The 133,817-nt window shown below is 36.8% G+C and overlaps 2 protein-coding genes across 3 annotated transcripts; one reads left to right on the top strand and one right to left on the bottom strand.

Annotated features, from left to right (window-relative positions):
* Positions 1 to 6,173: 6,173 nt before the first annotated feature.
* LOC109047398 (GTPase IMAP family member 8-like) lies at positions 6,174 to 11,487 on the top strand. Of its 2 annotated transcripts, XM_042741111.1 has the most exons (5): positions 6,174 to 6,214; positions 6,476 to 6,531; positions 6,693 to 7,394; positions 8,496 to 9,203; positions 10,582 to 11,487. In XM_042741111.1, exons 2-5 carry the CDS (start codon positions 6,504 to 6,506, stop codon positions 11,349 to 11,351), a joined length of 2,208 nt encoding a protein of 735 aa, XP_042597045.1. In that variant the 5' UTR covers positions 6,174 to 6,214; positions 6,476 to 6,503; the 3' UTR covers positions 11,352 to 11,487. The 2 variants fall into 2 exon arrangements, with proteins under 2 accessions (XP_042597045.1, XP_042597044.1); XM_042741110.1 differs by lacking the exon at positions 6,174 to 6,214 and having other exon boundaries at positions 6,240 to 6,531.
* Positions 11,488 to 39,350: 27,863 nt separating this feature from the next.
* LOC109106544 (zinc finger protein 804B-like) lies at positions 39,351 to 130,268 on the bottom strand. Its single transcript, XM_042741109.1, has 4 exons — positions 128,699 to 130,268; positions 60,597 to 60,740; positions 43,857 to 43,987; positions 39,351 to 43,728 (listed from the first exon to the last, which is right to left on the bottom strand). Exons 1-4 carry the CDS (start codon positions 128,810 to 128,812, stop codon positions 40,299 to 40,301), a joined length of 3,819 nt encoding a protein of 1,272 aa, XP_042597043.1. The 5' UTR covers positions 128,813 to 130,268; the 3' UTR covers positions 39,351 to 40,298.
* Positions 130,269 to 133,817: the final 3,549 nt, after the last annotated feature.

Here is a 133,817-nt window from a genome sequence, read left to right as displayed (position 1 = left end):
GTTCCCAGCCCTAATGAAGATTCTCAAGTTTTAATTAAGCTTATGGAGTTTTAGCTTCTTGGAGATGGAGAGTCTGGATGAAATATAGTCATATTTTGACTAAACCAATTTTTTTTCTTTTTCTTTATTTGGAACAACGTTTCATGTGCTCATAAAACCAGTTTAATCATGACTACTCTCAGAAGATTTTAGCCTATGACAATGTTAATGTATTTGGTTTGGCAGAATAGATCTGCTTCGCTGCTGCTGCTGAATTGCTGCGGCTGTTGGTTATTGCTGTAGTTGTAGATTATAGCTGCTGCTGCAAGCAAGTACAGGAACTTGCTACTGCCAATGCATACGGCGATACAGTGCCGTGAGTATTTAAGACAAAATGCTGTTGCACAAATAGTATATAAAATAACCTGTAGCAGATCTATACAGGTGGAGCTGGGGAAGGTGGAGGGTTTCAGAGAAACTCTGAAAGCGCGCTGCAGGAATCTCATGTGAATGCTAGCCAGTCATATAAATGCAAGGCAGTAAGATCATTGGCTGCATATGCAGCATGAACCAATCAGATTGTGCCAAGTCGTTTAACTCTCTGAATATTATCAGTTACAATAACAACCCATCAGCCTGAGCAATCTAGAGTTTCATGGCTAAACTATATATTATAACCCCTTTTACATTACACTTCCTACGGTTTGGGTCAGTAGGATTTTTGTTTTTGTTTTTTAAAGACACCTCTTATGCCTTCCAAGACCACAATATATTTGATCAAGAACACAGTAAAAACAGTAATATTGTAAAATAATATTACAATTAAAAAAAAAAAATCTATTTGAATACATTTTAAAATTGACTTGTGATGGCAAAGCTGAATTTTCAGCAACCATTACTCCAGTCTTCAGTGTTACATGATCCTTCAGAAATCATTATAATATGCTAATTTGCTGCTCAAGAAACATTTACTATTATTACTACTTTCAATGTTGAAAACAGTTTTAGATTTTATTGAAATACATTTTTTGTTACAATGATTTTAAGACATCCTTATTGAATAAAAGTATTAATTTAAAAAATCTTATTGACTCCAAACAGTATACAGAACAGTGTATAGTAGTTTATTACACAAATGAAAATTGTGTATGTCTAGAGAATTTATACAGTATTTGTACTTTATATTGCACTTTGTACAGTTGCTTTATGGTCTTGCAAGGCCATTGGGATTGAGCATGTTTTATTAATTCACTGGAAACAGCTACAAGAAGGGAAATGACACAACTGTATGAATGAGAAACATTTATGCTAAAGCATGTCAAGGTTGAGATATCATACGTGTACTGATAATTCAGTGATATGTTTAATAATTCCTGAAAGACGAATGAGTGTGCTGGCTGCAAAATGGATGAAACCTCCTTTATGTTTTGTTCTTACACAGTGAAAGCAGTCATGGGAAGCTCCCTTACAGAAAATCACCAGAAAACAACAGCCAAGTGGAAAGATCGATGATAAATTGGTCACCTGAATAGCAGGTCTAACTTGCAGTAGATGTCACAGTGTCTGCACGTGTCAGGTCAGTCTCAATGATACATTTAGACTTTCAACTTTCCTTCTGAGGGTCAAGATTACGCCTTGTATTTTTCTGATTTCAATTATAAAGCCTAGTCATCCAGTTACCCTCAGGATTTGGCAATACAAAGCTTCAATATCAAAGGACTCGTCACTTTTTGATCATGACATTGTATGTAATGAAAATCTAACATTCAGACAAAACCAGCTGGCGTTTACACCTTTATATTCGGTTGTCATCACTAAATAAATTAATTCTCACTTTCCAGCAGATTTCCAGTCAATTTTATGTTTTTTGAGAGAAATGTCGGGTCGGGTAATATGTTCATCCATCCATCCATCCATTCCCTCATCCATCGAGGGGTCAATTTTACACTTGGGCTTTTAGAATAATGGAAAGGTACTTAAGATGGCAACACACTTTCGACCGGAGAGAGCAGCATGAGGAAGAACATTGAGAACATGTTAAACTGCGTTATGAAATAGGGTTGTAGAGTAAATATGTCAAGGGCAAGACTACTATTAAAATCTTTCATCTTACCCAAGGTTTAGTATCTGTTAGGCTCATTCTGAGGTAGAAGTTTTTACTCGTCTGGACAAAAATGTACTGCAATGTGGCTTCTTCCACAAATGCAGTACACTTTGGTGGCCTATGACTTTTATAAAAACAGTAGAAAGAAAAACACCATGCTTTTATTCTCTGATCTGTTAGATATGTATTATCTAATGTACAATTTACATAGCATGAAAAGTAGCTAGTTTTAGATATCATAAAAAATAAGATTTGGCCTCTTCTATATCATATGATTTGACTTGACTATATTAAAACATTTAAACCAATATAAACGTATCACTAGCTATAAACCAAAATTTATCTACAACTGAATGATTTAGGCTTTATTTAGGGTTAATTTGCAACTGTGATAATACCCATTCTAGCCTAGTTTTCACGTATTATAAATATGTGATTTTGGTAACAAGATTGCATATATCTGCTAACATGAAGGAATACAAAATATAACAATTTGTATATAAGTTAGGTTGACAGTCATGATTTTCTGAAGGTTTACAGAGGGATGGTTCAATCAAAAATGACATTCTTTTTTTCATCCTTTTGTTTTAAACCTATATGACAATAAATGAATAAACAAATAAACTAAATAAAATAAAATATTTTAAAGAATGTTAGTAACTTTTTTTCCACAAAAGAAAGAAGGTCTCATAGAGTTTTGGAACAACATCAGGATGAATAAATGATGACACAATTTTCATTTTTGGGTTAACTGTCCCATTTAGCACCATTTGTTAAAAAAAAAAATCAGGCCCTATTTTGTATCATATTCGTGGAAAGTGCCATTTGTGGCTTTCCCTGTTACTCTTTACCATTGCTGTACAGCCGTGGGTTATATGGAGGATTGAACAGAAAGGCTAAAGCACATTAATAACAACTCCAATGACTAATGAGAGCTCGGCTGGAATAGGAGATATTTTTGGTTTTGAGTCAGAAACTCCTCTATGGCATACTGTATGGGGTTTACTGGCTGCACAGCCTAATACGCTAATTATAGTTTTTTTCCCTGGAACTAAATGAACATGCAGCTCATTTGTTAAAAGCAGAACTGCATTAAAGTACAAAAGTACTTTATAAAGCTCCTCTAAAGCTCAATTATATACTGTACAGGTAATTAATGTTTTTGCTAAGAGGAACAGCTTTTGTAGATAAGGCGATACTGTATGGACCTTAAATATTTTATTCTTAGTGATGTCTTCTATGTAAAGTCAAAGCAGCTGATGTTGCCATCAGTTTTAATTGCAGACGTGCTCTATCAAAAACAGCAATAGCTTCATCTTAGCTCCTGGAAGGCATGAGAATGGGATTGAAAAGAGAAAGCAAAAATCTAATTATTCAGTCAAATGAAAGTACTCTCATTAAGCAGAAATTGTTCAGAGGGATTCTTTGTTTTGTTACAAACAGATAATCACTCTTCAGTCTCCACAATCAAATTATGCTGCTGTTGTTTATTCATTGCCTCGAGTTTTTCATTTAAAACTGCTTTTGTTTATAGCTAGAAGTCGAAATATTGATGGTAAGTTTAGATCAGTTCTTCTTAAGTTTAATTTAGCAAGCCGAAGGCACCTCTAAGAAGTCAAATAAGTGATTTTGGGGCTCACAGCGTGCCAGAAGCTCTTCAAACTAAAGCGACTAAGTAAGTGGATACAGATTAAACACAGCTGAATTTCAAGTGCCTGTCAACCAGTTTGCCTCCCAAATAATCTGCCTCATCACTTTGAAGAATTCACATTCAACCGTGTGGGAAAATAATCTCAGAGTAAGGAGATCCTTGCACAGATTAGCCTCTGGCATATTGCAATCCTAAACACAAATGGAAGAGAAGCCACACTTTAGGAAGGTTTTTGAGGCAGTTTGTCCTCAGATAAGTGTAGATAGAGGGATTGTGGAAGTATAATCCGAGCATTATCATGAGCCCTCCTAACATTCTCCTTATCGGGGCTTGGGCTGCGCACCCACAGAGGCTTTATTTCCTTACAGAATGAGAGAGAAACAAGTGTGACCAACATCACTGGAGGCGGTGCAGGTTCCAGCCGAGCAGAACTTTCCAATTACCTCATACACGGGCATATAAACAGAGAGTTCGCTCTTTTTAAGCCGGCAAGTTCCTTAGAGATAAAGACAGATTCTAATCTCTGTTATTGTGTTCTTAACCTTCACTTTTCATGTTTTACTAGCAGTAATCCTCCACTGAGAGATGCCGATAACAGTGATAATGATGTACGAGCTAAATGCAACTTTAATGGCTTGTACCGACTGAAAAACAAAGGCTCAGATCTTCTGTTTCAGACTAAATGTCGGTCCTGTGTGGCTGAGGGTGCAGAAGCGCTAATTAGATTTATAGACTGAAGGGGACCTCTGAGACCATATGAATCATCTGTAATTTGATAGAAAATGTGATGACTCACACAAACATCACATTTACATAAAATATTTACAAAAACACTAGCTAAGTCTGCAAAACGATACTGTTTTGAAAGCTTTTTAAAGCCATTTTTATCCAAGGTGCTGTCAAAGGATTCACTGTATGGTTCCTTTCCACATAATTCTCTCTCTCTTTCTTTCTTTCTTTCTTTCACTCAAGGTCTGTCTTTTCAAGGTTATAAGCAATTTCTGCATTCCCCCTCTAGTTCTGTGAAATCTGATATGGCCATATCTGTCCCTGACCGATCTCAAGCGTCTGTGTGTTGTACATCAAAACAAGCACTTGCTGACACTGTCCATGAGTCACCGCTCGCACAACCTCTCTGCCCTTTTCTTCTATTCTCTTTTCTGTCTAACATATATATTCATCTTTTGTGATCTATGTCAAGGGAGAAGTGTGAAACTCCTTTTTCATTTGAAGACATTTGTTTGAGTGCTGGCAAGTGTAACTGTGCAGACATTCCTTGCAATATGAGCATCACATATTTAAAGATAGAATACATAGAGATAATTTTTGCAGAAATTTAACATTACAGTATCCAAATACATGAATGTAGGTATGTAGATAGGTAGGTGGATGGATGGATTTTCTTTACACTTTACTTCTAAAACTATGTCTAAGATGGGTAATATTTTGTGTATTTGAGGTCTGAGATGTGGGAACGATGAAGAGGGCAAACATTTTGCATTTTAGGTCAGCATTGCTGTCTAATCAACCAGTATTGTCTTAAATTGTCTTCATCTTTTATAACATGGGATTATGACCAAATATATTCAATCTTGATTTTACTCTGAGGCGCAGTCCGATAGGTCTAACTCAATCTGACATAATGACATCATCACATGGCACAGTTGATTGGTTCTCTCCTGTATTGGTAGCCAATGAGCTCGCTGCTCAACATTTAAATATATGACTAGAGTTTGCCACAGCAGTGCAGCACCACTAGTATAGATCTGCTACGAGGTGATTCATGTACTGTATGCTATGGGGTTATTTCATGTATGTTATATTTGAAGCAGCAATATTTCTTACATGCTCACAGCAGCATATTGTGGATGTACTGGCAGTAGCAAGTTTCGGTACATGCACTGTGGGCAGCAGCAGCGTAGCAGATCTATTCCGCCAAGACCAAATACATTAACATTGTCATGTACATTACCATGCCAGTCCCTCCGAGAGTTGTCATGATAGAAATATGGTAATAAAATGTGAAAAAAAAAAAAATCCTTAAAGTACAGGTAACTACAAACGAGCATGTAAAGCAAATACCTTTAAAATAACTTCTGTGTGGAGCATGCCCCGATCCACGTAATGTTCTCACCCTTTTTCCCCCTTACCTGTTTGTATCTCTGTTTAATGCATTTTCATTTTCTTCTAAGTCACACTCAAAGTAGTGACTATTTCCAGATCACTAATCAAATAATCCAAATAGTTCACTCAGCTATTATAGTCATTGTTATCACTCATTCATTACAATATCCCGGATGGATATGTACAAGGGGATCTTAATGGATGTATCCATTTAAATTGGTCAATGTAATGGAAACAGAGCCCCTTCTTCAGTCGCTTGTTCAGCCTGACAAACCAGTTTTTCTCATATTTGTTGTGCACACAAGAATGATATTCTTCATTTCACTGTCAGCGCTTCTGCTGTGATGAGACCAAAGGTAAAACCTTTTTTCCTTTTTCACCTCACTTATTCATTCTTTCACAGATAGCTAATGGCTTCTAAAAGCTTGTTGAAAAGCACTGTAAATGTATGGGGTGGTAATCTTGTCATTTTAAAAGCATCATCCATTAGCTTGATCTTGGTGCCACAAAAACACATTAATACAAAGTTGAAGATGGAAGTCATTTTATTAACCTATCATTTAAATGGTGCGGTAACTAATTCACACCAAAAGTGACATTATTTCTAAATATTTTAGGCAGGGTTATGAATAAGAGAGTGCAGCAATGGCTACATGTGAAGCAAGTGAATCTGGTAAGTTCCCTGATTAACACATTTAAGTTTTGGTGTCTAACATTTCTGATTTTGTGTTTAAGAAAAGCTTAAATCTAAGTACAATACATCTAGATGTATAGACAGTGGGGAACAAGAAATCATGTTTTTGATATTAGAAATGCATCGTCTCTTATTGGCAGGAGTCCAGTTTCTCTTTGATTTGAGGATTGTGTTATTGGGAAACAGAGCAGCAGGGAAAACCTCTTTGGCAAACCTAATAACAGGTCATGCAGAGCCTCATCTAAAGAGAACAGCCCAGTGTGTGAAGATGCATGGAGATTTCGCCGGAAGGCAGGTCACTGTAGTTGATACGCCGGGCTGGTGGAAGAACTACCTTGTCAAAGAAACCCCTGAATTTCAAAAACAAGAGATTCTGCTTAGTGTAGCTCATTGTCCTCCTGGGCCCCATGCGGTTCTACTGATCATACGTGTCGATGCTTTATTCAAAGAAAAGCACAGGAGGTCAGTGCAGGAACACCTGGAACTTCTGAGCGAGAGAGTCTGGAATCACACTATAGTTGTGTTCACATATAGAGACCAGCTACAGGAGCAAACTTTAGGAAAGTACATTGGAAGTGAAGGAGAGTCTCTTCTGCTCTGGCTAGTGGAGAAATGTGGACACAGATATCATGTTCTTAATACTGAGAGAGCCACCGGTACGCAGTTGACGGGGTTAATGGAGAAAATAGACGCAGTGGTCGTGGGAAACGGTGGCTGTCATTTTGAAATGGACAGAAAATGGATGTATACGGTGGAAGGAAAGATGACGAAGAGATACATGAGAGCAAACCAGAGGAGGAAGATGGTACAAGAACAATGGGAGACTCCACTTATACGACAAGGTAAGAACCAGGGGCCAGATTCATAAAGACTTTATTCTTTCAGACAATTTCAATCAGATTCAATCAATTCAGTCAATATTAAAAATATTATGTATATGTTTTCTGCTGGAATGCTACTGTGAACGTGCGTAGGACAGTTAGCGGAATCTAGAAATTACGGTTTATAAAGTTATAAATATGGATATCTTTCTCACACAAAAACATTGATTCACTTAAGAAGCTTGGAAGAGCCAGGACATTTTTTAATATAACTCCAGTTGTATTTGTATGAAAGAAGAAAAAATTATATACATCTAGGATGGCTTGAGGGTGAGTAAATCATGGGGTAATTATAATTTTTGGGTGAACTATCCCTTTATGAATGTTTCTAATTTCTGAAAATACTTTTTTTTTCCTAACGAGAGAAAATTAAAGTTGGAGGTTATCCAAACTTTAAGAGATTATTCAGAAAGATTAAGAACATTCTTTTCAGGAATTTAAACGTGTTTTGGGGAATGCAAAATATTATGAACTCCATTGTCAAGAATAAAGTAAATGTTAAGAATAATTTTTTTCTTAATGTTTTATGAATCTGGCCCCAGATTTTTGAAGGGATAGTTTACTCAAATTCTACAATTCTCTCATCATTTTCTCTCATTATTATTTCCCTCATGTTGTCCCCATTCGACACAGAAGGAGACATTCTGAAGAGTATCAGGGCCACTTTTTCTAATTTAATGAAAGTGAATGAGATCAGGTGTGCTACTGAACTCCAAAATGACAAAAACACATTTAAAATAATCCTGATGTGTACACCTTATGAAGTCAAATGATTCAAATTAGCCAAACTTATAATAAACCAATCAGTTTTTCTCTCTGCTGTAACTTTCAATTGAAATATAATGGACTACAAAAAAGAAATGTAGATGCCCATTACCTTTAGTTTTCACTTCTCTTAGTCACAAAATATCATTGACATCTTCAGTTCTTCATTTTTTTTGCTCCACAAAAGAATGAAAAATTTGATGAATGATGACATAATTGTTATTTTAGGGTGAACTGTCCTTTTAATCTCAGTTTAGACCAAAAATATTTGATTTAAATTCATCTTGTTTTTACCAGGTCTCAAACATGTCCACATTCCCAAGATGAGGATGATAATGCTGGGTTTCCGAAGATCTGGTAAGAGTTCAGCTGGAAACACCGTTTTGAGTATGGTGACATTTATCTCAAAGAGAACATCCACGTGTGTGAGAAGACAAGGCGAGGTGGATGGGAGACATCTGACTATAGTGGACACTCCAGGCTGGTGGAAGTCTCTCCCAGTGGCTGACACTCCTGAACTGGATAAAGAGGAGATTTTACTCAGCGTATCTCTCTGTCCACCAGGACCACACGTGCTTCTGCTGACTCTGCGTGTAGACATGTCATTCACAGCAGCAGAGAAGAAATCAGTGGAGGAGCACATGGAGCTTCTTGATGAGAGAGTGTGGGCTCATACCATAGTGCTGTTCACCCACGGAGACTGTCTGGGGGACGTGACTGTTGAAGAGTTCATTGAGAGTGAAGGGAAGGCTCTACAGTGGCTAGTTGAGAAATGTGGGAACAGATATCATGTCCTCAACAATGAGAACTGGAATGATGACAGTCAGGTCAAAGACCTGCTGGAGAAAATAGAGAAGATGGTGGCACAAAATAGGGGCCATTATTATGAAATTGACCTTAAGACGCTGAAGGAGGTGAAGCAGAAAAGGAAAGCAGTGGAAAGGAAAGCAAAGGCAAGAGCAAAGAAACAAAGACAGATGAGAAAGATGGATAGTACAATGACGGGTAAGATACTGGTTTTACACAATTTAATTCCATAATGTGACACTTCTGAGTAAAACATGATATCCAATGAGAAAAAATGCACAGATGAATCACAATAAAATCAAGAATGTGCATTAATAATTTACTTCATAATTCTATTTTATACTGTATTTATTACTCAGCATTCCACATTATCTACTTGTTAACAAAGAGGGGCTTCTTATTTGATTTTGATTTTACTGAATGCATCTAGTCACAGTAGCACATTTATTTAAAAATAAAAGAGAAAAGTAAAATGTAGGTTAAAATAACACATTATTTACAGCTATACATGTTTACTGCATAAACAAGTTGAAAGGATTTTTCCACCACATTTGCGAAAAATCTACATACACCTTTTGGTGCATCCCGCACATGCCTGATTGTGCAAAACTGTACTGATAGTACAAAGTCAGCATCTTACAACTAAAAAGGAACAAGAGTGCATCAGTAAAAAAGACAAAGGGATGATGCCAAGGAAGATAAGAGCTCCTCTTGTTGAAAGTCAATACATACAATATTGTTGGTGATGGAGGGATACAGAGTTCAAATTGCAAATTGAGTTTATTTTTTTGTGGCTTTTTATGGTCTTGGTTTGTCTTAGAAAAACAATTTTGATGAGAAAGTTTTGGCGTCACTGTGTCTGCTAAGAGTTCAGTGTGCATCACAGAAACGCTGTGTCATTCAAGCTGCATTATTTATTATGAGTTCAGTCTGAGTGCTTGTCTGTGTGCCTTTAGGTTTTGGGAATGTAATATTTGATAATGATTAATAGTAATGTATATTACTATGTAATTTGTTAATGGTAATGTATATAGTTTTGTTTATATTAGTCAAAACTCATTTTACAAAATATTGGACATTCCAAACATATTCCTCAAGTCAACATTGGTTATCAAAATAAAATTCTTGAAAGTTCTTGAATTATGTTAGCCTTTCCACTGAGTAATAGATTGCAGAAATAAATTACAGATCCATAATATAAATTCGCAAAAATATCGCAATTACTCTTTTTGTTTATTTATGTTTGTTTGTGGCAGAAACAGGCTTCCATAGAAACCATAAACTGAGGACTTTCAAGAATTTTATTTTGATAACAGATTTTCAATTCAAAATTATGAGATTGTAACTCACAACTGAAAAGAACAAAGTAAAATAAGTAAGTTCACTGAGTGTGTATCTCGCAATTTTAAAATTATTGGGGAGGACCAGGAGGAATGCGACTGGTAAACATTGCAGGTCAAGTTCAAATCCAAGCTTGTCAGCCCTTTTCACTCACTGTATAATGTTGTTCATATGAAGGTGGTGGCTTACTGTATATTAAAGATCATTTAGGAATCTTTTTCCCCCATGTCTTTAGATGTTGGAAAGCATTTCTCAGAATTTTCTCTTGTGCTGCTGGGTTATGGAGAATCTGGGAAGAGTTCAACAGGGAACACCATCCTCGGCAAACAGGGGTTTGGGTCAAGAAGAACAGCCCGGTGTGTTCAGAGCCATGGAGAGGTGGGAGGACAGCAGGTCAGCATCATAGACACCCCTGGCTGGTGGAAGCATCTGCCCACAGAACAAACCCCTGAACTAAATAAAGACGAAATCACACAGAGTGCATCTCTATCCGCTTCTGGACCGGTCGCTTACATTTTGGTCCTTCGTGCCGACTGTTCCTTTAAAGAGCAAGAGCGGAAGGTGATGGAGGATCATTTGAGGCTTCTGGGCTCCACGGTTTGGGATCACAGTATAGTTCTGTTCTCATTTGGGGACCTCCTCGGAGATATAGCCATTGAGCAGCACATTGAATGTGAGGGAAAAGCTCTGCAGTGGCCTGTTGACAGATGTGGAAACAGGTATCATGTTTTTAATAATAAGGCCAAGGGTGAGAGCCATCAGGTCACAGAGCTGCTGGAAAAGATACAAGAGATGATTGCAGCAAACAGCGGGTGCAATGACAAAGACATGCAGGTGCTGCGGGAGGTGACAGAGGGGAGGAAGGTGGAGGAAGACCGAGCAAACACCAGACTGAAGATGCGGGGGCAAAGAGAGGAAGATGAATCCGATGATGTATTTGATGATGGTGAAGGTGATGAAGTCATTTGGGAGTCGAGAGCATGGAAATGGACAACAGCCGTATGAGGCGAAAAGTTAGAGTTCTGGAAATCATTTTAATAATCATGCTTTTGTTTTGTTTTCGAGTAGAAATATCTAAACATCCTTAAAAAAGACAATTATTTATTTATATATATATATGTGTGTGGGTGTGTCTGTGTGTGTCTGTGTGTGTGTTAGTGCTGTCAAATGATTAATCGTGATTAATCGCATCCAAATTAAACGTTTTTGCTTACATTTTATATTTATGTGTACTGTGTAATATATATATGCATGTGTTTGCATTTATATGTACATAATAAATATACACAGTATACACACATATATTATGTAAACAAATTTTTTTTTTTTTTGATACGATTAATATATATATATATATATATATATGTGTGTGTGTGTGTGTGTGTGTGTTTGTGTATCATTTAACATTTACATTTATTATTATTTTTAGAAATTATTAGTGGGCTTATTTATTATATATATATTCAGAAAATATTTGAATTAATATTTTTCAGTTTTATTTTATATTATGCATAATTGCATATCATGTCTTATTATGCATAAATCTCAAGTAATTTTGTTATTTCAAAGCTTAAAACTAGAAAGAAAGAAAAAACATTTCGCCAATGGGGTAAGAAAAAATAAAAATAAAATATATATATATATATATATATATATATATATATATATTTGCGGTATATATATATATAGATATATTTTACCATTATTTTCGGTGCATTATTTTTACCTTACAAACATTATATGGTCACATTTATATTTTAAAAAGACATTTTCTGAGCATGCAATATATATCTGAAATATGTAGAGGGCACTAGGCTCTGTTTTTAAAATGTAGAAATGTGGAAATGTCTGTGGAAATGTATTCCTCTGGAAATCCACTGCCATATCTTTACTCTCATAATGCACAGAGCCCTTAGCGATGAGAATATTAAAATTGGATACATTTGCACAACACATAGCTGTGGGCAAAGTGGCAAACATTCAGGAGGAATATGCAAATGAGATGCCACAACACAATATTTCCAGGGAAAAATAAACAAAAACAAACAACCAAACAAATAAATAAATGACAAACAACATCCAAGGGGAAGAACAGCAAGAGAAAGTAATGCTAATGCAAGTTACTGTTACTAACAATGACACTATAATGTCTGTAAGACTCTTATTTCTGGTAGATGAAGTGAATGTCATTAGGTTTCAGACAACAGCTCTTCATACAGCCAACAGCTTTGATACTCCTGTTCATCATTCACTGTTGGGAGGATGTTTGCCTTTCACTCATATTCACATGTACATAGTCATTGTGAGTTGTTTCCTTCTTTTGTCATCTGAACTTTTCAATGTACTCTGGGGTATTTTTTTGCTCAAGGATCATGAACTCTGTGGGCGATTCATCCATGAACAACTCAATCAATTATCATTGGACTATCTGTTAAAGGGCCAATCCTTTCTTCTTTTTTGGACCTTCAGATACTTCATTTTGTTGTATAGCTATTGAATTGAATAATACACTATTATTTGATTGCTGTTCAGCAGATGTTGGTTTCTGTGTTTTTTTTTTTTTAATCAATAAGAGCTACATTTCTTTGCTTTTGTATTTAAAAAGTTTCCACAATTTGAACCTTTAAAGAGACATTTGGTTTATTGAATTTTTCAAATTTGTTTCCAACTTAATATTTGGATCTTTTAATCTCACAAAGGTGTAGTATGGCTTTAGAATATTACAAAGGTATTATGGACTAAGTTTTTGGTCAATATAAGCTGCTATAATATGGAGCCCAATCTTAAAACAGTGTACTGTGGCCAATGAGGGTATATTAAATAATACCAGAAATTTCATTTTCTGAGTAGATGATCCCTTTAATTCACACCAAGAGCAATAAGTTTGAGCACTTTTTGGAATCACAGTGGCCTAATTCTCTTTTAATCACAATGTATCTAATAAAACAAAAAGGACAGGTTACAGATATTGTCTCATGGTAAAGGATGAAAAGAGGTAACAAACGATGGCAAGGAAAAGTTTGAAAAATGAAGAAAATGAAAAGGGCAAAGCTGAGAAATGTCAAAGAAGAGGATGAAAGCTGTGAAAGAGGAACAAAGCGAGGTTACAGATTCAGACTGAATGAAGCCTCGACAGATGACAGAGTTGGTCTTGCAACAGTGAGTTGGCCCTTCAAACTGTATCCATTCTCTCTCTCTCTCTCTCTCACACACACACACACACACACACACACTGTTTCAAGAAATTACACATGAATAATTCATGTTTTCAACTTTACTCAGGCCAACTAAGACTGTATAATTAATTGAGGCTTCTTTTACAGGGGACTGGAATTAGGGAGGGATTGTTTAAGACGGGAAAGACGTGAGAGGGCAGAGCATGTTTAATACCATAATCATGTAAAGTAGCACTAAGTGGTCATGAAATCTTTTAAAATTATTATTATTATTATTTCTGTGTCAAAGGCTTGGCATGGTCTTCCAGTCTAGCACTTTAGTGTACTATATATTCATTTGTCACTGGATAATATTTGGCCCATTGCTGGATTGATGTGTGGCTGGTAGATCACACTTCTCTGGCTGTTTATGCATTTTTAAAAGTTGTCAGTTTTCATACTCAGCCTATGTCATGCTAATCATTTTTCCCCTTATGTCATGTCAATGAATTGTAAATATATGCTTAAAATATTCCGGCAAGACAAGGGCATCTGCTCTGAATGAAAATGAAACTCGTTGCATCTATGTCTGCTGAAATGTGCTCGCTTTAAATTACAAAACAAGCAGATCTTGTTGATTTTTAGTCAGTTTAAAGGAATAGTTCCCCCAAAAAGGACAATTTACTGAAAATGTACTCACCCTCAGGGCATTCAAGATGTAGATGAGTTTGTTTCAGATTTGGAGAAATTTTGCATTACATCACTTGTTCACTAATGGATCCTCTGCAGTGAATGGGTGCCGTCAGAATGAGAGTCCAAAGAGCTAAAAACTTCATGTACTCGAGTCAATCGATTAACATTAAGTGAAGTGAAAAGCTGCGTGTTTGTAATAAACAAATCTATCATGAAAACATTTTTAACTTCAAACACAGCCACTATCCAAAAAAAATTAAATAAATAATAATAATAATAATAAATACTTTCTCCAGTGAAAGCATCACCTTGTCTAAATCACAATTTACAAACTAAAACAGTTCTAAACAAAGATGTCGGTGGATTTTGATATGAGAGGACAACAGGGGATAAACTTTTTCTTTGGAGGAAGAATTTTGTATAGATTATGGACTAATATTTTGACCGGAAGCAATGTTTTAAAGTCAAAACGTCTTAATGATGTATTTGTTTCTTACAAACACACAGCTTTTCACTTCACAAGACATTGATTGATGCACTGGAGTCATGTTCAACAGAGAAAAACATGTCTGGGTGGCCTCTTATGCATTGTATTACTCATGTACTTATTGAGAACGTTGTGTTTCTGTATTGGAGAAATAATTGTGCAAAGGAGACTTGTCAGCATAATAAATGTGGCTAAATTATTGCTTGTGAGAATGAAAAGAATGGCTAGCGCTCCAATCACCAAGGCCTCTTTAAAAATATCCTCTTAAAATGAGGTACTGTGACCTTCTTTTAAAAAATCAGATATGCTCTTCATCCATTTTGAATATACATATGCTTGGATTGATGGTTAGGGGGATATGTTATGACAGTCTTAGAAGGCAAGCGACTTCATGAAAAAAGGAGGTTGTTCTGCCATTCATCTTTTGAAAATAGAGCCATACGTTTCTGAGAAATGAGGGGAGAAATGAGTGATGTAATTTGTGTTATGTAATGACAGTTTTAAATATTCACAATGGTTTGACCTTGCCATTAAAATGAAAATAATTGCTACATGGGTCGTTTCACTCAGTAGAGGGAGTACTATTCCCTTACTATAGGTTCATTTGCATTAAAGCAATTCAAAAGGGTTATTCTTGTGTTAAATATGTGCATCAGGCAGTTACTTCAGTTCTAGGAAGTGTTGCTGAAATCAAAGTTTGCTATTGTCTTTTTATGTTGAGAACAGCTTAAGAATGAAATCATTCCTACATATACAAAGCACAGCTGTAATGCTTGACAAACCTTTTGTTTTGCATCTTTTGAATGTGTTTTAAAATATTCATGGAGCTAAAAATATTGCACCTGTTTCCGGTGACATTTCCACTGTCGGTGCAGTGCTGATTTTGAATGGCTTTCCTGTTGTCTGGCTCCTGGCTGGAACAAGTCTCTGTGTAATCCTGTAGTCAGCACTGTGAACTTTCTAGAACATTCTCAACACAGAGATTCAGGAAATTACTCAGCAAGTGTCAGGCTGCTCGAACAGAGAACACTAATCCTGTAAAGACTTCCCCTCAAAGCTGCTCTTAAAAGGAGGCACCTGGCAGAAGCGAATGGGAAGAGAGCTGAGAAATACAAAGAAATAAGAGATTTTTAGCATTAGTCAATATGCTGGCATTAAGGACGTTTAGTGGGGTTTGAACCAAGAATTTTCTTGTCTCTCCTTGAAAATTGCAGCACAGAAGGCTGAATGAATAAAAGAAACTAGTGACACAAAGGGAATTTAAAAAAAAAAAAAAAAAAAAAATTTTTTTTGGTACACTGGCATATGAGGACAAGTGCATATCAGTTCTACATGGAAACTAGGGGAAAGGGAGGGAATAACTAATGTAACTCATCATATATTCTAATTTAAATGTAACTCATTATTTATCAATTTTACACATTTTCAATTACAATCAATACTATTTAAAAACTGCAAGCATGGTAACATTTTAGACAACATATTGTAAGTTACTTTTTGATTTTTAATATGAATATATTTACAACCAAAAACAAATGAAAATGTGTTAATTCTAAATAAATCAGAGTTTAAACAAAATGGTTGAGTAAATGATTTAAAGGGGTCATATGATGCAATTTCAAGTTTTTCTTTCTCTTTGGAGTGTTACAAGCTGTTAGTGAATAGATAATATCCCTAAAGTTGCAAAGACTAAAGTCTCAAACCCAAAGAGATACAGTATTCTTTATAAAAGTTAAGACTCGTCCATGCCCTCCTAAAATGTCTTGTTTAAACACACCCCCACATGTCTACGTCACGGTGTGGGAAGATTTGCATAACGGCGCCCAAATGTTCACGCAAAGAAAGAAGGCGTAACCTTTGATTCTTTTTGTTGCCGCACCATGTTGTGGAGATGCTGTTTCATTGTGAAAGCGAAAATACTTTGTTTGGCCTTCCAAAATAGGACACAACTAGGAAATCAGTGGTTAAGTTGTATTTACAACACTGTTCCAGAACAGTTCAACCCAAATATTCAGATGTGTGCAGCACATTTTATGAAGGACTGTTTCCTGATCCTGGGAGAGATGACTACAGTGCTGGCTGTTCTGACTCACAGTCTGTAAGTACATTAACATATGTAAAGGATTTGCCACTGATGATTCAAACGCGAGTTTTGAGCAGTGTAGAGCAGCGGTTCTCAGTTCCAGTCCTCGGGCCCCTCTGCTCTGCACATTTTGTATGTTTCTCTTATGGCTTCAGACATTCGAACGTAAGTGCCCTGCGAAGTGGACATCTCAAGATATTCCGCCATGATTCCAGTTCGAAGTGAACGTATATGTTCCATTCTTAGTGAACTGAAGTGTGCGAGACGTGAATTTAAATTGTATTTATTTACAGAGGTATATGATGTCACACTTGTCCGTGTGTGAAGACGTTGCGCAGTGCAAGTCTGTGAATGAATGTTCCGAAGTGAGGTAACTTCAGAAGATTTCCCCTGCTCAGGGAGTAGGGAGCAATGAACACTGTGTAGGGACCATGTCAATGAGAACACAGTTCATGCACGGAGCTCACTTCTAATGAGCTGATTATCTGAATCACGTGTGTTAACAAAGAGAGACATGCAAAATATGCAGAGCTGGGGGGCACGAGGACTGGCCTCACTTTTCAGGCCGATGAACTTTGTAAAAAATGACGCGTTTCAGAAAGGCGGGCATAGAGGAGAAACAATAATGTACAGTATGTAGAAAATCTTGAACCGCATAAACACATTTTATTACACCAAATAATGTTCTTTTTAGCAACATCATATGACCCCTTTAATGACTCACTCAGAAAGACTTGTTTTGTTCCTGAATGAATCAGTGTTTAAACAAATTGGTTGAGTGAATGATTCATAATACAGCCACTATGTCCAAAATCGCATATTGCCTGAGCGAGTTCTTCTTTGAACAATTACTTCATGTCCATTAAATAGTGTGATTGTGTTTGGGTTTTAATGTAGTTCAAACATACATTTTTCATCTCATTGTCATGTGGCCTACTATCATCAGTTGTGTCGCTTCATTGCCATTCACAAATCCTCTCCCATGGCCTCATGGGATAGTAAAATTTCTATTGGATGCTAACTTCAGAATCTCATCTGAAGTATTAAGTCACTTATTTTTTTTGCTGAATACTGACATATTGAATTTGATACCAATTTTTTTGCCTGCTATTTAGTAGGGAAGTATGCATATTGTGATGCAGCCAGTGACTTATTGCCACCTGCTTTCCAATCAAAGTTAAAGTTAAAATAATTGTCTAAGCTATTTTCCATATTGGCTTGTTTTGCTTGGTATATAGTTTCATCTATTAATGTGCATCCTTGATAATCTTACCATAGAGTATGTTAAGTGAATTATGTTCTGTACTTCTAGTTTAATTGTATCTGACTTGAATTATAGGCTATGTTTAAAGGGCTTAAGTATCTTCTGCTGACATGTGAAAGAAGGTTAAGGCCGAATTTAAAAAAAAAACTCAAAAGTTTCACCTCCTCCCGATGTACAAGACTGATTGTGCTCTGTGTTGCACTCTGAAACGAAACTGTGTCAAACATCGAAGCTCTGACAGGAGGATTTGCTCCGTCTCTCCTCTCCGCAGGAAAGCTCTTCTAAGTAACCAGCAGCAGCAGGTGAGTAGTGCAGGAGAGCTGATGCTCCAAGAACTTTACTGACAAGTCTTTGGTTTGTATCCAGCCCCCCAGAGAATCTCTGTCACAGATACACCTCGACAAAAACACAAAAATACCCCCACTGACTCTTTCATGCATGTGAATGGTCAGTGGAGTTTTAAAACCAATTATATCAGCCAGCCTTCCATCACAAGCCAAGCTCGATATAGACCAAATGGACCCATCTCTTGCTTTGTGTTAGATGTCAAATTACAATGCAACTTATCACAGACAGTTTAAAATACAGACACATGCACAACCGAGCACCATTTTAATCCAAAGACATAGCATGGCAGGGTTACAACTGTAATGTTATCTGCTTGTTGGAGATTTGTTTTCACAGACTGTGAATGTTGTGGCCATCTGTCTCTCTCTTTACAAGACATAAACACCACAATCCTCAGTGTATTTTCCATTTGTTTGGATGTAACAGCCTTCAAATTACATCAGGAACAAGTGGTATATTCAGCCTAGACAAGGTGTTCAAACTCAACACACGCTTCAATGAAAATATGAGGAATGTTTTTGCTGTAAATTTTATATTCTGGTCTGTCAGACAATGACAGTGGCTCTTCTCATGAATGTAGAATGTGTTTTATGCTCTCATTCCAAACCAATGCATATTTGACGGAAATCAGAATCCAATGGCAAGTTGAAATTGACAGATATAATAAACATTTCTCACCTTTCACATTTTGTGACAGCATGAAATTGTATGTCTGTATCTCTCTATGACAGAATATGAAAATAAGACTTCACTATCATATTTTCTCTCCGGAAAACTCCATATTCTTTATGTAATGTGTTATTTACCATTCAACCAATAACCATGAGTGCATTACAGGACAATGACCGATCCTTCTGGGAATAGAGTCACCAGCGAGCATATCACATTTCGTAGAACCCGCAATTTAATCATTTTTGTAGCTGCTGAAAGATCTGTCCGCACTTATTTAGCTTCAGGCCCCACACAGCTCCAGACCCAGACAACCTCCAATTAATCCAAATATTAGTGTTTAATTAGAACTGGGGGAAGAATTAATATTTGAAGGATTAAAGGATTATGAAGCGTGTGTCATCACAACAACCGGATAACTAAATCGCAAAGTGCATTAGACGGACAGTAGCACTATCTCAAGGCAGAAACTGCATCAAAGAGTTAATTACCAAGCTAATCATGGCAGCTCCCAAAAGGATTAGAAAACCTAATCGTAAATCTTCCTTAAAATTAAAATCCAATACCTGCTAAATGAAAAGTGGATTGAAAACTCTTCCTTTTTTTGTTTAATTATTAACTTGAAATGTTAATATGCAGGATTATGCGACTTACAGTCTACTGTGTCTGAATGCTTACATAATTCCAGTGCTTTTCTGTCATAAACAAACAGTATTTTTTTCCCCGTCTGGCTGTCTCATTATCAGATCTTCACATGTCTATCCCCTCTCCACCTCTAATCAATGTAACACTAATGGTCACTCATCAGCTCACAGTAAATATCAATTACTGCCAGCAGGGCTGAAAAACAAGGAAATTAGTTGGTCCTTTCTTGAAGCAAAATTGTTCTCTGATGGGAAATGTAAATATGTTTTATAATTACTATTGACCCTTCTTAAAGGGATCCTCCACCCCAAAATGAAAATTTTGTCATTAATCACTAACCCCTATGTCGTTCCAAACCCACAAGCCTCCCGGTTTTCATCCAAAATATCTTAAACTGTGTTCTGAAGATGAACAAAGCTTTTACTGGTTTGGAACAACATGGGGGTAAGTGATTAATGACAAAATGTTCATTTTGGGGTGGAGGATCCCTTTAAATAACATTGCCAAAGATATTTTGGAAAATATTTTATGCAGCATTTTTCATTAACAAAAGGGCATGAAGTTTTTTTTTTTTTTTTTTTTACATAAGCGGAAGCATTTCGTTAATTATTTTGTTCAATTTCTTCTAAACAAAAGAGTCTGAACTGCAAAAATAATTATTTTCTGTAAAATATATATTATTTAGTGGTCTTCAATATCCCTGTGCAAACAATATTTTGACCAATAAGGACAATGAAAAGCCTTAGTTTTTTATGTCAGTGCCTTTGAGCCTGGCTGTATTAGATTATATTGTAGCATCAAACATCTGATTCTGTGGTTGTGTTGTTGCTCTTCCTCTTTCAATTACTGTGTTAAATTTTAATGTGCTTTGTTATCACTATTGTTTGAACTGTCTTCATGGACGCTGATTGGTTTCTTGAGGGGTTGATAGGTTTCAATGTCCTCAGTGTCCTCAGGCCAAATGAAAGCTCTTAGTATTCGTTCTCATTTCAGATGCCATTATTTCTACACATCAGATGAAATCAGCAGTTATAAAAGTCTCTAAGTAATACTGATAACTGTGATTATAATATGTGATGTGAAATAAGGTAATAAATCTGTTTCACTGCTGAACGTTTAAAATATCTGTTTTACTCAATACCCGTCACTATCTCATTCTCAGACAGAACAGTGCAGAGCTTTTCATAAAATTTACTTAGCGTTGCTCTTTTAAACACACACATTAAAAGTCAATTTAATGGTATCCCTCAAGGACTATTATTGGAATGAAGAGGTTGAATAAAGAGAAGCCTAATTAAAACCCTGTTTAAACTGGTGTTTGTGTAGCTCTCTGTAGTAACCGTCTGGCTCTTTGCTCTAAGGTATTGGAAATGGCTCTGAAAACATAAAAAGTAAAATGTTACATAATGCAATATGCACCCTATAACTTATTTGTCCCAGCTGTTAACTCGGCAAAAATAAAACATAAGAAAATGCTATGAGTAACCATCATTGATTCCCATGGTCACTGTGAAAATGCATGGAAAGATTAATTTTTTTTTTAAAGCATATTTTCACTTGTGTGTCCCTGCAGATATTATAAAGTAAGCATAAGGCTTGAATCATGCATATATATGTGACAAGCATTTATAATCAGCCTATTCATCTGTACAAGACAACCGCATACACTCTGGCTATACAGAAGCAGGCTAGCAGAGTTGTCAGTCTTATGGTTTGACATGTAATTAGTGTGGGGATTTGGCATTCTGGACCCTATGGGGGCATTACCAAGGACATATTTGTCATCCTCTTTTGTACCGGTGTACAGCAATATTTAGGGGCTGTGCCTCTCACCTTTAGTGCTGAGAGGATTGTCCCTGTGTCTGATTGCAGTTGAATTGACTCTTCAAAGAGGAGCCTCCGAGGTATTTTTAACACAAGAATTTGCAAAATTATGTACATTAAATGCTAAAACTAAGCCTGCCAGACACCTGCATATGTTAGGTGCATCCAAAAGCTTTGCCAGTTGACTTGTACCTCCCAAAAGTGATTTCAGACAGGCTTCTGGGGCAGTGAACCAATCTAACAATCTACAGCTAAATAGAGTGAGCTTTGGTGGCAACTAATGAGTATATGACTTCTTGCTAGACATGAAACTAAATTGGGAAAAGATGGTCTAAAACATACAATATGAAATACAAATAAATAATAGTTTAAAAATAAGAGATATCACAATTGTGCTATAAAGTTTACATTTAAAGTCAATATTGCAAAAAAAAAAGTTACAATAAATAAATAACTATAAATAAACAAAACAAGCAAACCGATAAACCACAGTAAAATTACTTCTAAACTGACATTTTCTTTTTTCAATACTACACAGGGAGTTATGCATACTGTATATGGATGCAGCCTTTGTGTTGATGCAAATATTAAATATTCAAAAGCTGTCATAGCCTTTTTGTATCTCTTTATCAGTTAATGGGCAAGCTGAATACTTTCAGTATGAGTGTTCTGAGTGTGTCTTAAAAACTGAAAGCTATTCCATCCTCAAGGCTGTCAACATCTTGCCTTTCTTCTTCCATCTGGAATCCTAGAAGAAGGACATATGTGTGTCAGGGGCAGAAAGAGGAGACAAAGTATTTAATTAGGGGAAAATACTATTTGCAAATTAATTAATTCTACCGGACTAAAATCACAAAGTAGAATGTTTCAGCTGCTTTTTTTTTGCAGTCTTGGAAGAAAGAACTTTAGCACACTGTAACTTTCAAAGAAAATAAGCGACAGGCTTTGAAGAAGTTTTCTAGCTAGTTAAGACCGAAAAGTCAAAAGGATAAAACAAGCCAGAATCATTACTTAATTAAAACAATAAACAATGGCAGATGCAAAAATTTACGATTCCTCTGTCTCGTAAATTACCGACAAAATTCATTACCACTGAAAACAAATATGGGTCTGTCGATGCGCATTTATGGGGCGTTTCATCAGGAGATTGAAAAAAATCACAGATCATATTTATCTTCTTCAAAGCGTGTTTGACGTTCTTCATCGGCACTGTCTGAATGCCAAGACGTCTAATCCCTTAAAAGTCTTTTAGACCATGAGCAAAGCGGCAGACTGGGGGGCATGGTTGTTGTTCACTTTGACATTCAGGGAACCAAAGGAAAGTTAAATGAGTTTTGTGGTTCTGAGTGAAGCTTAAATGAGCTTGATTGATCTCGATAAATAACGCTATTGAATGGGCCATTCGGCCTGGTCGTTTTGTAAATGTCGCTGGCTAGCAGAGTGGAAAAAGAGAAGTATTTTTTTTTTTATCCTGACAACTGCCATGATGTATTGTCGTATGGAGTTAGTGAGATGTGATGGTGGCAGAGTGAGTATTGACCAGAAAAGAAACTGACATTCAAAAGACTGTGTATGTGAGGAGATAGACTCCAAGTTTAATGTGATTTTCCATTCAATTCGATTCGACTGGCAGGGAAATGGTATTTAAATCACAAGTGTGCGTAGGAACGGCTGACAGAGAGATGATTGCATGGATAGGTTAGGACAAAAAAAACGCATTCAAACAGTGTGCCACAAATAAACTACAGTTATTAGACACAAATACCTGCGGCACAATGCAACTAATAGCTGCTCAAGCAATGTCATATCTGCCAGCTATTATCATGTCAAAATGACACATTAGCAGCTTCAAAGAGGCCAAAGTAATAAACCATGTCATTTGAAGTCACAGTCGTGTGTGTAAGTGGACTGAACTGTCCTACAATGTTTCACATTGCACTCAAAATCACCACATATTACAGGTTACAGTGTTCACACTATCTGCCCAAGAGTCTATTTCTGCCTTGGATAGTGTGCTAAACTCAGCAGAAAACATGCTGAAAATTGACAATAAATCTATTTATCTACAGTCTTTTGCAGTATAGGCTTTTATGAAACAACATAATAGCGTGAAATACTCACGTACTGTTTGAAAAATTGTCTGACTTGATGCCACTTAAATCTTTTGTGACAGGCACACAAACACACAGCAATCTGACTGAATCAAGATGATTTAAATATACGCTTTGGGGTTTTAGTTGTATGAACTGTAGATTAATTAAAATCTGAAATGTAAATGTGACGATGAATTAGATTTCACAACAGTCAAGTTTGTAATAATTCGAACTGCTAATGTGTGCAGTGTCTCAGGCTTGTGAGGATAAACAGAGGATGTCATAACTACAGATGGGAACTGAATTCCAATTTTAGTGCCATTAACATTGTTGTGCTTTTAAGGAATAAATGGGACTATATTGCCAAATGATGAGATGATTTCAATAATAGATTGATTTAAAACAATTTAGACATTGTTTTGAGTCTCTTAAGTGCAATACAAAACTGGCCTCAGTAATATTTTAAACAACATTAATCAAACGAAGCAAACAGCTCATAAGAATCATTTGCACTGTAACCAGATTTTACTTGTTATGTTTCATGTTTTAACAGTGGTGCTGTGACACTGTTTAATTAGTGTTTCAGGAAATGACACAAACTTCTGCTATATTATTTATCCACAGGAAACCTTGGTAGTAGCAAACTCTTTGCCACTTTGCAATATTGATCACAACTAATTATACTGGTAACACTAGAGAAAACATTCATGAAATAAGTTTTCCCTGAACCATCTCCTAATTTGCTGCTTATTAATAGTTAGTAACGTAGTTATTAAGTTTAGGTATGGGGTATGATTAACGGGTCTAAAATATGGTCATGCAGAGTAAGGCATTAATATATACTTTATGAGTACTAATAAACAACCAATATGCTAGTAATATACATGCTAATAAGCAAATAGTTAATGGTGAGAATTTGTCCTTTAAATTGTTACCATTATATTATTTAATAAGGTAATAAATTATTAATTACAGTGAACATTCAGTTTTAGTACAGTATATGAAACATTTCTGTAATGAGTTCCAGAAGCTTGAAATACCTTTTACGTAAAGATGGATCGTATCTATATTGCTATGTCCTGTTGTGTGACATTTCATCAAGTTTTAATTCTGTGCTTAATTTATTCACAATTAATATAACTCACACACAGTGTGCTTCAGCAGAAGCTACTAAGTATACAGCAGATGCAGATGTGTCCATTTATAGTGTATAGTCTGTCTGAATTATATTTTAGTGCAGTGAAGAACGACATTCGGTTCTGGTATTTTTAAAAATGTAAGTGTTTTTTCTGTTCTCACATTTTGCCTGTGAGATGATACTGATACCTGAATGTAAAAAAGCATATGGGTATCAAGGAAACCTTTCTGATGTGTTCACTGGCTCTATCAGCTCAGTGTTTGGATCCGGATCGCGGTGCCTAATGAGATGTGGGGAGCTATTTTCCCCCTCACAGTCTGTGGAGCTCCACACGTCTAAATTCAATATCCGCCATAGAACATTGGCTCTTGCCTCCCTAAAGGCTGCCAGGGTCAGCCAAATCTCTGTGAAATTACAATATCTTTGAGTCTTTTGAATAGAAGGAAAAAGAAATGGATGAGAATGAAAGAGAGAGATGGAGAATGATTGAATGGAAGAGATGAAAAGGATTTGGCTTTGAAAAGCAGCATATAGTGTGTCGAATGACAGACAATCAGGCCACACACAGCGGCTGAAGTTTCAAAGGCATTGTGTGTCTGTCTGTGTGTGTCAGTGTTCATGTTCCCAGATGACAGATTGCAGACACATAAGTCACCAAGTTTATGGTTCATTTGAAACAATGTTTGGATTATGCCAGTGGTTTTGATACTGGTTTTCAAACATCTAGTTCATAACTGTCTAAATATTGTTTATAAAATGACAATATCTTCATTTGTTACATACAAGCTGTTTAAATTAGGTGTAAATTTAGCCATTAAATCTAAGATAAATAGTTAATTTTTAACCAAAATGCTGGGTTCAGCCCATTGCGTCATTTTATTGGGTTGTTTTTAATATTTTTACCCAGGTGGTAGGTAGTTTTTTTTTTTTTTTCTTTTTTTTACCCAAATGCTGGGTTAAACTTGTTGGGTCATTTTATTGAGTTATTTTAAATATTTTTTACAATGGTGCTGGGTAGTTTTTCTGTAACTAAGTTGCTGGGTAATTTTTAATGCTGGGTTATTTATATATATATATATAATATATATATATATATATATATATATATATATATTATATATATATATATATATATATATATATATATATATCCAGACCATATTAAGCCAGTAATATAATATGTTTTAAACAATAGATGACTTAAATAAAACAACCCAGCATGTTTGGAACAAGCTTTTAACCCAACCCGCTGGGCCAAAATAACCCAGCATTTGTTCTGTCCAATATGTACCCAGCGGCTGGGTTGCCAAATAACCCAAGTTGTGTTGCTTTTAACCCAGCATTTTTTTTTTTAGAGTGTATTGCCTTTGGCTTCCTACCGGGGATTGTAATGCACTATTGTTTGTAAAGTTGCTTTGGAATAATTTGCAATGTGAAAAGATCTATTTAAAAATATATTTAAGGTCATTTGTCGTGGTTTGTTTCCTTGCGTTTATGCTACATTTAATTTGACTTTTACTATTTGTGCATTGTAACACATTTATCATAAGAGCCCTATAGCGACTTTTTTTAAAAGTTGTTTTTCTTTCTTGTGAGAAATGACTGTCTAACTGACAGAACCGACTCAAAGCTCATGAATACATTTATTAAAGTGAAAGTAATATTAGTAGCACAGTTTTCATTCACCTTGACACTACAGTAATCTAATTCTCCAGTGCTGTATTTGAAGCATAATCTCTCACCAGGAAAGGCTTTGTTTCTTTGTGACGATGCATTCAGCAGGGCTGTTATAAACATGTCTTTGCTGGCCACAGGACCAGTGCTGTCTGCTCTGACCAATGACTCCACTGAAAGGTGTTAAGGAGAGTGGGGCTTTTAGTGCTGGTTGAATTATATTGCCAATTCAGTTTAAAACCAGGCCAGTGCAGAAAGGGCAGTATGCCAAGGCACAGCCTCAAAGCTTCACCTTTGCATATGGAACTGATTTTTTTTTTAGGTGTTCTCCCAGTACTACAGCCTTCAAAAGTCTCCTCCAGCATAGAAGCTGATCAGCGACCAGGTAAACTGTGCAAATATGATTTCAGAAATAATCTTTTATTTCCCTCTGCTTGGCAAGGGATGAAGCAATCAATTGCGAAGCAATCAAATGCAGAAAACACACACACACACACACACACACACACACATATGCATAAGCAGTAAATTATGGAGAGGATAATAAGAATGCAGGGGAAAGATGGTGCTCATGCTGAGGGCCCCGATGCTGTGGTCCTGAGAATGACTTAATCAGTCATCTGCAGACAGCAGGAAACTCTGTGACAATGTGATTTATCTCTCCTTCCTTTCTTTCTTCACTCCTTCGCCTGTCCCCCTTTCTCCTTCATCACTTTGCCCCTTCTCTCCCTCGTTTGCACACCCCTTGTTCTGCATCTTCTATCCTCACCTCTACCTATCAGCTTGTTTCTTTAGTGGAAATATAAAAACACAAGAGAGAATGAAGTGAAAGAGATGTGAGAAGATGACTGTGAGCAAAGGGAAAGCTGAAAATTGCCTCAAAAAAGTACTAATAGCTTTTTAAATATTACAAACCTAACTCATTTAAAATGCTTTTTATCTAGAGGAAGCTGAAATAAAAAAAGTGTTTCAGAATTGGTTTTTGCCAATTAAAAAAGTTAAAAGTATTACAACTGAAATTAATTGTGCCCCCTTTTAGATGTCTAAGCATTATTCCAGTTGACAGTCTGTCATTTAGACAACAAGATATTGTATTGATAAGAAGAATAAATGGACTATTTATTCATTCATTAATTGAAATGACAATTTCACAACACAAAACCATCTCCTTAATTTTGCTGCTTCTACTAAGTTACAGATGAATTTGAACTGAAATATTATTGATTGGATTGATTGGATGTAAAACCTTTGATGTCAACAACATAAGATATTCATTAAAAAAAAAACATTATAAAGGAATTAACTTGGAAAAATATTGATTTAAAATAATAATAAAAGCTGAAAAAGATGAAAGATGAAAAACAGCATGAAAAAGTGTGTCAGTGTTTACAATGGAGAGACATCTCTCTTTGTTTACCTTCAAACAGGAAGGAAAATTATGCTGAGATGTTTTTCAAGATAAAATCTGGTTTATAGTGTTTCATCCACGTTTCGTTTAGCCACAGTCACAGGTAGATCATTGTTGTGTGACAAACTTGCTTCCATTGTGTTTAAAAAGCATAAACTGTTTGAGAGTTGCAGAAGATAAAAACTTAATATATTTGCCACAAACAGGCGACAAACAAAAACTCTGCCAACTGAGTGTTTAGAAAAAAAAATCCTAGTAATGAGAGAATACAGATAAATTTGAAGTAGAGCAGGAAGAAAGATTTTAAAATGATGAAAGAAGGCAGGAGAAGAAGGGGAGAGAATGAAGAATATTAGGCAGACAACACAAGGGTGAAAGAAAAAAGTGGGAGACAGGAGGGAGAGACACTGAAAAGTAAAGTAAATTTAATGTTAGGTTTTACAAATTCATTTTTATTACAGTTACAGTTTATGTTTATATATAAATCACTGTTTGTTGGACTTTTGCACCTGAATATTTAATTATATAGGTGTTAAATTAAATTTATCATAAAATAAAGGCTTATGGAGAATATACAGCTGTTGGTGATAGTTAATAAGGTTTATAGTTGTGTTAACCATTCTAGTTAGTCTTATCTGTTTAGTGTTAAATTGTGATGTTTTATGTATAGAATCACCTTCACTCTATTAACAGTCCTTCTAACCTTCAAACCTGGTTCACACAAACAATCTGAAAAAATTACAGTGGGTTTCTAATTAGCATTTGGACAGTACAAGGAGAACAAGCTATTTGTTAACTGCTAAAAAAGCTGAGATAATTTACGGTAGGCTAGTTATTATTTTAATGGTTTTACTAAGTTAAACAGTTAGGTAAAAGAGTTATTCAGTTAGGTTTTTACTAATTTTTTCCATCTTAAATTAAATGATTTATTTTGTTTTGTTTTTCAGTGCACACATTCATTTTTCTCAAACAGTGTTTATGTGTGATATGAAAGCAACATTATCAGTTCAACTTGTATCTAACTTTTATCTAATAAATATGCAAGTACGTTGTAGCTGAAACAAATCTGGTTCATGTTTAGGTTTACTGTTGCTTCGCTGACACATTTTGGTGAGGTAAATTTGAACAACTGACAATATGATTAGATGTGATTGGGTTTTTCTCTGTATAATTGAACTTATAGGACTAAAAATAACAAATATGCATTTGTGTGAAGAGGGAAGACATAAGAGCTGGGATGCTGGGAGTACGGGTCTGAGAAAATGAGCAAGAGAAGGAGAAAAAGAAAGTAGCACGGATAAAAAAAAAATGAAAAGCACCTCCTAACATGTGATTTATGTTGCAGTGAAAGGCCTATCCTTGTGATTAGGCACTTTCAGCAGTAAATTGGTTCTGAGGTTTAATGATGCAGAACTGAAAGTTGGGTACGTGGCATTTTGTCAGAAAGAGCTGAAAACGGAGAGAAAGGTTTAGACTGAAGACATTTCTTTCTTTTTTGTCTATTTCTTATCACCCGCGCTGAAAAATGGTTGAATTTGCATTATTTTGTCAGATCTAAATTGCATTAAGAAAACAATTTGCGATGCCGCAAATGGATCTGAACCCAACGACTTTACAGGGGAAATGACACATAAACAAAAGGAGCTAATTTGACAAGGGAGGGATAACAGCAGGAGGGACGGGTGCAAAGTGCATCCTAACATCAGTGTGTGTGTGTTAGCAAATTAAGAAGCGAATGAGAGCATTAGAGAGAGACAGACAACAAGAAACATGGGATCTACTGAGAAAGGAAGAGAGAGGGTGAAAAAGCCAATGTAGTGATTGTGGAATTGCTTTGGCTTCCTAATTGAATTCAGTGGATACAGCAGCACAATCCTTTCTAGCAATAACGTAAAGCTGAACCATTACCTCTGCAACAGCAGCACACAAAGGACCTCACAGATGGAGACCTGCAGATCTCAGAGGTACAAAGCCAGCACTATTAGTCCTTGGCACACAGCAGAGTGGTATGGATATTGATTAGGCTTTCATTTCTCAAAAACGCTTGAGGTGGAAACCTTTGATCACTTTTCTTACGCTTTTAACTAAGTACTGTCAAACATGTTATTTTTCAGAGCTGATTCCCTGTTTCGTTTGTCAGTACAAATGTAGATTTGCAAAGCTTTACAGAGCTTTTACCAACTGATCTGCCTGCCGGCTCTTATTGAGAAGAAATATTAGCTTATTGTGGGAAAAAATATGTGTACATTGGAGGATGTAACATGAAAGGGTTATGTTACATCCTCCAGTGTACACATATTTTTCCCACAATAAGCTGTTTGGAAAATACTGTTCACAATACAGTTCTAGAAACACTACCCGTCTATGATAAATGGGTCGTTCAATATGCTATAATAGCATGTTCTTTTCTGATAACAGGCCCACATAACTCTAATAAAAAAGCTAAAAAGACCAACTTTTATATTCTTGGGAAAGCAGAAAACAAGCCTTTTGGTGTGTGAGAATCTTTAAGAACCAGGACTTTGGGCTGTGTTTGTTCTGAAGCAGGTGCCCATGAATGCAGGAGCGCGCAAACCTCAACAGACCGCGGGTGTTGTTTGTTCAGGAACTGTGACTAATGTTCCATAACCGGCGCGACACAGGACCCCCCCTGCAAAAAAAACACTTAAGGCATTCATTCACAGCTCTGATCACTAGGACTTCCACTGATGCTCCTAGAGCCAGGCCAGGGCATGATTTACACACACCATCAACCCAAATAAAAACTCTGATTACAGCATTCTCTCTCTCCCTCGCACTCTCCCTCATTCAGTTTCTCTTTCATTTTGATTAGCTCCCCGGGGTCTCCATCAGACTCTAATCAGAGACGGATGCGCGCACACACACACACACAGAGAGAGAGAGAGAAAGAGAGAGAGAGAGAGAGAGGGAGAGAGAGAGACCAACACTCGCTTTCAGCCCTTTTCTCATAATAGCCTACCCTACCTTTGATTGGTGGTTCAAACAAATCAAAATTTTCATCTGACAGCAGCATTCAGAGGTCATTTATGATGATGTGCTGTGGGAAAGGAAGAGCATGTGTTAAGAAACAATGTTGGGTGAGCATTAAATATTTTTCTGTACAAGTTTTAAAGATGGAGTGTGTAATTTTTTAGTTGTGGTGTCAAATGTATGCTTGAAAAATTAGCCCTAGCAGAAGCACCTTACATTATTTTTATTTTTTATTTTTTTTACATGTATTTTGCTGGCTTTAGCTGGTCTCCAAATCTGGTCAGACAGGTTTGCTGTGTGGTTTTAGAGGGGTTTTTGGCACTGAAAATCAGCTTGACCCAGCTGGGATTCCATTTTAAACCAGCTATTCTCTTTAAAAAAAAAAATGTTCCAAACTTTCAGTGGACAGTTCTAAAAATAACAGTTATTATAATATTTTTTTTCTCCTAAAAGTGGAGGACATTTTAAACTGAAGAACATTTTTCCACTACAAAGAACTTTTTCTTTGCAATGGAAAGTTTCCATGGATGTTAAAGGTTTTTCATAGAACCACCAAAGCCAATAAAGAAACTTTACTTTTAAGAGTGTAAGACCAGCAAACTGTCAGACTCCATGTTTTGTGTGTGTTTTGCGATCCATGTGTTTCCATGCCCATATTTGGTCCTTACTGTTCCTGTACCCATTGTGTTAATTTGACTCCAGGTGTTCTCCGTTTGTTTCTATTTGATCCCAGGTGTGTCTCATCATCCCCTCGTCTTGTCATGTCCATAAATAGTGTTCCGTGTTCTCAGTCCAGTGTCTGGTACTGTAAATGTCATCCCTGGAGTTCCTGTGTTTTGAATTCCTTTGTTTTTGTGAAGTGTGACACAAACTAGTTTAAGCAGGATAATACCACAAATTTTATAGCATAAAAAAGGCCTGTTGTTTAAACACTATGGGATTTTCAACACTTCTGTTTGTTTAAAAGCTCTGACGTGAACTTTTCAGCTGATGGTATGAATGGAGGGGTAAATTATGTTTTCTAATGAGCAATGATGTATTTTCTGTAGGCAAACCCAGGAGTTAGCATCACCCTGGTTACCTCCACAAAACCCCAGGATTTTTCAGTTGGTTTTGGATTATTGCAGAATATAAGCTCTGTGGTCAACAAACGTATATGATTTATGTTTTGCTCATCATGATAATCTTGACAAATGAACACAACTTTTATACATTTTGAAGACTAAATACAATTACCAGAAGTAAAAAGCTAAACGTAGGCTGTAAACAACTACTCCATGGCTTCAGGTCTTCACTAAGCTTCTGATAACTCTTTTAGTTTTTATTTAAAATACATTTCTCTGAAAGTTTGAGTTAGAATAGTTTGCAAGAGTGGACTAGAGACAGTTAACCTGTCCTCAACAATCTATGCAGTCCCATTTACTTCTTGTTAGCAACATCCTTTTTCATGACAAGTAAAAGCTTTAAAGGGGTCATATGATGTGATTTCATGTTTTCCTTTCTCTTTGGAGTGTTACAAGCTGTTTGTGCATAGATAAGATCCCTAAATTTGCATAGACTAAATTGCCTTCCAAAAGAGGACACAGCTAGAAATCATTGGTTAAGTTGTATTTACAACACTGCTCCAGAAAAGTTTAAACCAAATATTAGTGTGTGTGCAAGGCATTTTACGGAGGACTGTTTCTTGAACCTGGGAGAGTATTTTTAATACTTAATACAATACAAAACCTGTAAGTATGTTTTCATAATTTGCCACTGATGATTCAAACGCCAGTTTTGAGCAGCTAGAGTAGTGCTTGTTTGTCATTTCTCAGATCACAAATGCAGACATGGTTTTATGTTTATGCAGCGCGATACGCAACACAACATGTAAAAAATAAACAGTTTAAGTCATTATAATCAGTAATTATGTCCCCATCAGATGCAACAAATGTCTTGTTAATAATGGGTTTTATTGGTTTTGTCTCATCGCACCAGGACACACATCACATTATGGTAAGGGGCGTAACATTTCCGTTACTCGCTTGAGGTATTCGGCCAATCACAACACACTGGATAGCTGGCCAATCAGAACACACTTCTCTTTTCAGAACGATGAGCTTTGTAATAATCGATGCATTTCAAAGGTGAGCATAGAGGAGCAACAATAATGTACAGAATGTGGAAAATAATGTTTCTCGAACCTTAAACTGCATAAACACATTTAATTACACCAAATTCACAAAATAATGTTCTTTTTTTTTGCAACGTCATATGACCCCTTTAAAAAAATAAAAAATCTAGGTATTACTTATGCATTTTATGTCATCGAATAAATTGTGAAAATATCTTGTTAACCACAGACCTTTTTCAGCCATTTAAACTAAAGACCCATTAAATATCTATTGACCAAGGAATCAGAAATGCTAAAATGCTGGCTCTTTTGTGTTTCAGCCAACAAATAATCCCTGCAGAACTTGACAGCACAAATTTACACACCTTTAAATTTTAATATTAACTTGGTATTGCTAATAATAAAGTCATGTCTGGGCAAGAGTGGCACCCAATTAACTATGGGTTATTTTCAAACTTTCAGGAATTAATTTTCAATGTTCCTCATTTCCCTCCCACTGCAGATGGCCCACAATCTTATTCTTCAGTCTTTCAATCGCAAGAAGAGACGAGTGGTGTTTTTGAGAGAGAGGCTGTCAGAGCTTCACCGTCAGAACTGCTCATTTAATTTGATTAGTGAGAACATCTCTCCACACTTTACGACCCACTATGATCATCTGCCAGCGAGATTACTGATCCTCTCCCTTCCTCGCATGCAAGCGTCTTCATTTCTATTGAGATATGAATATAGTCAGCCATTTTTCTAGACTTTATCTTTTTTCCCTGGAAGTTTTGTAGCGTGTCATAGTTTCAGGTTGTCTGAGACTTGAGAGCAGATCAGTGAGACGTGGGTTCAAAAACCGTTCTCTCATGAGGGGAGCTCACAGGTATGAATATGTATCAGCGAGACGGCAAACGTGCAGTCGCTTTAGTTGGCCTAAGAAAGCCTTGCTCGTAGCGGCACTAGCACAGCCCTGGCTCTGAGATTTCGGAGTGGAGAAAAGAAAAAACTTTAAAAGCATATCTACAGCAATACAGCTTGTATCAGACAATCCTAAGGAGGAAGTTTCTAGTGACTGCTTTATTTTCTCTTATATTCTTGATTTTTTCTTCTTTCCCTCAGCCTCCTTTCTTGCTCGCTCTCTTTAACACTCGCACACAGAGTAGGTCTTGCCCATTGCCTGGGTCTCTTTTATCATCAGCACTGAATAACTAAACCGAACATTGCTAATGCCGCCTGTTGTAGCCAGCTGGCTCGAACCCCAGGCTGTGGTCGTGTGCGAACTACCGAGCAGCTTTTTTCATGATGTAGTGCTCTTGTGTGGTGAGAGATGGTTCGTTTTTATGCATGGTGCCTTGAGATAAGGCTCTTACTGCTTGAGTTTCCCCCAAAACTCTCTCACTCTGTTGGAGAAAGGAGAGGGGAAACATGGCCCAGAGATAAATAACGTGTGTTGTAACAAAGCTAAAGCTGATGTAGGAACTTCAAATATTTAGTGATTTTTTTACATGTAGTACATAGGTCTAACTTGTGGCATAAATGTGTCTCTATTACATTGTTTATCATCTACATGTGCAACTAAAGTGTGAGCACTGCATTTCAAAGATAAATAACCATAGTATGTCCTAGTAAATATGTAAATCCTATTAGCGACCAGATTTTCAATTTGACTGAAAACCAAGTTCATACATTGCTGTTATACAAGAAAAAAAAAAAAAAAATGAACCCACAAATTAAACAAACTTTCACTTTATAGAGAGATTTTTTTAAAATATATTCCAGAAAGATTATTTTTGTTGCATGACTTATAGAGTTGCATCATTATACGGTTATGTTAATTAGTTTGTTTTAGTCTATCATTTACTGTAGTTTCAGTGCAAGCATGTTTTCAGAACATCTAGACTTGATTTCACAGATCTTTATGGCTTTAATGATATATAGAGCACAGCAGAGGGTCTCTTTCAGAGGCACAGAGTCACAGAAGGAGCTGCGGACTAAGTGGCCTCCTGAAAATGGCTTTATGAGTTATGATCGCTCAGGGCAAAGCTTACACCGACCTTCAAGAATACTAATCTGGTTATTTTATTAAAATGAGTTTTGGCATTCTCACTTTTTGGCTCTTTCTGGAACAGGGGTTTGGAAATGTGAGTGGAACATAAAAAATGCATAATCAAAAATGCATATAAAATGCATAATCAACACATGCAACTCTGGTGTAACTACTAAGAAGGCATTTTACTGGTGAATTATTGGAGTATAGCTACAACATACATGCATGTTAAATTTTGTTAGAGGCTAACAGAGACAAAACTCTTATTTAATTATTTGAACTGGGTTAAATCTTTTTCACTAAATTATACTGATATGTAGCTGATATTTTAATATCTAAATAGCTTAATGTTCTCTATGTATTTTTTTATTTTTATTTCATAACTAGTTGTACAACTGACCTCACAGGCATGATAAATCTTTCATGATTATTGTCTTTCATTCATTCTAACATTTAACCAACAACCTAGAAATAAAATAGATATAGGCCTACAATTATATTGAAAGGAATCATAATTTTAGATGGTAGAACAAAAATGTATCAGTTTGGGAATGAGACTGGAACATAAAAAGGTTGTGCATTCAAGTGCTGGAGAGAAAGCACACAGCTTGCTCTGTATCAATTAACTGTCTTTTGAAAATCTAGAAATTACTGTTGACTGCAGCATTCACTTTGTAGGAGGCAATCAAATTAAGCTTTTCAAAAGTATACAATTTCATTGAATGTTTCTCTGGCAGAAGAAAGACAGAAAGAGAGGGAGAGGGGAAAGGATGCGGTGAGGGCAACATATTCAAAAAGTGAGTCATTTCTTCCTGAATATCTTTAAATAAAAGCATACATCACTGTCATTACTGGGGTCAGGACCTTGCATCAACCTCATGAAAGGAAACGTAAACATGCTGTGTATGTTTAGATTTTCATGCACAATGTGAATCATATGAAATTAGTTTTGGCCCAACAGAGCCATGGATTGTATTTGAAATGAAAAGGATGAGACTATAAATCAAGGGAACTGGACCAGAAATACAAGACAACCACACATGAATACACATACACATGTGCCTGTTTCACTCTTTGTCACTGGCTCAGTCGAGCACCTGAGGGATGATGAAGAGGGAGCCAGAAGAAAGGGAGAGTTTACATAAAGGGAAAGAGGAATAATCAGATGAGTGCTGCTCCACAGGTGGGTGAAGCCATTTAAAGCTGGATCAAAAACAGGCTCTACCTGATCTAACTTTAATTTTGCTGGCGCAGAAGATGATTACCCACACCAAGGCTGTCGAATCTCTCTACCGTTTGGCTGCAAGGCTGAGTATTATGGGTTTTGACTGGCGTTAAGAGCCTATGAACAGATGAGCTTTAGATTTCATTTTGATTTAATGTCTCATATTTATGTTTTTTGGGTAAGTCATGAGTCTATTTAACAGCATTCAGTGGTGAGTAAAGAAACGTCTCAGTGTGCAACCCAGAATTAAGTTATTCTGCCAAGTATTTGTAACAGGTTGCCTATGAGAGATTCCATCGGCAATATCCAGGGGTGAAATAACTAAGCAGTTGCACCAGTTTTGCTGCAGCATTTCAAAACAAAATCCGTTTCTAATGTTGCGGAAGCTACACTAGTTTGCCAAGCTACTTATAAAATAAAATGCAGATAAAGCAGCTAACTACATTAACTACGTACAATATACAGTAATATATATCCAATGATATAATTGAATCAGAACTGCAGTTTTCTGGCATTAAAACAATAAAGGTTCTCAAGGGTGATTACATCAAACGTCAGCTATTAAATTTACACTAAATGCATTAAAAAACTACAATACACTATAACTTATATAACTGCATTGATAACGTAGTGATGAAATAAATATTTGTCTATATTATAACAAGATACTTAAAATCTTATTTAGAGACTCTATTCTTTGGTCTGTTCATCTGTAGGAACCAATTCATTATTATGAAGAGATTAGTAATGACAATTTTTCAACTGTACTTACCAGACAGAGGTCTGTTTAGGACTTTCAAACAAAACATATAAGTGAGAATTTTTTGAAGTTGTGTCTAATTTCTGCGTTAATGTGTGAAAGTCTACAAAGACTTTATTACACTTCAAAAAAAAAAAAATTTAAAAAAAAAAAAAAAAAAAAAAACATGAAAAAAGGACTTGATGAAAATTGCCAAAAAATGACATCATAACTGAACAGCACTATTTGCGTGCTAAATATGCTGAAATTTCAAAAAAAAAAAAAAAGCGGTTGTCTGCTGCATCCTCTAAATCCTAGTACTCACATTACAGACAGCAAGTGCCAATAAACAATGCTATCAGCATGTGCGATTCATTCTTAGTGAATTCATTCCCACCCTCGATGCGCAATTACACTGTGAGCTATTACAGCAGAGAAAACAATTTGCTTGTTACCCCTCTAAAAACTGCAGGAGTCCATTTCCTTGGTCATCTTTCTGTCTGCTCTCCTTGGGCATGATGAGAAATGTGTAGACATAATAAAAAATTAAATCAATGAATCATATGAATAACTAAAATATAATTCACAGTGATGAGGTGGCTTAATGCTCTGAATAGATTATATTTCTCAGTGAATGTGGTGGGTGGTGTCAGTGAGATGCTATCACTGGAGGGTGCAAGCTAAGAATGGAAGAATGAGCAAGGAAGATACTGTATGTACACTGTCTGCACCATACTGGGCATTTAGCAGTGGAGATGGTGGTGTTCTATAGCTTTGATACATGCTAAACAGACTCTAAGTGGCCCCCACAGGCGTTTCTAGTAAACAGTGGCTCCCTGCTTCAGTGGCATATAAAATAAGGGGCTGGCAGGGCACTAGACTATGAGGGGCATAAGTGTTCTTCTGTCTTACTGTATTCCTCATAGTTACTGGAGAAGAAATTAATAATGAGGGGAAAGTTTTGCTCTAGAAAAAGTACAAACTTTTACATTACATAACCGTTCTGTGATTATATTTGGCTCCGAGGCTTAGTGATATGGAATATGGATTTCTGTGGTCATATCAGAAGAACTGAAATACGATGTGTCTTACATCAAACACTCTCCACCCTGAAGTAAATACTTGAAGCTTGTAACTATTTCGATTCCTCTTGTTTTTCATAACATTTCTGATCAGTAGTACATCTCATCTTTTCTTCATCTTTCATATTTAACCACTCACTGTTCATCATCTTTATTTCTTTTTGAGCGTGAAAATTCTGTATTCATCAGTAAGTTTGGTTGGTTGTGTAGAGCGGGCAGCTGAAGAGTAAGTTTATTCTGTAACATCTGCTAATTATCCTCGCTCTCTATTTCATACAGTCTGTTTGATCTACTGTCCTGTGGAGTATGAGCACACGGCAGCAGGTCTGCCAGCAGAGAGGCTGTATTTGGGGCATGGGAGGGCAACCATTCCACAAACTGCTTCCTCTTATGGATCTTCCTAAAGGTAGCCTGGCTTACCGGATATCTGCATGGATTCATGTGAAAAAAAAAAAAAAAAAAAAAAAAAAAAAAAAAAAAATCCACTGAGTCTCTAAAATCATTAGGAGGCTGTCAACTCACCTCTGATCCATTAAGGCACAAACCAGGGTCAGTCAGAGAGGCAGCAGACAAACTGTGACCATCCATCGATTTGTCCTGTATGTTCTTTTTACTTCCATGTTTGTATTTTCCAGCAGTCTTAGAAACAACCAAAAGTGCCTGCTAAAGAAAAGAACGTTGCAATTCTATGTATTGTGTAGGACACTTTGTGTCCTATAATCAACCCTAGATCAATATTGCAACCTTTTGTTATCACTAAGCATTTCCAACATAAAGTGTACTCGAAAGAGAAACCCATTCCACTCACTGAAATGTTACCAAATGCAAAACAACACACCATGTCAGCTTCTTAAAATATGTCATTGCTCCTGTCCAGCAGGACACAACTTTGCCTTCATCACTCTGTATTTATTAAAGTACAGGCCCAACACAGTTTGAGTTTGGAGATATAAATCACCAATCCGTTTAGTGCCAGTGAGCGACTGCAGAGTATAGCTCTTGCTTGCTAGAGCAGATGACTCGTACCAGAGAGAATTAATTAGTGCAAATGCGCAGTTGTGTTATTGGGCCACTGCTGGCAATGAGAAGCATCATTAACACAAACTCCCAGTCCCTCAGATCTAAGCAGTGAAGCACTGCTCATTTGAAATGAAGGTGTGTTAACATTCACCGAATTCAACATGTATTACGCCATTTTGTGGAGGGTTTCTTAGAGGTGGGTAAAGGCCAATTCAGCTACAGTCCTCCTCCAGGCAAAATGCCAATCGTTACTCTCTGTCCTGAACCTTAAAAGCCTCAAGTTAAATTCTAGACCTCAAAGACACTTGTCATTACAAAACTGTCATTTCTTGGAATGGCATTTAATTTTTTTATTATTCCCATGACATTATCTTACAGATGAATGTATGTCTGGCTCTACCAAAATAAGAGTGAATAAAAACCTGCTTGAACATGTATGAACAATCAAGTGCATGTTATTCATTATACCTTACATTACAAAGTATGAATACATAAATACAGTTCAAGAAGTTTACACTTTAAATAGATTGAAAAAACATTATTGCATGTCCACACTACAGCTGAGCAAGTACAAACTTACTCTACCCTACTAAACAACACAGAAAAAAACAATTAAAAATGGGACATTTTCAACTAAAGTGGTGAACACTGCTAAATCCATTAAGAGATACAATAGCTCAATCGCATGCTGTACTTCTGCACCAAATAATCATGTAAATTTGCATATTCTAAAAAGAACATTTTAATGAAATTGTTTTTCTGAATGTTTTCTGAATTTTCATGTACCTTTTGCTTAGTTTAAGGTTGCTCAAGGATATCTCCCCTAGTTCTTCATAAATAAAACCTTTTGAATACTTGTTGGGTAGCATAACTGTAAAAATATGCTTATTATACTTATTACTAATTGAAAAAGGCATTAACATTCTAATTTGACTTCAGTTTATGCTTAATTTCAGCCAACTGCTGATTGGGCTCAACTGCTGATAAATCACAGTGCGCTGAGACAGGAGAGGTTCATCTGTGTGTTAATGTGGGGAGACAAAGGATGGATGAAGAATGGAACAGTAAACAACAAAGTAAAAAGTCCCGCTGTCTTTGAGTCGACACTGCAACACACAGAGATGTAAAAAATCACTACTCAACAGGATCTTTGGCTGAAAGTAGAACCTAAAGATCAGAAAGTTCACACCACACTTGGAGGGGTCTTGTAGAACATTTAAAGTCAAAATTATATTCTTCTTATTCTCCTTTCCCCTCTCGATCTGACCAGAGCTAGCTAGTTGGTCCAGGGTGGCATTGAAGGTCTTGGCTGTTGAACAGAGGGTGTAGTAGGGGGTGGATCTGCAGAGTGCTGGCAGCAGCAACAGCAGCAGCAGCGGCGGCAGCCATGGGCATTGGACTGAGCATCGTGGGGAGCAGAGAAGCGGGAGGCAGGGGGTGGAGAGTCAAACCAGGAACATGATGGTGAGGGTGAACAGGGTGGAGGGATGAGGCTGGGATCAGGCGGAGGGGTTGAGCTGCCAACACAGTAGCAGGTGGTGCTGGAAAAAAGACAGCAGGAATTGGAGTGGCAAAATGGGCCTGAGAGAGAGAGGGATGAAGGGGAGGCAGCAGGGCAACAGGGGAAGGGTGTGGAGCAATAGAAGAGGGTGGAGAAGAGGGCTGGAGTATGCTGTATGGCAGACAAGCTGAAAGTGTAGTCTGGTCGGGCTCTGGAGTTGGTACTGGTAAATGGGTCATGTCTGCAGATGCTTGCTCTTGAAGATGCTGCTGCTGCATGTGCTGTTGGGCCTGGAGTTGAAGCAATCTGTACTTCTCAATCTCATCATCAGTGAAGGTGATTGGTTGCTCTGAAAGGGGAGGGGTTGTACGTTTTGGACAATGAATCCCTGCAATTTCTGCATGGTCCTCTTGGTGTCTAATGTCGAGTTTTTGTGGAAAAGTCTTGTCTGGATTCAGAGCTAAAGCAGCACAGGTTTCTGTTGATCTAGCCTCCTTGGCATTTTCAAGACAAGCTTGGGATGTACTGGGATTTTGCCCATCTGTGTGTCGTAAGTGTTCTGGAGTATTACTGTCAACTTGAGGTATAACTTGTGGATTTGATGAAACAGTTGAACATGTTTGAACCTGGTTATTAATACTGGCACTTGCATCTTTATTAATCTTTATCTTTCTTGCCCCTTTCTTAATAGAGGGTAATTTACCAATTAGTGGAAACAAGAGAGCGAGATTTGCTTTCTTTACTTTAGGATCCTTGTCAACCAACTGGTCTGTCTGCGTTGTGTTGGATTTGTCTGTAACATGATCTATCCCAACACCTGATTGTAAGGTCTGAGCTGCATGGTTACTTGTAGTTAATGGGGGTGAATGACTCCTCTTTCTAAGAAGAGAATTGGAGGATTTGGTCTTGACCAATCTCTCGGATACCCATCCAGAATGACTGCAATGTTTCTGGCTCTGTCTAGTAGGAGATGGCCTTATATGAGAATTAGACAACCAGTCCCCACTAAGATCAGAGATGCTAGTGCTACTAGAGGAACTGGGGCTACGAATGGACACTGGCTTGTTATACCACCTGTCTTCACTTCGTTCAGGACTTGACCAAAGAAGTTCTTCTCTCTCCCGGTTCCTCCTACCTACAGGGCTAAGCCTTTCATACCACCAGCCCTTGACATCCTCTTGAGGTTCAGGACTGTCATAGACTCTATAAAACTGCCTGCCTGTATGTTGAATTCTGTGCTCTCTGTATTTATGCTCCTCAATGAACCTTTTGTCCCTTCTGATGCTGTACCTTTCATGCTGATCTGGGCTGTTACAAACTGTTGAATATTTCCGTTTATTGTAGACATAAGAGTCTGTGTAATCCCAGCTTTCTCCCGTATGTTCAAAATCTCTGCATGGACTATAACTGTAGTGAGGATCATTGTAAGAGGAACTTCTAATGCAAGACCTGGACTGACTGTGCTCCTTTCTCAGAGGGTACAAATAGTTTGATCTTGGTGAGGTGGAGCATCTCCCTGTGTAGTACACAGGCCATTCCCCATCTGAGTTTAAGTCTGACAGACCACTCCATGACCCAGATTTGTCACTGGTGGGAGTTGAGGCAGCATCCCTCTTTGAGTCGTAGGTGTCGTCATACCAGCGATAATTATCCTCTCTACCTGTTGTGTTGGGAACAGAATATGGCAAAGGCCTTCGCCTTACCAAGCGCAGCGCCGACACAAGCCCCCTCATCGTTTGACATTTCTTCCTTTTACGTGCTGGGGCGGAAAGCGAGCTTACAACAATGCTTTTGAGGCTGTGCTCTGGGGTGTCACTTTCATTTGAAGTCTCATCTCTCACTGATCTTTTCCTCTTCCCCAGCTTGTGCCTCCTCTCAGTGCATGCTTGCTTGTTTTGTGGCATGTCTGTTGGAGTGCTTTGGAATTCAAAGTGTCCTCTAGCTTCTGTCTGCGAGCAGGTTTTGAATGCACAGCCTGCTTGCTGGATCCTGACAGCATCTAATTTACGCCTACGTTTTTTTCCCTTTCTCCTGTGTTTGGGTCTCTTTGGTTTTAAAATACCTAATTTAACTCCAGGAACATCCTGTGTTTGTGGCACAGCTCTGTCATTCTGGCCTGTGAGCTTGTCGACAACACCAACATCTGTCTCCATAGCCTTTGTGCTTTTGACTTTGCCCTCCTTGTGTTTGAAATAGTAGTATAGAGGGTTACAGCTGTAAGAGACGTGTGGCTTGTTGGACGTGTACTGCACCATCTCAAAAGGCCATTTTGTCACACTTTCATCCTTGCGGAGTACATTAAGGAAAGAATCTGTATTTTCATCCTTACACACTTTGAGTATTTTATACTCCTCTGTCTGTTTTTCTGAAATACAGTTCTTCTCATTTTGCATAATACCATGTTTGCTGCTTTTCTGTTTGTGGTAGTATGAGCCTCTGTGTATTTGAGGTTGGCCTTGGGCCATGGTGCCCTGTCCATCTGTGTAAACAGTAGGGCTGGGGCACTTGAGGCATTCTCTCTCCTCTGATCCCCCATAAGCCCCCTCTGCCCTGGGCCTCTGCCCCCCATCAAGCAATCTATCCTCTGAACCAGCTGGCTTCCAGTCTGCTCCAGGACTTTGTGTGTCAGGACACCCCAGCTTCTCTGGCTCACTTGTGCTGTAGTTTGCCTGAATTTCAGGGCTTTCCACATGTTCTGCTTGTGCTTCCATTTGTTGTGTTTGAGAGTCTCCATCCACCCATCCCAGAGTCGGATCATGGGATAGATTGTGGTCATCATTACTTGGGGTTCTGTGTGAGCTCGAGCAGGACCAGAGGGCCTCTAAGGCGAGTCTGTGCCTATGGCGCTGGAGCTCTTGATAGTCACTGCTCTCCTCAAGTCCATCACTGAACACAGATGCACAGGAGTCAAGCTTCATTTGAGCTCGCCTAGAGAAACAGAACGAGACCCCTGCCCTGGGGCTCCGGTGTCCTGCAGAGGATTTTGTCTGTAAGGGGTGCTTTTCGTGACATAGCTGCTGATGTGTGGGTATACGAGTGGAGGACAAGCTCTTCAAAGAGACATTTGTGGAGATGGGAATTGAGTCTTGGACCAAGGATGCTGTTGGTTTTGTGTCAAACTTGCTACTGCCACCCGAGGGGATTTTAACTTGATCCTTATCCTTGTTTGTAGACCTTAACTTTGGAACTTTCCTTTCATCACTGTTGGCAAGCACAGATGACAGTGTTGTTATTAGGCAGAGCTGAAAGATCTAATTTCTCTTTAAATCTAATATGTGGTGCATGCATGCATTATATCAAATTGATATTGTAAGTATATAATGTTTTACCTGTCTCTTTGCTGTTTAAGCTGTGCGAGCTGGTGCAGTCGTTTCAGAGCTCTCTTCTGCTTTTTCTCATCCTTCCAGGACTTGGAGGAGACATTCCTTGCAAATTCTCTCTGCTTCAACTCTTTCAGCCTCTGTCAGACAAAACAGGCATAAAGACATGAGAAAGTCTGGAAAACATTCCATGAAAAGGCTTTCCATGAAAACAACATTTGTTTGGCTTGGATAAAGGCCCTAAAGAAGGAAAGTCAAGAGGAAAAGAAACATCAATCTAGGTCGAACCTGGGGTTCAAACCGGGGCAGAACATTCCTAAACAGCCTTATGACACCTTTGATTTGAAAGAGAAACAAAAACATCTCTTTCTAACACTTCTGTTAATAGAGACTTTACAGTCCGTCAATTTCCTGCATGAAAGACTCCTTTGAAATGGCACAGACCCCACCGATGGATGCCTGTCTATTTATCACTTCATCCCTTTAGGGCAGAGGAGAAAAAATCGAAACAAAGTAAACAGAAAATCAGCAAAGCCAAAATACAATCACAAAACAATAAAAGTGTCAGTGGTGCCTGAATTTGTTCAGCAGACATGAATGGAAAGACACATGAACACAGCCAAAGACTTTTGACTTCACTCAGTAGGGAAATACTGTAAAAGGGAAAACCATATTTGTCTTGACTTGTGAAAGACAACGAAAATGTAACACTGCATCCTCTCCTTCCCTTCTTCAGGACCACTGTATTCCCCTCATACTGCCTGTACACAGGTGTTTAATTTGATCAGGTAATAAAAACACTTACTGTACACATAAAAGAAAGGAAAAACACACAATAGTCTTTAATTGGTATTAGCCAAAATGTGGAATGAGCTGTCAGTGGGGTGTGTCACAAACTCAAAGCACTTTCCGAACCTCTTTTATTTTATGATCACATGCGTTCACACACCAAACCAAGATTTTGTTGGTGGGTGTGAAGGGAGTGCCAAGAGGAGGACAGTTCCCCTCTGCTGCACGGTGACAAGCACTGTCAGGAAAAACACTGTATCTGTGATAAGTTAGCAAGCTAACTCCCAACAGAGCCCGCTGACTTTACACAGCAAAACACATTAATGATGCCTGCTTCAAGGGAGCTGCACAGAAGATTTTCAGCGTATACACACACCAGTGGAACCACACAAAGGGTATACTCCATCTTCCAAAAACAAGAACACTGATATGGTGGACAAGCAAACTCACACTTCAGTAAAAAATATACAAATTTCAGATAAACAGAAATGTGACTTCCAACCTCTTTGTTAATTCAATAAATTTCTCTTAATTCATAAACTGATTGTTGATGAGATTCATTATTAGTACATAATTTCTCTATTCAGTAACATGAAGAAAAATTCTTAACTATATTCTTCTCATTTTGTAGCAGCATAACAAATTAATATATACATTCAATACTGTAAATAAGAAATTAAACGGCACACTGAGAGAATAAGAGACAAGATAGTCCTTCAGATTTTGACCTGTCAACACAAAGGCAGAATGTGGGTGCTGTTTTATTCTAAAAAACACTAATAATGCTTTAGATATCTTACAAAACCTTGTCTTGCTTCCTAATTGCTACATAAGAACCATGTTGTTGCAATTAAAAAATGTGAGACGTAGGTCAGAGGAATGGGGAAAAAAATGCAATATTTTTTTTAAGTTGCATTTACAGTATATTAACTTGAATGCCATGCTGAAAAGGTGGCAAGATGCAAGTGCTATGGTAAAAGACATGCATCTAACATGTGCTTACATAAGAAACAATGGAAAACCTGTGAAGTGGAATGCATAAATGCATCCTGTGTGAACGACCCCTATAGCATCCACCAGTTATGGAACTTTCTAAGTGACTGATTCGGAAAGCACTGCAGAACTTACAGAATTCTGCTGTACTAATGTTATCGCTACATTTCAGTACTGAAAGAAATATAAGAAATTTGCCATCTTGGATTTATTTTCCACTAATGCAAGTCCCATAGAAATATGCAAAATTTTATGGCTTTTTAAAAACACTAGGTCAGCCTCTTTTTCTAATTAAGTGTTACTACAGAAAGCACTGCTCTCTCTATCGATCTTTTACAGCCTGGAAACATTATGATGTCTTTGACAGAATGAGATGTTTATAGTATAAATCTATTCCATGACTGATATGATTGATAAGGCACATTAAAGTATTTGCCACTAATGTTGATGAGCATGTCTAAACGCTCTACTCATAATTAGCTCTGGATATTCTCATATTCATGATGCCTTAGATTTTGCCCTTCAGAAGATAATTTAAAATTTCAATGAAACATCTGCCTCATGAATAACTGACAGATAAGGAAGAACAAAAGAACATTTGAACCATCCAAAGGAAAATATATTTTAAACTGTCAAAAAGAACTCATGTCCTCTGATCATACTGATTGGGCACAAATCAAAAATGTCTTTTTAAAAGATGCAAAAGGATCCTCAAATTTTTAAAACCTAATTTTTGTAAAGTGTTACAGTATAAAGTACTACAGTTGGTCCTTCGGCATAGAATGCAAATCACATGCAAACACATGCTTTAACCCTGAGTTGTGTTGGGATTAATGAGAATTGGAGGTGATGAGATGCTCTAATTGACCTCCGACCTCAAGTCCATTAAATCAATTCAGTTGTGTGCTAATGATCAAACAGTGACGGATTAATCAATGTGAAAGAACAGAGGTTTGTCTGCATGTGATGTGCAAGGATAGACTCTTTAGCATATTATTGATGAAAATGTCTTTTCATTAAAAGGCGAAAAAAGCCCATTAGGATACTTTTATAAACCCTTAGCAGGAGTAGCTATTCTTAATCTTAATTGTAGAGTAATGCAGCATTTTGCATCTCATATAATGTATGGCCCTGCATCTCAAACACGCTGAGATTCACCAGTTGAGATAACAGACCTCAGGGTTTTATGTTGCTACTAAAAATCCTAATGTTAGGTCTTAAAGGAATCCCATCAATAGGGTGCAGGGTAAAGAGCCTGTATCAGAGATATAAAGGCACTATAGTGGAAACTATGGCCGATGTGCAAGGCATTTTAAAGACAATAAAATGCTGTGAACTGCACACAGCATAAGGTTTTCATTAGTTCTCTTTTTCATGGTTAACCCTCTGTAAAAAAGCTAAAACTGGACGTGTTTATTTGTGCTGGCCTGGTGGGATCTCTCAATATGAGCGAGTGAACAAACAAAGAAATAAAGAGGAGGAAAAAACATGCTCTGTTAACCAAGTGTGCCCCTTCTTTTCTCCACTTCTCACTGGGACAAACTCACTTGCATCACTTCTGCGCACAGTATGTTAGTGGCAAAAACTGCATCTTACTCACTAACCAACTGTAATCAAATGCACTGAAAAAGCATTTTCATTAATTAGCTGTCAGCTTTTTCCACACAAACACACTTTACATGTAAATATAATGTACATAATGTACAGAAAATGTTTTGTGTACATTATTAACATTACACAAAGCAGTGAAAGATTCTAGTAAAATATGACCGGCAAAATATGGAGTAGCGCAATGAAAATGCAGTAGAGATTTTGTTGCCATTTTTGGAACCGTTTTCATTATTCCTTTAGTGAATCGGCTGCTAAAACACCCCCTTTGTCTGTCTCTTTTACTCACTCACAGGAACAAATCTCCAGGGCAGCTAGATACCGCCTTAATATACTGTCCTGTCTAGAGTTTCTGTCAACTTCCACATAATATCACAACCTTGAGCAAACACACTCTCATGAAAAACAGAGTTAAGTCATGATCACACTGTCTCACACTGCACTTTGCCAAAAAAATGAGTAATGCTGTACAAAAACAACATATGACCTGAGTATCAAGCAGCATTCTATCACATTACAAACACATTTAACACACACATCGCTCATAACGCTAACAAATGATTCATACACAAACCCAGGTGCAATGGTAGTGTGACATTTGGTCTGACAGCTGACTGAACTCGGGCTCACTGTAGATATTAGCAGATTTGCCATTTTAGCACTGGGACATGAGCAGGCTGTTCCCTAATTGGCTGAAACATCTCTGTCCACTTCGCAGAGCCCAGACATGGAGGTGTCACCTTGTAATATTTCACCAGGAACAGGCCTACAAAAAACTGGATTTCTGTCTGCCATTTTTTTTGTGTGAATTTGAAAAGTCATTGCGGTTCATCTGCTCTCTTCAGTTTGGGTCACAGGGACAGGTGTCATCTTTACAGGCTTCACTGCCAATCATGGCTGCCTTGTTCAGTCATGTAACTCCAATGCAGATCTTTCTACAAAAGGGATGGTTAAATCCATTATTTGCATACTTGGGTAGTATGTTTTCATATAAACAGCAAGAGATTCGGCTCTATCTTTTCTGCTGCAGAATATCTGTGGTATGATTTTAATCATCAAAAAGCAGAAAACTACTGTTTACTTTTCAGTTCAGTTGAGGAGGCTTTGTTGATTGTAATGATTAGTTTTCAAAACCATGCGGCTTGTGCCTGGTGTTTACACGATGTAGCTGTTGGTTGTTTATGGCTGCCAAACAACATCGCAACTTGCCATATTAATTCAGAATTCAGTTGATGTTCGTTCACACTGTCACGGGTATTCATATTTTGGCTATTTTTCAATGTTTTCAAATGTGGCTCATCCAATTAGATATATAATTTACTACTGTTTTAAATACTGAAACCATACATAATCATTTATAATGAATAATCATATATTTTTGGTTTGCATTAATCAAGTTCCAATAAATAAAATAAAATAAAATAATCAAATGACATAATTGGTGAAGTATTTAATTTAAACAATAAGCCAAAATCAGGCAATTCTAAATGGTTATGCAATATATAAAACATTTTTATGTTGACTATACAGCAAGAAATAACTATAGTGTGATAATATATTTTTAATAGATGCACATATACAGTAAAAAAATTTTTTTTTGAAAACATATATTTCATAAGATGTCTTAATAATGGATCGGTTATTACAAACATACAGCTTTTTGCTTCACAAAATGTTAGGTGATAGAATGGAGTCATGTGGATTATTGTGGATTGTTGGGATGTTTTTATCAACTGTTTGGACTCTCATTCTGATGGCACCCATTCACTGAAGAGGTTAGTGTTCACCAAGCTAACCGAAAAACACCAGCGTATGCATACGACTGTGAGAGTGTGTGTGTGTGTGTGTGTGTGTGTGTGTGTGTGTGAGGTCCTTCTGCATGCTCCAGTTTCTCTGGTTTAATCTGCCGTATTGTGACAGGCCTCTCTGGACCTCCTGAGCCACTGAGCACAGGTGAGCAACATTAGTCAGCCTGCCTCCCAGTCTAAAACCTGACACAACAAACAGGTGGGACTGCCTCTCTCTCTTTTACACATAGACGAGGAAAAGAATCAAGCGGCGTTAAGAAACAGAGAGAATATTCTCTGCATAATGAAGCATTGAAACGGAATAGACTGTGCACCTGTGTCTGTGTGCATTTGCGTATATGTGTGCGAGTTGTCTAACACCGTTCCATCTGTCTGTTCTTCCCCTCAGGTATAGCTGGTCCTCTGATGCTTTCAAAATGAGTCATATCTCCCCCTCTCCCTTTCTAACTCGGTTTCTTTTTTTAACACTGTGCTCTCTTGTACCTTTATCGGGATGTGGCAGATGGAGATGAATAGAGTCTCAGCTGGGCTGCGGAGACCCTGGAGAGCTCCAGGCGTTTGACAAGGGCAGAAGACAATAAGAGCCTACTCATCCTGGCAGTCTACAGAGAGAGCAGCGCACCGCTTCCTCGTTCTCCCACTCATCCCATATAGTGCACTGCACTGAGGAACATGCAGTCCCCTTCTCTCGATCTTCCTGCAGCCCACGAAACAACTTCTTTACTTTGTCTTTGTCATTGAGCAGGGTCAGTTTGCTAACACTATCCTCCTCCTCCTACTCCTCCTGGAGAAGAAGAAGAGACCAACAGAGACACGGTGTACAGCTTATTCTCCTAGGGCTGTCAACAGGAAAGAGAATCATTGATAGAGAGAGTGATGAATGCGTTCTTGTGTTTAGATATTGTTTCAAAAAGTTTGGCTGTTTAGATTTTGCACAGTATCTTAAAATACTCATGCCACAAAACAACCCAAAAAGACATCTGTACTATTAATAATGAGTGCAGACAGACTGTAAAAACAGGTTATGTGTGAATGGACCCTAATTCTACCTAAGTCAGACTGACAAGCTCAATTGCAAATGGACAGTAAATGTTCAATGATACTGAAATAATCCAAACAATACATTGACTACTAAAGCCACTTTTCATAATGGCCATTCAATGCCATAGCAATGTAGCGTATTATCTTATTTTTCTTTTATCCTAATTAGGAGCTTTTCTCAGTAAATATTGATATTTATGATTAATTATGATGAACGTTATGAATGAATCAGCATATAATGTAATTGACACCCTTAGTAATGACTGTATGATGCACAGTCACATTGTTAGTGGCAAAGCATTCCATTATAAAAGTGATTTTATATAAAAATAAAAATGCTGAATTTATTGGATCAAAAACATATCATGAAATATTACAAAATAAAATAATTTGTTCCTATTTTAAAATATTTTAAAATGTAATTTATTCCTGAAGCTGAATTTTCAGCAACCATTACTCCAGTTTTCAGTGTCACATAATGGCTCAGAAATCATTCCAATATGCTGATTTGGTACGCAAAAACATTTCTTATTATTATCAGTGTGAAAAAAGTTGTGCTGCTTAGTATTTTTGTGGAAATAGTAAAGAACAGCATTAATTTTAAATCTAATTTTTAAAACAATGCTAAAGTCTTTACTGTCACTTTACTGTGACCATCAGTTTAGTGGATCCTTGGTGAATAAAAGTTGCTTTGCAATGATTTGTATCGTAAAAAGCACTATACAAATAAACTTGAACTTGAACTTGAACTTATTGAAAAGACAAATCTTATTGACCACAAATTTTTGAATGGTAATATATAATATTTAATTGAAAAAATCCATTATTAATCCTGCATTCTAAATGGCTGATTTTAGTATCCCTGTCTGGATCTTCATGTAACACAAGCAGGACAAGTTCCAATATTGTTCCAGGAACAACAAAAAAAAGCTGATCCTGGAACTTGTCTTGCTTGTGTAAATCACATTGACCTGCACCTAGTAGTACTGTTTCTGCTGTAGAAAAGTTTTACTCAGCATTCAGTGTGTGTTAGTAAGGTGTTCTACTTATTTAACCATGTAACAAAGACAGATAACATGCCACTTTGCCCATTAAAGATTACTAATGGCTGTGCATTACCTCTGCTCTGCTGTGTGGCATCGATTCAGCACGTTCCCTCATTTCCAAATCCACAGCTGCCTGATGAAAAACCTACCACCTATATTACGCCACCTTCAGCGCAAACACTCTCTGCTGGGAGTCTGCGCCAATCACACTCAGACTAATCTCATCACTGCTGATTCTGTGGCCAGCTGCAGTTGGTGCAGAGAGGCAATGATAAGCCTCAGGCATTTACTTGAAAAGAAAATGAAAAACTCCCTCTCTTTCTCCCTTCTCTCTGAGCAAACCATCTCCATGGACAGTTTCGTGCCGAGCGGGAGCATTTTGCTCAGGAGGACATTTAATAAAATTCCTGGAAATATGATAAAACCCCACGCATGAGAAGCACCTATCTAGCAATTTGGAATTCAAACTAAAGATTACAGACGACCGGCTGAAACAATGTATCTTCCGCAAACCTCTTCCTAACAGCCGCGAGCAAAGGAACTATGTAATCCTTGGCGGGTGTTTCTACCTAACGTTGATTATAAACTGTCACTCTCATTCACCCCAGGAGGAAAACATCAACGTGTGGATTATCCTCAACCCAATCTGCACGTTCACAGGCAGATAATCCAAAGACACTTCCAATATCCTGCGCCGTCTGATGCACACCGCATACGGGGCTCATATGTTGAGTGTTAGCATTGGGCCGCAGGCAAAAAGCTGTCTTCTAAAACTCCTTTAGACCCTCTTCATCAGCTCCTAAGATGACAGGCTGTCAGGTTATGTGATCTGTAACATTTGTGTGTTCTGTATATGTTTGAATGCTGTAATGAGTCCGTGTGTAGGGTGCCTGAGAGGATCAGGAAAGGAGACCCTTTGAAGCTGAGAGGATGTGAGTGCATGAGAGGGAGGAGAGGAGATTTGGAACCGGATATTGCAGGAAGGTGCGGTAAGGAGCTTTCGGGGAAGCTTTCATCCATACAGAAGCTGTTTCTTCTGCTGTACACACAAACACACAGGCTGATGGGGTTTTTTGAGTAGGGGAGACTCGGGAGTGTTGGAACACATTTTGTTTGTAATGTCTGTTACTCAAAGTTTTTTTGTGCTATGTGTGTCAAGTAATCATTCTAATATGATGATTCTGCTCAAGAAACATTTCTTATTATTATCAATGCTGAAATCAGTCGAGCTGATTAATATTTTGGAGGAAACTACTATTTACTACTATTCAAAAGTTTGGGTTTGTTTTGAAGTACAATTTAAAAATAATAATACTTTTATTCAGCAAGGTCACATTCACAATTGATCAAACGTGACAGTATGTAATAATGTTTCTAAAAGGGCTGCTAAAAATTCAGCTTTGCCATCACAGGAATAAATAACATTTGAAAATATATTAAAATGCCGTTATTTTGAATTGTAATAATATTTCACAGTATTACTGTTTTACTGTATTTTTAATCAAATGAATGCAGCCTTGGTGAACATGAGGAGAAATTTAAAAACATTTAAAAATATATATATTCAAAATGTTTGACCTGATAACATATGCTAATAATAATAGTAATAATATTGATAATAATACCAAAAAAAGTTTATTTTTGTATTTTTTTTTACACTTTTTATTACTTTATATAATTGCTTACATAATTTTATGTCTTTAATTTTTCTAGTGTTTCTGTTATGTCATGTAGTAATTTGCAGCTCATTTCTTAAACCGACTGTCACGACGTTAGTTACCCCGGTGTGTGTATTTGTTAAAGAAAGAGAGATACTGTGATGTCAGTATATTAGTATAAACAGGTAATGCAACGCATTGGTTATATAAGCGCTGTACATTTCTATGCAGTTTTTCTAGCAAAAGTGGATATTGACTTGCTGGTAGATGTAGAGAGTGCCCCTAGCAAAGATTCTATTATTGTCTTATCAGATACTTGCAATGCAGTTTCGAGTAATGACTGGAACATAAAAAGTGGCTGTTTACATAACAGAACAGCTCTCAATACCCTCAGGCTTTTAAAAGTTCATGAGGAATCATACAAATTCCTCCGTCTGTTGCAAATGAAGTTTTGTGCAATTATTTGTCTGAGTTTATCCCTTTATAACTGTTATCCATTCATTAATTTCAGGCTGCTGACTCACCACTTTTGGCTGAGAAAGCAGCCACCACTTTTTCCATGTTTCTTCTTCTTTTTTTTTTTTCCTCAAAACGCTCTCTGAGTGCAAAGCCACTCAGGAATCATTCATAGAAGGACAAATGAACTATTTGTGCAGCGTTAAAAATACATTCTCTTTTTCTTCTCCGAAAGCTGCCCCCACCTTCACCGCTAACTGCCCTGAGGATAGACCTTACACTCATACACTCTCACATGTCCCTCGGCTATTTTTTAAACATTAAGCAGCCTGCTACACTTTTTATAGAAACACAGACATGACTAGGCTTGGACTCCTTCAGATCAGATTGAATCCTTCCTCTGCACCCCCCAGTGACCGTGGGTTATGAAATATGGATTATCTCCAAGCTCATATCTGTAGGTCTCTATCGCTCGAAATCCACCTCAGCCATGGGAGTCTAGCAGGGGATTCCCTTCAGATTCTGCTCTTAGCCTCTAGTGGAATGGTTCAGAAAAAGTCCTCTTGACACTTCACCTTAATATTTACCTCTCTTTTTTGTCTTTCTCTTCTTTCCTCTTTCATATTATAGCTTTAACCCTCATGCTAGGTTGCAATTGATTTGTTTTTCAAGCTTGAGGTCACAGGTTAGGCGTCATTCAGAAATCAGTTGTGAATGTCTTAAATTCCAGTTCAAGTCTTAAATTTGAGTTTCAATGTAAGGAAGTGGAGTTGAAATTAGTTAGAAAAGCAAAGTTTGTAAATACAAAGAAAATGTTGGCTAGATAAAACCCCGTTCAAAAGTTTTGAAGAAATTGGAAGCTTCATTTTCCAGAATATTAGAACGTCATGACAGACGGACAGAAAGACATATGTTTTATTTTGGTTACAATATAGTAAACTACTCCTTTTAGGAATGTGACTGGTATCCTTTCCAGTAATGCTGTTTCTGTTAGGCCTCAATTAGACCTCCCACAAATACAAAAATAAAATGAAATAAACCCAACTGAATATTTAACATGAAGTTGAGAGTATCTCAGCGAGTCTTAGCATTTACAGTTCCTTGCATTTATTCATGTTTTATATCTAGGCTCCAGTCTTTGCTTCTCTGGTTCTCTCTGTGTTGCACTGGCGTTAACCTCCGTCTCATGCCTCACCTTTTCCTTTCCCTCCTCTTTTTATTGAAGCACAGCTGGTTGATTTGCATAGCTCTCTTGGAAAGGTTTTGTGGCTCTTAAAGATTAATTAAATCAAACCTCTCAACCATGTTTGGTGCACGTCAGTGCATAAAGTATACATACACGTACACACACGCGTGCATAAATGTTAAGTGACTTAGGGATTCTGTGGGTTGTGAAATATACAGTATTGTTCCTCAGGACCAGGGAGCACAGCCAGGCTGCATGTTTCTAGAGCGATATGTGAAGTGGCTGGGTTGGGGTCACACCAAACTACCTCAACTGCCAACCTCACAGCATGCATATTTTACACAGTCGACTATACATAACTCGGTCTAATGAAACACTCTCGAGGCCTGCAGGACGAGTTCAACAACACCTTTCATTGCTTTTGCAGGGCCCTCAAATGAATTAACATCTCTTGTGGGAGGTTCCTGACTTGTTAGAGAAGTCAGTTCACAGACCAACTACATTACTTTGCTGTTCAGTACAGAGTTGGCCAATATAAAACATAAAGTACTAAAAAAAACAATTTTTGTACCTGAACAATGTGTAATGTAAAACTTGAAGCTTCATGAGGTGAAAATGAAAATCAAATGCTTATCCTTATGAAATTTAATGATCAGTTAGCATCACCATATCATAGATGACATACACAGCTCTTGCAAAATATCCTAAGCATATGAAAAACATAATATATTGTATCAAAAATGTATCACAGTATAGTAATATTTGATATATACAGCAAATATGAATATACTGTGATGTAATAAGTGAGCTATTAAAAATAAAAGGATACTGTAATGCAATAGGATAACAAATAACATCTTATATCATAATATATTACATCAAAATATATTCACATATATGTGTCTCCTCCATGAGCACCAAAGCTCAATTATTATTAGGCCACAGCTCATATTTTCAAATGAATCTATTTTACAAGTCATATTGATGACATATTGATGTATTACTATGATATCTTTCATAAAACAGCATTATTTATTACATTTTACACAAAGATGAGTAATTTCAATTATTACACTAGGGGGAAAAAGTTTGGTCACAATTAATTAAACAGAAACAAGAATGACATGCTAATTTCTCTGTGACAAAGTACTGATGTGAAACACTCGGCTAAAAATCTCATGATTGATTATGGAATATTACGGATGTTCGTGCTGAGATGGCATCATTCATCTCAGACTCACTGACTTTGACTAACAGGAACAGACACATCTGCACAGCGAACAAGTGTGCAGTCATCTGTGGTTTGATCGAAGCCATGTTTGCACGGAGATGAAATCCATCGCAACAACATGTGTAATTACTTTCCTCCCTCCCTCTCTGTCTGTCTTTGGTGTAGCTGTCACCGAGCGGTCCTTCAGAATGAGTTGCGTAACTCTCTTTCTGTATCTCTTGCTCTCTGCTTCACACTTGGATTTCATGTAATTGTACGTATGAAATGTTTCATCAGTGTATAGTTTTGCATGTTTGATTTTTAGACTGTACTGTGTATCACAGCAGGCTTATGATGAATAAGACATGCAAGGCTGAAGGATGAAGAGAGTTTAATGGCTCTGTGTGCCGTTCTTTGTTAGAAGACCAGTTTGTCTGACAGCACCCAGGATAATAGCAGTGCACATACAGTGTTATGTGCCACTCGAAATGCTAGAGAACACGTTTAATCTCAGATGCCACACAGATGGGCACCAGACTCCAGCCTGAGATCCTGGCACAAGTGAGGACATTCTCGGCTCTCTCCTCCTTACTTCATCTATTCCTCCTATCAATCTCTCCATCAGTTTCCTTAGCAGAACTTTTCTTTTGGCTAATCACTTCTCATTTGTTTTTGCCTTTTTTTTATAAAAGTGATGACTGAATATATGTATATTATATATAATATAAGCATTAAGATGTCTAGACTTAAAATCTATTCCTTATTCCCAAGAAAAGGGGTAAACAACATAAAATGAGTCCATGGAAATTGTTTTAAAAACAATCAGACTTTTAAATTGTTCAAGTTTATGTGATTCATTCTGTTCTTTCTATGAAACATAAATAATAAATAAATAATTTATTCCTGTGATGGTATGATCAGTCTTCAATGTCACATACTTCTCAACAATCTGCTTATTTGGTTCTCCAAAAATATTTACTATTTTTCTCCATAAATATTTATTAGTGCTGCTTAGTGTTTTTCTGTGATGTTAAATAATTAATATTTATGTGGAAACTGTGATGTTTTTTTTTCTTCAACAAAGTTCAAAAGAACTGCATTTATTATAAATAGAAATCTTTTGTAAAACTATAAATGTTCTTAGTGTAACTTTTGATCAATTTGTTATGTCATTGCTGAATAAAAGTGTTCATTTCATTAAAAAAAATGTTAACACAAAACGGGTACAATATGCATTAAATAATGCTTAACTAATGCACAGATAATGTATAACTCATGAAGAACTAAACCGTTTATTAATGATTACTGCATCAGCAACAAATTAACATTCTATATTATTCATAGATTAAGCAATCAATAAATTGTTATCAGTTAAATGTGTCATAATGTATTATATTAACTAATGATGTAAAGTCATAACATAATGATACTTTAGCAAATCATTTGCTAATGATCAATTAAAGCAGACAACTGGAAGTTGAAATGCATGGCTTCAACCCATTATGGTAATTAACACATGAATTTACACTATTAGTTAATACTATATGTTATTAGGGAATTAATACATTATGACACATTTAATTATTAACAATGTATTGATTACCTAATCTATGAATCATATAGAATGTTCATTTGTTGCTGATGCAGTAATCATTAATAAATTGTTTAGTACTTCATGAGTTATACATTAACTCATACTTATCTATGCATTAGTTAAGCATGAATTAATGCATATTAGTGCCACCATATTGTAAAGTGTTACCAAAAACATTTGCCCTCCCAAACTTTTGAGAGATAGTGTCAGAGAGTTTTAAAGTGATTGCTGTTCATACACATCACATGAATCCCCTATAGAGAAAAAAGATCACATAACGCCCCTTACTCAATACTTGCATTCAGGGGTTAAAGCAAAAAACTATTCCTGGGCCTGAACTATTTTTCCAGGGGCGGGGCGGGGCAGGGGGATGGGGCAGCGCATGCAAAGCATGCAATGACTGTGCAAACTTTAACATTTGAAAGGATACTATGGCAAAGTTATTGCTTTCCTTATTAAAACTGATTATTTTTAATGAATATATGGTTGATCTGAAGAATGAAAGCTACATCATACACTTGGAAAATCATGAGCTATATCACTGCTTATCGACAATAGGGGTGTGACAATACACTAACATCACGAGATGAGACAAAATACAGATACTTGGTTCACTAGAATGAGACGATATTTTAACAGAATTTTAAAGAAATTTTCAATGACAAAATAATTGTAATCTTTTTTTTAAAGATTTAAAGAAAAGTAAAACAATGCAGTTGTATTTTGAAATGTTTTAACTAATCTAGGACTGTAAATAATGATTATTTTGGTAATCAAGTAATCTACTGATTATTTTGACAATTGAGTAATCTGATATTTTTAGTAACACAAATAGGCCTAAGTGAAGACCAGGCTTTAGTATGACTATTTATATATAAACTAACAATGAGGCAATAATAATTGGCTCAAATAAAATATCAAAACCAAGTATTTACATAGTTTTTTTTTAACAAAACATAATGTAATATGCCTATACATAATATGAACATAACTAACTTAAAGGGATAGTTCAACCCAAAAATGAAAATGACCCCATGATTTACTCACCCTCAAGCCTTCCTAGGTGTATATGACATTTTTTATTTCAAACGAATACAGTCTGAGTTATATTGAATAATGTCCAGGCTAACCAATGCTTTATAATGGGAGTGAATGGTAGCCCAAAATTTGAATTCCAAAAAATTGCCCCCATCCCTTATAAGAGAAGCCTGCATGGCTCCGGGGGGTTAATAAAGGCATTCTTAAGCGACGCAATGAAAAATATGAAAAATATCCATATTTACAACTTTATAAACCTTAATCTCTAGCTTCCGCTAACTGTCGTACGTGCGTTCACGAGAGAGTGGTGTCCAGCAGATGACGTAGGACGTAGGCGTCGCATAAGCCTCGGTGAGAATATGCTAGTTTCACGAGAAACAAGTTTTGTTTACAGCAAAGGAAAACCAGTGTCCTCTTGGCTAATATAGAAAACATTTTTCTTTTCAAATCCTTGTTTTGTACTACTTATTCGTGGCCGGTGTTTTGTTTTGCTCTTTCCCCTGCGCTTCCACGTTCGTCACTTCCATGTTCGTCACCGTGTTTGCCTAAATCCTACACTCTTAAGAAAAATGGTTCTAAACAGTACAAAAAAAGGGTTCTTCGGCTTGTAACAATAGCAAAACCATATAATCCAATTTTTTTGGACTTCAAATTTTGGGCTACCATCCACTCCCATTATAAAGAATGGATTAGCCTATACATTATTTAAAATATCTCAGATTGTATTCGTCTGAAAGAAGAATGTTGTATACACCTAGGATGGCTTGAGGGTGAGTAAATCATAGGGTAATTTTCATTTTTGGTTGAACTATCCCTTTAAGTACATTATGTATTATAACAAATACCTGCAGAGGGCGCCAAACGACCTGGTGACGTTTCACTTTACAGCATGATTAAACGATGTATAAATCCATTAAATTTTAATATTTGGCCACATGAAAACTCAGAAACTTTTATCTTGAAATCGCTATGTACAATAAATGTCACATTTAGAAATAGGTTAATGTATTCTACTGTGTTGGCAAAGGTTTATAAATAATTTACATTACAAATCTAGTGGGATAATGCACACTGTTTTCCCAGATGAATGTTAAGCAATTCAAATTCACAGCATATGCAGAGGAAGAGTTTAGCCCCTTTCAGACATACAGTCTTTACTGGTAAATTACCGGTAAGTTACCATTAAGAGATTATGTGTGAACAGGACCTTTTCAAAAATCCCAGTAAATTTGTTCTGGCAATCATATTGTTCTTATGGAGATGACATGATTACTCTGAGCTGTTTACAAAGCTCAGCTTCTTTTTAATTAGTTTTTCTATGTAAATATGCGCTAGATGGACATCTTTGACCATTGCGCCTCGCAACTTTTTCAGTGTGTCGCAATTCTCCATTCATCAGTGTTTATATAAACAAAAATTTCAGATTGGATAGTAATGTTAGTTTGGTTGAGAGTGAAAGCTGTGTTCCTCTCATACCATTGGTAGGCAAACTCATTGACTGGAAAGTGATATCAACATGTTTTTGAACGGTGCATTCAATTTGCATTAAATGTAGGGTTATTTTTTTCCGCAGCCAAATGCTGCATGCCCGAAGATCTGGCACGGTGCCAGAGAACTTAAAGCCCTGTTCATTGGTATCAATGGAATCAATTGTTCCTTATAAGCAGGGCCATGAAACCATATAGCAGTCTATTTGAATTTGCTTTGCCTGTTAGATTGATTTAGAATGTTGATTATAATAGACAAGGTGAATTATTTGTGCTCCTGGAAGTCGTTAGAACTTTAAAATGATCTGCAGTAATTAAAGGTGCAAAAATGTTTAGTTACTTTTTGTAAACAACTCAAACTCTTTGCGGGTGAAACACCTGCCCCAACATGATATCAGTTACCAGAACACACGCAGCTCAACTGACTCAAGAGACTACCTGAGGGAAGATTAGTGATGTACTTTGCAAATGTTTTTCCAGATATAGTGTTTATGTTTTGAGCATATAAATAAACAGTTACACTAACAGTAATATGACTGACTATAATTTGCATGTCATTATTGGCTGGGGGATACAAAGTAAAGTGAAGACACAATAATCACCTGGAGACTATTTGGAGGAAAAAATAACTTTAACAAATGCAAACTGTAGTCGAGCGGTGCATTTGACCAAGCACACCATCATTTCTATGCATATTATGTTCAGAGACACTCTACTGACGTTAATAATGATTTTGTAAATTGCAGTGGAGGAGTTAAATCCCTATTCCTTTCATTTCTGCATTCCTTCCTACTTCTCCATCTAATGAGCTCGACCACCTGCTGTGGAAGTTTACCTGTTTATGTGCGTGGTCATATGAGTTGATGTGGTTGTCAAACTCCTGATGTTTATGGTACTGCTTGTCGCATAGTTCACAATAGAAGTTGGCCTTCAAATCCCCCAGGGCTTTTGCAATGGCTTTCTCATTCTTAGCGTAGTCCTAAAAGAGAGAGCGAGACAAAGAGAGAGAATTGGTTATGCATGTAGATGCTATAATTTAATTAGACAACTGCACTTGACAATCACACAGTCCTTTTCTAAGAATACATGAGTTTACTAACTGTTTAAAACCACAAAAGGAAATAATTGTACATGAACTGTACATCAATTAAGCAGTTTTATTTTTAGACTGTCTTATCCTAGCTGAATTTGATCATCAAGACCGTCCTTGACAGGCTAAAAAAACCTGATGAAATCAAACAACCCAGCCATCAAAGTATGTTTTAAATGGTTAATATTTTGCTGTAATTACTAGTTTTGCACCAACACATTTTAGAAGATACTTGAATGTGAGCATAGCTGGGTTACTATGACAACATTGTCATCAGTTCATACTGGTTGCAAGATGAATTAACAAACTGAACTGCTCATTGTGATAAGACTAACGGTTCTTAACCACTTAAAAGTCATTTTAACACATGAGAAACATTGTTGACCTTGACTTCTTTGTATACATCACTTTTTTGAGCAATAATTTACAATGACCTATATTTTTTGTGAATCTCACTCTATTATTTGTTTTATTTATTAATATATCCAGTGAGATTTGTGAACCATTAAAAAATTAAAGGGACAGTTCACCCAAAATTGAACATTCTGACATCATTCACTCGCCTTCATGTCATTCCAAACCCATAACACTTTGGCTAATCTTTAAAAGAAATGAAGATATTTATAATGAAAGCTGAGAGGTTTCTCTTGCTCCTTTGTAAAAAAAAAAAGGAATCCATATGAATTAAGTAGTTTAGTCCAAGTCTTGCAATTAGCAATCGTGTCTCTTCATAAAACTTGGATTAAACCGCTTAATTTGTATGGATATTTTTTTTAAAGCTACCTTTATAAATTTTTTAGATCTTGGAAATTTTGGTTAACTGGATTTTCAATGGAGGGACAGAAACGTCTCAAGCTTCATTAAAACTGTCTTCATTTGTGTTTCAAAAATTAACCAAAGTCTCATGGGTTTGGAACGACATGAGGGCAAGAAAATCATGACAGTATTTAAATTTTTGCATGAATCTCTTTAAGATGTCAGAATTAAGATTCAAAAAGTGCACACACACACACACACCCCTACAATTATTAAAGTTGTTCAGAAATGACACTTATGGATCACCATGTAACATTCACTAATAACATGTTCAGGAGTGCACACGCGCACACACACACACACACACACACACACACACACACACACACACACACACACACACACACACAAACACACACACACACACACACACACACACACACACACACACACACACACACACACACACACACACAGTACAGGTCTAAACTCTTCCTCTAGGGAATTTCATCTCTTTTTTGTTGCAAACTTCACATGAGATTCAGCTAGCCGGTAACTTCAGAGGCTCCTGCGATTAATTCAGTATCAAAAGTCTGCTTATACAGACCTCAGGGAACAACATCAGCCATACAAACACATTGTGCAGACTGCTGCGGCACACACAGGCACATAAGCAAAGAGTACATCTCTCTGGAGCATCATTACCAGAGCTTTCCCATTATGACACACAGACAGCACAGCTCAACATTTACTACAGGAAAGCAAGGTGGAAAAGGTCATTGTGTAGCAGCTCTTTAACACCACATTCTTATAACATTTGACAGAGCGTCTGATCAAGGACTCACTTTTGAGATGGTGTCGACTGATAAGTGAGAGTTCTTATGCAGCATAGAACTGCAACAGTTTAATAGAGCTTGTTAACAAGTTTCTACATAGAGAAAGTTAAAGTAATTGTGACAATAATACTGATCATGTGCCTCATAATTGGCCAGAGGGCCTCTGCATCACACGGCCCTGCAGCGCGTGGGAGTGGATCATGAATGAGGTGGATGTGATGCATTTAATAGTCCATCAGGGATTTTGAGGCACACTTTTCTGCTCACAGAGTCCATGCGTGAGCTGAGACAACATGAGATGTCAAAGCAAAAAGAACATCATGATTGACTGCTGACACTCTGGTTGCCACACTTGGTATGTAAAATAGGGACACACACACATTCATACAAAATTCTGGGGACACTATTTTTAAAAAAATATACACATTTTTATTTTTTTATTTTTTTTCAGCAAGGATGCATTAAATTTATCAAAAGTGACAGCAAAGACATTTATGTTAAAAATGATTTATATTAAAAATTACTGGGCTTTTGAACTTTTGTTCAAAACAGTATAGCACAGTTTTCAGAAAATATTAAGTTAACTGCTTATCTCAGCCAAATATTGTCCTATCCTAACAAACCATACATCAATGGCAAGCTTATTTATTAAGCTTTCAAATGATATAAATTTATAAATGTCAATGATGTATAAATCTCTCTCACAGGTGTGCATGCGCGACCAAAACAAAAAAAATGTGCTGTATAAATAAGTACAGACCTCTCATTTGTGCATTGACAAGGTTGACAGCTGTTAATGCACAATTACTAGGATATTTTAGATCAACAAACTGTAAACTGTACTGTATAAGATTTCAATTTGAACTGAAAGTACAGTACAGTATAAATCTAGGCTATCCGCTGCAGTTTTCAAAGCACTGTGAAAAACTGACATTTCATTCACTGATGCTCTTCAATCGGCAGCGCATACACTTGTTGGCAACTTGCCAAAATAAAAGCTTGCTGATTTTAAGTTTGAAATTGATGAAAATTCATTTATTAATTCGTATTATTATAAGTATTATTTTTTTTAATTTAATGGGTCACACTATCTGCAGTGTGAGGACCAAACCAAATCTCCAGGTGCTCTTTTAAGAAACAAGGCTTAAAAACATATCTGCACCCCTGTTTACATGTACACCTGTTGACATGTTTCACGCTGTTTTCCAAGCTTCTCTTCATGTAAATTGTGTTTTTGAAATGGTGTGTCATTTAAAAGTCAAACTTTAGAAAATGCATCTTGCAGTTTGTTGTGTTCCATGTATCTGTTTTGAAACAAATGTGTCATATGTAAAACCTCTCTTAAAATGCATCCAGTTATGATTCTGTGAACCTGAAACCAGTCTTATTATACAGGGCTTAAAGTTAAGTATTCATTCAGGCAACCTACCAACAAGTCTTTTTTTTTTAAATGTGTTGTTTTGTTTTACATCCCTACAAATAATATTCCCCCCAGGGCTTTACAAATCATTCCCAAAATTCATCACCCCCACAGCCCCCCTTTAAAAATGTAACCCTAAATTTAGTCTCACAGATGTGTGGTGGAATGAAACGATAGCGCGAGAGAGCTGAGAAGAGCCACTCTGTACATCTGTCATTTTAACATGCGCCCCGTCCCTGAAACTCAAAACAACAGATGTTAACTCTTAATTACTTTTAGATGTGTTTTGCATCAGAATTAGTTACACGTGTTCTGCACTTATTCGCCACCCACGCCAGACAGACCCAGTCATGGGGTTGCAAAAGGCAGAACATTGGCTGAGTGATCTGGCAACCACCTGCCCTCTGCCACAAACACAGCATCATGTTCCCAGGATGAACCAGGACCACAAGTTTGATCTCCATTAGCTTGAACAAGTTACATTCAACAGATGAATCTTATCAAAAAATGTCATATAGTAGCAGCCAATATGCATTAGTAGTTTCATTTGTATTGCAAGTTTCCATGTATACATGCCATGCCATGCCACAACTGTGTCTGCTTTACTCCTGAATCTACTTTTGCAAATGTAAGTGTTTTTTAACAATACAGGCAAATAAATTGATGGAGCATTTCTATCTTCTTAATGCTGCTGTCTAGGGAGCTACAAAACACTCTCCCTTACAAATCAAAGCAATTTAAATGTGCACTCTCAGTCATTTAGCCTCTCATTCTTTCTCATAGTCTCGGTTTCACTCTTATTTTATTTATACCGCAGGTTGAAAAGGAATATGATGTGTTATGTTACTTGTTTGAAAGCTAATCCTGTTCTTTTTCAACTGACAAGCAATTGATTTTGTTTAAAAGAATTAAAACAAACAACAGGACACACAAATAAATAAGGTCTTTAGATCTGTGAAGACAAACAAAAATGTTTACTTAACTCTATACAGTAAATGAGGACATTCCATAGATTTTTGCTGTTTTATATTCAGCTTGTTATAAATACTATAACCTACCCTAACAGAAAACTTCATGCATGTTTACAATAAAAAAAAAAAATACTTTATTTTTTATATTAATTTTCTATTTATACATAAAATCTGTGTCTACAAATTGCAATTACGGCAATGAAAGACAAAATACAAAGTGAAAATTGTTAGAAAATTTTCTACTGAGAAAAAGAGAGTTTTTTTGTGAGATATTTGTGATTCCTAGAAAAATGACACGTCATTAACGCTTATTAACCCAATTCTACCTGAACTTGACATTTGGAAAGTGTGTGTGAATCAGTGCAGAATCATCATTCCAGGAACAATGAGGAAAGAGTCATTATTCTCACGAACGAATCATTATTCTAATGATTTAATAGCAATTTATGCAGAGGCCTGCTTTCATTGTTTATTTTTATATTGTACCATGTCACACACACAAAAAACAATAATATTCCACAGTAACACTGCATTGTATGATGCCACCTGTTGGAAGACTGCAGCTCTCCTAAGCGTGCAACCCCTGCAGAGAAGCTCATGTGCGGCCGGGAGGCTATAGATGTGTGAGACAGGCTGATCTCACGCTGTTCTCTCATTCTCAGAATTCTCCTCTAGCATCTGACTCTCAGATCTGTGAACTCAACAGCTTGGCTTTAAAACCATTGTTTTTTGAAAAACTTGAAAATAATTCATATTATTATTGCTTTTTTATTAGTAGGAGTAATAGAAGTGATGCTGCAGGGCGATCTAACATTACTACAAAATATGCCTAATTTTGAGCATTTCCAAGAATGTCATTCACAGGTGCCAACTACATTGATCGCTAAGTGCACATAACAAAAAAGTGTGATGAAAGCCGGTTCTGAATAAGTGAATATGAAACGAGAGCACGTGCAGAGAGATGTGAGGCTGGATGGAGGTGGAGCTGAAGGTCTAATTAGGGGTGTTGTGGGTTGAACTGACGGAGAAGGGGGGGGTTCAAAGCGGTACTATTCAACCTTTGTAGAGGAGAAGAGAACAAGGTGACACCCACATCCATAAAACAACTACTTAGATCTCCCACTTTAATCCTCCGTTACAGAAAGAGAGAGGCTTTTCTCTGCCTGCTCACTGACCTTAACAGCTCTCACATTCAACACATTAAACACAGGTTGACAGCGAACAGAGTGCCGGGTCTAGCGGTTCACCCATTAAAACAAATTCTCTCTCGCTTCCTCTCCCTCAAGCACAAGTACAAACACCTGGACTGAAATATTACTGAGCACCTTTTAAATTCGGCCTGTTTTCCATGTCAGTTCCATGCTAATTAAACAATAATGTCTCTCACTCTTTTTCTCCTAACTCTCCTATCCCTTTCTGGCACAAACAGTGATTGCTCGTCCCGTTTGAAACGTTTAATGTCTTCATGTGTATTAAAAAGAGAAGAATTTCCATAAGCCATTAAGTTTTATCTTTAGTCTAATTTTGAGTATTCAGAAAGGAGAGATAATCAAAAGGCGTTTTTTTTTTTAATCTTTGACAAGGAAACATCACATCAGTTCTGCTCCTCACAGAACATATGAAAAGAATTATACAGAGCGAGCAAAATCCCAGTTAATGAATAACACTACAATATCTTTCATAAGGCCAGATTGGTTATACTCAGACAGACAGACTGGTGTGTCTAGATCAAGGGAAATTTCCTTTTTCTAATGGACGTCCAGTCTGCTGCTCTCCTACTGTTAAACTGCAGGAACTCCCCTCTGCTGAAACATTCTCTCCTTGTCCACAGTGACCCCCTGTCGGCATCATCTTCCACATCTGGGCACCCTCTGAATCATAATGCCCATTCAGACTCAGCTGAATCCAAACCTATACCACTAGACTATCTCATCTTATATTTGAATGAATGAAAACTACCATACATTAACTACAAAGTTTAAAGGGTTCCTTTTTAGTATAAAAAAGTATTTTTATATTGAGCAGTATTCAATATACAACATGGTTCAAAAGTTTCAGCTCAGTCAGATTAATAACCCCGCATGTTTCAAGGTTATTGCATGCCTGTAACTTGGTTCTCAAACCTTTTTGGTCGCACCCCCACCACCCCCGGTGGGCGCACCCTACACTTTGAGAACCAGTGCTATAACTCAAGAAAGATATCTTAACGCCCGTTTAGATATTGGGTTTTAACAAACTTTCCTTTTGGCATCTTCATTTTTAAGGCCCTTTATTGTTCAGTTCCAGAGATATTGGAATTTCAATATGGCTCCGGGGGTAAACCGTTAAATTGTGCTGGTCAAAAATATGGGACACTTAAAAAATATGATGCTTCTTTTCTTTTAAAGAGGATTGTCTGAAGAACAAATAATGCTGAAACTATAAATGTAGGCTATTTTGTTTCCGTGTGTCAATACAACTTCACTGAATGTTTAATGTAATCTTGAGCACATCTCAAAAAGGATTCTAATACTTAACATTCTAATGCTTAAATTCAATTGTCTCATTTAAAATGATTTATTTTAGTTTTTAATTAATTGAAACAAAATAGTATAGCATTTTAATATTAGCCCTTAATAGTGCAACTTTAAAAAAGTAGTTGGTTTCTCTTCTTGATATTCTGTGGCTATCTTATGCTTTTCACCCTATACTTTTGCCGCAAGATCGTACCAGAGCAAAACATTCTTTGCAACTTTGAACGGAGTTTCTATGCAAGTGTACACGTGTCTGAGGGGTAGAGTTGTGAGATGCCTTCCAACTTGTGTGTGTGCTTGTGTGTGTGTGTGTTTTCAGATGCAGACTAGGAATTTCAATCATTTCTCTCCTCCTTTCTCTGCCCGTGCAAACATTCAGAACAGAGAGAGGGGCAGTGTTCCAGTGCAGCAGACAGACAGAGAGAGAGAAAGATCCCTGTGGGTCTCAAATTAAATTCCTATCATGTCAGGGCAGGAACAGGATTCAATAGTGTTTATTGGCATCTCTTGCCTGGAGGGAAATTAAATTCCACTGGCTTGTTTCACCATGGACAGCAGGTTCAGGCCACTGCTCCCTCTCTTCATCCCTCACTCCCTCTCTTTCATTGGCTTTGGGTTAAGTGGTGAGGGCCCAGAATGGCCCCTAATTTCCCTGGTAATTTGCCTCTCTGTGTGTTTGTGTTTTTCAGCTTGTGTGTGTGTGTGTGTGTTTGTGTCAGCCAGCTGAATCTCCTAGACGGCAATGGCCTCTCTTGCCAAAATCATATAACATTATCATCCCCTTCAATGTATTAAATAATACAAAAAACTGGCCATTATCTCCAGACCGGATCAAAGCAATGAGCAGTGGCTGGTTCTACCTTGACTGGATTTATTTTCTGTAATTTCTTCAAAACCTGATCTAATCTCATCCTGAAAGCTTAGACCTCGGATAAGAGAGGCAGATATGTGCCTCCATCTATGACAGAGCTTTACAAAAAGAAGATACTGAACAGTGTGAGCACGAGTAAGAGAAGAGAGAAACATGGTGAGAGATGGTGATGGTCTGTGGTGCAGGGATGTCATCTGGCATCATCTGATGTGAATCTGGCTTAGTTACAGTTACATGTACTTATATGCTACTGTTCAAAAGTTTGGGGTCGAACAGATTTTTATGTAAATTGAATTATTTTATTTTTCAAGGATGCGTTTAATTAATCAAAAGTGACAGTAAAGACTTAAGAGATTAAAAATGGGTAATTCAAATAAATGCTGTTCTTTTGGACTTTTTATTTACAAAAGAATCCTGGAAAAAAAAATGGTTTCCACAAAAATAATAAACAGCACAACTGTTTGCAGCACTGATAATAATAATAGATATTTCTGAGCACCAAATCAGCATATTAGAATGATTTCTGAAGGATCATAGGAAGCTGAGGGCTGGATTAATGATGCTGAAAATTCAGCTTGGCCATCACTATAATAGATTATATTTTAAAATACATTACAACAGAAAACAGTTATTTAAAATCGTAATAATATTTCAAAATATTACTGTAATTACTACATTTTTGATCAAATAAATGGAGTCTTGGTCGACACAAAAGAATTCTTACCAACCCTAAGAATTCCCACACAATTCTTACCAACCCTAAATATATACTGTATAAACTAGTGTGAGATAATCACTGAAAATTCAACTTTTTAAGCTTTTTACTAAGTTAGCATATAACAATTGTCTTGAAAATGTGACATTTTTCAAAGCTCTTAGTATTTGGTCTGTCCCCCATTTTCTATACAAAGCAGTTCACATAGTGTACATCATAAATATATGTACTGACCTAGATAAAGTGCAGAATCTAAAATATTTTATATTAAATGATCTAACAACAGAGCATTTCTTTTTATATATTTGTCAAAATTCTAAACCTTTATTTCTAGATTAAAATGAGATTTTCAGTCTGGTCTGAAACTTCAGTACCCCACTGAACACTACAAAACATGAAGTGATGAGAAATGAGCGTTGTGCTTACTTTAAGTGTGATGTGTTTGCATCGTGGGTTACAAATGCTTTCCCTAATGTACGCTAATGTATCAGTATCACAGTGATATATACTGTGCATAGAAAGAGAGATGAGGGAACAGAGGAAGCCAGAGAGTGAGAGAGAAGGACTATTTAAGTAAGATGTAGTGGAGCGGTTGGCCCACATGCCTGGATCTGTGATGTACTTACTGAGTGGCTTGCAGAGGCACGACCATCTGGCCCCAGCTACAGGCAGACTGATGACTACTGCACTAACATTCAACCAGATGGGCTTCACACGGCCTGCACAGGGGCCCACTCTCTCTCACTCACTCACACACATACACACACACACACACACACACACACACGTAAATGTATAAAAAATATCTAAAATATATTCTACAGCATAAAGACAATAGAATAATACACACACATTTTCTGAGCCCCCTGATGTGTCGAACTATAGCTGAGAGTCTATGTGCTTGGGGCGATTGATTGCAGAGAAAAACCCAAGATGCAGGAAATGAACCAATTATTCACCAGCTTAATATACCTCACAGGGGTGGCACAGTATGTGTGGGTGTCTCCGAATGTGCGAGCGGCAAACTTGCTTGAGTTTGACCTTCTCTGTTCCTGATCACATCGAAACATAATAATGTTGTACAGTGTACACAAACTCACATATGCACAGATCAGATCAGCAATTTACCACAAATGCAAACTCGTGCATTTGGCTAGAGTTCAGCACAACTGGCGCAGAAATGAGATGAAAGCTTCATAAGCATCAGTAAGAGAAGCCAGATGGCTTTTGCTCATTTGAGCTAATCACATGACCTAGTATACACGGTCTTTCCTACAGTTTGATGTTTTCGGGGTTGTGCCTGTTCAGTTTTATGCACGCCTGCTGCTAGTACTGTCTAGGTGACACTGAGGAACCTTAAAGAAAGATCAAGACCGTAATGCTAAACTAAAAACTGTGCTCTGGAATAGCACAGCTTCAAAGAAATGAATGAGAGTAACAAAGAGAGAAAGAGTCACAGGGAAGAGGGGTCTAAAATGGTCTCCTTATAGAAGACATTTTGTCTGAATTTAAATTTATTCTGTCAATGGTCTTCAGATAAATATTCACATTTAGAAATAAGAATAAAGTGTGGAAATCATGGTGTAAATGGTGAGATAACAGACACACCCAAATGGTATGTGTATTTTAAAATACAAATAATATGTTGTGATAGCTGTTTTCTAGTTGTCAAGTACAGCCTGTCTGGTAAAGATTACAAGACCACTCAAATACTTGATGTTCTTTGTGTAGATGTTTTTAGGACAAATAAGAGTGGCAAATATAAGAAAAGGAAAAAATCAGAAGGAAAAAAATATAAAATATATTTACTGACATATTCCTCAAGACTTACTGATATAAAAATTATAATTCAACTTTATTTGGAGTACTACTTGTGCACATTGCACATTTCTTCATATTGAGCACAAAATGTGTTTTAATGTCACTATTGATAAAGACTGTATAATGTTTTAATAAAATTGGTCTTTAAATTTAAAGTGTACCTGAAGTATTCTTACAATAGTTCTATTTTAGCACAATTAAATATACTCAAGTGTATCTTTATTTGGACTTCAGCACTATTTCTGCTCAATTAAAGTGCATTAAGTACAAAATTAGTTGTTCCAATTTAGCAGACTTTATGTATACCTGTTTAGTATAGCCTACCAAAAGTACAATTTCAGCATATTTTTTATAAAGTACATAAATATGTTAATGTATTTGTAGTATTAGCATGAAATAAATACATACATTCAAAAATAAATAAGTTTATTATTTCTTTTTCACTAGGGTAACCTTTAATTTATTTATTAAAGCTATTAAACATATTGTTAAACATAAATAAAAAATCTCAAAAATCATAAATTATTACTTTCAAAAATGAAAAAAGAATAAAAAAAAAAAAAAAAAAAAAAAAATCCAACAGCTAACACTGAGATGTATAACAGCTGACATATGAGTTCTGAGATATATTTACTTATCCAAATAAATCTTAACTCTGAAATAATTAAAAAATGTTCATCATACTCAAAGAAATGGAAGCATGAAATGGAATTGCATTCAAAAGTATTTTTTAATAAATTCAGATTCTAAATAAAATAGATTCAGATAAAATAAGGTCATGTCATTGACCCTCCTACTACTAATTCCTCCAGCACTGTCTGATACTCTGATGATGAAATATAGCTTTCTGTGGCTGACATTCGTATTGCTTATCTTTCTCTGGCTGATATTCATAATGCCAATCTCTCTGTGGCTGGAGGTCTTATTGTTGACCTTTCCTCAACTGATCTTTATATCACTGATAAAAACGAATAAAGAAACTCAGCGCATTATAACAGCAAAATAAAGTAGACACAATAAAGCACTTTCTGTATGCCTGTGTGCATTATGAATGAGAGTGGATCCTTTTGGCTCATTTATCATCTGAATCACTGTATCTGCTGTTTTCTAAATAAGGAGATAATCAAGCCAAGCAATAATGACAGAGATCAGTCCAACAGATTTAATCTGGTCCAAATGATTAAGTTAGGAGCCTGTTCCACCTGTTAATAGACAGGAAAAGACCTGCCATCACCAAGTCCTCTAGAATATAATCAGCTGGATTTCTTGCTCTCTCTTACTTTCTCCCTCTCTCCTCCTTTTATAGAGACACAATATGTGAGCCTAATTAATAGGATTTCTGATTAATTTCTAGCTTCTGCTGCAAAGAAAAAGATTGATAATTATGTAGAGAAAAGAACATGGAGCTCAGAAATGATGAATTTCGAGAAGGAAGGAAAGGATCCACTGCCTAAACGATACAGCAGCACATGTGCAATAAATGTATTTGTGTTTAATCTTCCTTAGATGGCATCTGAGTGGTCTGATACCTCTTGGTTTTTTTCCACTGTAAGAACTTGAAGAGCTGAGCCTCGGGCGAATACTGCCCCAAAGAAGAGAAGCCAAATCTGGGTTAACTTTTTTAGTGCCCCTCTCTTCCTGTCAAAACAAATCATAGAGTTTAGAATCACCATGAAATTTTTAGAAGCATTTATTGCTTTAGCTTTTAGTGGGTGAGTAGCTATCCCATATCTTCAGAAGTGGAGCTCAAATGGTCTGCAAACTATTTAGTACTTCAAGCATTAAATCACTTAAAAACTGCTTTTTCATGTTTCACTGAAAACAAAGAGACAACCTATTAAACACATCAGAGTGCTCTCATTTATATATATATATATATATATATATATATATATATATATATATATATATATATATATAGGAGAAAAAAACTCAAAACATATAAAGGCTCCTATGATTACACACACTGAGGCCAATTAAAAATGTCTAGAGCATATGGTGCAACAGTGTGTCACCAGTTTTTACCTGTGAAATACAGTTTATGTGACAAGCTCGGAAGGAACGTTTATCTTTGCATCACCAAAATGCTGCTCTGGGGACATTTTAACCTCATTACGAAGAATTGCGTAAAGCCTCAGTTATCCTCGGACTTGGTTTTGGAGGATTTCTGTAAATCCCGTTGTCTTCGGATGTCTTTGACGGCTTTGGCTGTAAAAGAAGCACCAACACCAAACCCAATCTAAGGACTCATTTAAACCATAGGAAGCATACAGGATATACTGTACATAGGTTTAGTATTTCGTAATATTGTATCTTACACTGTAAAAAATATATTTTTATTGAAAAAGATGGTAAAAATACTACAGTAAGAACCTGTTAACTGTAAAATACTCTACCATATACGGTGGAAAATTGAAAATGGTTTCACATCTCATTATATATGTACCTTTACAGTAAAATACTGTAAAATATATGGTTTTTGGAAGAAATTACGACTGAAAAATATTGAAACAGAAAACTATATTCTCAGACTGGACATTCTTCTTTTTTATTTTTATCAATAAATTTACATTGTTAATATTAATTGGTTATTTTTTTAAATGAATGTAAAATATAGAAATTTCAAGTTAATGTATAAAAACCTTGCTAAATATATATATTTTTTTATTACCAAAAAAGCCGTGATTTACAAAGCAGATGGTTGTAGGAAAAATATTCAGTCCAGTGTTTATTTAAATGCTGTGATGCAATACAGATGTTTGAGTGACTTTCAGAAACCTCACATTTGTTCAATATTAACCCTCTGATAGGCAATCATTAGTAGTTCAGCTGCATGATACATGATAATTCACCAATATCCGCCCTCTAAATTGTGTTCCAAATATGAAAAATTGAATGTGTTGGTCTTTTATGGTTCATTTGTTAATTCGGCTGCTGTTGAAGGATAATATAATTAAACAATCTGTTTATGTGTTTAAACAAATACTTCTCATTACAGTCAACATATAGCCTGCTTCTTACTCATTAATGACAATTACATCAGTTTAGGGGGTGTGCAGGCATATGCGTGGGTTTGTTCCTCTTGACAGCCCTGTTATGTTTCAACATCAGCGTCTCTGCTCATTGTGCTCCTGTGAATGTTTGTTTGAAGATGTGTCAAGATGTTGATGTGTGAGTATTCCTGTGCAAATGAAACCTTTCACGTCTAATTACTGTGGTTGAAGTAAAATGGTGATTTGCATGCTGGAGCTGTCATATGCACTCTGACACCGAATACGTTTGGCTCTTTAAGTGCTTTAGCATAATACATGCACGACTGGAGAAGGAATGAGACCTGACTGACAGAAGTGTTGTACAAACCTTCTTACTCCAAGCATGCACTTCGTCTGATGCTTCCCCTCAACATTAATTTCCCTATGTGACTTTTAAATATTTTCTGTATAATTTTATAATTCATAAAATTATACTGCACATCTCTGATAGGCTACCATTTAATTTTCAAGTCATTGTTCTTCCACATCTTCAAAGATTATTTCTTGAGATGTTCCCCTACAGGTTTTTATTACACGTATTGCCAGGAGCATCAGTTTGTATCTATGAGCGCTGTCCTTTCAGCACCACATAAGAACTTGTAAAACAGATCAGAACCATGGACAGCTCCATTATTCCTAAGCAATCTTTTAAGGGGCATTCAGACTGACAGCAATTTCAGTGCTAGAGCTCGTCTAATAGCGGCATCGTTGGCTGTAGTAGATGCTATTAGTGGTCTAGCCATAACTATTTAACGTCTGAGCTCAAATGGGATGCATTTGCAGGAAAAAAAAGATGTCATTCTGTTTTGAACTAAAAGTTACAACGAAACATTGAAAAGGTCTCTGGGAGATGAAAACTTGTGTATATATGTTGCAGAGCATAATGAATTATATGCCAAAAAAAGTATCAATGCATGAATCAGACTCTCATACCTACGACTTCTGACAACATGCATCATTACAATGCAGTCTTTGTAATTTCATAATTACACTAAACCATACGTGACCATGGACCACAAAACCAGTCATAAGGGTCAATTTGAGGGTGCAAAAAATATTGAGAAAATCGCCTTTAAAGCTGTCCAAATTAAGTTCTAAGCAATGCATATTACTAATCAAAAATTACGTTTTGATATATTTATGGTAGGAAATGTACAAAATATCTTTCATGGAACATAATCTTTACTTAATACCTTAATGAATTTTGGCATTAAAGAAAAATAGACAATTTTGACCAATTCAATGTATTTTTAGCTATTGCTACAACTATACCCGTGCTACTTATAACTGGTTTTGTGGTTCAGGGTCACATATCATATTCTCAGACATTGTTAGAATGAATAAAAAAGTAACCAGCCAACTGCCGATTAACACAGGCTCATATATTTGCCACTTTTAGGCCTTAATCAAAACATTAAAATTTACAGTATGAAAAATTAACATTAATTATGAGATCTGGAAAAGATTCCACTTAAAAGTGTTAACAAATGATTCATGTTTTAAAAGATCAACTTTAAATAAGCTTTAGATGTCAGTTAATCTAAATGTTAAGAGGGGGGAAAATAGCACATGCTATTACAAATAAAATATATATCCAATGTTAGACTACTGGTAGTACCTAGGATAGCAAAGTCCACTAAAGGAGGTAGATCTTTTTCGCATTTGGATCCCAAACTCTGGAATAGCCTTCCTGATAACATTCAGGGTTCAGACACACTGTCTCTGTTTAAATCTACATTAAAGACATCTCTTCGGCCAAGCATTCAAATAATGCATCTCATAATCTTGTACTACAGTTACATCTGATCAAATGCACATTGTTATTCTTTAGCTTAGGTTAAACAAATCAATTTTGCTTGGTTGGAACAGCAGCTACACTAATTATGTCTCTATTCATTTCTCTGTTTTTGCCACGGGATGTATCTAGGATTTACACAAGCTTCAGTCTGAATCCAGAACACCTGAGAAGAGATGATGCCAACCCCTCAGATGATAGCAACCCTGAAACAACAAACAGAACTACCAAATTTTGCTATAAGTTTGATTGCATCATATAATAATTGCTAATTAATAGTGTTCATCGTCTGTTTGATTACGTCTTTAATTGATTTGTTCGTACATTTCGGCCAATAGTTACATAACTGACAGTCACCACTGATAAGCTACTACTAAATATTGTAGAAACTTAATTTTTTGTAAAGTTGCTTTGCAACGATTTGTATCATGAAAAGTGCTATAAAAATAAACTTTAATTTAATTTAATTGAACGATTTTTTTTTTTTTTGTTGCAAAAATTCAAACTCCATTCATCTTTGTCAAATTGCCAGACACAACCACTTAACAACTCTAACAATCACAGGCGCTCATGCTGCCCCAAATTTCCAGTTTTCAATAAATATGAGACATGACATACAGCATGTCTGGAGACATGGCATAACACAAAACAACCTCTTTTGAGTAATAATACCACATCTATATCTATTCAGAATACTTGAGGCCATCTCAGTTAACATGGTTTGTCAGGAATAGTAAACGTGTTCTCAAACAGCAGCTAAAGGATTTAGAAATGGCTGTGCGATTAACTGATGCCATCTGACACAGAGCAGGAACCAGACAAATGAGGACAATCTGACCTGCATGTCTGATTTTAGATTAGATGTGTCCAATCATGTCAGAGCATCCACACGCACACACACAGGTGGAGTGAGTTTTATTAGGATTCAGACCCTGTAAGGACTTTAATGATTCCTACCCAGCGCAGTCTACTATGGTGATGGTCTCTGCGGGAGACAGATTTTGTGCTGGGCTAAATTGCTTTTTTCCTCCATGCTCCAGTAGCCTGCTACTCTCTGCAGCGGTAATCAAGGCTCATCATCATTAGATATTATTATACACTGAGAAAACAAGGCCTGTGTGAAGCTGGGGAAAGACAATATCCCCACCCGGGAGTCCACTTACCCTGGGTTTTTATGCCATTCTGAATCATCGCTGCACCGATGGTACCAGAGCATATTAAAGTGTGTGAGCATGTTTGTGTAAAGGCGCATACTGTATGCGTGAGTACTGGGTGGTCGTGTACACTACAGCCCCCCAAGGTCCTAAAAATGATAATTAAGAGATGAAAGATAAATGATCAGCCAGTGCAATTGGCCCTGTGTGAACTCTTGTTTGGTGCTCAATGTAGAAATACTTTCCTGATGGTCTTATACTCACCATATGGAGCAAATCAAACTATTGAGAGCAGCATCTGTACTCTGCATGTGTGTTATTAAAAAACTGTGGTTATTGGCGTGTGGATGTAGGTGGTGATGATGTCGTCAGTGGGCTCATTTGCATGGGATATTTTAAGAATATGGCTGACAGGTGGCAATTGCTAATTTATCAGTTGTTAATGATGCGTTCTTAACTCAAAGTGAGTCCCATCTTAACAGAAATCACCACATGAAAATGAGGAATATATTAGATGAGGAATATTTATTAGATCTCAGTACAGCATTTGATACCATTGATCACAATATTCTTGTCTCTCGTCTAGAAAAGACAGTGGGAATCCGGGGTACGGCACTTGAGTGGTTCATGTCCTTTCTTTCTCATAGGACCTTTTTAGTCCATTTTGGTCAACATTATTTTAAAACGGTCCCATTGTCTAGTAGAGTTCCACAAGGATCCATTATCGGCCCAGTCTTGTTTGCATTATATACGTTACCCTTAGGTTCTATATTTCATAAGCATGGAGTATCTTTTCATTGTTACGCAGATGACACTCAGGTATATCTACCTTTGCAGAAACAGGATAAAAGCTCTTTTGAGTCACTTTTGAGTTGTTTACATGAAGTTAAATCTTTAATGTGACAAAATTATCTGAATTTGAATAAAAGCAAAACTGAAATAATCTGGTTCGGGGCTCCTTATGCCCAAAACTCTTTTGACTTGGGCAATTTAGCTCCCTTCTGTAAATCTGTGGTGAAGAACCTTGGTGTCCAATTTGATAGTTCTTTGAAATTTGAAAAACAGAACAACTCCATGGTCAAATCATGTTTCTTCTATTTAAGATCAATAGCAAAGGTTAAACCGTTTCTGTCCGCCAGTGATTTTGAAAGGATTATTCATGCTTTTATTTCTGTACGACTGGATTACTGTAACTCTCTGTATGTGTGTATCAGACAAGTATTGTTAAATCGCCTTAAATTGGCTCAAAATGCGGCTGCTAGGCTTTTAACAGGTACTTGTAAAAAACAGCATGTAACACTGATTTTAGTGTCACGTCAATGGTTGCCAGTGCAGTAGTGATTTTAAATTTTGATTGTTTTATATAAAGCATTGCATAATTTGGCCCCACCATATTTAGTGGATGTCCTTCGTCTATACAAACCACCCAGGTCTCTCAGATCAGCAAATCAAATGATCCTAGACATTCCAAGGACTAGATTGAAATTGAGTGGTGATTGAGCATTTGCAGTAGCAGCTCCGAAGCACTCGAATAAGCTACCTCTAAATCGCAGACTGGCTCCGTCACTAGGTTATTTTAAACGAAAATTGAAAAAAAAGTGCACTTACTTGAATTAGCATTTGGTGATGCAGACTAATTAGAGTCTTTTTTATAACATTTGTTGTTGTTGGTCATTGTTTGTCAGAAAGTTAATACTGTACAATTTAGAGATTGTACAGCACATTGTTAAATGTTACGTTGTTTTAACTGTGCTTTATAAATAAATAAAAGAATGAAAGAAGAAAGAAATAATCAATAGCAGATACTAAATATGTTACAAATATTATGAAAATAAAAAAACTAAAATTAATCCTTTTAGATGCTAAAAGTGAATTAAGTATTTTCATATTTATCCAAAACAGTATTCTTATAGTGTATTTCTAGCAACCACACACTGTAAAAAAATGCAATTACGAATTCTTTTGAGTCTCAAATACAAAAAAAAAAAAAATTTTGTTGTTGAAACTACATAGAAACACTTGTCAGACCAACAAAATTACCCCAAATCGTGTCCCTTCTAGTCAAACACAATTGTCTGAACAAAGAATTTCATATTCTTGAAATGTTAAGGCTTTGTGGGTTCCCAGCATGCATTGCAGCATGAATAAATTATGCAGTTGTGGAGTGCCACAAGGATCCATTTTCGGCTCAGTCTTGTTTGCATCATTGTTAGTTATTTGTTGTACTGTGAAGTAAGGATCTCATCTTTTTAACATTTTTTTTTTTTATTGCCACCATTCTTGGGGTAAGTGTATCTAGTTTTGAGGCCTAGAGTATGTTCAGCCACTTATATCCATTTCCTGGATAGCTTAGTTTTGTAATTTGTTTTACAAACAAAGACAATGTTATGTCATATTAGATTACATATTAGACTTAGTTTTTAATTTGTAAATAAACATAAATTTGATAATGTGGTGACTTTCAAATTCTTTTTTTCTTCCATAAAGCAGAATTAGTTTTTTTACCTCAATGACATTAATTGTTGTTTCAGTTGCTTGACAAGAATCAGCATTGCATGAACAAAATGCATGAACATTGGCTTAACAAAATATCTTTACTGAGAAGAACGTCAGTTACGTATGTAACCCTTGTTCCCTGAAGGAGGGAATGGAGACGTCACGTCGGTGATGAACGACAAATTGGGATCTCGCCAGAAACGAGCCAATGGATATTGGCATGCGGATTTCGCATCTGGCTGCCACACTCTGCAGTGTGGGTATAAGAGGCAGCCCCTGAGGAGCCGAGCCGGTGACCCGGCAACAGGACATGACGTCTCTGTTCCCTCCTTCAGGGAATGACTTACATACATGACCGAGACGTTCCCTTTCAGTCGGTCACTCTCGACGTCACGTCTGTGATTCAGTCGGCCACTAATGTGTTGGAGGACTCGACAGGGTTTGCCTGGTTAGGGAACTCTCTGGAGAATCAGGCATTAAGGACACCGGAAGGCGACTCTGAACCGGGCTTCTCAGTGATAGTACCCGTTTGATGTGAGAGCACGGGAGGATACCAGCTCGACACGCAGGCTATAGAACCTAGTGAACGTGTTAGGAGTCACCCAGAGCGCAGCTCTACAAATATCTGCTAGCCAGGCACTACAAGCCAGCCCCCAGGAGGATTTGACACCCCTTGTGGAGTGAGCACACCTTGTGCTTCATAGGCCGAGGTGATGGCATCCACTATCCAGTGAGTCATCCTCTGATGGGAGACAGCCTTCCCCTTCTGCTGTCCTCCATAACAGACAAAGAGCTGTTTTGAGGTTCTAAAGCTGTCACAGTGCGTGTACAGGATAGAGCAAAGCTAGGGGTGGGTCTGCCTCCTCCAGGAGCAGCACTTGCAGGTTCACTACCTGGGCCCTGAAGGGAGTGGTGGGAATCTCAGGCACATAGCCAGGGGTCTCAGTGTTGCACTGGAGTCAGCCAGCCCAAACTCAAGGCATGATTCGTCAACCGAAAATGCCTGCAAGTCCCCCACCCTCTTGATCAAGGCCAATGCAGTCAGGAGTAAGGTTTTCACAGAAAGAAACTTCAACTCAACTGACTCCAAAGGCTCGAAGGGGACAGTTTGTAGTGCTCTTAGCAACAATGCCAAATTCCAAGAGGGTAGGGAGGGAGGCCTAGGAAGATTTAATCTCCTGGCTCCCCTAAGGAACCTGATGACCAGATCGTGCTTCCAGACCAATCTCCCCTCTATAGGGTTGTGGTGGGCAGAAATAGTAGCAACGTAAACCTTAAGGGTGGAGGGGAACAGCCTACACTCCAACCCAAGCTGCAAGAAGGAAAGCACAGCTCTGATCGAACATCTCCAGGGGTCCTCCTGGTGAGAGGAACATCATTCAACGAACAGGTTCCACTTCAGTGCATAGGCCTGTCTTGTGGACGGAGCTTGTGCTGAAGTGATAGTGAGAGCTATCTCCTGGGGTAGGTCACCTAGAACCTCTGCATCCTGTCCAGGGATCACACATGGAGTTTCCACAGGTCCGGACACGGGTGCCAGAGGGGTCCTTGTCTCTGAGAAAGCAAATCCTTCCTCAGAGGGATCGGCCAGGGAGGGGCTGTCATGAGGAGCATGAGTTCCAGGAACCAGGTCCTGTTGGGCCAATATGGAGCCACTAACAAGACTTGCTCCTCGTCCTCCCTTATCTTGCACAGTGTCTGTGCGAGCAGGCTCACTGAAGGGAACACATATTTGCACAGGCCCTGGGGCCAGTTGTGTGCCAGTGCATCCGTGCCGACCAATGCCTCGGTTAGGGAGTAGAACCTCTGGCAGTGGGTGGTTTCTGGAGATGCAAACAGGTCTACCTGAGCAACTCCGAACCATCTCCAGATCAGCTGAACCGCCTGGGGGTGGAATCTCCACTCCCCTGGAAGTGCTGCTTGAGACATTTTGTCGGCTGCCCAATTGAACACTCCTGGGATATGGATGGCACGAAAGGACCTCAGATGCTTCTGACTCCAGAGAAGGAGGTGGCGGGCGAGTTGCGATATGCGACAGGAGCGTAAACTGCCTTGCCGGTTGAAATGCACAACAGTTGCAGTATTGTCCATGCGGACCAGTACGTCCCTGCCCCGAAGGCGCCCCCTGAGGCAGCTCAGGGCAAGGCGCACTGCCAGCAACTTAAGACAACTGATATGACAATGCAGTTGGGGCCCCGTCCATACCTGACACTGATGCCCATTGTACGTGGCTCTCCAGCAGGTGGCCGAGGCATCTGTGTTCTCACATCAAGTCCCGCTTTGTACAGGGTGGAGGATACTTAATGATGCCTCTATTCATCACAACAGCATGCCTGGATACCTGTTCTAAGGGTACTCCTGCCCAAAGGAACAAAGGAACTCACCACTGGCTAAAGGTTCTGTGGCAGGCCGGTGTAATCTGAACCCGGTGAGTACCCCATAGCCACACCCACCTTGGGACTCGGCCATGGAGCCAGTGCTGGTGATGTCTCATATGAAGCAGACCAGGCAGAACTACCACCGCAGCTGCAGCCATATGCCCCCGGAGCCTCTGAAAGTATTTTAGTGGGACTGCTGTCCTGCCTGATAAAGTCTTTAGGAAGTTCAGCACCAAATGAGCACATTTCTGGGTGAGGCGTGCTTCCTGGATGACCAAGTCCAACTCCATGCCGAGAAAAGATATCCTCTGCATTGGCACGAGATTACTCTTTTCCCAATTGACCCGAAGACCCAACCGGCTGAGGTGTCTGAGCACTAGGTCTCTGTGTGCGCAAATGATCATGAGACTGTGCGAGTACGAGCTAGTCGTTAAGGTTGAGGATGCACCCCCCACCCCGTTCTCTCAAGGGAATAAGGGCTGCCTCTATGACTTTGGTGAAGATGCAAGATGACAGGGACAGCCCGAAGGGCAGGACCTTTTACTTGTACCCGACCCTTGAACACAAACCGCAGGAATGCATCAACATCTTGAACAGCAGCTTGTGAAGCGCATGGTTCAAAACTCGCAGATCCAAGATGGGTCGTAACCCACCGCTTTTCTTGGGCACAATGAAGTAAGGGCTGTAAAACCTGGACCTCATATCGGCTGGAGGGACCTAATCTATTTTGTCCTTCATCAGCATCAACTTGACTGAAGTGAACCAGATACGCCTTACTTGGGGGAACGCTGGGCCAACTGAATCACGTAACCGAGACTGATGGTCCGTAGGAGCTGTGGGGCAGCGTTATGAAACACAGGGACCCAGCCCTGTGTGGCTCCACGACGCTGTCTGGTGGAAGAATTTTTTTTTTCAGACTGCTCCACTGAGGGAATGCCCGTGTACCCCAAAGCAGTCCTATCATCGAGGGTGGTGAGGACATTCTCGTCGGCCCAGGAAAGCATAGCTGTCATCTCTGGGTCTGACTCGGACAACGCTACCACACCTGAAGGGGGCAACACAGCGATCGACATCTGGTCATCAGAAGGAGCACTGAGGGATATGGGTGGTGCACTCTGTCTTGCAGTCGACAACTCCACCGGCTGCGGAGTGCTTGAGGGGTGAGGAACTCCCTCTGGGGAAGCCGTCACTGTGATCCTCAATTCGCCTTTGACTCCACCGGATGCAGCACCGCCCCGGTTGCTGGGACGAATGCTGGATTGCGGCAGAGGCAGTGGGACCCCGCCAGTTTTGACATAGCTGAGTCTTTTATGCAGCTCCGAGATGGTCATGTCCCCACAAGAAAAACATGCACCATCCACGAACACTTTCTCAGCATAAGTAATGCCCAGGCATGTGAGGCAGTGATCGTGACCATCCTAAGGCACCAGGAAACGACAACATCCAGAAACGCTCAGGTAATAAGACATCTTTAAAAAGAAGCAATCACCTGTGTTGCTTTTTTAGAGATTGCTCTTTAGTGCTGAAGCAAGCAGGGGAGCTGGCCACCGCACACTCCAAGTGTGGCAGTCTCCACGAAGGATGATCTTTTTTTTTCTTTCTCGTGAGACTGTGACCACCGCTGCGTTTGCCTTAACGCCTGCACTCGTCTTTTGCAATCTCTCGAAGAGGGGAGAGCAGTAGTGATGCACCACCGCTCAGCTCCGAAGCGAAAAGATGAATTAATGCAGTGCACCTGCTGCCTCTTTTACCCACGCTGCGGGGTGTGGCAACCAGATGTGAAATCCACATGCCAATGTCCATTGGCTCATTTAGTTACACTCAAAGAGGATTGGTCTCTCTAGTGAGATCCCAATTCGCCGGTCATAATCGACGTGACGCCGAGAGTGACCAACTGAAAGGAAACTAAATAACTATTGTTGAGAGAACTCAAAAGTCTTACTGAATCAAGTTTCCTTATTTTTATTTTTTTTACATTTTCTTTTTTTTTTTTGTTTATTATTATTTATTATTTTATTTTATTAATTTAACTATTAATTTTTACAGCATTAACTTCACAGTTAATGAACAGTTTCTAACTTAAATTTACAAAAAATAATAATGAAATAATGATTTGTGTTGGGGTCATATATTCAACCTGATCTCATGCAAAAAACGTACCTGTGGGCACTTTTTTGCAAAATGCGAAATACATACCAATAAGTACATATAACTCCAGTTTGAATCATCCAAAATATCTTAAATTGTGTTCCAAAGTTGAATGAAGCTTTTACAGGTTTGGAACAACATGGGGTTAAGTGATTAATGACAAAATGTTCATTTTGGGGTGGAGTAACCCTATAATGTGTGTGTAATCAGTATGTACTATAGCTCATATAAATGGCCTGCAACACTGTCCTTAGGTGATCATTCTGCAGAAGTTGTTCTTGGTGGGGTTTTTTCTTCTTTGAAATACCATCCATTCTCCTTCAATACAATACATGAAATACTTCCAAAAGCAGTCGCTGAAATACTACTGTAGGTTCATTCACAGTCATACTTAAGTTATCTGAGATCTCAGACACCTTTACAAAACAAAATGGCCTCTTCGAAGGTAAGAGGAGCTCAATAAATGGAGGATACATTTTAAATCATCTGAGCTGACACTAGGTTTTCACATTAAACCTTGAGCTGCCTTTGCATGTGTGAATGGTACAATTTCATTACCGGTACACTGGGCGGCTATCGCTCTCAGCTGCCATATTCATAACTCATCTTCATAATGCTTAAAAATCTCAACATTTCATTTCAAAACAATCGCTTTGCAGAGTTATGGCGCTTAAAAGCCGTTAAGACTGAAGAATCTCTGGAAAAATAATGGAATAGAGGGGGAAAATGGAAAAGCTTCACAAACAACATCAAAACACTCATGAAGGGGGTCATGAAAAGGCTGTTTTGCTGTTGTAGGATTGAAAAGTTTTTTGTATCATATATGGATAAAATTCTTTGTCCTCAAGTAATCCTCTCTAAAAAAAAAAAATTCCCTGTTTATGCTGAAAGTGAACACTGTCAGTCATAGATTTAAAGACAGATGGCTCAGGCAATTATTAATGGCTGATATTGATTTAAAATGGTGAAGTGCATAAAACATATGGTTTAAAGGCATTCTTTCTGCAAAATGCTTTAACATCATCTTCTTAGCCTCAGCAGATTGGGAGGATTTCTTTACAAGCTGTGATAATGGCAACATTAAGTCCCAGGGAGAGCTTGTGTGCATCACAATTCTTCACTACCATTTGCAATCATCACTCAGGTTACCAACACAATGTACACTATTAGGCACAGGATTCGGAGAGGAAATGGCTTACTTGACAAGAATATAATTGACAAATAATGATGCCAACTCAGTGGTTGGGTATTCTCAAACTAAAACATCTAAACTCAGTGGTCTGGTGATAACTAAAAAAGTGAGGGAAAAAAATATTATCTGGTTTCCATCATAACAAACCTGCCACTGAGGCCTAGATTAATTCTAAAAATTAACAGGGATTCTCACCTTTGAAATTTCTTTTGACCACTAAAGGATCTTGCATTTTTTTGCAATATTATCAAGAGTGAAATTTCAGGTTTGGATTTTTATCATTAAATGTAATGAGCTATGCTATTTAAATTATGGAGTTCCTGAATGGCTAAAAAAAAAAAAAAAAGTGCTGAATGGCTACATTAAGTCATAAATGTCATAAAAATGCCACCATTTTATAGCAGCGAGTATGCTGTTTACTGTTTACTACTTGCTCAGGTTAAGTATGGTCGTACGGTAGAAAGAAACAGATTATTCGTTTACATTATGATTATAGTGCTCAAATGTCTACTTTTTCTTCTGCTGTGCCATTCTGATCTGCTAAGTGCTAAGCAAAACAAATATAGAATTTTTTTAGCAAGCAGAAAATAGCTGTCATCTCTAAGCAATGGCTACATCTGCATATGAATGGTTACCCTCTCAAAACATTTGCAGAAAGGGCTTTTTGTGGATGCTACAGTATTTTCAACTGCCATCAGAGGTTTTGCATGATCTTATGTGTTGTATGATGTGTTTTCTCTCTGAATGCATAAAGACCCCTTGATTTAAAGGTAAAATGGCATCATATCATATTTAAAACTGTCTGATTTGACAATCAGCACCGCTGATAGCTCAGCTAGAATTCAAGAAAATATTGCATCCTCTTTTACAATAACTAACAAACCATGGGAGATGCCTAAGTATAGAGTAATGAAGTAATGAGGACTAAATTATATTTGTTAAAAGAAACGGAAAGCACAAAGCAATTTTCTACAAGCAGTTTCTCACTTTGCACTCAACAGAGTTTTTTCCCCCTTTAACAGCGATGCCAAAGATTTTCACAACTTCAGTAATATACTGTCACAAGTGTTGTTGGTCGGTGATAAACTATCTCTGTGTGCTTTGGTAAGTGTGGAACGCAAGTACTTGCAATTCTAGACAGTTTGTTTTAGAGCTATATTGTAGTACAAAACCATCAGTAAGCTTGCTTTTAATTGCATACGATGAAAAAAAACCGAGAGAGAAAAAAACACCCAGTTCTGTGAGCGGGGTGCTTGTGTGTACCATTTGTCAGATTTATTATAGGCCTATAACAGGACCATTTTCTCTACTGCTCCCCATGCACAATCCATCACAGAAGAAATAAGCTAAAGAAAAGTACAACAGAACATCAGTGAGTAGGAGTGAACAGAGCAATGGAAAAAACAAAAAGGCTGGCCACAGACTGAGGAATTTGTTTTAGGAAACTTTCATATGACGACACAATGTTAAATTCTCCTGGAACAGCCTAGTGTTGCTTAAGTGGCTCAAGGACACAATGTTGATAATTCCAGGATTGTTCCCTGCAGGGTTCAATCCTACAGCTTTTTGATACCAGTCCAGATTTTTAACCAATAAGGTACACAAATCTGTAGAAATAATGTAGAGGATATTAAAGTAGAAATCAATGCACGTGAATATGAATGCTAGATGACTAAGCAGAAGGTGTGAATGTGAATTACACTTCACACACTTGAAGTTCAATACTCAATCGCAATAATACATAATTACACTTTCAACCACAAGTGTATTTGTAATGATATGTAATAGCCTTCTTGAGCACTGTAAAGGTGGTCTGATGAATGACAATGACTCTACTACACATTAATGCATGTGATTTAAAATGAACTGTACTGGTCTGAAATGAAATAGTGAGTGGAAACAGAAGAAGGCTGATCCACCTGTTCAGAGTTGAGTGTATATATGTAGTTTTATAACACGTAAAATTACTACAGTTCTAAAAACTTCCAAAAAAAGGCAAATTATGGGCCCCCGTTTAGCAGGAGTGTCTGTAACCTTAAGAACCCATTTGTTTGTTGTTTTAAAAGCAACAGTCTTTATGATTAAGACTGTGTACACAAAGCATGGCAAGACTTCGTAAGCAAAGAACAAAAGTGGGTGAAAACTGAAAGTGAGTGCAAAGTAACAGCAAACTTCAATATTCACAAACTTCAATATTCACCTTAAAGGCCCTGTTCCCACAAAGACTGACCACAGAGAACTTCAAAAGCCAGCATTTATGAAAGAGCTGCAACTGCTAAAACTTTAATCAGAGACACTAATTCTAAAATGCAAAAAAAAAAAAAAAAACAGATATTGTCATGAACACATGAGCACCAAAATGAACTTCAGCATCTGCCCTGGCCAAACAAATCACAGACTTAAATATTTTCAAACCACTACAGGCTGTTTTGGAGAGAAGAATAAAACAATCTCTAAAACAGTAAGCAGATATATTTGCTCCAAATTTGGCTTTCCTTAGGATAGTATCTCTAATATCAAGGCCTAACATTCAACTTAATGCATCCCCTGTGGTGGCAGAGAAACAATGAAAGGAATTGGGCATCAGTGAGCATCATCTTATTTGCTAAGTTTAATGGTTTCTTGTGCGCACAAGAAAGTGTGTATTTTTTATTTTTGCAATGATTTTTTTTAGAGGCTCTAATACATTGTTAAGAATATCATGAGAAAAAACTCAAAATGCTTATAACTTGCATTTTTGTACAATGAAAAAGTGCAATTTATTCAGTCGTGTTAGACAATGACTAAAGAATCATTAAACATCTGCCATGAACACACTTTTTGTATGATACATTTATTTTCATTATATAACTAATTTTCTATTACAGAAAACTAAATAGGGGCAAAAGTCTTGAAATGCAAATATTTTTCCATACTTTTCAAGACCTGGAAATTACTCAAAAATTCCATTCTTTTCCAGACAGTGTAGGAACTTTAATGTTGGCTAAACTGTGATGGACCCCTGTGGTCACAAGGCCTTGAATCAAACAATCAAGATTATTCATAAATGCTTTTCATGCTGTCTGGATATTATTTCTAAAAGATTTCTTCTGTCCACCCCTTTACAGTTTTCTTTTTCAACATCCTTCTCCAAAAAGCATGAAATCAGCAGTTTTCTTTTTACAGTAACTTCTCAGTCTTTCCATCTGAGCAGGTATGCATTGTGCTTTCACAGTGACACTTTCTGCTGTGTAACAGAACTGTGGCTCTATATGGAAAATAAAGTAATTTCTGGGTTACAGCATAGAGTAATTCTTGTAATATAGTAGCTGCCATAAACTATAAAATGGTTATCAGGAGTTGGCTATTATTGCAAACTTGATTGAAATCTAATTTACATGAGGATGGAGATTAAATTTACTTCCATAGTATAAATAAACTTCAGTAAATGGAATGGAGCCAAAACCACAGCGTGCCGAAAATCATCTGCCTATACTGCAAAAGACTGTGATGATAAACAGGTTTACAGTGTATTTTTAACATATTCTCTACCGAGTTCAAAGCACAGCTCCACTTGTACATGCTGAGCATCTTACAAACATGGTACTTGTGAAGACTGTAAATTGTTAATCTGGGTGCTGTGTAAAACAGGACACAACCTCAATCTCAGTCCTCTGTTTCACAATTTATCGTCTCGTTCACTCATGTGTCTGGTTTGCTATGTGTTTGTGCTTTATTCCCTTGTCCACACTTCATAAAGTCTTTGTCTTTTCCTGGAAGTGAAAAGTCTGTAGTAATTCTTCCTTAAAGTCTCATGAGTTGTGATTCATAATCAATCACTTCGTTTTTTTTTTTCTGAGCCTCTCTCAGGCTTGCTGTGCCTTTTATAATTGATGTCCCACAGGAGAAGGGTCAACCTTGGTCTCAATAATTCAGAGAGCTAGGGAGGAACCATGAAAGAAATAGAAAGCGTGAGGGAGATGGATGAATGAGTATCGATCAGTGGAGCCCGAGAAAAGCGTGTTCTTGAGTGGGAAGAAGAAAGAGAGAGAGGAAGTGAGCAAAGCCAGGTCGTGCCTGCTCTGCATTCTGGTGAAGTTCATTCGCCACTGCACAAAAAAGAGCCAAACCGTCAGTCTGTTCCTGAGTGCTGCTTCTGCATGATGGGAAGTCATTACTATGCAATTAATCATGTGAGTGACAGGCTCATCGTAGCAGCCCTGACAGCACTGAGAAGAAGGCAGCACAGGCCTGAGATCAGAGCCGTGTCAAACGCTCACCAACAATCTTCCACTGACGTGTGAAGTGTTTACATGGAGAAGACAGCCGTACAAGCTTATTCTGCCCAGCCATCTTTAAAATAGATGCATCTGATGTAAATGACTGAATGGAGATATCAAGAAATGAGTGGGCAGATGATATTACAGTATTGATCAGATTCTCATGATTCAGTGTCTGGCTTACAGTAGATCACAAACAGGCCCACACTGTAAACCCTGATGTACTAAGGCAAAATAACAGACTTACATCCATCCTAGTGAAAAATAAATATACTAAAATGTATTTGAAATATATTTACTTTGTGCTACCTGTAAGTATATTACAAATACATGCACACATTTATGTACTTAATAAAAATACCCTGCAATTGTACTTTTAGAATACTAAACTGGTATACTTAAAGTCTGCTATATTGGAAGTTTTGTACTTAAAGGTGCACTAAGCAATTTTTAAAAAATGCTTTAGACTGCAGTGTCGGACCGAGTCCCAAAACACACTTGTAGTCAATCAGCAGTAATGTCTTGTAATGATAGAGAGAAGAGAGCACTCAGTTTGAGTGTACAGATGGATATTAGCAGATTGAGTATAGATAGAGAGAATTGGAAGACAAAAAAAGAGGAAAATATCAGAGAAACAAAACATTAAATAGAAGGATTACGACCAGGCAAGAGGTAGCACCTGCATAAATATCAAAACAGCTTTCCAAAGGTGTAGAGAAACTCAAGGAGAGGGAAGGACTCGAATCGGACGCTGAGGTTGCGTTGTTTCTGTTTGATAGGAGAGTAACGTTGATTTTGAAAAAAAAAAAGAAAAAAAAAGTGAAAGTGACGTGAAATAAAGCCAAGTATGGTGACCCATACTCAGAATTTGTGCTCTGCATTTAACCCATCCAAAGTGCACACACACAGCAGTGAACACACACACACACACACACACACACACACAGCAGTGAACACACACCCAGAGCAGTGGGCAGCCGTTTATGCTGCGGCGGGGGCTCGGGGAGCAGTTGGGAGTTCGGTGCCTTGTTCAAGGGCACCTCAGTCATGGTATTGCTGGCCCGAGACTCGAACCCACAAATATAGGGTTAGGAGTTAAACTCTCTAACCACTAGGCCACGACTTCCCCACAGCTACATTGTTTCATACACCTTATCTGTGTTGGCTTTTGTTTGAATATGCTTGTGTGCCATCTTCGCTTGTTTCCACGATCATCATTATGCCAGGGTTGTGTACGTATGTGTGGGGCAGAGATTTCAAAATAGGGGCGAGGTCCTGTTGGGGTATGGGCGTGTTTGATTTGGTGCTTTCAAATATCAACATTGTTTGGCAAAAATCGCTTAGTGCACGTTTAATGCATTTTAATTGTGCAGAAGTAGTGCTGAGGTCCAACTAAAGATGTGCTGATGTGGAACTATTGCAAGTATACTTCAGGTACACTTTAAGCATCTTGTATTTAAAGACCGTTTTTTTATTTATTTAAAGGTACAGTCATACAATCCTCATCAATAGTACCATCAAACCACAATAAGAAAAACACTGTTTACCATACACTCTTCTTTTTGGCCAAAACGAACACATTCTGATTAAATTTGACCACTGCTGCTCACTGGCAGTAAATGTTGACATCTAATACATTGAGAATGATGAGAATATATGTAATCTGTAATCAATAGATGATTTTGTATATTTAGCAATGCTGATCTGGTTTTGTTGTAATTCATTGTCACCATTATAGTGATGTGTTTTGCTTTTCCAAGGCACCTTGACAGTTGTCAAAGTGGAATAGCAATGTGATTGCCACATTACTTGCATTATAAACCCCAACAAATCATAATTAATTGCATTATAAAGTAATCTTGTATAATTAATACACCTAATGTGGTCTTCACAATGGGTCCATTTATCCGTTTTGTCAACATTAACAAGTTGTTGGTGGTATAGCATCATTAGTACAATATAAAGCAACTAAAATTATTAGTTAAGCTTGCTTGCAACTAGTTGAATAAAATCTATGTTTAAGTTTACTCAATGTGAAGATTATTTAATTACTTTAAGGCAATTAGTTTGACTTGTTACACTCACAGTGCAAGTAAAATGGAAATCACATCACAATTTTAACTTGCGATCGATTGCCCTCGTAAGAGCTAACGCAGTCTGAAAGTCAAAAAGTAATTCATAATTATAAGAATTATGAGGATTTGTTAATTACCTTTCACCATTTATGGGGTTTTAATGGGTTACTGTTGTCAGAGTTTGTAAAATCACTTCAGTAGCTGCGTTTCCATCCACCTATTTTTATGCGCATTTTGGAATATCGCATAAAAAAAACACTGGATGGAAACGCCATGATGTGCATAAATTCTAAAAATGCACATAAAAAACTCATGCGCACATTTGAGTAGGATTAACTTTTTATCCAATAAGAAAAAGTGTGCATAAACTATGATGGAAACACATTTAACAAATAAATTGCTCCATGCACATCAAAAAAGTCACGTGACTTTGCACTATGAGACGGGATAACTCTACTAACAGCGGACCGATCTCATTCACAGCATCTATATTCTGTTATGGTCATTCTGAAATGCCTGAGCAAAGTCTGTCATCAAACTATTTCTGTATAATTGTCTTACACGACTGCATTCCCAAACAGCAGCATCCACCTCCAAAAGCATTGACAGCATTTATTGTATTTGTCTGCTGCTCTGAGGTGCAAGTAATTTATATCACATATGAAAATTATTATATTCAGTGACTAATCTTCTTAGTGATATTTAGTGCCACAGTTTACTAGGAAGTGATGATTTTGTTCTCTTTGACTCGTTGGATGGAAACAGTACTTTATTCGCATATGTTTGATGCAATATTCCAGTTTTGCGCATAAGTTTAATTCGAATCTTTGGATAGAAATATAGCTAATGTCAGTCTCTGGTGGCAAACAGTCATTTGTCATACTCCACTCCTGTAAGCACAACCAGATGGCGTGCTTTGTGAGGATTTAGTTTGTCTGAATGATTACTCAGAAATGGAAAAACAGATAAGAACGCATCAATTTACCTACATACATCTCTGCCTTGCTCTCTCTCCTCCACAGCAACCGCATTAGAGTCTAAAGCGGTAGCAGGCCACCACAATCCTTTTGTTCGATTTAATTCGGCAGATTGAGAAAGGAGGCTTGGCTGGCATTTCAGACGAGTAGAGGTTTCCTCCACCACGGGAATCATTACAAGCCAATTTACCCCTCACACATGTTTTTTGCCTCCCCACCATATGCTGTTTATGTACCTTCTGAAGGAATGATAATGAATTTCCAGGGCACTGCTCTGTCAATTCGTCAGCCTCTCTCATTATCAGAACTCTCTATTGACATGCCATTGAAGGGGTAGATTACATTTGTGCATCGGCCAATAGCGTCACCCGCGCTCTGTCAGATGATGACTCCATCTCTGACTTGCAATGATAAGAACATTTTCTGGATTGTGTCAACCTAGAGGTCGTATTAAGAAGAGGATATATAAAGCAAAACATTTTCAGCTCACTAATTGCTTAAATGTGTGTTGCTGTGGAAACAGCCTTGATTACAAATAAAAGAGAATTCTGTTTATGAAGAAAGAAAAAGAAAACATTAATGACTTCCAACTAAGTAGCACTTATAAAACATTAATACTAGTAGGTAGTGCAGCTTTAGTATAAAGTGTTGTTTTGGTTTTTAACTACTTTTAAAATGCAGTTTAACCCTGTTCATTTTTGTTCTGTGCTTTAAGGGTTTGATAGTTCACAGAAATAAGATTTGAAACCAAAGGTTTGTGACTAAACTATGAAAAATTCCAATAAGTCAGAATTATAAGATACAGGGTTGCAGGTACTGTACTTCTATTGTCATAAAACAATTCTGACTTAGAAACCTTTTTTTCTTAGAATTTTGAGTTAACATCTCGCAATTTGAAATTCTGACTTTTCTGCAATTTAAGTCAGAATTAGCTTTTCTAAATTGCATTATTACATTTTATATAAATTTGTTGCTGCTACTATACATTATACAGTACTTAATTTAATTGTTATTTGGACTTTGGAATTTTTTTTTTTTTTTTTTGTTGTTGTTGGTTATTGGCCTAGTTTTGATTGGTCATTGGCCTATCTTTATCACACAGACCTGGCAATGCCTAGTGGAAACACTCCACAAAATCTCACCATAGTGTTAGCAAACTACTAATTCATGTAGGGCATGTGCTAAAATCTTTCTCAATGATTCTGTGCCAGCCATCTACTCCAGTTCCTCTAAATAATTTGCCCTTTTTGGGAATTTTGCAAGCAGCAGTGTGTTTAGCCTGCTCCCCAGGCGAATGAGGCGCACTCAGGCACACATTAGCATGGGAGCAGTGATCTAAAGCACCGGTCTGTCTTTCCCAGAGCCCAGTGTCCCTCAGGGGATCTGCTCTCAACTCACATTACCGTCACTTTACATCAACCTCACCACACGACCTCGACCATACCACAACCCCACCAGATATAATCCTGCTCCAACAATCTGACTAATGCATAAGCAAGCATTTCGCAAACAACTTGTCAGTCTATCAAAATGTATCTAATATCTGTGCCAGAGGATTTCAAGCTCGGGTCTAGAGACCCTGCGGAGGCCTCCAAGGAAAAAGGTTTTACAAAATTTTTTTTAGTCCTGTCAGTTTAAAAAAAAAAAATAAAATAAAGAAAGAAATTTTTGCGTAATTAATTTATGCTTAAAGCAACACTATGTTGGCCCTCTAGCGGCTGAACCGTAAAACTACAAGTTACTTGCAGCGGAACACTGTTTTGGTAATTCTGCTAGTTGTGTTTTGGCTCCAATATTCTGCATGTCTGAATCTGATGGCTTGAGGTGCAAAATGAGCCCACAGTTATCAGTGCGAATGTTGACAATGACAACAAAACTCTCCCTCTTTACAAAAATAAAATAAATAAATAACGAAAAAAGAGATCCAAAATATCTCTCAAGAGTAGGTTTTATGCCACTGTTGTTTTGACTTGTTGAAAATAACTGTTTTAAAATAGCATTACAAAGTTCGGTAATGCTGATATCAGAGATAAATTTGCTATTCAAGGTATAATGGTGGAAATGATTATAACTTGTCTAGAAGGCTATTTACAGGCTAAAAACCAAAGTAGTAACTGGTTTAGAGATCAGCAGTGTTACCAACATAACTGAACCTAATAAATAGACAGCAAATGTGATGCTATGCAAATGAAATGCATTTCTGCAATGCCAAGCCAATGTTTTATTGCAGCCACTGTCACATACAATTACATTTTTTAATTCAGTTCAAGTTTATTTGTATAGCGCTTTTCACAATACAAATCATTGCAAAGCAGCTTTACAGGTTAATAAGTTTCTACCATATATTTAGTAGTAGCTTGTCAGTGGTGACTATGTCAAATTGAAGTAAATATGGCAGAAATGTATGGTAAAATTCAGTTAATGACTTTCCCTTTTTCTTCATAAACACTTTTTGGTTTGATGTTTACTTGTTGTGGCTTTAAGCTACTACGACACCACAACTTTCTTAGCTTTATTTACAGATATGAAGATTCCTGTAAAATGCATTCTGACAGCTATAAAATATGAATTATTATTTTAGATTTACTATAGTGATTCAGAGAAAAATACAAGGTTGGAGATGGATTTATCATGTACTTGCACATTTCAATTTTGTTAATTTCAAACAAAAAGAAAAGTGTAGCATTCAATTTTTATGATCATATTTTAATCATTTGCTTTGACGTAGTGCAATGATAAAATCCATATCATTATAGTATCATGCTTACTGTTTTTATCACACACTATAAATGGGACATTACACAGCCATAAATACAACTGGAAGGAAAGTCCATTACAAAAGAAAACTGTGATATTTTATGATGATAAACAAATTATGCTCATCTAGACTGAATAAGTAGCACCAAACAGTAATTAGGAAAAACTTGCACACTTAAAGCTAAATACCAAACCAATTTTAGAGGCTTTCAGGCTGTCAAACATTAGAGGAATATGTTATTAATTTACTCTACTAAGACACCTGTGTGAACTTAAGAGGATACAGTCACCGGTTGGTAAAAAAGTAATAGCAAAAAAGACTCAGAAAAGTTCGTTCAGAAAAAAAGGCATCAGTTTTTTGACTCAAACAACTCACATATCCATTCCCATTCTATCTTGACAGCACAATAATGTGTGGGCCTGCAAAAGTGTGTGGGATGGTGTTTTGCTGTGGGGCTCAAAGGCTTCAGGGGCTTTCAGAGCGCTGAGATGAACCCCTGTGGAGCCGATCGCTCCCTGCCCTGAAGCGGCTCCCTGCTGCATGTTTTGGGACGGCGGGAATACGAAAGCAGTTTGGGTGTTATTTGCAGGTCTGGGACCCTGTGTGAGAGAAGAGTGGAAGAGAATGAGAGGAGGAAAGAATGGAGTCGGCAGCTGATACAGTTCTACAGATGGATGACAGACAGGTGGGCTGCTATTATGGACAGCTTTGAAAGACAGGTGCCAGAGTGTGTAGGACGAGAAAATTCACACTGAACGAGGAATTAAAACATAATTTATGAGATGGTCAAATAGTTTTTCTGGGCTTGAGGAGTGTAACAAATCCTTTTTTGGTTGACTAACATAATAGAAACTGGTGGTAAAGATATCTATAATCGAGCATGTTACGATACGCTGTTACTCCACACGAACAGTGTCAAAGACAGATGTTGCCAGTCTCTTTTGGCACGCATGCAATCCCATTAGATTAACTTTACCATTGTAAGTCAATCATCTTAGCGATCAGAACACGAATAAATCATTACAATGCCATCACTATCAGACTATAAAGATCTGCATCAACAGACTGAAGTGGCAGTCTTTATGCTTAATGTTACAGCAAATGGTACAAATGCGTCAAAAGGAGTATATGAGCCGTGATCCCGTTCCCACACGGAGCTCCGAGGTTGTGACTGAGTATGATCCGCCGTAATTCAAACAGACACTGCTCTGATACCTCCTCGCATCTGAATATTCATGACAGCTCGTTCAGATTCACATCCCGTGGCTGTAACAGGGTTTGGATATTCGGTAAAGAGCGTAAAAGTAAGGAAGAAAGAGAGAGACGAGAACAGTTGCAACTGCTTGTAAAACGTCATGTGATTAATTTGAGGATGATGCAAGCAGGGTTGTATTGAGAATGATGAAAAGACCCAAGACTCTAGTCTTTTACCCAGGAGAACGATTGCATCCGCCCCTCATACGTTCATTACCATAAATGTTTAATGTCGTCAGCAGGACAAATGAACTCATAAATATGCAGCCAGAGGCACATGTGGTGAAATATGGAAACTGGTGGACACTGCAGTTCTGATGTTTTGAGGAAACGAGGCTGATACTGAATTACAATTGTGTGTGGTTTTGTTGGAATTCTACTGCCGTGTGTCTGAAATCAGTAACAGTGGGGTTAGTGCAGTTAGCATATCTGATTTTAAAGGGACAGTTCACCCAAAAATGAAAAATCTGTTATTTACGTACCCTAATATAATTGCAAACACATTTGATGTTTTTTTTTCTCTCTTCTGTGGAACATTAAAGCTGTTTTTAAGTTGTTGTTGTTGTATAATCAATGAAAGGGAGGATTAATGTCATTTTTAAACTGACTAACTCAGTCAGTATGGGGGGGGGGTCTTGTACATTTTGAAAATTGCCATATTCCTGATGAAAATAGAGATTTTTCTGATAAAAATTGCATTTGCGGTTTAAAATCTCGAGACTACTGCAAAATTTGTCCAACAATTTGTGATCATATGAATATGACTATAATGATGATAATAATAATAATAATAATAATAATAATAATAATAATAATAATAATAATAATAATAATAATAATAATAATAATTTAATTATAATTCTATGATTCACCAAATCAATGAAATCAACTTTTACTAAAGTACTTTTACTAATTACTTTTACCAAAAATATGTGATGTAATATAAAACATAATATAATAAAAAAAAAATTTGGTGGTATTTTGTGTAAATTGATCTACTCAAATGCTATCCAATTAATACATGTTGTCTGGTGAATTCTAATTAATACTGTAAATATTTTGTTTCAGTGAAGTTAGCTACTTTTTGTACTTTTTACTTTTGATATTAGTTTAGCTTGTAACTTGAAGCTTGTCAAGTTACAATTTCAAAGTAGCAAAACTACAAAGTTTGATTCTCCTGGACAACAAGAGAAAACAGAGATAAGATGAACATTTGAACAGACAGCAAAAAGAAGCGAGAAAGAGATGCATTTAGGGAACATTGTCTCTTTCTGCTCCTGCAGTCTCTTATAATTGCACGGACATACACACTGCTCCACCCACACGCACTGTGTGAGCAGCCAAACACTGTCTAAATGTAGAGTCTCTTTTGATATGAAGAACAAGAGCACAAGAAGAAACTGTAAGATTTTTTCCAGGAAAAGTTGTACCAGTTTTTTCCATTCCTTGGTCTTTGCTAACACGAGGTCTTGCATCAGTCTTGCTTATACAAATGTTACCTACACAAACATACATAAAGTAGATTTGAGAAGAAAGTTCATTTATCCAAAACCTATTACAAGCTGTCAAAAAAGGCAATACATCATTAAATAATAATATCTGACTACCGTATATCACTAATAACGCACATCTAGAGATATACACTTTCTAAGATAATTTCCATATAAATGTCAGTGTGCTGACTTGAATGCTGTGTGTGTGATGGATTATTCTAGTGCCCATTAAGAATCCCCAGTGACTCTAAAAATGAATTTGCACACACACACACACTCAAGAACTCACAGTCTTAACTTATTCCATCAGCCAAATGGTCATATTAAAAAAAAGCATTACAAAATGATTCCACATTTTTTACAAATGCAAAGCTATTACAATGAACAGAATTATCCAATAATTCACTCTGTGTCTGCAAATAAAAGTCTAGCAAAAAAAAAAAAGAGCAAAACATATAGCCTGTAAACAGTGGCACTTACGCTAAAAGCAGAGCCCCTAGGAGACTGGGAAATGAGCTGCGAACAAACAGATGATACGCGCCAGTTATATAGTCCAGGACACAAGAGACTCTCTTATGACACACTGTAAGCCCAGTAAACATGATGGCTCCTTTGGAACCAGCAGAGTGTGATTAGTGTCATGCAGAAAGCATTTGATAACAAAGATCTATGACCCGCCACTGTCTAAACGTGGTCCAAAAGCTTGGATAAAGTGGCACAGTTTATGGTGCACAATGTGTGAAAGTGTAACACACACACACACAAACACACACACACACATACACACACACACACACACACACACACACATATATATATATATATATATATATATATATATATATATATATATATATATGTATATATAGCGCATCTCGTCAGTAACGCTGGTTTTTGTGATTAGTAGTAAATCTCCATCACATGCTTTCAGGTGGAGCGGCATTTAATACACAGATCCATAGATTACTAACAAGCTACGCAATATCGCGTTCATAATCGAAGGCGATTCATCTGCGATTATGAACGCGATATTGCTTAGCTTGTCAATTACTGTTTACAATGTGTGGAATGGTGTGCTGTGATTGGCTGAGCGGATGTATCGCATTCTGCAGAGAAGGGGGACTGGCGTTTGTCGTGGTTTGTAAAGAAAGGGAGAAAACATGACAGAATAACACGGCGGATATCACATTTTGCGTAAAATGTCAAATTTACTTTTCAATACCGACCAGATACAATACTGATTTTGGCAGGAACTCAATTTTTATCGCGTTTTGGAACCAAACTCTTCATATACACATACATACCCACATAAATTAGCTTATGTATGTTTGTGTCTTTTATATCATGTGCTAAAATGGTCTATTCTGATTCACTGCTAACAATGTTTTGCTTTCAGCAGCCGTGACAGGCCTTTTGGACAGATGGTTCTACAAGAATACACTGCCTTCATTTCATTTTTCACTTTTTTCACTTTCATCACTCTATCAGCCTGTCCTTTCACCCCCACTTGGGATATAAGGCTACATTTAGACAGGTAGTATTAAGTGACCCAGATCTGTTTCTCCACACTCATTTTATTTTAGATACATTCCTTTTTTTTCTAATGTACCTGACCGTTTCCTGAGAATCTAAACAAGAACTCTTATTTTTTGATTAGTAATGGATTTTTTAATATCTTATTCTCTCTCTCTCTGTGTGTGTGCGTGTGTGTGTGTGTGTTGAGGTACTGTGTGTATCTCTGTTAAAGCCACACTGCTGGAAGTGTGCCAAAACGAAGGTGAGCAGTAACACGGCCGTTTAAGCTAGCATGCACATGCTGAATATTGTGTATACTCAATCTGAACCTGATCCAATTGTTTTATTAATAATCACTATAAAAACAGAGGAGATAATTCACTAATTTGCTGATAGTCACTCATCTAAATATGTGTCTGGATATATGGAAGCAAATAGCTCTAACTTTATATTATTTGCAGTCAATAATGAGCCTAAATTTCTTGTTATTAAAGGAAATTTATTTGAGCTGAAAAGAGCGAGATATCAAAGTTAGGATTTTATGTGGAAAAACTGGAACATCACAATAATAAATTAAGGTTTCCACTCCATTTGAACAAACTCATCAAACTACTTCTTTGATGCAAATCTAAAATGTATTTAGTCAGTGTTTTCAAATTTATGCACGAGTCCTTACTGGGAAAAGTATCCATTCACACAAGTATATATGATTTTTATACATATTTTGGATATTTTATGCACATTGGTTTTTCAATCAAGCTTTCTTGTGAAATATTTCAAAATCTGCATGAAGATACACTCTTAAAAATATAGGTGCCAAAAGGGGGATTTTACAGTGATGACATAAAAGAACCATTTTGGCTCCCCAAAGAATTTTTCATAGATTTTTTCTTGGTTATTAATTTTAATGATCTAAAGAACCTTCTTTCAATTTAAAGAACCTTTGAAAATTCAATGGATGTTAAAGGTTCCTAAGAGAACCACTGATGCTGATAAAGAACATTATTAGTTTATGTGAACGGAAATTAGTGACTCAAATGCACATTTAATGTCTGGTTAAACTTGATAGCAAGTTGCTATTTAGAAAAAACACAGAAAGTACCACAACTGATCCATAATCAGAAATTGGTGAACTTGCACAATCTGCATATGCACAGTAAAACTCATGCATAAACAGAGACAAAAGAAAAGAAAGATGGAGCGAAGGGAACGAGAAAATGAAAGCAAGGAGTAGAGAAGGAGCACAGAGGGTTTAATCTGTTCCACTCCATTCTGTGTTGTGTCATTCAGTTGCCACTTTGCTTCCACAGACTCATCCATCTGTGTGAAAGTGAATATAAATGTAAAGGCTGTGGCATGTATTCTCAGTGTGCGCCTAAATATTTAAGGCTTTGAGATAAGTTGTATGTGTACATGCCAAAGACCACTGGGGAGCTGTTCCACTCTCCTTTTGACCTCGTCTTGTCACAGATTCAGATTCAACAAGATTTAGTCATGTCGGCAAAGCATTAGTAAACGGAACACACATACTTTAGAAAATATATATACATAAAAGCACATTTTTCACTATTCTGATGTATGAAGACACACATGAATACTGTACATAAACATAATTATAAAATACTTAAAAAAAGAGATAGACTAGAATCAAACTTTTGACTCCATTTATAAAATCAGATGAATACTGTTCAACTGAGTTTACAAACAGCGAGAAAGACTGTATGAATCTGAAAATAATAGCAATAAAGTGGAAAAGGAAGAGTGTATCTGAGGAAATCACCTCTTCTCTCTCCTCCATCTCACTGAGCTGTGAAAGCCATCATTTGCCTTTCATTTCATCTACACACTCTTTGTGTGATATATGTTAGTGTGTGTGTGTGATTGCAAAGGGGTACACATTAAAGGAGAGCACACATGTGAGCACAGTCCTTCTGTGAAGCCTGTCTAGTGCTGACAACTATAGTGCCCTTTTTTCTCATCTCTCCTTGCAAACGAGGAGTAATGTTCTCCATTTCGGCACATCTGACTACCCTTTCCCCTGATTCCACTCCTTTTCCCCCTCAACTTTTACTGCCCCTGATTTAGCTTTGAATACTCTTCTCTCCTTCTTCTCTTTGGCCTCATCAGTGGGGTCAGGAGTCAGAAGTCAGTAATGGGGCATGGTGTAAATCTAATGTTATTCCCTGCAGCTAGGGGGCAGAGTAACTTTCTACAGGTGTCTGCACATGTGAGGATCAGTGATGATTAGCAGTTTATTGGAGCAGGTTCACACTTGAGTGTGCGCACATCTAGAATAGATCTCTGCAGACTATGCAGAATAAAAGCTTCATTTACAGCCGATCAGACTGCTTATCTGTGCCAGTGTGACAAGACAAGATAAGACAAGAGGGGAAACAAAGCAGATCTCTTATCGGGATAAAGTTCAATAGGTCTCTAATTTAACATGTTATTTTCAGTGACCAACAGTATAATACAAGAAAGAGAGAATCAGAGAAAAGAGAGAAAAAGGAGAATCAGGTGTCCATATATGCAAATGAGATCAACTAGCATGCTAACTAGTTAACTGGTTTTGCTTCAAGACCCAGATTTTATATCAGACATAAAATAGCAACCCAACACATACTAAAACTCTTTGTACTAAAAAATTAAACATTTAATTGAACAATATTGCAATTTAATAGCTTGTTGCACAAAAGCAAAACCCAAAAGTAAACCCAAATTGCTTTTTGTACAAAAGCAAACCATAGCTCTTAAAATTGAACATTATTACCATGTGCTTATTGTATAAAAATACATAAAAATGTCATTAAAATAAACCTTTTAAATGCAATAATATTACCACATACCCAAATGTTTTATTATACAAAAGCAAAACAAAAATGTTGTTAAAATTAAACATTTGAATATTACCTTGTACACAAAAAGTAGACAAAAATGCTCTTAAATATTTACATTTATTAATATAACTATGAACTGCACAGACCCATGAAAGGTTATTAAAATGAAACAGGCGTCATTAAAATTAAGCGTTTTCTCCTTCATTTTAAAAGTTGTTAAGCTTTTCGCTATCCTCTATATGTAAGATCACACAGCAGTTACATTTTATTATTCACATTTATCATAACCCACCAGTTCAGAATTGAGCATTTACTTTCACTCAGGTCTTGTTTTTATCTCCACATTTAGAAAGCAGCCTTTCCAAATTCACAATTTCAATCAACATTTAAACTTGTACAGGCAAAAAAAAAAAAAAAAAGAAAAAAAGAGCTAAACAGCTGCTCACAGCTGCTAAAAGCTGATACCTACAGTACACCTCTGTGTTCTAATGGGCACCATGTCCGAACATCTGTTACCAAACAGATAATCACGATCAGAGTTTGCCTCCAAATGGCAAAGACAGCTCATCAGGGGTAATTCATATCAGTGTCTCTTGCTCAAACAGAGGCCATGGTGCTGACATCTGAAAATCACACAAAATAACACTCCAAGCTGGGACCGACAGATCTGATTTGCTGGAGCACACCTCACATTTACATCAGGTTCACTGCCATCTACCTCCTACTGCTCACTATTGAGCACCTCAATATGAAGAGTTCATTTGCAAAAACAGATAAGTTTTTTAACCATTTTCAAAAATCATGTTTTTTCATTGTGCATTCCAATTAATCAAAAATCTAACTGCAGTTGGGTTATTTTGAGCAGGTTAAAAAAAAAAAAAATACAGCTAATTAACCCAAAACACAATAAAAACATGAGAACATAAAAAATCATGATTTTTGGAAATAAAAAAAATAGTCAGTATGAACAAACAGATATTTAAGTAATTATCATTTCATCAAGTGAAAACTTTCCCAACAATCAACAATTAATGTCTCTACAAGAGCAAAAGCCATAAATTTTATACATTTTAAATGTTAAAATTTACAAGAGTGATTTACACAACAACAAAGATTCTAGTTAAGGCAACTGCAGAGGAGTAATAATCAAGTTTACAACCTTGCATAAACTCTCTTCATCCAATCAATCTTTACTTACAGTATATGTCTTATCTACAAGTAATTGCTTTTTTGGTATTTAGTAAACGTGGAGGTGTAATTATCACCTCTGAGAGTGAGGGTTTGAGCAGACCGGAAAGCAGAGTAAAGATGACATGAATCTCATGTGGGTAAAAGAGAGTAAAAAAAGATCAATTAAATGAGGAAGCCTTCACAGCTCTAGATGGCACTGAATAATCTCCTGAGCTTAAGTGACGTGAAGTGATGTGTGGCCAAGTATGGTGTCCCATACTCTGAATTTGTGCTCTGCATTCAACCCATCTAAGTGCACATTCACAGCAGTGAGTAGGGAACAAAACGTGCACACACACACTGTGAACACACACCCGGAACAGTGGGCAGCCAATGCTGCGGCACCAAGGGACTTGCCTTGCTCAAGGGTCTCACCTCCTAATTGTGGGCATAATCTAAACTGTGTAATTTTTTTTCTACAAATAAATGCTGGTTTTGATATGTAGAGTATATTTTGGCTTTCAGACATGCCTGTAGGACGTTTAAAAGAAATTGTTCACCTTCATGTCATTTCAAACCAGTCTTTCTTCCTTCTGTGGGTCACAAAGGAGATGTCTAGCAGAATAAAATTCTTGGTCACCATTCAATTTCATTGTACAGACAAATACTCAGTGGTGAATGGGGACTGAGGCTGATAACATTTGATTTAACATCTTCTGTTCTGTCCACAGGATCTGTTGAATGCATTTCTATTTTCAATTTATGCCTTGACTAAAAAAATAAACCAGTGCTACATTAGTGATGTGCAGAGGAGAAAAAAACCTGAGTGGGTGGATGTATGTGTAGAATAAAGGTATGAGCTTCAGAGAAGAAGGATGGAAGGATGAATGTTTTATCTTGCTGCTCTGATGCCAATTTCTCACATGAATGACAAACGTGCCAGATTCATGGCAGTGTTTGTCTTCCTCAGCCTGTCAGGAAAGCCATTCTGACCAGTGGAGTGACAGCCGAAGCCTCTAATCAGAGACAAATGGCACACCGCTGTTCCGCGGACACATCTCTCACGTAGGCCACCGTGAATTGATTGGCATGATGTGGAAATACAATATAGCACTAAAATCCTTGCTGTCCAAAGTCTATCCTTCTGCTGTCATCTTTTCTGCCATAGTGTCTCCCCGGTTCTGGTTCTGATACAAACAAATGTTGAAACCGAGCACAATGCACATGCTCGGTTCCTTAGCTTTCTTTTATTTATCTCTGCTTCACTCTCGACCCCCATTTTTATGGCCGTGCCAAGGAACTGTCATCAAGGGTATTTGTCGGAGCCGATATAAAACAGCCGCCCTGTCTTACTGAATTTCCAATGACATGTCTTCAATCTTCCTTACTGAACATTGACTTGCCTATTTTCTTACACAATACAATACTGCAAAGTAGAGATGGCAAAAATACTTTCGCTACCAAGTCAATACTAATATAAAGAAAAGTAATGCAACCAGTCATTTTGTCAACCAAGTGTTCAATTCGGTTTGACTGATGAGCAGCTGTCTGTGAGCAATCAAATGGACAATTTCTTGGTGGTTGTTGTCAAGACATGAATGTGAACATGGTTACATCTCATGGCAATGTAACCAGTCGAAACAAGAAAATCAAATGTGATTACATTAGATTAGATTAGATTCAACTTGCAACTGCAAGGCCAGTGAAATACAATTAGCAGAAGAGTGAACAGTTATACAATATATAAATAGTAGGGTTTTATATTTTATTATATATGGGGGTGTAACGGTTCACAAACATTTTGAAATTTTGGTTCGGTATGTTTTCATTACAGCTGGGGGACATTTTCTTTGTAGAAATTGCTATTTCTTTAAATAAATACAGTTTTCTACAATTTTCTTAATAAAAATAAAAATCTACCTCGGTATATGCTCTAAACTATAGGGAGCCATTTTTTACATAAGGTTACAGTTAACAGAGCCCAAACTTAAATTTAATTACTATTTATTTTTAAATGTATTGTAATAATTAACACTCAACTTTTAAAAAAAAAAATTGCATGCAAACATTTAAATTGCACATAATGCAGTATTTAAATAAACTTCTTAACTATAAAATTTCTATTGTTGTTGAAATATTTTCATTTACACAATGGCTGCCATAGCTTGTTTCACAACTGATTTATTTAAACATAAATTAAATAACCTAATTAAGACATCACTATAGTGATGTTATAACAGGTAAAGTAGAACATAATGAGTATATAGTTTAGTATTTTGCAAAATGCTACTCTCTAGACTTCATTAATGAGCTGTGGACACTTATGACTTGCGTGAGGTAAATGAAATACTACGTGACATTTTGTTGCTGTTTTTTGACGTCTTTCCATGGTTGAAACACTGATTGAGCAATTATATGAGGCATGAGATGTTCATTCACGTTTATTTCACATTAAAACTATTAGTAAATAGGAAGGGATGATCACGCTCACTCACGCTCCATGCTGCAGTTTGAACTGACATTCCTATACAGCGATCTGTCGTGCCACATCAAAGAGCGTCAAAACGGCATTTATTGTTTGAATTTCCTGAAAAAAAATGGACATAATTTGAAAGATAGGACTTTGCTTCCTATTAAAAGTAGCAATATATAAAACTGGTGGTTAAAACAATGCTGTATTTGTTCGGTACACATGCGTACCGAACCAAAAAACCCATACCAAAAATTTTCGTATGAATATGTGTGATGTTACACCCCTAATAAATAGTAACAATTAATGAAAAAAACATAAACACTAAAAAATGTGGTATGGGAAGTGGTGCAATTTTGAAATTTGCCCATAAAACTAATACATTAAGAAAGCTATCATTGTCTATTATGTTGAATTCAAATGAATCAACCAAATACTGACAAGAAGAACAAGAAAACCACTTAATGCTCTTAGTTAAAAATGTCAGCCCTTGCTTACTTGAAATCACGAAGAGAATCATGAGAAATATTTTTATTCTACATGCCATTGTTCTTATTTATGTTAGGCTATTAATATTTGCAATAATACTTAACCTTAGATAAAGGAAAGTGTTAACCTTGGTTTTTGTATCATATCAGTAACTGTGGAATTTCACTGGTATTGCATCGACTAGGACACTGATATTTAGGTATCATGACAACTCCACTGCCAGGTTTTCAGAAAGCATAATAAACTTGACTGACAAACTCTTTCAAATGGAAAACTTCTTCTACTTGAAATGAAACCTTTCAGAGATTCTTCATATTTAGAATAGGCAGTGGAGGTTTAATTTTAATGACATGAATTGGTAGCTGCTTCGAGTGTGATATCCTCTTGAAGGACAATACAGTAGAGCCATGAAGCAAAGCACTAAAGCTTGAGTTGCTTTCAGCATATCAAACCTTAATGACCTTTCCCTCCTGAATCACTCTCTCAGCTCACTCTGCATTGACAGCTGAGGAGAAACGTTTTAACTAATAAAAAAGAACAGGTAATATAAAGATCAATCGTAGCGTTTAGTGGTCAAATATTTCTGAATAAAGACTGCCGCCCATGGCAAGGTTATATATTTGATAGCTCATCTGAAAAACTTAATACCATTCAAAAGTTTAAGGTTGGTAACATTTTTAAATGTTTTTAAAAAAGTAATTTTTTTTCATTAAATAAGAAAAGATTACATATTAAAATAACTGTTTTAAATTTTAATATAATCTAAAACATAATTTATTCCTGTGATGGCAAAGCTGAATTTTCAGCATCATTACTTCAGTGTTCTGTATCACATGATCCTTGAGAAATCATTCTAATGTGCTGATTTGAGGCTCAAGAAACATTTCTTATTATTATCAATGTTAAAAATTAATGTATCACATGATTGGTGGAGGCTCTGAATATATATATAATATATAATGTAAGATTTATATATATATTCAGGATTATTTGATGAAAAAATCATTAAAAAACAAGCAGTGATATTAAATAATATTTTTGTAACAATGTAAAAGTCGTTACTGTCACTTTTGATCAATTATATATATTCAGCTTCCTGAATAAATATATGTCCTTCCTGAATATAAGAAATATTAGTTTTTTTAAAAATAAGTATTTATTTTAAAAATCTGTTTTATTGTTCCCAAACTTGTCCTTCCTGAATAAAATTTGCTTATGTTCTGTCTCTCCACAGTCTCTACTTCAAAAAAAAAAGTGAAAAAAAAATTAATAAAAATAATAATAAACTAATCTAATATATATATGCAAGTCTGACAGGGGCCATTGCCTGTATAGAGTGCATTTCTCATCTTTTGTAGCAATGAAATTTTCAGTCGTTCCAGTCTGTTGAGGTTTCCTCCCTCGTCACCTCACACACCTATTAAAACCACAAAGAACTGCACTCACACATAGCTGTGTGAACGCGCACACACTTTTCTAGCACTATGCACTCACTAGAGAGTTACATTTTCGTCTGGTTTGTGTCATTTCCAGTCATTCGTTCCCCTATAAGTGAACGTTTGGAAACGGTGGGGCTGAGACCAGCTGTTGGTCTGATGCAGAGAATTAGAGAAAGAAACAGCAATGCTGAGGCCAGTGAAATTGCAGGTTTAGTGAGGTCAGAGAGTTGTGAATGAGGCATGATGTAGAGCAGGGCCTCCTGTGTACCGATAATGCTCTTGTACACCGCAGACTCGTCCTCAAGCTTTTAGAGATTCAGCTGGGGCTTCAGAGCGCTCTGCCTGCTAATGCATCAAAGGTGTCAATTCCTCCTCTGAGCTCCGAGGAAACATCACAAATGTATTAAAGAGAGAGAGAGAGAGACAGTGATAGAAAGATAGATAGATAAGGAGGGCCTGTATGAGAGAGAGAGAGACAGTGAAAAAACATCAAGAGTTGGCATGATGCCGGGCACTAAAATCGTCCTCCCACACTAACAACAAATACATACTGATATAGACTGACAAGCATGTACTGAACTGGCGTTTACACAATATACAGTATACACACACACACACACACAAAACGTGTACACACTTCTTTATGTGGTCGGCTGACGAGCATCTTACACTCACATCATAATTAAAGGTTCTTTAATGGTTCTATGCAGCATGTTAGTTTAAGCAAACTGCAATGTTCAAATCTACACTCATCTAAAAAATTGCTGGGTTATTTTTTTCCCACATGATGGGTTGTGCCTGTTGAGTCATGCTTATTTTGAGTCTGGCTTATTTTTTCAGTGTTGGGTAGTTTTTGTGTTTCCCAGCCACTGGGTCAGACTCAGTTGAAACAGTACACGCCTTTCAATGTAAATGTAATTTGTTTATTTTACTTAACTTAACCCTTTTATTTTAACCAGATACTTTTTACTCTTACTCAAGTAACTATTAAGATTACCTTTACTGGTCACACTTTAGTTTAAGGTCCAATTCTCGCTATTAACAAACCTTTAACTATGACTTTTGCCTCAATAATCTCCTAATTTGCTGCTTATTAATAGATAGTAAGGTAGTTGTTTAGTTATTGGGTAGGATTAGGGATGTAAAATATGGTCATGCAAAATATGTGCTTTATAAGTACTAATAAACAGCCAACATGTTTGTTATTGGTATGCTTGTAAGCAACTAATAAGTAGTTAGTTGGTTGGTTAGTTCACCCCAAAATGAAAATTCTTATAATTTCTGTCATTCTGTTATTTTTTGTTTTCTTTGCACACAAAAAGTATTTTTGTAGCTTTGCAAAATTGAAGTTGAGTCACTGATGTCACATGGTCTGTTTTATTGATGTCTTTACTACGTTTCTGGACCTGGGAACATTACAGTTGCGTTGCTGTCTATGGAGGGTCAGAGAGCTCTCAGATTCCATCAAAAATATCTTATTTTGTGTTCTGAAGATGAACAAAGGTCTTACATGTTTGGAATGACATTAGGGTGATTAATTAATGAGATAATTTTCATTTTGGGGTGAACTAACCTTTTAAAAGTGAGAATTGGTCCCTATACTAAAGTGTTACACTTTTACTTTTAACCAAGTACTTGTACTTTTACTTGAGTATAGCTTTTAGATACTCTACCCACCTCTGTTTATATTAGTGCTGTCAAACGATTAATTGCGATTAATCGCATCCAAAATAAAAGTTTTTGTTTACATAATATATAAGTGTGTGCTGTGCACCATTTCAGAAGAAAATAGATGACAGAGACATTTGTATCTGTATTTTTTTTTTCTTAAATGAGTTTAAATGTATGTAATATTGTGCACATGTATAAAAACTATTAAATATATATACTAAGAATTGTATTAATCCAAAATAAAGTGTAGAGGCTGTATAGTGCATACTATAAAATTTTGGAGGATTTAAGTTAATCTAAAAGTATTAACCAATGAAGGTAAAAAATGGAATAGTATTCTTGTAAAAATGAATTAATATAAATCAACCCATTATGCTGGGTTAATAATCAACCCATCTTGCTTGGTAAGCCTAGCCAATCATGTGCTCTGTTCTCGATTTAAACAGCAGCTGCATTAAAAACAACCCAAACTGTGTTGTTTTTAATCAAGTGAAGGGACCTTGAGTTCCTTAATTTTTCTTTGAATAAGTAAAAAACAATACATACTGTAATTGGTTTCTAAATGGCAAGATAAAAGGTCTTTGTTGAACTTCAGAAAGTTCTGTAGTTTAAAAACTTTTTGGTTGCACAAACCATTTTTTAGGATGCACAACATCGCACAATTAAACTACAAACTTTAGAATCTCACAGATGGAAAACTACAATCCATTTTACTAAGATTTTTTTTTTAAAGATTTTGCCTTTTTATTATGACAGAAGAGAAGTGGGAGAGAGAGGGGGTAGGATCGGGAAAGTTCCTCGAGCAGGGATTCGAACTTGGGACACCTGTAGCGCAAAGGCGCTACATTTTACTAATATTTACTTTGTAACAAAACAAATCATTTGAACACCATTTCATCACCATTAACTTTACAATCCAACAGCTACACTTACATGTTTCGCACCAGCTTGTCAAAGTCCAGTAATACAGCTATTATAAAGTGTGAATCTCATCTTGGCCATTATATCTAACTTGAATTGGTGTTTGGTTTTAATTCAAACAAGAGTGCTGACTCTTGTGTAATACAAGTGCTAGCAAACTGTAACTGCAGTTTTCAGGCACTCAGTTAATGCCTCTTCTGTGCCTTGAACGCAAGTTGTTTTGAATAAAAGTGTCTGCCAAATACATAAATGTGAATATTACACTGTTGTTCCATCTCCAGAAAATGGATGCAAAATATATATTGTACATAGGCTATTTACATACTGTAGATTCATAGTATTCTCCCGCGACCATATCTGCATCCCATATGGGGTTGGAGATGACAGGAACATTTATTTTAAACCGCATTTTATCATAAGATCTCTTTACCACCCACTAACAACATGAATTACAAATCTCATACTTAAATACCCAAAGCTAAATTCGCATACACACATATCCACACACAACCATACCTCACACACACACACACACAATACATGAATTACAAATCTCATACTTAAATACCCAAAGCTAATTTAAATTAACACATATCCACACACAACCATACCTTCTATTCCATCACCAGTGCTTTTATGCTTGTCAGCATCATAAACTGCCTCACCAGCGCTTTCATGCCTGAAATGTTTCCCCTTCATAAACTCACCTGATTGACAGATATTTTACGAGACCGCATCTGAGGATTCTGTATCTCTCTGATTAAAATAAGAAATAACTAAATCAGTTCATACTTGAACGAATGCTCATACCAAGAAGGTCTTTAAAAATGCATATAGCGCAGTTGTACGACTGATTACAACAAACTAATATATAGAGAATCAGCTGTAAATATAATGTCCTCTACACAGACAACGAGTCTAAAACAGAATGTGATCAACTGTAAGCAAAGCATTTATAAAAGGAGCCTCAGGCTATGTGACTTTGCTGCATAGTGTTGTTTTTTTTTGGTGTTTTCTTTTTATTTTTGTGTTTTGACTGTGTCATTTTTTTTTTTCTTTTTAAATGTGTATGTGGGATCTTTTATTTTTTTAAAAAGAGAAATGTGTACAAACCAAATTAGAATCTACTTTCTGCCCTTGGAGGAAATGAGTGCACGGTGGAGGAATAAAGGATTAGTGAATGCTGGGAAGACACATTTCTGCCAAGTCACGTTGTAAAAATGTAATGTTTAGAAAATTTAGTGTTTAGATGAGTGAGGGGTTGATGTATAAATAAATTAAATTTTATTTTTTGGATATTTTTTTTATTTATTTTTTTGTGGTTATGTTCAGATATAATCATTATAATTATTCTGCTGAGTCAACCTCTTAAATTAAATCTATATTTGCTGAGCAACAGTGGAGATGCTGAACCTAATGAGCATGTGCCAAGAGGAAATGAACATTGCATATTCACACAGCAAAGCAAAATGAACAGCAAACAGCAAGTTCCTCATTTAAAATATATCTCCATTTTAAATAACTTAGAGTTTATCTTTTAAAACACTAATAATTTAATAACACTGTTAAATAAAATCTGTAGTGAATCTCAAAATTAAAATAATATCCATTTTTCATACTGCATTATTCAGCTGTGATTCTTAAATTAACTTCAACTGGTTTATTTTATTTTTATTTTTATTTTTTTGCTTATTTAGTTCAAATATTTCAAAATATTATTATCATTACATTAGCCAATTATCTGTTTTAACCCTTTGAAGCCTATTATATAAAGTGACAATTTATATATATTTTTGTCTGATATGCTGTTATAGAGATTTCATTGGTTTCCATCACAAGCTACCAGAATTTAATCTTAATACTTTCCCTTACCTTATAAATATCAACAACTGCGCCAGATTGCATGCTTTTTCTCTCTGTGGGCCTCTGAACACAACTGAGTATTTTTTTTTTAACTCATCATATTATGATATATAAAATCATAATGTTCCCTTATTTACTAACTTAATTATATTTTGTCAAAATGCTTTGATTTTTTTTTTATTTACTAACTTACTTATATATTTTCAAAACATTTTTTTTATTTTGCATTTATATGTATTGATAAGTGAGGTCACATAATTGAGGACATGAACTCAAATTGTTTTTATGTTTTGATTAGATATGTATTATAAATGTGGGTATTTTTTTAAATTGATTAATTTGCAGCAATTTAATGAGGCGGAAAGGGGAATTTTGAATGCAACAAGAACACACACACACTCAGCAGAAATGTAAAGTAATTCGCAGCTTGACAGGCATATGGAGTACCCTGCAGTAGAAACTGCGACAAACACTTCTGCGAAGAAGTTATCTGACAGTAATACTGGACAGATCATTTAAATTACAGCCTCGATATGTGACGGTGACAACAGTGTCCATGATATCAAATTAGCACTGCCCCGGGTTCTTATCTCATGCCGATTTGAATCAATGATTGCCATAAACTGCTTATAATGTGACATAACATATAATCATTCTTTGCAAATATTTTGTCATACAGAAGGCCTAAATGTGTCAGAGCAGGTGGTTTTGCCGTCTTCCTGGTTATTATGTGGCCAAAGATAAACGTGGGAGGCGGGTGACAGGTAGTCACATCATGATGTGACTTTACAGTACAAATTATATCATATTACTGACACCTGCCCTGATGAGTCAGAGTGGTTTTGTCAGATGAGCCGTTTTGGAAAATGCCACGTTTTCGGTGCAGAGAGCAGCCACATTATTGACACAATCTCCCTCGCAGAGAACATCAGCATGGAATCCACACAGAGGCTGATGAGTAAACAAACCCACAGCTCTGAATACAAACACCTCCACATATGCACACACACACACACACACACACACACACACACATAGGTAATCTTAAGGGGAACGGGAGCGTGTAATCTATGGTAATGGCAGCCACCCACCCTGCGTGATGGAGTATTCCCAGGCCTGACGAAAAGAGCTCCTCATCAGTCAGGATGCTCAGGCATTACTAATGGATGTGAGGGGGCAGAGAGTCACACCAGAATGATTATAAGTGCAATACTTTAGAATGATGTGCGAACAAAAAATCTTCCCCCTCATTTTTATAGGGATCAATGATGGATGAGATAAAAACACTCATAAATTTCACTAAAAAAAGTGATTAACTTGTAATAAAGTTCTGATGCACTTTAAAGAACAATTTAATGTAACTAGAACATATAGACACTAAGTTGGGGCACAATTCAAACAAATGAAAATACTATATTATAAAATACTATGTGTGTGTGTATACACACACACACACACACAAACCTGCACAAACCATGAGTTCTCATGAAAGCAGCATGTATTTATTTCAACTGTCATATTAACACTGCACAAGTGAGCAAGCAGAAGCGTAGGTGCATGTAGAGTTTTAGCGCTGAGCCAATTTTTGCCACGTACTGTATCATGTACTGAACTGAAAATGCACTATAAACATTTTTACCAGCACAAACATTTATGACACATTAAGCGCATTTAATTTAAGTAGTATATTGTAATATTAATATTAATAATGAATAATAAATTGTCATATTAATTTTTTTTAATATTTCATCGGAATTATACTGTAATTGTTCATAACAATTAATTTCTTTACTTGCAAGGGTTAAACCCTCAAAACTTTAATTGCCAGAACAATGTAGATTATTTTATTGTATTAGTGTTTTATAATACTATTGTTTTGAGCTAAATAAATATAATATAATACCTAAATACATCTAAATATAGTAAAAATAGAGAAAAATATATCCAAGTATCTAAATATAAAAGGAAGAAAATGTACATACAATTAAATACTAGATGATACATACATATTTTTATTTTTAGAAATTTATTGGTACCAATATTGGGTACAATATGCACACATGCATACACATACACATATACATATACACACACATACACACAATATTGCTACTAATAAATAAACAAATAAAAAAATTCAGATGATGTAATATTCCTAAAAATAAGACGTACAAAATGCATGATGCACAAACACTGCATATTCTATTGAGTAAATCTGATTTAATTCTGATGATGTGATCAGTCTGCTTAACATAAAACTACACTTTGTCAAATGGATTTGGTTGCATGTTGATTAATTACAATTTGGATGTAAATGTGATCACCCTCCTTATGTAAATCAGATTACATGATGATTACAGTCATTCTCAATAGGCAACTCCTGTTAGCCATTTTATAATTCCTGACTGTTGTAATTAAATTGGTTTATTTCTTTAAAGTAGAAATGCTATTAGTATGATAGCATAACGTAAGCCTGCTGCTTGAGTTACAAAGCTTTGCTTACGTAATGCTTGTGAGTGCGATGTGAAACAGGCCTTTTTCTTGCCACAAAAGTAAAATGAATGCATGTAAACCCATTGTAAAAACAATATTATGTAAATTGTTGCGTTCAATTCATTGGGACAATTTACACAGAAAGGATTCGCCCTGCTCGTGTTTCACAAATAAGGCCAGATGTGTGAGGGAAAGAATTCTTCTAAACCCGAAAGTCTAGATGGTTGCTGAGTTTTTTCTTGCCAGGTTATTTATCTTAATGAGAAAGTGGTGCATATGAGAACAGCAAAGAGACTTATCAGATGACTGAAATGCTGAGGCACTGATGCATTATGGGTAGTTTCAACAAAAATGCTGTTTTATGCTGTTTCAGGTTGAATACCCACCGCTGCTACTGTGAACTAATATATCGGTGCATGTTTGTGTCTCAGACTGAAAGCCAGGGCTGGGAGTGGATTTTTCTGTTTTTCCGGAGATGGAGTGATTTTGCCGAAGGCAGTGTGAGCACAGGAAAGTTGGACCCCTCCTGCTGTGTCTCAAAAAAACTTAAAAACAGACTGAAAGCAGCTGCTCTGTGCGCACACACTCAATCACACACATTTGCTTGTAATGACTGTGTTTGGGTTTATCTGTGTGAGCCTGATGGGTGATTTGTGCGCACACACGTGACATTTGTCAAGTATGGTAACCCATACTCGAAATTGGTGCTCTGCATTTAAACCATCCAAGTGCACACACACAGCAGTGAGAAAGTGAACACACCGTGAAGTGCACACCCGGAGCAGTGGGCAGCTATATATCCAGCGCCTTGGGAGCAACTGGGGGTTCAGTGCCTTGCTCAAGGGCACTTCGGCTATGGGTATTGAGGGTGGAAGAGAGCGCTGTTTATTCACTCCCTCCCACCTACAACTCCTGCTAGCAACGAGACTCGAACCTGCGACCTTCTGGTTAAAAGTCCAATTCTCTTACCATTAGGCCACAGCTGCCCCATTGGGTTTATCTGTGTGGGTAACTGAATAGCTCATCAGAGGGAAGAAATGTGCGCAAAGAAACACACAAAAACACATCCACAAGAAGATATCCAATCAACACAGACACAGACAAACTCTCGTGTTCATTAAACTAAAGAGTGCTTCAAGGTTCTCTAACTTGCTTATATGCTCAGAATCTCCCACTGATATACCAAAAGAGATGTATACACACATACAGGAGTATGTCAGATTATATATTTATGTCTTGCCTAAAGCACTTTTCTCACTAAAGTAAGTTAATCAATTAAAACATAACTCTTAGAGGTATTCATAAATATGAATAATTAAATGAAATGAATTTAAATGGATTAAACATACATAAAAATAGCAGCCGCATTACAGAAGTGAACTGGAGTCACAGGGGAAATTTGCACTGAGAGTGCAGTTTATTTGCATGCGTTGTTACAAATCAGGCGACGATGCAAACAAGTCCACAAATTAATGCTGAACTCCATTTGCATCTTGGCTGGTTCTGTGGTACTGTAGGTTGTGGAGGACATACAACAGAATCCCTCCACTACTGTGTTTCAGGCATCTGACTATTTGAAATGCCAAAAAATGTGCTCAGCTACCCTGCACGTCTGGATATGAGCCAAGTTATAATGCTCTTTCCCATTATTTTTCATCATTTTATAAATAACTGCTGCTATGATCAATAGCAAATGTAAACAAACATCTTTCTTGAACATTATTTGGTTTGCCATCTGTTTTCCATGGACAGTTATTGTGCAGTGTTAATTATGGCAGGCAAATTGCCTTGAGGTTGTGAATAAGACCTAAGTTGGATAGAACAGAAGCATGTAAGCACTCATAATAACTGAAAACCCTGAAAAATGAAATAAAAGTAAACACTGTATATATTTTTGAACCTTTAAACAAAAAAAGGTTTGCATGTGTTTAGATTATATTTGATACATTATATAAATTACATAATACATTTAATATAAAACATATTTTATATTCTAATAAAGTGCATTGTTATAGCAAAATAAATTCAAATTAAATTAAATAGATTTCCAATTTTTACTGGACTATTTGCCATCACAGGTCCAGATAACTTTTTGCACCAACACAAATCCTCTTTTGGCATTAATAAACTGTCAATACAAGCAGTAAAAATGAGCAATGAAAAAGGGATGGAAACGTGATATTTTTGTGGTTAACCTTATTGCATTTACAGGATTTTCCCCTCACAAAATTTATGGGAGGATAATATTTAAATAAATCATACAATGTGATGTATTAAACTTTGTGGTAGTCAGTTTACTCATATTTGCACAATTCTTTAAAGCCCCTCCAAAAAGCATGTCTTAACCCATTTTGTGCCTGTGTTAGACTACTCTCATCTGATTACCCTATGCTAATTTGTGTTTGGTAATTATGTAAATGAGAGAGTGTTTAATTTGTGCATTGTCAGTAAATCAGCCCCAGAACATTCCACTCCCATTGGTTCTTTTATGTGATTGCAGTCTCACAATAATTTGGCCTGTTTAGTAAATCTGGCCCATAATGTTAAATAGTCATGGCTTAGTGTTTCAGTCTGTACCTGTATATGTGGAAAGGGTTAAATGGAAAAGCAGAATGGTAAAATATTTTGTACACAGGTATTATCAAAGCAGCGAGTATGGCAGATTGTCAAGAGTTGGCTTCTGGCCACATAAAAATTATTTTGCCTCATTATTTAGGTTATTCATGCTGTTCAGATCAAAGAACCCACACATGCACAAACAAACACACAGACCTATTCACTTTCACATATAAGCATAAGACGCTTGCGCAAACAGGATGTCACCTAAATCCATTCAAGGCTGTAAACGAGAAAATCAATTGCCCCAAAGCCCAAATGCCATTCAGATACAAACATTCTCAGGGCATTTCTGTGCAATGCAGAAGACAGCAACTCTTCCGACTTTCTTACTTTAAGCATGTTCCATGACATCACATGTCAAAACAATACATACTCTGTTCCATTCAGAAGGGTTTCCACAGGTGTGCGCATCCTAAATAGACCACTGTTTATTCTAATGGTCAGGTGCTGCCGCTTTCTGTTTGCTCTTGTCGACTGACCTCAGTCCAGAAATATAGATGAATGTAAATAAATAATTAAACTGACTTGGAAATGAGGACAGAACTGAATATATAAAACACACACAGACAAATACGGACATGCAAAGAGAGAATATCACACCCTCCAGGATCCCGCCGTCACTGTAACCTTGACCCCATGAGTTTGACTATGCCCGAAGCAGTGCATTGTGGTCTAGTTGATGCCTTCGAGTCAGCATGGATAAAAACTGTGAGTCATTCTCTTATTGCTGTGCAATAAGAGCTAATGTATTATGCTGCATAATGAAAGTGGCAACATTCAAAACACAACATCATTAATAAACAAGTTATGAGGATAAAATATATCAAGAAACACATGAATATTAGCCCCATTTAGGAACTGCAGCTAGTTGAAATTAGCTAATTCTCACAGCAAACTCATATTAGCTTGTTTGATCAATATTAAACAAGAAATGCTGTTTTGTACATTTAAGAAGTATCTTTTGCCTAAAATATATAAAGGCAGATATGTATAAAATTTGTGAAAAAATATATTATATATAACGTGTATTAAAAATAAGTATACTATATTTTGTACTGTTATTGATTGTACTGTAGCAGTTAAAATATTATCTTAAATATTTAATTAACATCTAAATTTACATATTAGATATTTAAACATTTATTTTAGTTTGACTTCCCTAAAAATACATCTAGTCAAATAAATACTCTGTAATAAGATTTACAATTCATTTTAAATAATTCATGTTTTTTAAATTGAAGAATTCCAGCAAACTAATATTCCTAAATCTGACACATTAATCTAAAAGAGGTAAAACAGCATTTACTTATATAGTATAAGCATATGATCTATAAATGTGTTTTGTACAGTTCACTTTGCATAATTAATATGTTGACACTGATAAACATAATCATACTGCAGAAGTAATAATTACAAAGTCACAAACTGTCAGACGCCCATGTATGGGCGTCACTACAGCAGTTTATCACACATCACACGCCATAATTACAGACGTTATTGAAAGCTACAGCACAGCCAGTGAGGCTAGCGTGTTTGTGTGGAAAGGGGCTGCGAGTGGGATAAGGGATTAGAAAGGGGTTAATAAGAGGCCAACAAAATTAATTACTGGTGTTTACCTTTTTATGTTTTAATAGAATTCGTTCTTCATCATGCTGATCGGTCAGGATTGTGATTAAGGCCATGCCACCCACACACACACACATACATACACACACACACACACACACATACATACACACACACACACACACACACACACACACACACACACACACACATACATACACACACACACACACACACACACAATAAGCTTTTCATCAGTATTCCTTCATTCCTATCTAAGAAAGGTAAGGAATAAGAGTGCTAGGAGTGTTGAGTACAGCAAACAGACAAGCTGTATAAAAACTGCAGTCGTGCATTCAATCTCTCCAGGAGATCATAAATCCCAGTTATGATGAATGAAGGAACTTAATAACACAGTGCGAAGTGGGTAATGAGCAGTACTTCTAATCATATAGTTTATAATTAACAAACAGGATGCACATGTTGAAGCTACTGTTGAAACTTGTGTCACTGCGAGTGTGTGTGTGTGTGTGTGTGTGTGTGTGTGTGTGTGTGTGTGTGTGTGTGTGAGTGCAATTCATGAGTGCAGTTCATTTGAGGGCAACCCTGTTCACTTAAGCAATTAACACAAACAGGAGATTTCCTAAGAGAGTGCTTGAATATGTTTTGATTAGATCAATAGAGACTCTCATTTAGCTGCATGACATCAAGAGAGTTTGCTCACTCTTTTCATTTTCGCATCATTCTCTCAGTCTTTAGTTATACATACATACATACATACACATACACATACACATATACATTATATATATATATATATATATATATATATATATATATATATATATATATATATATATATATATATATATATATATATACATACATACATACATATACATGTATACACACAGTACATACATGCATAAATATATTAGGGCTGTCAGTTTAACGTGTTAACTCAATTAATTTGTTATTTGAAAAATAACTTGAAAAAAATGCCCTGTATGAGTTTGTCCCATATAACGAGTTTAAATGTTATTTTATACAACAGTTCAGTAAATAAGCTGATATTGTGTTATATTTTAAACACAATATTATGTATTTTTGCTCAGTTTTGCAGAGAACATATAACCTTTAAAGCCATAGCAAAATTGTTGTGCAACTCTGAGCAACACAGCAGTGTTTAGTTTCTGAATGAATCTGTGTTTTGAACGAACAGTGTGAATCAATGATTTAAAGGCCCATTCATAGAGTGGCCTTACAGTTTATTTGTAATAAATTTTATGTTGAATGAAATAAAATATTTCTTCCTAAAGCTACGATTTGTAATGTCTACTTTTTCTCCATTTTAGTTACTGGGAAAAGCCCATTTTTACTCACACTTGTTTCTTTTCGAGAGTTAATTTTGTACCCATACTCCCATCTATGAATAAATGATCAAGCACAGTTAGTCAAGATGCTTAATGGATAGCAGAGCAGAGATAAGGTGATTGATGTACTAGTTAAACTGCTGATTAGTGAGCCTGTATGCTTCTTTTGGTGCTTGCTGTGACAATGCAATCACTGTTCCCTACATCCACTAATAACCACTGAAATATCTTCTGAGGTAAACTGGATTCCTCAGAAACGTGTGCGTAAGAGATCGTGAAAACAGCTGCGGTAAGACAGTGTCCAGGGAGACCAGGCAGTTCTGCTGGAGCAGGGAATGTTTGGGATTGGCCCAATAAATTTAAGTGTAGTTTATTTTGGTGTCTGCAGGAAGAAAACGGAAAGGGAAAGCATGAATAATTCTGTTATTAAGCAGCGCTGGCTCTTGTTCTACTGTTTCGGGTGATGAAAAACACAGAGAATGAGTCTCCCTCCACTCTCAAAGTGTCAGAGGAATATTATTTTGTTTCTGCCGTATTAAATTTACCCCGTTGCAGCCTTATCAGCCGAATTAAAATTAGCTTGCTTGTTGTACCATCACTGTATTCCTCGGCTTCTCACTTGTCTTTCTTCATCGCCCACTAAAATCCACATACACACACTATCTCTCTCTGTAGAAATCTTTTAGTTCATCGAGTACATCAGCAGCTGTATTGACAGTGACAGGTAGCATAACTCATATAAAAACCTCTCTCGTGAAGTTTGTTTATTGCAGGTTACTGTATGGCTAAATGTCAGAACGCCCTGAATCTCCAGGCTTTAATTAGTACTCTCAACGGATGGCTTCTCCTCAGCTTTGTACTCAAAATTAGAGCTCCACAACAACTTCATGCATACACTCACAACAAAAGCAACACATGCACACACACACACACATAATTGTGATCCACTACACAGAAATTCATCTTGACACATAAATCATGAATAAAGACACATAGCTCTGGGAGAAAAACAGTAAGGTGAGATGTAAGCATACTAGGGATGCACAAAATATTGGATACATTAGTACCATATACTGTACATTACCAGCTTAATTTAGCATGCTCAATTCCCATAATTTTACATTTCGATTACCTCTGCCATCATCTAATGCTCATTTAAGGTTAATTTTTAAAAACACTTTTATTTTAACAACACTTTGTCAGCACACACTTCAATTCTGAAGACGTTATCCTGCCATTTTTATCTAAAACTCATGACAGGCAGACAATAACATTTTACTTTCATTTTTGCTGATTACAGTAATCATCTCCCAAATAAAAAATAAAAACAAATACAAATAAATGTTTGCTTTACATTGACTTCTATTGTTTTTATATTGAAGTAATGACATTGTAAGTTTGCCATTTTTACATTTGCAATTTAATGTGTTTACATAAGCCATTTTTCTTTTGGGAACTTTTTCGATGGTCCATACAATGGTGTTTTTTTTCTTTTCTTTTTCTTCAGTTTTTACTATCCTGGGGACATTTAACTCACAAATCTGACACACACAGTCCAGCTCCAGTCACAAGTGCTCACATTTTGCTTCTCTCATTCTTTTCCAATCATTTAATGCAACAAAAAGTGTGGTCTATCAACTTCCACCTTCCCCTCTGGCAATGTTATCCCCATGACAACAGACTTACTGTTACAACTACTGTAGTAACCAGTCTCCCAACTTCACCTAGAAAAGATTTTTACTCAACACAAGAACACACAACCTCAAGCACATCAACACATGTAAAATAAATAAAATAATATTTACAGATTACAATTTCTGTTTTAATATATTTTAGACAAAAATGGCACCTGAAATACGGTTAAAATTTGATTTTTTTATTTATTTATTTTTATTTTACATACTGTATGAGTCACCTGTCTCTGGTTTTCGTACACAGTCAGAAATGAGATATGAATCGGTGGATTGAGATTATAATTTAAATGATATTCTTGCTTATCTTGTTTATCACCTTCGCATTCATTCCTCAAATGAAGCTTATCATTAACCACTGTTCTTAGAAAAGATTTTCTTGAAAAGACAGAGAGGGAACAAGGCACCTTAGAGACAGATGTGAATGCGTTCCTCTCTACCCCTCCCTTTCTCTCCTCTAGACCCATTTAGAAACACTTACAGGCCATTAACAATCATTCCCCCTGATTAGAATGGCCTTTGAGTGCCTGGACAAATTGCTTTCAAACATGTTAGAAAATCCTCAAGCCATTTAGACTGTGTATTTGCCGGTACCCTGCAAGACCCATTCTGTCATTCTCTCTGCCTCTCACCAACCCTGTTAAAACAGTGTGAGGCTGAGATACTTTGAGATGCGTCAGCCTAAGGCTATCTCTCTCTCCTACTCTTTTTTTTTCTCTCTTATTCTATCTTCTACCTCACCTTTCTTTTAATTCATTGCATAATTACAGTAAGTGAGGGCCATTAATGAACATCCAATTCTGCCTACGGTTTGAAAACAATGGATTCTCGTCTATTGTTACTTCCTCCCACGCTATGTCAGGATTTTTTTCAGCTTAAAAGCAAAAAGACTGGAGGCACAGGGAGCCGCTGTTATGTGCCGCTGTGCGTATGTGAATGTAGGATGACCTCTTTGATTAATTAGACTCTCATAAAGCGTTTAATCAGTTAATCAGGCAAATTAGCGCTCCAGAAATGACCCACAAATGTGTTTAAGTGAAAAGGGTTCATCTGTGTGTGTGTGTGTGTGTGTGTGTGTGTGTGTGTGTGTGTGTGTGTGTGTGTGTGTGTGTGTGTGTGTGTGTGTGTGTGTGTGTGTGTGTGTGTGTGTGTGTGTTAAGCGAAGTCTGTGTGTTTGTGTGCACGCTTTTGTTTGTATTTTTCTGCACCGTAAGCCGAAAGGAGAGAGTGATTCATTAGCCTTCCTGTGTGATTAGAGCTCCCTGGCCATGTTAACGTCAGGACCCCAACACAAAGAGTTTCAGACAGGCAAACTCAGAGGACGGCTGGGCCCGGGCCTGGGGCTGAATATTAAACGCCGCCTGCTACACTCCATTAGCACAGCAACAGCGCTAACGCTCTTCAAAAAGAGCTGAGCTAAGTACAGCTGTAGCCACTCATTACCAGAATGGCTGGAATCATTAGTAAGCCATTTGCAATGTAAGATAGTGAGAAAAAGAACAAATAAAGTATCAAATTAACCTTTAAACATTCGAAACACAACTTATTATAAAGCCGTATAATAGCACTAAACTATAACATCATATATACTGTAACACTGAAACACATAATCACATGCCAAAAAAAGATCGTCTTATATCTGGACTCATTTAAACGCTCATTAGTGTGTGTTTGTAGTGTGCACTTGGACAACTGCCTCTCCACATGACAGCCCTACGGGGCCAAAAGAAACTTAAGAGCACCTGCTAGTTTTTGTTAATTAATTTCTTTATTTGGTACTGTGTCAAAATGCAAGTTGTGGCATCATAGACAACGGTTTCTCTGGCAGATCTTAACTAGCACAGAGTTGCATTATATAAGTCGATTGGCAGCGGTTCAGAAGAATTTAAGAGCTAATATGCAAGGAGCATGAATGGCAAACTCCATAATCCATAACTACAGACTAGCAATGAAATATCCTTACTAACTAAGGAGGTATGAGGTAGCCAGTGGTTTTCAAATCACTCTGACATTTCCTGACCATAAGTCATTAAAGGTCATCTGACTAGTCAGGAAAAACATGAAATGATGGCTACTGCAGCTTACGTCATGCCATTATGATCCATTGTAGAACTACTGCTCAGATCTATAGCAGAGTGTATGGTACAAAGAAGTAAAAACAGTTTACAGGTCAATGATGTATGTCCACAAATAAAAAAAAATATTTTGAAGGGAACGAAAAAGCGAGTTTGAAATAGATGTGCCAGATGCTCAGGAAATAACTCTTTGTACTCTTGTTGGTTTCATATGGTTTTGAAAAACATGTTTATACCAAGAAAAGTGTCATGTGGTGAAACCAAGTACAAAGTAATTTTTTTCCCTTGTGGGAATACATCTGGGAGTGCACATTTTAATCATTACTTTCAATATGCATTTTGATCTCACCACATGATTTTGTGGAAAATAGTTTAAATGTTAGTTATAACAAAAGTGAAACATTTTTATAAAAAAAAAAAATATACACCACCATTCAAAAGTTTGGGTCCATTAACACATATTATTATTTGAAGAAATTATTAAAATACTTCTATTCAGCAAGGATGTGGCAAATTGATCAAAAGACAAAATAAAGACATATATATGAGACATATATATGTTACAAATTATTTTTATTTTAAATAACTGCAAAGAAAAAAAAACGGGGTGATTTCCCGGAAACATTGCCCCCTGAAAAAAAAAAAAAAAAACGTAATATAATGCACACCAACCAATGAAGAAATGTCTCTCTATCTCAGCAGCAGCCAACACAAACCGACTAGCCCCTTCTTTCTAACGCAATAGCTACAATGTTTCAGAATTCAAACTCATTGCCTCTACACATAAATTGTGCATTTGTGTCTCACTCATGCTGGCAGACCTATCAACATATTCCTCTTCAGTGGCATACATGTTTTAAAAATGCGTTGGGAGATGGCAGTTTGGAATGCAATCCGGGTCCCTGCTGCAGCTCAACATCAAACATCCACACAGCGTCATGGGCGGAGTTAAAGGGAATAACCCAGATACTGAGTTCAGCATAAGATCTGCTTGGAGCCTCTCCACAAAAAGCTGAGATGGAGCCCCATAAGACAAGCTTGATGTTACTGGCTGAACCACAGGGCATACGAACAGGTGTTGACTGCTGTAGCGGAAAGCTGATCCAAATAACTACTCTGGGACACCTCACTGAGACTGAGACATTCCGGTCCAATGAGTTAAACAGGAGACTCAATAATGGGGAACATTTCAGTAAGGTTTAGTTTTGTTTTTAAGGCTACGCCATGGGAAACAAAGGAAGATTCAGCTGTTTTTTCTGTTCTAAAGGCTTTTATGAGCAGAATCTGCACAGAATCTCTCATTTATGGCAATGTATTCTAGTGTAGAGGGGAGAGAACTTGGATTAACCCAGTTGAGGGGTCAAAGAATACATTTTTAAAAAATGCAATTCATACATGCAAGAGCTTCCAAAAGAAAGAAAGGAAAAAACGTTCTGCGATTATTGTAGGTTCAAAATGAATAGTGGGGTTTTGCATACACTTGGTTAGGGAAATCAGTACAAAATTTCATTTAATATAATTTTTTTTTTTGCTTTTTCTAAAACTGCAGATCAACCAAAATCTTTGCACACAGGGAAACTGTGGCTCAGCTGCTGCAAGGTTTCTTTCCTTTTTTTTTTTTTTTTTTTTTTTGAAGCAAGACAGATAACAGCCTCTGTTCACAAAATGTGCTGTCAATAGATAGAAATAAGAGATAAGGTGCAATTTTTGCCTTGTGGTGTCAAGTACTTATGTTTTAAATTCATTTGTTTCTATAAACTACAGAATATGTGGAAGACTGAGTCCATTCAGGACTTAAAACTTTCTTAATATTCTGGAATAGCGACAGTAAAAATATCAATGTATGTTTCTGCTTCAATTCATAATTTACATTTGAGAATCAAAATGTTCTTGATATTTACACACAACAAGTTACTCTACAATAAAAACATACTCGAAGTTTCAGAACTCAAAATTAATCCTCCAGTTTAAAATATGAATTATTCTGTCTACCTTTCTGAAGCTTCCGGATCTGAAATGGCGAGAATCCTAACTTCAGTCTACCAGTGATTTGATTTCTGCATTTTCACCAAAACTCCCTTTATAATCATTGACAAAGCTGACACTGCTCAACGAGTCTCCTAATTACATTGTGTTTTCACTAGGTTAGTTATAATGAAAGTATAGGTAAAATCACGTTGCAATACGGAGATTGTAAGGATCTGTAGACCTGACTGTGTTCGGCTCCAGTGCAGCACTGCAACATTTGATGCTACGGGAGTAGTTCTAAGAATAAGACTGTAATTAATACTGGCAGCTGTTACAGTAAAAGCACAACAACATCTTTCAAGAGAGTTTCACATGTAATGCTCATTTCATATGCAAAGATGTTAGCCGATCATAGCAATGGGAATTTACAGTGAAGTCTCACAGAAGACACACCCCTTCCAATGAAGCGATCAATTCAGAGTACGAAATTTATATTTGAAAATGACCATTTATAATCACAATCATGACCATTTTTGATGAAAAAATTAATGCAAAGATTATAAGTGCACCTCAGGAAATATTCTAAAATAATTTTTAAAAAATGCATTTCAAGACCTATTACCTGGCATGTGATTTAAACTAGATTTTTCCTTTTCTTCATAGCAGACAACATCATACTGCATATCGCTGAACCTTGAACAAAAACCTGACAACTTTGCACCAGTGAGGTGCCCTCTAGTGCTGGGCTAGAGAACAACTGGAGCATGACATGCCCATTTTTTGAATCACCACCAATGTTTAGTCCTCTATAAATGAGAACCGTTCCCACAGCTTTCTTTTGGCCTTCATAGCTCCTAATCATTTTACACAAAGCACCCTAAATGTTGTATAGTGCCCAGATTATTATGTTAAAGACATTTAGCAAAGCTTAAATGATTTATTGCATATCTAACATTTTGAGAGCACATCACTGCAACAAATGCAAACAATTATTAAAGTACACAAGATGTAAGACAACGGAGGCTGTCAGCCAGAGCGGCTGAGAATCCCGAGCATGTCATTCTGCAGTCTTTGTACGTTTGAATATGTGCCTGTGTGATCGTGTGTGTGTCCTCCTCGTGCTTTGAGTTAGAGTGAACATGGCACTCTGATTTAAGCTGGAGCAAATGCACCCTTCACAACAGCTGCTCTGAAATTACCCATCAAAACTATCACCACTGAGCCCAGCTTCTTTCCAATCAGCCTGCACTGTCTGTCCTGTAGGGCAGGCCAAGTAGAAAACACACACACACACACACACACACACACACAAACACACACACACACACACACACACACACACACACACACACACACACACACACTTACCTATCTCAAGTTACAAGGTACAACAGGTACAAGTCTCAATTTGCATACTTATGCCGGGAACAAGTAATAGTCTTCATTAGCATATATAATTTCCCTAACAGGAAAAGGCCTGGACCGGACACAAAGTTTAGGCTCCTACTACAGCAGAGCCTCAATTAAGCATGTGAATGGAATGGATTATAATGCTGGCTGAAATGGAAGGTGAAACTGCCAGAAAAAGACAAAAATGTTTTCTCTCACCCTGCTCTCATCTCTTATTTCTATCTGCTCTCTTTTGGCTATAGAAGTACTAAGCGTCCTGTTTTGTCCTCATTTCATCTCATATAATTTCTGATTAGCTGTGCGTTCTTTTTGAAGCATAAAACAACAAAAGGAAACTTTAAAGTCATTCAGTATGCTGACTAAACATCTACAATTTCATCAGCAGTAAAGGCCAATGATGCCCTCAAAGAATTACACATACATATGGATGACAAATACAGCTAAATGATTTTTCAAAGTCGTACAAAAAAAAAAAAAAAAAAAAAATCTGTTATATGCCATTTGCCTTTTTACTAGCAATTTCTGATTTAAACTGTTTCAACGTGAATATTATGTTGTAAAAAAAAAAAGATTATTGGAGTATGTTTTATGAAGAAAAAGAATTAGTCATCCTATTTCATGTCAGAATTTCATGTTTAATTAAATGTGTTACGTGTTTCCTTGTAATCATTTGTGCAATTTCTGAGTGAAAACAGTTTCTAAAAACCTTTTAGTGTAGGTGACATCCTCAAATATGACAGACACACACTCTGTTTTAGGATGGTTAGGACCATCAGTGAATTTCCCAATCAGTTGCTGAAGCTGAAAGCACGGTGTTGTGGCATCCATAGGTGGGTTAGTACCAGAACAGTGCTTGAGGTCAAAGTTTAACATACAGCTCAATAGTCTGAGCCCAGCAAAGCAAGACCTGCCATCAGTCTCTGTTACCAGAGCGTCAGGGGTCTGTGATCACACCGCAATAAAGTCACAAATGCCTCATAGACTCACAAGCCTGACATCTAATATATAGTGATGCTTTACACATTGCATACATACAGTACAGTAAACTCCCTCATCCCTACTGCATAAAATGCTTTTAGGATTTCATTTTCTAGTGAATTTTACAAGTGAAGGTCAGGTTGATGGCATGAGTTTCATAGGTCATTAAATCCTCTTTTCTTTACATTTCATTCAAAGGTGTTCCCACTTAAGCATATGTCCAGATTTTGTTGTCACACGCGTTTTATAAACATACTTTAACTTAAGACAATCGGGAACTAAAACGTAAACACAATACAAACCAATAAAGTGTGCTTAATGAGTTCCTAATAGCGCATCGTGCTGCTATCTTCAATAAACAAAAACGACGATTGAGTATTATTACCGGTGATTCGCCTCCCGTGTTTTTGCAGAGCGGACCCCGGAAAACTCCTTTGATGCTCCGGTAGTGTCCATTGCTGAGGTGCGTGGAGCTGATCACAAGATAGTAGCACGCCATCCGGTCCAGCGTCACCCATGAGCGGGCTCCAGGGACGGCCAGACGATCAAGTTAGTTTGGAGGTGATCTCGCAAGGGTAACAACCGAGTGGAAGAAGCCGGAGGACGTCTCTGCGCTCTGGTCCGGTCGCTTCAGTCAGTATTGGACGGCGTTACAAGGACACGCAGATAAAATACGAATCTGATGTGACTGCTAATCGGAAACACCGTTTCAGTGTCTGATTCAGTGTCTTTCAGGAAATCACTGTTCAAGGAAATACTTGTGTCACATCCTCTGTCTGTTTTCCTCTGTAAGAAGAGCACCTGCTCTCCAGCCCAGACGTCGTTTTTGGATGTTGCTCTGGAGTTACTCTTCAGTCCCACACACTCAAGCGTTTAGCATTATTGTTATAATGCTATATATCCATTAGTACAAGAAACACTTCATCTGAGGTCATGTCTTCCTCAAACAGCCTCCAAAAGTCAGGTCTGTAGAGTGATGTGAAAATAGACATTCCAGTGCTAATTCATTACTGTGGTACTTATTAATCTGAGTGATGTTTTAGCTCGCTTGATTTCAAACGAGTGCGCGCTTGTCTTCAACTGACCGGTCAACTCTCTGGCTAATTTGCTGCATGTCCGATCGCAGATGCTTTTTCCCTGCGCCGAGACGATCCGCGCTCTGAGCTGAGTCCAAATGAGTGTAAATCAGAGGTTTCCTCTGTTTCTCTCTCTATCTCCCTCGCCCTGACTCTCTCTCTCTCTCTCTCTCTCCCTCTCTCTCTCTCTGCTAAGAAGGGATTTGAGGGAGAGTAAAGCTTTCAACGGAACGTGGACAGTTTTTGGCGATGCAATGCAATCAGTACGTCAAGAAAACCCCTTCAAACACATGCAAGCATTTTAATATCTATCTATCTATCTATCTATCTATCTATCTATCTATCTATCTATCTATCTATCTATCTATCTATCTAGTTAGTTAGTTACTCAATCTGTTCTGTGGTAACTATTGTCTTACAAATAATCTTAGAGGGTCAGGAAACCTATTGATTTAATGTAGACTAGTGTGTTTATCTATTCCGACCAGTGTCTATATGTTCTCCTCTTTTGTACAGTTTTTGAAACACTATCATAAATTGTTTTTTTTTTTTGTTTTTTTTTTTTTTCACCACTGCAGAAGTTTACCCAAATATGACGACTTCTGCTTTGGTGAACCCCATAGAAATGTGAAAAGGGTCCATTAAATTTCATTTAAAAATGTAAATCCCCCTGAAAGTCATTGTATAAATTGCACACTGCTTGCTTAATCTGGCCCTTAAAAATGACTTTAGGTGGTCCATCCATTCAGGTTGTAAAAGTCAAATAAAATACTAATTTTGACTTCAATAAAACCTGCCGATTTAGACATTACCACAGGAAACACATTTTTGCGTTTCTTTGCCCAAAACTCTGGTATAGGCCTACTCAGCACACAATTAGCAACTGCACTACAATAAACTGCCATTTTAAATGAATGCACTCTTTCAGATGCTACAGTAGCAAATTAAAGTAATTTAAAACCATTGAAAAAGTAATAAGAAGTTTAATGCTGGCCACAGGGAGCACTGACTGGCACTGTCCACTGACTGTGGTGCTGAAACCAGAGAAGCTCCTCAGGATGAGAGAGATCCTGAAACAATGCCATCAGGCAAGGCTAATTGGTCATTACGTTCCCCTAAAATTGGTTCAATCAATCTTAATGAGCTTTTATGAAGGTGATTTTCTTTTCAACTTGCAGGCTCAAGACTTTATCATTCAGCAATACGTGAATTACCCAAATAAGCAAAACTTGCATTGCCTTTTTTAAACAAGGTTTTATTGTATCTGTATAAGGTTTAAATGTACTTGTTTGTATTTGCACTGTTAAGAAGCACTTATTTTCCTAGTAGATTACATTGTAAATTACAAGTTGCCATCTGTTGATCAAATCAGTTTCATATGTGTACTTGACAAGTCGCTTTGGATAAGAGCATCTGCTTAACAGTTTAAATGTAAATGCAACACTATTTATTTCTTTCACTCACTGTCTACCAATGAAACAATATTTTGCACAAGTACAAACACAAATGTGTTATCATCATGCACAGGAGCCATTGAAGTTACTGTGTGCTTCAGCAGCACTCTGAACTGCTGATGTGCCATTATCTCCAGGGTACAAATTCTTTTGTGTACATTTTAAAAAGAAGAAACACCAAATACCAATTCCCATTATGAAAAGATGCCCATGCAATCATTATGAAGCAAAGACTTGTCTGTCATTTAAAAGAAAGGCTCTTTGAATTGTATTCATGAGTTACTGGATATAATCTTTCTAAGTTTTGCCCCCAGCTGGGTTCTTGTCTCCTATTCTCTCACTCTCATCCAACCCCTTCACTCTATCTGCTCTCTTTTTTCCTGTCACTCTCTCTCTTTTTCATATATCCTGATGAAATTATGAAATATTAAACAGACTTTTTTTGGTCCATATTCCTGCTTTCCTCCAGTTGCTTTGTGTGTTTCTTACTGTGAGGCAAAAAGGAGACTGGCATGTCATGACTCAAATGCACTGAAACATGCACATACAGACACACAAACACACATACATAAAGTGTGAATTCTAGGGGTCACAAACAATATTTGGATTTAAACATACTGAAGCGATTGACTGGAACTTTCTCAGCCAGTGTAGACTGAGAAATGAAATATTCAGCAATCTAAATGTAAATGTAAGATAAATTTATTGTTGGGTTTTCTGCACAATTACAGCATGCTAAATTTATTGGCTGTTATTGCTGATAGTGTGAGACAGAAAAAGAGCTAACTTGAGAAAGGGCAAGAGACAAGCCACAATTAAAGCATGACATGAATCTATCAACACTTTTTTTTTTTTTTTGCTTTATATATGTGAATACAAACTATATCCATAATGTACATAAGAGTACATGAGTTCACATTTTCCATTACTTTGGAACACATTTTGCTGATCCATTACTATGAATCAATGGTTCTCAACTGGTGGGTCGCAGAGGGACCACCTTCCACCTCCATTACACCATCATTGGTCGCCGCTTGAGTTCAATGGGTCTTGAAGCAAAACCAGTTGAGAACCACTACTCTAAATTACATTACAGCCAAGCTCTCAGAACTTCATTTCACACACAAGTTGGAACTTAAATGAATAGTTCAGCCAAAAATGAAAATGTTGTCATCATTCCTATGCCATTTCAAGCTTATAATATTTTCTTTCTTCTGTGGAAAGGTCATTTTAAGAAGAAGCACAAGAGTCATATGTACCGCTGTTGAGATACTATAGCAATAGCTTGGCAGTATAAATCTCCATCCAGTTGGGTTGTATAGAAAAGAACAACTCGGGAATTTAGCTTAACATCATCTTTTGTGTTTCTCACAAGAAAGGCCATCAGAAGGATTTGGAAATTAATGAACATTAGTATATGAAGACAAAATTTTTATTTTTAACTAAACTATTTTACTAAAATAAAATAAAAACCTGGTACTATTATGAATTGCACAAGTTAAACAATAGATTTTGTAATACTGACGTTTTAGTTTTACATTACAGTTCTTTTTCTAAATGTTTCTTGAATGTGGTCAGCACAAGTCATGCTGGGAATTGTTCTCTCCCATCTTTTAGTCGATAAGCCTATTAATTTTTTCATTTTATTATTTGCATTTAGCGTTGTTTTTCTTGCTCTCTGTGACCCTATCAAAACAAAACAAACTACTGTACATAATCTTAGGTAGGCACATGATTCTGTTCGTCCCTCTAAAAATGAGTCTCATTATACTGAATTCAGCTATGCAAATACAAAGAGTGACAGAGTGAACTACTGTACCATCCATCAGAAGCTGATAAAAGAACACCTACAGACCCCCCAAAATCAGGTCACAAGCACACATACTCACAGGCACACGACCATTAAATACAGACACAAACACACACACAAGACAGAAAAGTGAAGCTGCAGATGAAAGGCTGGGATTCCAGTGGTTGAATTTCATTCCGGCTGGCTTTATGTGCCCTGACTCCAACTGGGAATTTCATTACAGAAAACCACTCCTGTGTGAGAGACAACCCCAGGTTATACATCCAATAAGGTGAGTGTGTGGGTGTGAGAATCTGTGCTTGTGTGTGTGTTTATTGCAGGCCCAGTGACACTCAGTAAAAATACATAAAGTGAAGGTCAGTAGACAGCGGACCCCTCTCACACCCATACAAAGGCAGTTTTTTAGTCAAGAAGCGACACACATGTTGTGTCTTTCAGTTTTGGCTTTCTGAAATTTCACTCACTAATATTTAAAAAAAAAAATGTTTTAAATGAAAATCTGTCATTCTCACACAGAACCAAATTAAGTGGGACAAAAAACAAGATATTTACTGTATAAGAGTACCATATCAGTTGTTGACACATATTTGGTATTACTTCATTTATTGGTATCATTCAATATTTGTTTATATGCGCTAATTATATATATATATATATATATATATATATATATATATATATATATATATATATATATATATATATATATATATTAGTTTTCCTTTGCATCATCTAATGCTCCCTTAAAGTTAATCTTTAATAACAATAACATTTAATAACACTGTTAAATGTAATCTTTAGCAAACACAAAATGAGTATCCACTTTTCACACAGTACATAGTTTTGAATCCTAAATTTACTTTTTAATGACCCATTTTAGTTTTTATTGTCTTATTTTTCATTTATTGAGACAAAATAGTATAGAATTTTAATATCAGCCATTTAATGGTCATCTGACATAGCAAATAATTAACATAATAAATAAACAACATAATACACTTTGAATATAATGTATTTGTTGTATGAACTACTTTTATAATGTTTTTATGGAGCTCGACAGCCCTGGGTCCACATGTGCATTTATATGGAAAAGAGCAAAGTGTAATAAATAAACAACATAATAGATAGTTATTCATGGGTTCTTTTGTTTTTTTGTATGGAAAT

Source organism: Cyprinus carpio, chromosome B16 (genome assembly GCF_018340385.1).
Source record: "Cyprinus carpio isolate SPL01 chromosome B16, ASM1834038v1, whole genome shotgun sequence".
NCBI classification, from domain to species: domain Eukaryota; kingdom Metazoa; phylum Chordata; class Actinopteri; order Cypriniformes; family Cyprinidae; genus Cyprinus; species Cyprinus carpio.
The sequence above is the reverse complement of the archived record's forward strand: the minus strand, read 5'-3'. Positions and strand labels throughout refer to the sequence as shown.

What these genes read in the sequence shown, in the direction of transcription:
- LOC109047398 (XM_042741111.1), top strand. Translation starts at nt 6,504, where the DNA reads ATGGCTACATGTGAAGCAAGTGAATCTG. An exon ending in ATGTGAAGCAAGTGAATCTG is followed by an intron (nt 6,532 to 6,692) that starts GTAAGTTCCCTG and finishes TCTTATTGGCAG; the next exon opens with GAGTCCAGTTTCTCTTTGAT. An exon ending in GACTCCACTTATACGACAAG is followed by an intron (nt 7,395 to 8,495) that starts GTAAGAACCAGG and finishes TGTTTTTACCAG; the next exon opens with GTCTCAAACATGTCCACATT.
- LOC109106544 (XM_042741109.1), bottom strand. Translation starts at nt 128,812, where the DNA reads ATGGCGTGCTACTATCTTGTGATCAGCTCCACGCACCTCAGCAATGGA. An exon ending in ATGACCACGCACATAAACAG is followed by an intron (nt 43,988 to 60,596) that starts GTAAACTTCCAC and finishes TTTGTCTGACAG; the next exon opens with AGGCTGAAAGAGTTGAAGCA. An exon ending in CTTAAACAGCAAAGAGACAG is followed by an intron (nt 43,729 to 43,856) that starts GTAAAACATTAT and finishes GCTTGCCAACAG; the next exon opens with TGATGAAAGGAAAGTTCCAA.